Below are 113,186 nucleotides of genomic sequence, written 5' to 3' on the forward strand. Positions count from 1 at the left end.
GCAGGATTGCATGCCTTCCAAAGTCGTGGTAGGGAGGGTCTTCCTTGTCTCACTCAGTTTCGTGAGGTCCTAAGCATCCGTGGGCTTGTGGCTGCACCAGCCCGGCCTCTGCTTTTATTGGCATGCAGACTTCTCTCCCTGTGTCTCTTTTGTCTCCTAAAGACCCTTGTCATTGGACTTAGGGCACCTAGAGAACCCGAGACGATCTCAAGATTCTTCATCACGTTGGCAAAGACACATTTTCCAAAAAAAGTCACAGTCACAGTTTCCAGGAGTTCGGATGTGACACATATTTTGAGGAGCCACCATTCACCCAGCTACACCTCAAAAGCCCCGGCCCAGGCCTGCCCAGCCAGTCTCCAGGTGAGAGGACAAGAGTGAGCATCAGAGCCCACAGCGAAGGACCACAGGGGACTCCTCTGCCTCTGTTCCAGGGAAGGGCCCCCATAACTGTGCCACCCTTGGCCTCCTAGGACGCCTGCTCCCTGCAGCCAGAAGCACCCTAAGTGAGTGTCCCAGCCCTCTCCCTCCAGCCAGCGGCAAGCAGATGCCCTCCCACAAGCATGGGCATGCCGAAGACCTCTCACTACAGACCAAGGCTCTCCTGGCCAGGGCCTGGGGCCACTGGAAAAAGAAAGAGAGAGAAGCCTGAGCTCTGGTTTTGTAAGGAGGGGTACAGCCCAGAGGCGGAGAGGGTGCCCACCTTGTGCTCAATTCCCACCCACCCCCACTCGGGACTGGATGAGAGGATGACAGACCCAGCAGTAAGCTGGGTCTTCTTGCTCCTTCCCCCCGCCCCCGTTTGGTGGCCCTTTCCATAGTCCTGACCTCAAGTCACTCATTATCAGTGGAGCACGTGTCCTGAGAAAGCCGTGCATTTCAGTCCTGGTTTTACCACGTGAATAGTGACCTGTAGGGAAACGAAGAGCCCAAGGCCCGCCCTGCGGACCTGCTCGCAGGTTCCAGGCAGGGCAGGGGCGGCGGAGGGAAGACGGACGCGGCTCTTGGCTTCTTCCCTTCTTGCTATTCTCTTTCCCTCCATCTGCACACGGCCCTTCCTAAGGCCCCCCTCGGCGCACCCCATTTTCTCATCTTGGCCCTGCTGGCTTACTGGGTGCCCTGCAGCGTCCCATGGATCCCAAATGGCTGAACAGAGGACGGGATGGACGTAAAGCCCCAGGGTCTGACCCACGGGGGGAGCTCGGCCAAAGCTGCCCCTCCCCGTCCCAGCGGCGGACGGCGGCGCGCTGACCACCGCTACCCAAGTCCTCGAAGCAGCCCAGATGGGAAGCAGAAGTGCCCCAGGGCGCTCGGGGAGTCAGCCCAGAACCCCAGTGGGACGCGCCGGGACCCGCGCGGGGCCCCGCCGCCCTCCCGCCGCGACGCGCATGCTCCATGCCCCCCACCCCCCGCGCCGGGTTCCCACGCCGCCGCCGCCCCGGCCCCGCCCGCTCCCCGCCCGCGTCCTGGCCCAGCTCGTCGGCTCCGGACAGACGACGGACGGCCTCGCAGAACGTGCCTCCCGAGAGCAGCGCCCACGGACCAGGTCGAAACCCAGCCGGGAATCCCGCCATCTCCTGGGACCGCTGTCCCGGAGGGCTTCTCGGAGGCGGCAGCCTTGGCCTCGGGCCTGCCAGAGGCCGGGGGCGGGGGGGCGGGCTGGGGCGGCGGGGACTAGGGGGAGCGACCAACGCGGCGGCCCGCGGAGCCCCAGTACGCCGGCCTGGCAGGACTGTGGTGGACCAGAGCGGGGCTCCGTTTGGGCAGGGGCCGAGGGGGCGAGGGAGAGGGTCCCGGGAAAGGCAGCCAGTGTTTCCTAGTTTCACGCCTTTGGCTGCGGTTCGCCTCTGACCCTGGGGCTGGCCAGAGAGCACCGGCCACCCGGCGGTAAGTTTGGATTTTTGCGCCTCTGTGTCTGGGAGCGCTGGGCAGGCTGGCGCTGTGAGGTCGCGGCGCTCCCGCCTAGGGGCACCTGGCGACCTCAGCAGGCACAGGCCTGGAGCGTCCCAGACGTATTCCCGCGGCTATAAAGGGTGGGGGTTTGTGCCCCCTCGGTGGTGTGAACCGTTGGTGGAGAGGCGCACAGCAGAAAAGGGCCTAAGGAGAGGAAGCCCGCGGTGGTATGGAAGGCCCCCAAGAGCAGGAGAGGGAGTGGGCTGAGCTGAGCGAGGGAACTAGCTCGAGGGGTCCGCCAGTCCACCAGCTCCTCGCCGAGCCACCAGTGTCGACCAGGCTGCTGCAGGCCTGTTAGGGAACAAAACAGCCAAACTCCCCCCAGGGTGGGTCCAGTTCTAGTTGCACCGCACCAACCATAAACAGCAAACATTTTAAATTCAGAATTATAGAGTGTGTTAAATGGTGGTAAGTGCCATGAGGAAAGCAGAGCAGAGGAAGGAAGGTGAGGAGTTGGGTTGCGAGTTTATGTAGTTAGGTGGTGAGGTTTCTGAAAAACTTGAAGGAAATGACAGAGTATTCCACAGAGACAAAACAACCAGTGCAAAGGCCCTGAGGTATGAGTGGTGGCATGGTGTGTGGGAGGGACCGCTCAGAAGACAGTGTGGCAGGAGTAGGGAGCAAACGGGTGGGAGGAGGGGAAGGCCAGGTCAGAAAGAGCCATGTGGGTAAGACAGGAACCCCAAGGAGGGCTGTGAGCAGAGAAGGACAGAATCCCATTAGGAGGTAGCCGTCTCTATGACCAGTTCAGCCTGTGTCCCCCACCCCCCAGGGCAGGGAGACATCCGTTGCGAGGGTGAGGTTCAGAGGGCTTTGCTGGGTCAGGCACCGTGGAGGCCCTGGACTGACCTGTGGCCTCCCTAGGGCCCCGGGTCCTCAGGCCTTTCCACCAGGTGGGTGGCAAGTGATGCAGTCCCCCTGGGGAACGCTGCCGGAGCAAGGAGGAGGCGGTTGGGGTCTTAAATTGCCAGACCTCAGAGGAAGTTTCACCGGGCCGGGGGGGCGGGGGTGGGGAAGAAGCGTGACTGCAGAGACCCTGCGTCACTCCTTGCCGATGAAACAGCCCCAATTCTTGATCCTGCCTGCGTGGGATTGCTGACCGCCTTTCCCGTTGTTTGTTTGTTTGCTGTTTTCTTTTTCTGGGGAAACAGCCCCATCTCGTGGTCTTCTGTAGACATCAGCACTGAAGCCCACTGGCCGCCTCTCCCCTTTCTGAACCGTGATGCGTTTCAGTTGGCAGCCTGAGCCTCTCCTGCCCCAGGGGGGCGGCCCCACATCCTTGCCTTTACTTGGGCCAGTCAGCAAGCACGGTGGGATTCTGCTACCCTCCTAACCCAGGCAGACTGGGCCTTCCTGGGGCACTGCTGGCTGATGGACCGTCACCTGTCTGCCTAGTGTCGGGTTGCCAGGAGACCTGAGCTTCGGGGCCTGGAATCATCCTTCAGCCTCTCCTTTGCCCCGGTGGCCCACCAGGGTCGTAGGAGAGGCCCCTCTCCAGTTCCACAGTCTCCTGATTCTTCCTTAGGCATATGTCCCATTCCTGCCCGGGCGTTACTCGGGATCAGGGTCTGTGAGAAGAACTTGCCATGTCTCTCTTTGCAGGCTTGAGGGTATGGGAGACTAGGTCTCATGGATGGACACTTGGGTGTGGCCACTGCGCATGACTGGCCCCCTGGATGCACCTTGTGGCGTCGAATTTCAGTGTCGGGCTCTGTCTGCAGGCTAACCCTGTCCGTAGTGTGTTTTCCTCAGGAAGTCACAGCTCAACAATCTCTTCTCTCTTGGGAGCTTGGAAGGGACCCCAGCAAGTTGTGGGAGGTGGCTTTCAATTTGCGTATTTTCCAAAATGGCTCATGACCCGGCAGGACAGTCATGGTAAGGAAAAAAGAAGTTGGTGCTGTCCTTCAGAACGTTCTGGTAGTGGCCTGAGAAGCCTTGCTGCTATCAGTATTCTTCGCCTGCACACACACCTATAGCTTGTGCCAGTCCCCTGGTGGCTGACAGCGTGTCATCATGAGGCACACGTGACCTGTGGACATCAAGATTATTTGACAGTGACACCTTTTGCCCCTCCCCCTCTTTTTTTTCGTTGAGACGGGATTCACATAACATAAAACTAGCCACTTCAGAGCCAGTGACTCAGTGGCATGAAGCACATGAAGCAACCATCCCCTCTTTCTAGTTCCAGAACCTTTTTTTTTAAGATATTTATTTATTTATTTGACAGAGAGATCACAAGTAGGGAGAGAGGCAGGCAGAGAGAGGAGGAAGCAGGCTCCCCATGGAGCAGAGAGCCTGATGCGGGGCTCGACCCCAGGACCCTGGGATCATGACCTGAGCCAAAGGCAGAGGCTTTAACCCACTGAGCCACCCAGGTGCCCCAGTTCCAGAACCTTTTTATCCCCCAGAGAGAAACCCTTTCCGGGAAGCCAGTGCTCCCAGCGCCCTCCCCCTCAGCCGCTGGCCCTCCGGATTTACCTGTGCTGGAGATGTCACACAGTTTGTAAGACTTCAAGCTTTCTTGATGGGAAATCACAGGTCAGTGACATTCGGAGTGATCAAAGGCAGACATCTTTGTTACAGCTCCGAAGGAGAGGAGGCGGCCACGTGGGGCCTTATGGGGCGGGGGGGGGGGGGGTTGGGGGGGGGGGGGGGGGGTTAGGGGGGGGGGGGGTGGGGGGAGTGTGTTTAGTGGTCCCAGAGAAAGGAGCCCCAATCAGGGAGATACTTGGGGTGGGGGCTTAGCCAACTGGCCAAGAAAGGCCGAGAAAAGAGAACTTTTCGACGTAACTTGGAAACTAGGTCAAGATGGCTCTTGTGAACTACTAGATGACGTCACATAGGCGGAATCGCGCAGCATGTGGCCTCTCGTGTCCATGCCTGGCTTCTTCCACGGAGCGTGAGGTCTCCAGGGTTCATCCACACCGCAGCACGGAGCAGTACTTCCCTCCTCTTTATAGCCAAACAGCATTCCACCATGGGCACAGACCCCGGTTTGCTGGGTCCCTGTCTTGGGTTCTTCCGCCCTCTGGCTGCTGCCGGGCAGGCTGCAGTTAAACCCGGCGCGTTCGTTTTGATGTGAAGACCTGTGGTCAGTCCTCGGGAATGTATACTCAGGAGGGCAATTGCTCGGTCACGTGATGGAGGGACCACCAGACGAATCTCCCTTTTCATCGCGTGTGCCGCTGCGCAGACAGACAAACAGAGCACAGGCACCCACCTCCCCGGGTTTGCCGGAGGCCTCCAGCTTGCCTTATTGGCGTGTTTCTCTTTCTTTCTGTTCCTCCTTTCCCCTGCCCCTCCCTCCTTCTCTCGGTCTCTCTCTCTCTCTCCCCGTCTCTCTTGCCTTTGTTTTTACGGAAATATTTTAAAGTAAGTTTACATGCCATTTTCTCCGTAAGTGCTTCTCGAAGGACATTTCATCCCATGACCCGCTGCCATTATCCGGCCAACACATGAGCTGCACCGGCCCCACAGTCACCCCTCCAGGCCCCCAGTGCCTTTGAGTCCTCTGTCCTGCACACCAGTGTCTCACCAAGGACTCCCGTTGCACTTGACTGTTGGCCATGACATCTCTTTTCCTCTAGAACAGTCTCTCTTGCCAGCCTCCTCTTTTTGCCATGACACTGATATGAAGAGGAGACCGGGTACAGCCCACCATCTACACCGGGCTTGTTGCTTCCTTGTGGTCTTCCCTCTGTCCCCAAGATCCTTTATAAACTGGGTGTGGGCTTCCAAAGCTGCATTAGAATCCGGCCAAGCTTTGGAAGAGCCTTGTGCACTCCCCACGGTGCCATCCCCACAGCAGGCATGTCCCAGCTCTGCCCAGGTTAGCTTTCTGTCTTGTGACCAGCAGCAAACAGGGGAAGACATTTTGACATCACGTGGCCATCCACTTTCCCTAGGTCTTTCACCCGGTGGTTTTAGTGTCCATTCTGCTTTAAGAGATTCTTTCCATCTTCATCGGATACATGAGTTTATTAATTCTCAGCCAATGCTGATTGAAAGCTCATCACTGGTGATAAGGGACTCGGCTGCAGTTTAAATGCTGCGCCACCCTGTCCCCTCACCCTCTCTCCTGTAGCAGAAATAAGCTGCGGTCGCCCAGACAGCATAAGCATTTGCGGCCCACTCCGGCCGGCCACCGCCTGGTTCCTCTGCTTCCCCAAGGGGGACTCCACCTTGTGGCCTCCCGTTGGTGGTGACAACAGCCTTGGAGCAAACCTTCCTTTGCCCCACTGTTTTCCAGTATTGAAAATTGATGTGGCGAAATCTGATTCTGTCCGCTTTGGCAATGACATGCTCTTCCCGCCCTTAGTGTGAGCCCCAGCTCCTGTCTGTCCCCAGAGTGCCCACGCGGCCTCACCTTCTGGACACCCCACCCCGCCCCCCATTTCAGCACCATGACCGCTGAGCTTGGACCCATCCGAGGGCCGGATATGGGCCAGGCCGTTAGCCTGCTGCTCTCTCCACTCACCCCCAGCCTTCAGCTCCGGGCCTGAAGGTCCCCCCTTCAGAGAGCACCCCTCTCCCAGCTAATGTGGGCCCCTCCAAAGTGCATCTCACTATTCTGATCTTTCTCTTTTCCTTGAGAGTGGGACTGCTTCAGGCGGAGTGGGGTGTGTGTGTGTGTGTGTGTTCTGGAGTTTTTCTGTAAGGACCCCAAGCCGAAAGGAAAAGGAGTCAGCACTAGAGCTTCCAGGAACGGCTGGGAAGTTGGGGCAGGGGCGCTGCTTCCATGGGAGGAAGGTTTCATACGCCCTGTCTGGCGGCCCACCACCCTGATGAGGAGAGAGGACAGGAGCCCACAGAGACGTGCGGAAGTCCTGTCCCCCAGTGGCTGTGAACGGGACCTCACTGGGCTGAGGTCATGCTGGAGGAGGGTGGACCTCATCTCATACTTGGCTTTTTCCAACCCCGGTAGCTTCTTTGCACCCCTGCGATGGCAGCCATTCTCTTGAAGGCCAAACCCAAGGTGAGTGGAGCTCCCTGACTTTCCCCATTTGCCACCTCTTCGTGTCTCCCCTTAACTGCTGAGTTCTCTGGGTCTCCCTGCCCCCAGTTTAGTTGCTGCCCGCCCATTCTGAGATTCATGGGTATGAAGTCCCCTGCAGCCACAGGAATGATTTGTTTTAGGTGCCAGTGTCTTTTGAAGATGTGTCCGTGTACTTCACCAAGACAGAATGGAAGCTTCTGGATGTCCAACAAAGGATTCTCTACAAGACAGTGATGCTGGAAAACTATCGTCATTTGGTGTCCCTGGGTAAGGATCGGACACACATATCTAATCCCCCTACTCTGTTTCTGTTTATTTTTAAGTTTCTTTGTTTGTTGGTTACTGTGAGCCCAAGAATAAATGCATTTTCCCATCAGAGCAGTAATCTCCTGGAGCCCGGCTTTTGTCTCAGTAGGACAATTTTTAGCCAAATGGTTTTGACCTGCAAGTGGTAAATGCGTGGGCCCCCATCGAACTTATTTTGCATCTAAAATCACATGTTAAGTAAAAGATAGACGCGCATTATCCTTGAATATTTATATGCTGCTGTAGACTTTTTTCATGATCAAGGTGGAATTGTACATTCATTTCATGTTACGGAGTTCAGCTGCTCTTTTTCCTTGTACCAAGGCTAAGACGTGCACTCGGCTCTCCGGCCTACAGAAACCTGGAAAGGAGCTGGGCAGGACCCCTCCACACACCCACAGACACCGCTGCCGCTGGCTTGCAGGGGTCTGTTTGCTCCATTTCTTTCCTACAGATTTCATCTCCCTCATCCAACCACACAGAGGGAGACTAGTTTCTTCCCCTTGGTTCTTTCTGACCCTCACCATGCAGATCCAGGGCTCAAAGGGGAGTTCTGGATTTGTCCGTTGAGTTTGGCATAAAGGGACTGAGCCATCTGTTCTGTTCGATGATGGAAATGGGGCTTCGGCTCTCAAGGCGCAGGTGTGCCTCAGTTCTGTCGGTTCCTGACCCTCCCTGGGGCCCTTGTGTGCCACCTTCCGCGGATCCCTGCCCTTAGTCCCTTGGGATCTTCACACAGATTCCCCCATTTCCCACATGCCTACTGCCCTCCCCGCAGGCCAAATAGTAACATCGTTACGCTCTTGACCCCAGTCCCCATGGACTTTGGACTGCCCATGGCCACTGGGGGCTCCCATACGTTCAAATTCTTTTGCTTCCGTCAAGAGAATCTGTCCTTGCTCTGGACCTGCAGTGGCGCTCTCTTACAGGCTTCTTTGTTCTCTGTTCCTGACGATAGGAAGGCTGGGCTGAGTACAGGAATGTCACTGATCTGCTTCATTTCCATGGACAGGATTTTTATCCACCAAGCCTCACCTGGTCTCCTGGCTGGAACAAGGGGAGGGGCCCTGGGCAACAGACGTCTGGAGAACACCGGCCACCGCGGAGATGCAGACAGGTGATTGTGGGGCGCCGGGCTGGCTGCCCTGAGCCAGTCACAAGGAGCAGCCGCCCAAGCAGGGTATTGTGACCACTTTGGGTGGGAAATTCCCTTTTGTGGCCCACTTAAATCGCCCAGGGAGTCCCCGTTGAGACCCCGGGTGAAGGCAGCACCTCTTGCCGTGTCCCTCCACTGCTTCCAGCTCCCTCCCGCGCCCCGTCCCCCTGTCCTGATCCGTTCCTTCTCAGCTTTGGTGTGGGCATGAGGCAGGAGAACGAACCCTAAATAGAGCTGCGGGGAGAGCGCCCCTGGTGGGTGTTCTGTGTCGTTACAGGAGACGGGATACAAACCGGGACGTCGGTTTCCGCACAGAAGCGTGGCCCCGAAGAACTCCCGGGGCCCGATCGTCGGGCGGGTGACGATCGCCCAGTGGCCGGGCCGCCAGGGGACGCGCCGGAGCAGGGCGTGAGACGGGCTCCCTCTCCGCAGACGGGGTCCAGCAGGGGTGACCCTCCCCGGGAGAAAGGTCCCGGCGGACCGTCCGGTGCGGCCGGAGAGACGCCGCAGAGGAGCAGCCCCCGCGTCGGGCAGGAGCGGGTTCCCGGGCGGCAGGGAGCGCGCGGCGCCGAGAAGCGCTACGTGTGCCAGCAGTGCGGCCGCGCGTTCAGCCGCAGCTCCAACCTCATCAAGCACCGGGTCATCCACAGCGGCGAGAAGCCGTACGCGTGCGGCGAGTGCGGGAAGCTCTTCCGGCGGAGCTTCGCGCTGCTGGAGCACCGGCGCACGCACAGCGGCGAGCGGCCCTACGCGTGCGGGGACTGCGGCAAGGCTTTCACGCGCAGCTCCAACCTCATCAAGCACCAGGTCATCCACAGCGGCGAGAAGCCGTACGCGTGCCCCGAGTGCGGGAAGCCGTTCCGGCGCCGCTTCGCGCTGCTGGAGCACCGGCGCACGCACAGCGGCGAGCGGCCCTACGCGTGCGGGGACTGCGGCAAGGCCTTCCGCCGCAGCTCCAACCTCATCGAGCACCAGCGCACGCACCGCGGCGACAAGCCGTACGCGTGCGGCCAGTGCGCCAAGGCCTTCAAGGGCGTGTCGCAGCTCATCCACCACCAGCGCAGCCACAGCGGCGACAGGCCCTTCACGTGCAAGCAGTGCGGCAAGGCCTTCCGCGGCTGCTCGGGGCTCAGCCAGCACCAGCGCGCGCACAGCGGAGAGCGGCCCTACGCGTGCCCCGACTGCGGCCGCGCCTTCAGCCGCCGAGCCAACCTCTGCAAGCACCGGGCGCTGCACCGCAGGGACCGGCCCCGCGCGTGTTCGCGCTGCGGGCGGCGCCCCCCGGAGCCCCGGGCCGCGCAGGGGGCCGAGCCGCGGCGGCCACGCGCTGGGAGCGGCCGCTGCGCTGAGTGCGGCCAAGCCCTCCGGGCCCCGCGGCGGCCGGGCCGGGCCCAGAAGCCCCGCGGCGGGAGGAGGCCCGCGGGGAGGAGCGACGGCGGGGCGGAGGGCGAGGCGGCTCCGGGTGACGTGGGCTGTGCGGCGGCCCCCCGCGCGGTGTGACCCGGCCGGGCTTCGGAACGGGGCGCCTGGTGCTCCTCTCGGCCCGGCGACGGTGCCTGCGGGCGCTGCAGGGCGTGCTCCCGGGCCCGTGGGCCTCAGGAACCCCTGCGACGGCGGCTGGGGGGCGGGGGCCGGGGCCACCCTGTGACGAGAGGCCCCCGCCCCCGGCCCCCGCCTCCCGCACCGGCGCCTTGGGTTCCTCTTGCGAGACCGTGGGCTTCAGCCCCAGACTGCTTCGTGTTTCCGGGTAGAAGCACTCCGAGCACTTTAATCCTTTAAGCGCCTGTCAGCGGAGGGGACTTGAGGGAACTCTGCGACTGGACTGTGGCTGGACTGTGTGACGTAACCGCAGACTCATCAGTTCAGAAATTGTCTGGAAACGGACTTGGGCAAAGACGTTCGTGGCCTGCCCCAGCCGGCTGGTCCTGCCGCAGGAAGTGATGTCTCTGAGCCTGCCGCTCCACGGGAAGGAACAGGACACCCCGCTAGCACGCTGAGCAGGGACCCTTTCCTTTCCCGGGCCACTTGTCCTTGTGCCTGAGAGCCACAGCTGCCCACGGGTTCCGCCGGCTGCTTCTCCGAGGAGCCGCAGCACCCAGCTCACATCTTCCCAGAGGCCTGGGGCAGGGCTGCATATGGGAGACACTCTGGTCTCTCACGGGAGGGGACTCCAGGCAAGCCGTGTCTTCCCTGCCCACCAGGCTCACCCTCCTCGCTGCCTTCTGCTCCTCCAGACCCCACCAGCGAAGACCACCCTGGCCTCTCCGCCCCACCTCCCCACCCTCAGTGCCTAGAGCTTCCCGCAGCGCTGCACTCCGCCAAGGCGCGGTCCTTCGGGAAGGCGACAAGCTGGGTTAGGGATTCGCATAGAGCGGCCGGCAGTGGCTCTCTCGTTGGATCTGCCTTTCATATGACATTTCTTATAATATTGAAGGTTCAGCTGCTTTGAATATTTTCGCATTCAGGAGTAATGGAAGTTAAAGATAGAGATTTTTGTCTCATGATTAAATAAGACTCCCCCACCCTGTGAGAAGACTTCAGGCAAGAGAAAGCCAGGCCCCTCCTCTCCCCCCTCCTCCTCAGCCCCACGGAGACAGGGCGGCTGGCAGTGTCCTCACCGGCTTGCCACCTCCTTGCAGCCCCCTTCACTGCCAGGCTTTCTGGCAGGCAAGTGGTAGGTCCCCACTGGGCCTCCGAGGAGCACGGGCGCCTACCCTGCCACACAGGGGAGGTTCGAGTGGACATCAGGACAGTGAGGGAAAACCTGGAGATGCAGAATTCCTTCCGAGCAGACATCTTGGAGCTCTGATCACTAGGATGACGCCAAAAAAGAGAGATACAGGTAGACAGAAACAAAGACATAGAGAAGTTTGATCTAGCTATATCAAAAAGAGTTTGATACTATTTATGGAAAGTTCTAGAGTTCTTATATCTTGCTTTTATCTCATAGCCCCTTTCACTGGGTCTGTGTCCCCTTGTCCTTTGATTGTCTTCTTTGTGTCACGTTCATGTTTGCTAGCACTTCAGAAACATGTGAAGTGAATACGGCCCCCTTAGCACTTTACCTCCAGCCCCATCTGAGGGGATCGAACGGATCTGCATCTTGGGGTTCTCCAAGGGAAAAAGAAGTATCAGCAACAGTGTCTTTGAAGTCCATGGGCCGGTCATTGGGAAGCATGTGTTTCCCTAAGGCACAGACGATCTTTGAAGGCAGGCAAGGGGTCAGGAAACCAGTCGCTGTGCAGAGCAAGGAACAGAGGCAGGAAGCCACACACGTGGACTCCACTCTCATTCGGTTCAACTGTGGCCTGACCAAGATTGGGACGACAACCACCACGTGAGGAGAACCAGACAGAGACCAGATCCATGGGCTCCCGTGTCCGTTTCCCTCGCTCTCATAAGTGAACAGCATGTGACATCATCCCATCTGTTCCACTGGACAAGCCAACTTCACTTCTACCGTGAACTCCTTCTCTCATGGGGCCCGTACCCAAAGGTGACTGGCTACAGGGGGTGATGTACAGGTGTTTTCAGCAGAGGGTGCTGGACATTTGTGCCCTGGTTTTGGAGCACCCAAAAGTTTCCAGGGTCCCCAAACGCTTACCCAGATAAATGACATTTAAAATAGCAATGCATCTTTTTGTCAGTGCTCTGTCTAATTTTGCTTGTCTTCATGACATTTTCACTGCAGTGTGATTATGAGTGTCATTTTCTCTCCTGTGTGGAATAAAAGCCAGACCACTTGCTCTCTGACACTTTGGACCCTTTGCAAGAGCTATTTAAAGGCCGTGGCTCTACCCCCATGTAACTGCTATATTGTCCTGACTGAATTCATTTACTTTAGGGGCAAACAAATAAGGAGGCTCTAAGAGTGCTGGCCTTGAACAGAGTCCTCTCGTGCTTTAAAGTGAGCGTATAGCAGTTGGGTTAAAGGTACCAGGAAAGACTCAGTGTGGAACTGCGGGGGCAAGCCGAGAGACTGTTTGGGTGAAGGTAAGGCAGAAACCTTGGAGGGAGACACACCTGGGAATCAAGGGCAGCCATCCGAGGCCGGTGGGACACCGTGACTCGGAGACCGGGAGGGCAGAGCGGCACAGCAGCACCGTGAGAAACACAGCTATGTCTTCCCTTCAGTTGCTTCTGTGTCTTTGGGCAACATGGCAGCACCCACACGCCCTCCAGTGTGGACCCGTGCAGCCCCACGTGGGTCTGGACACAAGGCGGCTCCGCCTTCACCCTTCTGGCTGGCCCTCGGGCAGCACGGGCGTGGCAGGACTGCCTCTGCCACAGACGACTCTCCGACGGCCCAGGAACCACTCGGGACCTTCACGCCTTTCTTTCCCCAGCCTGAGGGACACAGCCGGCCCTCACCCGCGGTGCTGACTGTGTGTCTTGCTGGGTAGCAGAGGTGACGACTGCGGTCCTGAGGCCAGAGCAGGGGTGAGTATCAGGGTGGCAGAGGTCAAGGGACTTCGGGCAGAACCGAGGGAAGGAGGGGAGCCCACATGTGGTCGGGAGCCCTGGAAGAGCAGAGGGGTTTCTGCAGGATGCTTGTGGGGTCTCTGGGAGCACAACGCAGGAAAGCCTGGGATGCCGGATGGAGAAGTTTGGTCTCTGGTTCCTGATGAGGAGCAAGTTTTTGTTAGCATGAAAGAATTATTCTCAGGTGGAGGAGGGGAAGTTCACGTACATTATAACACTGTCATCACCCAGACGGTTCTGATGTCCATTCCGTGCGGAGCCATGACGGTCTGGCGCAAGCAGCCACAGCCGACATTGTCAGGCATCCCATTTGCCGTGGCGTTGCCCCCTGGTTGCCTCCGACACAACGCTAGGGTGTCTGTGACTTCACAGCATGGGGCACACCCAGGCTGGGAAGTCACGGCTTCCTCATCTCTCTTACATAGAAGTGTAAGTGGCGTTTGTACACCTGCCAAAACGTCAGCACACTGAAGATGGTGACCACAAACACCAGCACCCCAAAAGTGACCTGCCTCCCTGCACTGCCGCCTCCCTGCCCCTCCTGGCTTCCCACTGCCACAACCGCATTGGCGTGTGTCGGTCCTTCACTCACGTCACACTGCCAAGCACCGTTCCACTGGCTGGATGGACCACGAGACCTCCTGGACACTGGCTGATGCACTTTCGGGCTGTTGCCCGCGTGGGGCCATGACATTCATGCACAGGGGTTGGTGGGGATACGTGGAACTCTCATGTCCCTCTGAGCCACCCATATATCTTCTTTGGTACAGCGCTCAAATCTTTCGCCCATTTATAATTGATTCGTTTGTCTTTTCATGTGGTTGGAAAGTTCTAGATACAAGTCCTTTGGCACACATGTTTTGCAAATATTTTCTTCCAGACTGAGGCTTGCCTTTCTATTTTCATAACAGTGCTTTTTGAAGAACAGACGTTGTTTTATTTTGCAGAAGCCCAGGGAATGGATTTTTTAATTTTATGGCTTGTACTTTCTGTGCCACAGTTAAGAAGCCTTTGCAAAACTCAAGTCACGACAGTCGGGCCCTCCGTCTTCTTCCGGGAGCCGTGGAGCTTTTGCTCTTACCTTTGGGTCTTTGACCTATTTGGACTTCATGTTCATGTGTGATGCGTGGTGAATTCACAATTTCCTTTTCTTCCGTGCAGGTGTCCAGCTTCTCCAGCTCCGTCCGTGGTGAAGGTGATCTTTGCTACTTGTCCGGCAGACTTCCACTTAGGTCTCAGCTGGAACTAGGTCACATGGCCACACTGCGCTGAAAAAGAGGCTGGGGAAAGCTGGGGACAGGACTGTCATGACCTGTCACCTGAGGCTGAGCCCACTGATGCCTTGAACAAAATTGGGGTCTTATCCCCAGAGGAGAGGCTGGAATGTAAATTGGGTGATGTTATGGATTGAATTATGCCCCCCCAAAAGCCATGTTGAAGTCTTAGCCCCCAGTGACCTCAGAATTTGACCTTATATATAAATAGGGTCTTTGCAGATCTAACTAGTTACGATGAGGCCCTACCCAGATAAACCTGGATGATGTCATCTCATGATGTTTAATCCACATATCCATATCCACAGAGAACCAATAAGGGCACATTCACACGGTCCAGGGTTTAGGATACGGACAAACCTTTCGGATGCCGCCCCCCTCGGCCCACTATAGACAGGAACATGCTTGGTGTGTTGGAGGCCATGTGACTGGGAAGCCAGTGCTGAGTCCCTTCTCGCTGCCCCCTGGGGCCCAGGACAGAAGAGGCACATGTGCGGGAAAGGTCCGTGACTCCCGGATCCTTCTCCTCTTTCTCCACAAACAGGATTTCCAGGTTCTCGACCGAACATCCCCGGCAGCCAGGTAAACTGCTCTGCACACCCAGGTTGCTGGGGTCAGAGAGCAGAGGTGTTGCTAGCCGTCAACAGCCAGCCCACCTCCTCCTACCGCCCTCCTGCCTGGCGGCCCTGGGACCCCTCCCTGCCACCACCACCCCGTCATCCTGGGTGGCTGGCCCAGCACTACCTGCCTTCTCTTCCCTGCCCATGGGTCAGGCCCAGGGCAGCTGTGCAAGCTCTTTCCAAGACCCCTGCGTCTGCCAGGCTAGTGGAAGTGAGAAGAGGTGCAGAGATAGCAGGTAGGGGAGCTGAGTGTGCGGGGGGCTGCCCCCTGCATCCAGCGAAGAACCGTCCTAGTGGGAGTCTAGGCGGTTCTGAGGACACCGAGCGTGCTTCAGGCCTGACGCTCGGCGTCGAAGAACCAGCCTGTAGCTCAAATGTGGCAGAATTTTCCCTGATGGAAGGATACCTTGCTCCTGGCCCTCCCTCAGAGCACTTGCATGAGAAACCGAAATAAGCCTCCTGCCAGCCTCAGAACCCAGGAAGGTTCTTCGCAAGGGTCCCAGAGGCACCTCTTTGAAACGCACTGTCGAGGAAGGTAGGCCCCTTGGCTCCCGCTCTAGCCTCTGGCCACCTGCCTGCCACAGAGACAAAGCTTTCAGTGTCCTTAGGATAAAGGCAATTCACTAGCCCAGATGGCCACCCTGGTTACCAGGAGAACTTGCCATGAACCAGGATGGGCGATCTTGTGATGTACCTGCATGGCCGGGTGGGCAATTCCGTTTAACACTTCGTAGTCACACTGTTTGCTTTCTTTTCCACACTTGTGAAGAGGACTGTGGGTGGGCACGACCTTTAGTTTCTCCCAAAACAGGCAGGGTTCAGGGGGAGGGGGCCGAAGTGAGAGGACGTAGATCTGGCACAGGGATGAACGCGGGCCCACGGAAGCACCGGCTTCTACCCCCCACCCCTTGCCTGTCTGGGACTAGAGACGGTCGCACTTCACACCACTTAGGAGACCCCAAGAGCTCGGGCTGCATCTGAGGGCAGATAAAAAGGAGATGGAGACTGAGCAGCTTTGTATCCGTGTATCCTAACTACCCTGTATGCCTACAGATCATATGCAAGGTTTTATACACTAGCCAGACCCCAATAAAGCTGGAAAGGAAAATTAAATTAAAATTCTAAAAACTTTTAAAAATTAAAAGAGAGATGCCTGGAATGCCAGCCACAATACAAGAAATAAAGAGAAGGGTCAGAAAGGAAAGACGTTAACAACCGATTAAAGAAAACCCCCTTGAGAAGACAAAGGCCCCTCAGCTCCAAACCAGATTGCCCCAGAGCTGGGCCATGCCTGGTGAACATTCCTGAACTCCCAGGATAAGTGGAACCTCCTAGAAGCTTCCAAACAAAAGAAATCAGCCACAGCAGGAGGGGATCCGAGTGAGCCGGCTATCCAGGCAGCTCTGGAAGCCAGAAGCTGGAGACGTGCCTGCAGCCCTGCGACTCCCTCCCCCAGCCAGTCACTCACCCAGCAGGGGACAGGAAGCTCAGAACTATACGTAGTAGAAGAAAAGCTGCTGGACCACACAGGGCAGAGGCCCCAGGGAGCAGCGGCAGCCATCACCTTGCAAGCTGGGCAGTGCTGCCTCCGTGTGGGGCAGAAAGCCCAGAGAACAGGCATGGTGCTGGTTCATTCTGTGTGTCAACTTGGCTAGGATAGGTTTTTGGTAAAACACCACTGTCAGAGTCACTGTGAAGGGATTTTTTTTCTTTTTTTAGGCGAGATTAACACCAAAATCAGTAGACTCCGAGGTGAGCAGATCGGCCTCCATAAATGCGGCTCTTCCCTGAATCTGTAGCCCCCAAAACTGTGTGGGCCCATTTCCTGGTCTGTTGCTCAGGAGAATCCCGACTGATAGAGTTATAAGCCTGGAAGCATGAACACGCAGCTACTAGACAGGCCAATGGACTGCAGTTAACACGGGACAGTTTCACATAATGTCACAGAATTGGATCGATGCAGTAGACAAAACGAGTCGGAACGTAAAGGAACCAAAGAGTACAATTGTCAAACTAGGTTCTGGAGAAACACAGGAAAGTGCATGAAAGGAGAGGCAGTTTTTCACAGTCTGTGGAACAAGTTTTCAAAGTTATTTATACATTTGGCTTCTCTTGTGGGTTGAGTAGCTCCCCCCCACACCCAAACAAAAAGACATGTCGGAGTCCTGACCGCCAGCACGTGCGAGTGTAACCTTATCTGGATACAGGGTCTACCCAGAGGCGATCGAGTTAAATGAGGTCATTACGGTGGGGGCCTGAGCCAACAGGACCGGGTCCCTCTAAAAGGGGGACATTTGGATGCAGAGACGGGCACGCGGGGGAAGGCCAGGTGAGGAGGGGGACAGAGCTCGACGTGAGGCTTCCCCAAGCTCAGGAACGCTACCGATGGCCAAGGACCACCAGAAACTAGAGGAGAGGCCCGGAGCCGACGGTCCCTCAGAGCCGGCAGGAGGAGCCACGCCTGCCCACACCTGGATCTCAGACTTCGGGCCCCCTGGTCTGTGAGGGAAGGGATTTCGCTCGTTTGAGCCACTCGGTGTGGGGGGCTTGGTCATGGCGGCCCTAGGAAACTCATACTGTCCCCAAACACCCTTAAGCAACACATCCTCAGACCATTACCCAATACAATTAGAAATACACAGTAAGAGATGACCACAAAGTCTTGACAACTCAGATAAGCTCTACTCTGCAAGCTTTATGTCCGTGAAGACATGAAAGCGAAATTAGAAACACCCGTAATGCAAAGCAAAGAGGGAGATCTCACTCAGGGAAACGTTAGTCTCTGGCCTCAGTTATTCAAGATGGAAGATGACAAAGGAACGTAGTTTTCCTCTTCAGAAATTAGAGGAAAAGAACAAAAACTAAACCCAAAGAAAATAGATAGATGGAATTAATAAAATTAAAAGTTGAAGTTAATGAAGCAGAAAACCAAAAATTTAAAAAGAAAAAAAGGATAAAGGATAAATCAAAATCTTGTGTTTTTTTCCTTTATAAAGACCAGTGGAATGTATAAACGGGAAAGGAGCTACTGCTGCAAACGCCGAAGAAACAGAAAGACTCATGGCAATACACCTGAACCCTTAGAGGAAACTGACTTTACAGACCGTAACACAACGCAGAGGCGCTAATGATTTTTTAGAGCAGCATCTGAGACCCCATTTATGCAGAATCACAAGCGTGTGTGTGTGTGTGTGTGTGTGTGTGTGTGTGTGTGTATGAAGTGCAGCTAAGTGTGTGGGAGGGGCATCTGTGAGGAGTGTGTTTGCAGTCCCATGAGCTGGTGTATGCGTGTGCGTGGAGGTGTGTGCATGGGGAGGGACGTGTGAGTGCGGTGCACGTGCATGGGCTAAGGCGTAGAAAGCAAGGTCCCCACAATGCCAACGCGCGAAACCCTCTCGCAGACACTTGTCTGCCCTATAGGACTGCTGCACAAGGCCAGGCTTCGCAGGAAGCGCCAACACCCAGTGGCCTCCCTGAAGAAACACAGCGTAATTACTGTGAGCATCCCCTACCTCCAAAGCTCACGGGTGTGCTGTGCTTTGTCCCATCTGCTGGGTGACACGTGGGCTGGGTCCAGCCCGGGACTGGTAGGAATACAGCCGCCACGAGCAGTCATGTGTGAGTCTGTGTGTGGACACACAAACTCATCTGTCGGCTAAGTGAGTACCTAGTAGTGGAATCACGGGGTCATGGTGGCAGGTGCACACTGGCCATTTTAAGACGCGGCCCGACTGCCCTCTACAGTGGTCGTATCCTCCAACATTTCTACCGGTTCTTCGGCGTCCTGGCTGACACTTGCCACCAGCAGACTTTTATCTCATAGCCATTCTAGTAGATGTTAAATGTCCAGGAATTCTGAGAGCTGATGGTGAAACACCACCATTATTAGAAATGAAACTATCTGAACGTTCACCTATATTAAAAACAAACGGGCTACTCGGAACTCATCACACCCTATTTCACCAGCTTACTGCCATCCCCCTGTCACAGCCAACAGCACGGCGCGCTCTGATGAGTCTCTCCCCGGCCTCGCGTTCCATGACACGGTGCCGGTGCCTGGAAACTGGCCTGGTGGACGGACTGACACCACCATGGGACTCGGCATACGCTACAAACCAGGGCTTGATCCTTTATTGCTTGGTTGATTGTGTAAACTTGAGTCTGTAGTCATTGCATTGTGACTAGCAGAAAAGGGGGTGTGTGTGATACTCTTCCAGTATCAAAAACTATGCTCTAGTTCAGCAAAGGTGTGCCTCGTGTCACCAATGAACATGGGAAGTTCCCACGTACATCTTTGTTTCACTTCCTCTTATTCATTAACACAAATGAAAATAGCAACCAACACTTACGTGGGAACCATACTCGTGTATTTACATCCTTCGTATCAGTAAAATTGGAAACTACTCACTAGTGGGGATATATTCACATACACGCACACATACACAGACCCACACATTTGCTTTCCTGGAGAGCTGCTGTCACCTGCCCAGCCTGTCTGTGCAGCACAGAAGGCACCAGGTTTGGCCTGGGAGGGTGCCCGAGGCCAGGAGAGCCCAAGGTGGGCCCAGAGACCACTCTGGGCCAGTGGCAGTGGCCATGGATCAGGCCCCTCCTGACTTGCCTGTTGAGTGAGAAAGGGACCCTCTTGGCATCAGCACCTCAGCTAGATAATGGAGACCCAACCCAGCTTGGGCACCAGGGATCTGAGGGTTCCTGGCTGCCTCAATCCTGGTGGTGCCCCTACTCTCTCAGCTCCGGCCTGGTGCAGGCTCTGGGGCCAAGGGCCCACTCTTGCCTGGCCTGTGGCCCTCTGCCAGGTGGGTGTTCTCCTGTGCAGGGAGCCAACCAGCCTTCCCTGGGAAGCCCAACAGCGCACAGACCACACTTCCTAACTAGCCCCCACAAGTCCTTCCCGTACTGTATACCCTCGCCCACTGCTGCCATCCTGTCCTTGGCTAGACCAGGGGCTCCCCTCCAACCGAGCCCCAATCCCGTTGCTCTTCTCCCCCTTAGTAGCCATACTCCCCCTGAGGCCTGCTATGGTCCATTCCCCAGAAGGCAGCCCGAGAGGCACTGTAAAAACACAAATCAGATTTTTGCCCCTCTCCTGCCTACAACTTCCTGTAGCTCCCCATTACCCTCAGGGCCAGCCCAGACCCCCCTGAGGAAATGGGCATGGCCCCAGGTGGCCACTGCCTGTGTTCTGATCTCACCATTCTACCCCACACATTGCTGTCGCTCTAGTCACTCTGACCTACTTAGAGTAGCCCCAGTGGGCCTGGCTGGCTCAAGGCTTTGCTCCTGCGGAGTCACTCTTGGGTGTGGCTGCCCCACCCACCCCAGCCCTTCTCATCTGCTCTCCCTGTCTCCCAGACATCCCGCCCCTGCCTTGCCCCATTGTTTGTGACACAGGCGGGGCCCCAGAGGCAGGTCAGCTTGCTCCCCGAAGCCTGGCCAAGCCATAAGGGACACAGGACCCAGGACAAACTCCTTCCCAGGTGCTGCCGTCACGGTACCGGCCGGTCCTCCTTTCCTGCACACGTCAGGCGCCCCTCAGCCCACACGCACCGGGGGGCCCTCCTAGAGACCAACTTGCACATGTAAGGCCCTTTCCGCGTATGTGCCTGTGTGCAAAAGGGGGCGCCTCCCGATTTCTCCCACAGCCGGAACAGGGCAGGCACTGTGCTGCTCTACAGGCCCATCTTTCATCCTGTTGCCACCGCGCAGGGCAGGGACAGAGGCTTCGGGAGAGGAAAGAGCTGCCCAGGATCCACAAGGAGCAAGAACTGGAGCTGGGCTCTGCGCCTAGGCGGGCATGGGGCTCTACGGGCACAGCACCCCGGGCTCCCTGGAGGCTCTCCTCCGGTTCCATCCCCAGCTCAGATTCAGGGTCCCCCCCACCACCAATTTCCTGAGCCTTGGGGGTGACGATGCAGGGAGTGGGAGATGAGCAAGGCAACAGCAGACCAGAAGAGGAGAAGGCCCGTGGTGGGGGACCCCCAGCTCTGCCCGTCAGCCCCCTGGACCAGCCTCTGAGCAAGGGATCCTCACCCACACACCCACCCGCCAAGCATAGGTCACAAGGGGGCGGCTGGCGGGGGAGGGGAGCTCTGCTCTGGCCTGGCTCCCCGCCTGCCCCCTCTGCACAGGGCGTAGAGGGGCAACAGGAAACTCACTGGTGAGTGGTTGTTGATGTTTATTGAGACCAGGTGAAGGGCAGGAGCCTGCAGCGGCAAACCACTAGAGCACAGTCTGGGGGGGGCCAGGAGAAAGCTCTCGGGCCACAGGGCTACACAGGCCAGGGCCAGGAGCAGGCCCTACACACACCCAGGGCTAGCGGGTAAGAGGACGGGGAGGGACAGCGGGGCACTGGTCTGGGGCTAGCTCTGGGCCCCAGAGCCCGACAGAACGGTCAGAGCCGGTGCTGCCCACGGCGCTGGGAGTGGGCCTCATCCCCGCTGGGGGGTGGAATCGCCGAGCCCCTGGCACTCAGGCTTCGAGGCTCGGGCCATCAGGTGGCACATACATGGGCTCGATGTGGGCCCAGCTTCGGGCCTGCTCGTCGGCCCAGCCAAGCAGCTCGGCAGCCCGGTGCAGAAAGACCAGGAGCAGCGTGTGGACATCGCCCTCGGCCGAGTGGGCTGCGCTGGGCTCCGCCTGGAAGTAGCGGCGGAAGAGGCTGCCCAGGCTGTAACCCTTGCAGCCCTGGGCCCTGGTGCCGTGGCTGTGGGCGCGGTCCAGGCTCCGCAGCGCGGGCAGCGTGTCCAGGCAGACGGTGTCCGCGGGCAGGCGGGCGCCCAGGCGCCGCAGTTCCGTGCACAGCAGCGGGAAGTCATAATCAAAGCCGTTGTGGGCCACGAGACAGAGGGGGCCCTCCTGGCGGCTCAGGAAGGCCTGCAGCGTCCGCACCACAGCAGCGTCGAAGCCGGCCTTCCGGCACCGCGCCAGGCTGGCACTGCTCAGGCCGGTGATCTCGCTGGCCTTGGCCGTGAAAGGGCGCTCCGGGCTCATGCACAGCGTGAGCTTGTCCAGGACCCGGGGCAGCACAGGGGCACCGGCCTCATCTCGGTCCGGGTTCTCCAGGGCGGAGCGGTGCACTGCAAACAGGGATATCTCAGCCACCTCAGGATTGACATTGGGAAGCCCGGTGGCTTCCAGATCCAGGAAGACGAAAGTCTCTGCCCGGGGCGCCTCGGACATGGCAATGTGCTCACGGGGACAGCAAAGCCTAAAGCTGCCAGGGCAAGAGGCACAAAACCTGAGGGCCAGAGTGATGGGACTGCCTGGGCCCAGCCACACACAGCTGATTCCAGGGCCAATGTTCCAAGCCCCTTTGTCCAGGATGAGGCCTCCTAGGGCCTTGGCACCCTCTCCATTCTGTGCCCCAGTCCCTCCCTGGCCACTGTCACTACTACCAACTAGTAAACAGCAAAAGGTAGGGCCGGTCTGCACAGATCCCGGCCCGGAGGCCTCTGCCACCTGCCTCCAGGTACCTGAGAGGCCAAGTGCACAAGGCCTGTGTCACCAGGGACCCAGGGAGGGGCCAGCCCGGGATGGTATCTTCACTGAGACACCTTGGCTGGGAGCCTGCAGTCCTAGGGTCATTGGTCGGGAAACAGGCAGCCAAGCCTCCTTGGTTTGGCCTCCTCTGGCCTCCCTGGCACACCAGGTGCCTTCCCCAACTGGGCCACCTGCCTCTGGGCTCCTGGCGGCTGTCCTCACCGACCCTGCTGCGCTGGCTTACCTGGGGCGGGTGCTGGCCGGCTTCCTGGGCTGCTGGGCACCTGTCTCCACACAGGCTGCTCCAGGCGGCCTTTAATCAGTGGCCGTGGCCCGCCCCCAGCTGCCTGTTGGGCAACGAGGAGGCCTAAGGCCGCAGGACCTGTGCAGCCAGCTCACCGCCCCCTCGCTCACTCACAGGCTGCTAGACACACGCCCTGTGTTTACAAATTGGAAAGCAGGCTCCTGGGCCACACGCAGCCTCCCCACAAGCCGGGCCATGGGCTGGAGGAACGTGTCATCACAGGCTCAAGGAGGAAGCACGAGCCATCCACCCAGCCTGGCCTCCAAGTCTGACCGGGGCCAGGACTTAGCAGCTGAGCTGGGGCAACTCCCAGCAAGGTGGCAAGTCCCTTTCTCCAGAGCAGAGCTTCACCCGTGTCACAGGGACCAGGCTGGCCCTCATGAGGCTAAAGAGAGCTCGGGAGAGGGCAAGAGGTGCCGGCATGTGCCGTGCTTAGCCAAGAAAGGGAACGGCCCCCTCGGGATGGGACCCGGGTGTCACCCCAGTGACCTCAGACACTTTCCACACTGCCTGGCTCCCACAGGCTCTCACAGGCTCGCCTACCAGCAGGAAGGGAAGATGGTATCTGTTTCACGGGCACAATGACCCATAATATCTAAGAGGCCTTTAGCAGAGGCTGCCAGGAAGGAGGAAGAGGCGAGGCCTCACCTGGCAAGCCACGTGGGCTCCAGCTGAGCCAATCCTGCCCCACCAAATGACGAAGGATGAGCAACAGGAAAGGTGGGTGTACGAGGCTGCCTCTGCTGCACCCCCAGCCCCGTGGGAGGGGGAGTGAAGGCCAGCCCCTCAGAGCCCAGACAAGAAGGCCCTCCCTGGCCAGAAAGTGGGCGGCATTGTCCCGAGGACCTCGTTCCAGAGCAAGACATGTCAGCCCTCAGCAGTGGGTGCCCACAGGCCCAGCCTCCTGCCAGGGGCACAGGCAGGCAACTGAGAGGCTGGCTGCGGCCTGCCCGCTGCGGGTCCGCACCAGTCCCTTGGCGGGTGAAGCTGTGGGTGCAGCCGGCCAGCGGTGAACCTGGGCCTCCGCCAGCGGTCTCCTTGTCTGCAGCGCCCACGGGGGGCTTGATGAGGTGAAGGCACAGAAACAGGTGAGGCCCAAAGCCAGGGCGGGCCTCTGCAGTGGACCAAGTGTTGGGAGGGAGGCCCCTCCTCGAGGCCCCTCTGGCCTGTGGCTGGGCTGAGGGAGGCAGAGGCCCCACCAGTCATGCCTGTTCCCGTGCTTGCAGGGAGGGAGGTGGCCGTGACAGGTGCACTGCTCAGGGAGATACTGGGTCACCCTGGGAAGCCCAGAGAGCAGCTTCCTGGACAACCAGTCAGGCTACCGGCAAGAATGCCCCAGGCCGGTGCAGGGAGCCCTGGGGAGGAAGGAGGGGGGAAACACGGGCCCTGACCACTGGATCCCGGATGGGGTGGGTGCCCGTGGCTGGGCCGTGGCCCTCACATGGGACCCCCAAAGGCCAGTCACAATGGATGCAGCAGGGGGCAGTCAGGTGCCACGGCGAGGTGCAGACTTCTGGGGCTTGACATCGCCCAGTTTAACTGGGCAGGGAAAGGGATGGAAGAGGGGCACGGCTAGAGCCGCCTGGGACGGCAGGAAGCCCACAGCCAGGTGCGGCCCGGGATCCAGGGTGCCAGCCGGGGAAGAGGAGCCGATGGAGCAGTGGGGCACCCTGGCCCCTCAGCTCCGGCCAGGCGGCAGGAGGAGGCAGGCGTGAGGCAGCTTCCTGGAACCCGAGCCTTCCGTTCTCTCCAACTCACCTCTGCCTCCTCCCTCCTTCCCTCCCAAGCTGCTTCTCCTGCCCCAGGCTGGCCCTGCGCCCCCCGCCCCCTGGCTCTTCGGCGGGAGCTTCCTGCTCACAGCCTACTCCATGCCTTTCTGCAGACTGTCATGGAAGATCTTGTATTTCTGGGTTAGTTCTTCCATTTTGGTGGCTGCAGAGAAAAGAAACAAAACAAACAGCAAAGTGATTCCTCGTGCTTCCCATCCTGGAAGAGGCCACTACCTGCCCCCACCCCAAGCCCTTCCTCAGCCCCAGGCTTCCCTGCGCCTGACCCTCGGGGGGCCTGCAGCCTGGGTGTCCAACTGCCACCGAGATCCCGAAGCTGCTGAGCCAGAAGCTGCTAGGAGGTCGGGGGCTGAGAGCAGAGAATGGAAGGCCCTGGGGGCTCCAGGCTGAGCCCCAGGGCAGGTTCTACTCCCTGGGCCACATCCCTGCCCGCCCCGACCCCCACCGCAGAGCCCAGGAGCCAGTGGCTCTTCCAAGCTGCATCTTCCTGATGCAGGTAATGAGCGCAGGGCGCCAAGTACAGGGACTTCCGCTCACTCCCCTACCCCACCCGGGGGACTCGCTCTTTGCTTTGGTTTCACAGGTTAGTGGTGCCTTCACTTAAATACACACCTATTCCCTCCTCCACCAGCCTGCCTCTCTGCCTCCGGTCCGGCCCCTGCCCCCCAACACGGCAAGGTCTTTAATCGACATTTGGTCCCGCCTGTCCAGAGGGGGACACTGAGGCTCAAGCATCATGCGGTGTGCCTCATGGTGACGAGCAGGCCCCAACGCCCCTCCGCACCCCTCCGCTTGTCATCAGCGCTCCCGCTGAGTGCACTCGACTGTGCTTCCTGTCCCTATCACCTTCCTCCTCCCGTGGGGTCTTCCTAGGTCCCTTCCAGAGTACTCCGCCTCTGCCACAACCCCCAGCCTGTCCACTCTGCCTCCTGGGGCCGCCTCAAAGCTGGGTACCCGACCAGCTCACACGTCCTGGGCTCTCTTGGCCAGAAGCCAAGGAATTAGCCTCCGGAGGCCACAGTTCACGCTCTGAAAGCTTGGACCCCGGCACATCGGGGTTCCAGCCTCTATTTCTCCCTCCTCCTCCTCCTCCGCAGGGCCTGCTAGCCACTGGGATTGGCCCTCATTTTGCTGATCTATGCATTTTCTCTCTATTCTTACACACTTGTTTGCCTGCTCCTGCTGTCCTGCCCCCACAGAGCTATCGCCCTTGATTTTTTTTTAGCACTCTGGCAACCACTTTTAACTTCTAAGGGTCTTTGCTTGTTTTCCTCTTTGTTGTTTTCTCATGGTTTTCTAGGTTAGGGTGTGCTGGGAAGCTCTCGTTTCTGAATGACTTTTCCAGGTCTTTCTTCTCTGTTCCATGGTGCTGGGCCAGGCTGGGGAGAGAAGGCCTGGGAAGCTGCTGTGCTGGTCTCGCCTCGCTCTGGTGGAGACACCTGTGTCCCACGTCCTGCACAGTGTTTCCCAGCAGGGGCTCTGCAGGCGGGGCAGGGGGGACAAGGCAATGGACATGGCCATCATGTCATGGACACTTGCACCAGAAAAAATTGGGCTTCAGTTGGGATGCTGAAGCCATGCCAGGAGCCAGGAGTCAATTTCTTTATGAAAGGACAGGCAAGAGTCTCACTGGGGGCACCACTCTATACAGACTGGCCTTGCTCACACCCTCTGCTTCCGGCCCACTCCCCACTGCCCCCTCCCCCTGCCCCCCAGGGCTGCTGGCCACACGGTCCTGGGACAGCAGCCCATCTACCAGACAGGCCCCACTCTTCTCCCCTCGTCTGTGGCTTTCTCCAACTCTCCGTGTTGGTGCTATCAACTCCCCTCCCATGCTCTCCGCACTGAGGCAAATGGGGCTTCAGGTCCACTCAGCAGAGATGGCGACTGGTGAACAATGATGAGAGGAGTGGCCCAGTCCATGTCACCAAGGCCCTCTCCACACACGCAGCAGCATGGCTCAGGACACAGGCCCAGCGGGCACACCCAGCCCCCCACTGCAACGTGGGGATGTGCTACCAATGGAGCCTGGCTACTGACACACAGAGAGGTGGCCCAGCCTCTTGTCCTGGGGAGGGAAGGGCCACAGACACGCAGACCTCCCATAGCTGCAGGCCCTGAAGAGGCCACAGGCTGAAGCCTTGGGTTCGGTCAGGGGGGACACAGGGAAGGCGGGAAGGCCATTCCGACTGGCCCTGGCATGGAGTCGGCATGGACTGCTTCCCTGGTGTGTCTGTCTGTGGCCCAAGAACTCATCTCAAACAACATCTGGAGGGGCCGCGCTTTCCCTCCCCACTCTCCAGACCCACCAAGGGGGCCAGGATCTCAAGGGTGAGTCTGTGGGGCACCCCGCAGAAGGAGGGGGAGGGAGGGGTTCACACAGCTCAGGTGTCACAGTTAGCCCTCCAGCAGTCCTGTGAAGGACACTAAGGACCATCATTCCATTAATGATGGCATTTTATTAACAGCAATTATGTATAGTGGCGGGGGGAGTCACAGTGACAGTGGTGACTAGGATAAATGTTAGGACAAATTTTAAAATGGATGACCTTGTGGCAGGTCTGTCAGAGAGAAGAGACCCCGCGAGTGCCTGGTATATACGTGGCAAGGCCAAGAGCGGCAAGGCAGCTGGCTGCCCACGGAGAGGGCTGGCTGGCAAGTCCACACAGAGGGAGGGCTCAGAGGCTCTGTGACCTTAAGGCACTCCTTGGGGGTGCCCTGCAGGTAAACATTTACAAGCAAACATCAGGACTTGGGAGCAGGTGGGGAGTGGGGGTTCTGAGGAGTTCCGCAGGCCTGGCAGTGTAGAAGGCCACATGCACACCCAAGGCTGTGCCAGTTCCCAGGAGAGGACGGACAAGGACCTGAACGATCGCCTCTGGCTGACCTCGAGGCTCAGAACAAGCAGGACGTGAAGGAGAAGGAAGAGCCATCAACTGTCTGGCTGAGTGCTAATGAGAAGCGAGGCTACCTATCCAAGAAACTCGGCGAACTCCGAAAGGGAGAAAGTCAAGGCCATCTGCACCAAGACTGATTTGAATCTGACTGTCCAGAGCCAAAGACCAAGCGGCTCTTGAGCCCCAGAGGAGCAGAGGGCCCATGGAAGGGTCTCCACGGGGTCCACAGCTGGGTTCACATCACAAGCCAAACACAAGATTCCTACCCAGCTCTTTAAGACTTTGCCAGCTACAGGGCGATGAACACGAACAAATGACAGACACGCATGGCAGACGAGTCTCCCAGAGACGTCACCACCGTCCGGTTAGGACGGCAGCTAGCTGTCAACGGGAAAAGACACGTGGGGCTTCCTAGGGTGCTAGCATGTTCTAGTTCTTGACCTGGGTCATGGTTATACAAGTATTCACTTTAAAATCACTTGAATTGGAATAAAGGGGGTTGGCCAGAGCGCAGGGAAAATACCCAACTATATCCCATTCCTATTCTACTCCCTCTGAATTGAGGTTCCTCACTAAGCACTATTTTTCTTATAAAAAAGAGCTTTTCTGAATGCATATTTCCATAATAAAACAGTAAATTTACTCAGAAGAAAAGTTTAATTGAAACTAAATGCAGATCCTATCCGCCACATCCAATAACAGAAATGTCAGAAGAATCCGATCTGGCACAGAGGCCGCAGTTAGCCAACAGGGACGGGCCTCACCACCACGACACCAGGAGCCCCATCCTCAGGGAATGGTCGATGATGGGAACACACTTTATGTCTCAACATGTTTCCTGCATCCTTTGGCAAGCTTGCCAGGGGGAGGGGTGCATTACCCGTGTTCACTAGGAGTATCTGAAATGAGTAACACCGCCTCTGATTCCAACACAGCGTCCACATCCTGGCTCGCTCCCCACAGGGGTTCTTCTACATGTCTGTCCTTTAGACAGGGGAGATCGGCCTGCAGCTTCCCTTTGACATTCTGTGCCGTGCAGCTCTATGTCGCCGTAACCAACCTTGGAAACAACAAACACTATCCCACCATAATCATACACCATCATTTACCAAAGCACCTCCCAACGTGAAAAGCTTGGGCTGTCTCCATTTTCTGCTATTATAAGTCTTGTAACAGCACCATATATAATAGCAAAAAGCTGAAAATGACCTATAGGCTGGATAATAGAAAATGTTAAGCAACTTATAACAAATACCTGAACAGAAGTGTGTTTGACAATTGAAAACGTTACTTCCAGAACATGGGAAAATGCTTATAACATTTTTTTAAGTTATCTCTACATCCAACGTGGGGCTTGAACTCACAACCCCAAGATCAAGAGTCACACGCTCTACTAACTAAGCCAGCCAGGCACCCCAGGAAAATGCTTATCATGTGGTCCCAGGAAAAGAACATAATATAAAAGTGTGTATGTGCTGTGATGATACTTACACAAAAAAATAAAAAAGGATGAAAGGACAAAAAATAGAGATAAATAGACCAAAATATGAATATCAACCATCTCTAGGCCACCGGGTCATGGACTGTTTTTAGTAGACCTCTGCACAGCTTGGGGTCATCCCAATTTTCCCACAACTGTTTTATTTTCTAATCTGTAGAAAGCATTTTTCCCCCAAGGGAAGAAAAACCTTATGCATCAGAAGAGTAAGAAAGTGAGGGACGGTCCCCAAATACTCCCTAAATTCTGGTGGAGCAAGAAGCAGCCGCATGTGAGGCAGGCACCAGGCCGAGGCGCACGGGGACGGTCCTGCCTCTCACCACGGAGCAGGCAGGCCCAGACCCAGCGAGTGGCAACCACATACCTAGACTCATGACAGAGTTGTTGCCGCCCCAACAGATCTGCTCGCCTTGCTGCCGCTTCGCCATCTCCACGGCTTTGGCCGAGGTGTCCGTGACCTCCATGACCACTTTCAAGAGCTGGGAGAGACAGAGAGAGGGAGGCACGTAGGCATTAAATGCTGGTGGGCTGATCTGCAGAAGCCATCTCCTGCCTCCCCCCCGGGTTCACACCGAGCATGTGCTCTTCCCCAGACCCTCAAGCACGGGTTCTTCACCCCTAAGAACAGCCCCGGGAGAGGACAGGACTGCCAGGAGCTGGAGAGTCACTGATCAGAGCTCTCCATCCTAAGTTCCTTCTTCCAGGCCCAGTGGGGATGCCACACAATTACGTGTCCCATCCCACACTAGTAGCCAAGCAAAGCCACAGGCACAGTGGGAAAAATCAATGTCCCAAGATTAACAAAAGGTGACGGCCTTCCTGATGAGAAAGGAATGTACCCTCTCTTGCCCTGCTGGCAGAGCTGCAAAGGACAGGCTGGTCAGAGCTTTGGAAGTCTGGGAGTCTTCGTGTTAAAAAACCAAGACAGTGCTTGCTTCAGCAGCACTTAAACTAAAATTGGTAAAAAACACAGCAAATAATGGCGGAAGCCCTGAGCCGACATCAGAGGGTTAGCTTGGACTCCAGGGGTCTGAAAGGTGGAACAAAAAAATGAGTAAGTAAATATTTATGTGGTCAACTCAGCATCGTGAGGCCACTTTTTCCTATGTGAGCTGGGTCAGGAGCACAGACTGGCAAACATCTGTCTGTGTGTCTGGCAGAGTTCTTGGTCATACACAAGAATGAACTAGCCATGACACATTTGGGCATCACGTGAAGACCGAGTGAGACCGATACAGCGACAGAGGGTAAGAGCTAGGACCCAGTGCGGGCAGGACAGGCCCAGGGTCTTGGCTCAGCTAACAACCCCCCGAAGTGCAGTGCGACAGACTCCCAGGGGAACATCCATGCCAGCCCTCATCCCTTCCATGCACCATGAGAAGCGCCCTCCCCACCTGCCCCAGGCCCCAGGCCGAGGCCAAAGCCCAACTGCACCAAACCCCTCCCAGCACACCCGCCAGCTGGGAGGGAGGGGAAGCACTGGAGGAAAGGGGGATTCTTACTTGGCTGCACGACGTCAGAGTCTGGTACACGGCCTGGATGATGGGGCCGCACGGGTGGAGGTAGGGGCCTGGGCGCGGGCAACACTCACCCAGCTCGTCATCATAGACTTGAAGAAAAGCCACGACGAGCTGGTGGAAGTCTGAGATGACCAGGCGCAGCTTCTGGTCCAGGGTGCTGGGGTCAGCCGCACTCACAGCAGCCCCCTGCTTGTGCTGGGCGAAGCACTGCAAAGCCAGAGGCAGAGGGACCCTTGAGGCTGCCTTGCTCGCCCCAGGGCTACCAAGTCTCTTCCCGCACCAGATACACAGGACCAAAGGCAAAAAAGAGCAAGTGGGTTTTGACCAAAGTTGCCACAGGCCTCTGCCTGTGGGGGCCACAGCCTCCTCCTTGGGAAAAGGAGGAGGCCAGGCCAAGGGCTGCTGGGAAGGCCACTTGTAAGAAAGCGCATGAAAGCCCAGACGCCAGGGCCCAGTGCATCCCCTGCAGGAGGCCAATCCTTTCCATTCTTCGGAAAGCCTTCCCACATCGGCCCGAAGTTTGCCTGCCTCTCTCCTTCCCATGGGCTGAGCACCTACAGCGTTCTAGAACCCACTGAGCCCTGTGCCTATACCACCTCAGTTCCGCCTCGTAACACATTCATGGTAAAGGCGGGCCAGCTGGGCCTGGGGAAGCGACACTCCCTGACCTGAGCCACGAAGGACCCAGTCAGGCCCTCCCACCCAAGCACCACAGCCTCCAGGAGCTGGCGCCCCTCACCTCTGCCCTGAGCATCTGCAGCGTGGCAGCACTCTCCCGCAACTTCCCGGCCAGCTCCGTCACCTTCCCCTCCTCAGGCTGCACAGAAGGGCTGGCCCTGCAGGGAGAGAGAGGGCGCATCTGGCTTGGAGCCACGCCAGGGATCAGAGCACCCGCAGGCCACATGTGCAAGGGCTGGTCTCAGGTGATGGAACCAAGTGGGACACATACCTCGGCCAGTCAGTGCTCTGCTGGTCAAGGAGTGGCTGCATATCCAGGGGCCACAGGTCACACTCTGGGCTCAGGAGTTTCTGCAGGCAGGGACCGGAGAAGAGCTCCCCCAGCAGTGCCTCATTCTTCTCTCTGGTGCCCTCTAAGTGCTCCTTCACACTGCAAAGGCAGCCCCAAGGCCACGCTGTCACTGGCCAGGGCATGGCCTCCAGGGCCTGTCCGCAGACTTGCTGAGACCCCTGGCCAGAGGGCAAAAGGAGCCCGGAGACAATGTCTCCCCTAGTCCCTGACCTGCTTGGGCGGCCGGGACCGGGCCCCGGTCCTTCAAGAGCCCACCTTCCCCGGCAGGTGAGGCTGGACTCACCGCCGACCGGGTCAGCGTGTAGCTGCGCTGCCCACACGGAAGTGAAGACCCCAGCTGGAGATGCACCTGCTGCTGGGCCTAGGCACCCTGTGGGCCCCCTAGCCTCGCCAGCTCCACATAAAGCTCCAAGGGCGCCCACCAGGCCTTCCTCGGAGGGCCCATCCTGAGCCTTTACCTGGGGCAGCTGGAGTATCCGACAGTCAGGCTCTGGACGGCATCCAGCAGCTGGTTCAGGAGGTGCAACTGCTTCTGGGCGCAGGCCCGGCCCTGGGCAGGGAAGGGCGGGCGCGCTCACTAACCGGACACGCGTGGGCCCCACCCCACACCCTGCCCTGCTGGGGCCGCTGGAAAGGAGCGCTTGGGCCGGCGGCGTTTGCGACTGGCTTGGGGACTGTGGTCACTGAGCGCTCCCAGCCTCACGAAGGGCCCAGCACGCATCCCCCAGCGTGGCTTCTTGGGAGGCCTTCCCCGGCGGCCTGGCCCTCGGCTGCGTCGAGAGAGGGGACTCTGGAAGCTCATCAGCCTAAAACTGGCTCCTTGGACTGATCACTGCCTCCTGCTGCCTCGTCCTCCCAGTCTGCCCCAGTGACAGAGCCCGAGAGACACACCCGCACACAACCCTGGAGCAGAGCTGAGGTGCGGGGCACGGGACACGGCCTGGACAGGAGGCAGCCTGGGCAGAAACGCGAGAGCAGCTATCACACAGGACCCCACAAAGCCTTGACCAGCGGCCAGAGCTGGGACGTCCTGCCCGCTGCCCCCTCCTCAGCACAGCCCTGACTCTGACAGCTGCCCCCACCCTGGCCCAGTGCTCACCAGCAACGCTCTTCGTTCAGCCGCGCTCATATCTGTACTGAGATGCACACGCCAGGAAATGACCCTTTCTAAGGCTCAGTGGTTATCAGGACAGTCACAGAGCTGTGCAGCCACTGCCATTTGCTAAGTCCGGGACATCACCATCACCCCAAAAGTGCTCCTGTCCCCACCCCCCACCCCCACCCTAGTCTCCAGCACCCATGGAATCTCACGTGTGGGGGCTTTTGGGACCAGCCCCTTCACTCAGCATCGCGTTTTCAAGGTCCCTCATTATTGCTGGTTTGTCTATTCCCCAGTTAAGGGGAATTGGGGTTTTTCCCTACTTTTTGGCTCTTAAGCAATACTTCCCGCTCCGGGACAAGTTTCTGCGCGGCCCTACAGCTGACAGCGGAAGCACTGGTCACGGGGCCCCTGCGGGGCTCACCACTCGGAGGAGCCGCTGGACCACATGCCCCTGTGGCTATACCGCCTGGTGCTGCCCGTGTCTGTCTGCTCATACTCGGGGCTGTGCAGCGGGACCTCACCGTGGTTGGGTTTGCGCCCCCGATGACGGGCGGCACCTGAAAACATGCTCCTTGGCCATTTGCTGATCTTGGGAGAAACGTATTTGGAGCTTCTGCCCATTTTTGAGTCGGGTTACTTGTTTTTTTCTCACAGAGTTGTGAGAGTTCTTTGTACACCTGGATGGTAGACCCTTGCCAGATCTATGACTGACGAAGACTCTTTTCGGTCTGTGGATTTCCGCTTTCTCGATGTCCTTTGAAGCACCAAAGTGGCTCACTTTAGTGAAGTCTAACGGATCTATTTTTTTTTCTTTTTACTTGTGCCTTCAGTATCAAAATTACTTTTTAAAAATATTACGAACTCACGGATTTGAGTTCACAGAAGGGGCTCAGTCTGCTGCAGTCACTGTCCTTCACGCGTAACGCGAGTCTCGGGTATCTGCCCTGTTCTCTCATGTGACAAGGTGCTCCTGACACAACTGGTACATTTCCTGCCCCAGGCCTGTGTTACAACCGGAGTGTCATTGTTCTTGGTCTTTTAAGAGGCCAAGAAGCAAGGAAATACAAAGAGCAAGGAAATACATATATATCCACACACTGTTTTTTTAGTTAAAATACATTAAAAGCTCACCCTGATATTCCCAGCTCAAATTCCAGACTATGGGCTTTGACCAAACCTAATGATCTTATACCCGTACCCCAGATCCCAGCTTCCAATATGCTGACATACATTATTTTTTTGTTTTTATTTTGTATTCCATAAAAAGGAATGAAGTACTGATCCATGTGCAAATATCATGCTAAGTGAAGAAGCCGTTACAAAAGGCCACGTGCCGTATGACTCTGTTTATGTGAAACAGAGACAGTAGAGTGATGGGGGCCAGGGTCTGTGGGTAATAGGGAATGACGGCTTAATGGGCATGGGATCCCCTTAAGGGTGATGAAAATGTTCTGGAACTAGATAGATGTACTTAGTGCCACTGACTGCACCCTTAAAAATAGTTCAGATGGTAAATTTTATGTTATGTGTATTTCACCACAACAAAACAATGTTTTTAAAAAAGAACCCTTCAGAGCCTGCTGGGAAATCTTTTTAATGGTCAAAATGGTAAATATTGGGGTGCCTGGGTGGCTCAGTCAGGCGTCTGCCTTCAGCTCAGGTCATGGTCCTGGGATCCTTGGATCAAGCCCCACATCAGGGTCAGTGGGGAGCCTGCTTCTCCCTCTCCCCACAACTGCCCACTTGTGCTTTCCATCTCTCTCTCTAACTAAAATCTTTTTTAAAAGGTAAATACTATGCTATGTGCAATTTATCACAATGAAAAAAATCTTTAAAGATAAAAAGGAAGAGAGGGATTAGAGTTCCAGGTAAGACCGAGGGACCAGCTTCCCCCACCCAGTGAGCACCCACACCTAGGAGTGGGACAGAATGTGTGTGTTGGGTGTCTAAAGTCTTAGAAGGCCAGAGTCCAAGGTTACCACTGAGACTGGTGATGACTTACCATGTTCTCTCCTCTGGTCTCCCTGGACCTGCACTCAGCCTAGGTCAAACCCAGAAGGGAGCATAATGGTACAGAGAGCTCCAGAAAAGGAAACCCCTAACACTCAGGGAGAACAAGGGAAATCCCCGGCCTTCTCTCTCTCTGCTCTACGACCCCAGATGCCAGGCAATGTCATGGCAGGGGTGGCAGCAGCAACAAAGGTGGCAAATAACAGAAAACTGCTCTGGGAGCAGGGAACCTTCCTCTCCATTCAGTGGAGCTACGGGGGGGGGTCGGGGGAGGGGAGCGCAAACCCTTCACTGCTTCTTCCACTCTGCCCTCCCACCACGGTGTTACAGTCACAGAAGTGGCTAGTTTATGGCTGTGGGACAGCAAAGGATGGCCCTTTCCCCAGAAGCCAGATACAACCAAAGAGAAGACAGGAAGGGAAGATCTAAGGAAAGTAACCCTACAAATTTGTTTACAAATGCCTGGGCTCACGCCCACGCATGCAGGGGTAGATCTGATCTTGATGAACATCCCGAAGAATGATTACAGGGGAGAGGTCAACAGCCAGGTCCCAGGAGACCGTCGGGTGGTGTCGGGTGGTGCGCGTGCAGGACAGGGCCGAGCAGCAGCACAAAGGCTGCAGACACTGAGCTGACGCTGGCTGGAACCACAGGCCAGAGGAGGAGGCAGGACGTGCAGCTTAACCCTAAGCGGGTCACGTGCCTGCTGAAACACAAACACCCACATTCCCCGTAAAATTTAACAAGGCCCAGAGACAAAGTCATAGTCAGGAATGTCCGGGATGCAATCCACAATTATTTGGCACATGAAGACCGTGAAAATCTCAACATGCACAAGAAAAGACAATCAGCAGACACCCATCACAAGACGGTGCAGATGCTGGAATTACCTGACAAAGTTAAAGCGATCATTACAAAAATGCTCAGTACGTCACCGCGAACGCTCTTGAAACAAAAGTTAAAACAGAAAACGTCAGCAAAGAAATTTTTTTAAAAACAGGAAATATCTTTTAGAGCTGGAAAATAGAATAACTGAAATAAAAAACTCACTTGTGGCCCAAACAGCAGATTGGAAGGGACAGAGGCGAGAGTCAGTGAACTTGAAAATAGATTAACAGAAACTATCCATTGTGAGCAACAAGGAAAAAAACACCAAAAAAAATTAAGAGCCTCATGGACATGTGGTACAATAATAAAAGGTCTAACACGTGTGTCACAGAAGTCCCAAAAGGAGGGGAGAAAAACATGTGGGCTGAAAAAATATTTGAAGGGATGATGGCTGAAAACTTCCCAAATTCAGAAAAAGACACAAACTTACAGATCTGAGAAGCTGAGTGATTCCAAATAGGACAAACCCGAAGAAATATTCCCACAAACACATAATCAAATTGCTGAAAACTAATGACAAAGAAAAAAGTTTTAAAGCAACAGGAGAAAATCAACGCATGACCCATAGGGGCAAAACTATCCAAATGACTGCAGATTTCTCATCGGAACCTATGGAGAAAGAACTGTCAACACAAAATTCCGTATTCAGTAAATACATCCACCAAGAACGAAGGGGAACTGGACAGACTCAAATAAGTGAACGCTGAGAGAACTTGGACCCAGCAGACCACTTCCAAAAGAATTGCTAAAGGTCGTCCTTCAGAAAGAAGTGAAATGATACCGGAAAGAAACTTGGAACATCACAAAAGAAGGAAGAATAAAGGACAAAACCTCACAATCAGCTCAGCAGATGCAGAGAAAGCATTTACAAAATTCAACACCCTTTCAGGATACAAACACTAACAAACAGGAAGAGAAGGGAGCACCCTCCACCTGATAAAGGGGTAACATCACACTCAGTGGTGATCGAATGCTTTCCTCCTCAAATCACGAACAGGACAAGGATGCCCACTCTTGCCACTTCCATTCAACACCGCCCTGGAGGTGTTATCCAGAGCAATTAGGCAAGAAAAAAGAAATTTAAAACATGCAAATTCAAAAGGCCGGGATAAAACGATCTCTATTTGCAGATGACACAACCTTATGTATAGAAAACCTTAAGGGATCCACTAGAAAGATCACAGGAACTAGTACACAAGTTTAGCAACCCGGCAGGATACAAGAGCAATATGCAAATGTTAACTGTATTTCCACACGCTAGCAAACAGTAACACAAAAATAAAATTGAGAAAACAATTCCAGGGCAAGCGGTAAGACGACAAAGGAGTAGGGTGACTGGAACACAGCTAGATAAAGACTAGATCATTCTGAACACCCATGAAATCAATCAGAAGTCTTGGAAAATATCTCGCACATCGACAAACCAGAAAAATGACCCACAGAAACTTCTCGTCACAAGCAGACCAAAGCACACCTAGGATCTAGGTTCCTATATGTATTTTATTTTATCTTACATAATTTTTAAGGTTTTTTTTTCATTTTTCTTTTTTCTTATTTCTTTTTGTATTTTTTTCCCTCCAAAATGACAAGATGGAGGAATTCACCCCAAAAGAAAGAACAGAAAGAAACGATACCCAGAGATTTAATCAATGCAGACCCAAGTAAAATGTCTGAACTAGAACTGAAGACAATTATAAGGATACTAACCAGGCTTGAAAAAAGTATAGAAGAAACTAGAGAATCCCCTACTGCAGAGATAAAAGAATTAAAATCTAGTCAGGCCAAAATTAAAAATGCTATAAACAAGATGTAGTCCCAAGCAGAGGTCATAAAAATGAGGATGAATGAGGGCATCTGGGGGGCTCAGTCATCAAGCATCTGCCTTTCAGTCAGGTCAGGATCCCAGTGTCCTGGGATCGAGCCCCACATCAAGCTCCCTGCTCGGCAGGAAGCCTGCGTCTCCCTCTGTCACTTCCCCTGTTTGCATTCCCTCTCTCACTGTCTCTCTCTCTCTCTCACTGTCTCTCTCTCTCTCTCTCTCTCTCTCTGTGTCAAATAAATAAATAAAATCTTTTTTAAAAAAAGAGGATGAATTAAGTAGAAGAGCGCATCAGTGATCTAAAAGATAAAATGATGGAAAATAATGAAGCTGAAAAGAAGAGGGAAAGAAAATTATTAGATCATGAAGGTAGACTGAGGGAACTCAGGGATCCCATAAGGCAAAATAATGTCCATATTATAGGATTTCCAGAAGATGAGGAGGAGAAAGAGGCAGGCAGCTTATTTGAACAAATTATAGCTGAGAACTTCCCTAATCTGGGAAGTTCCAGTGCAGAAGGAACAGAGAACCCCCCTCGAAATCAACAAAAATAGATCAACACCTTGACATATTATAGTGAAGCTTGCAAATTACAAGGATAAAGAGAAAATCCTGAAAGCAGCTTGGGACAAGAGGTCCTTAACCTACAAGGGTAGACACATAAGGCTGACAGCAGACCTACCACAGAGACCTGGCAGGCCAGAAAGGACTGGTATGACACATTCAATGTGCTAACTGGGAAAAATCTGCAGCCACGAATACTTTATCCAGCAAAGCTGTCATTCAGAACAGAAGGAGAGGTAAACAAGCTTCCAAGACAAACAAAAACTAAAGGAATTAGTGAACTAAACCAGCCCTGCAAGAAATATTAAAGGGGATCCTATGAGCGGAGAGAGAGCCCCAAAATAACAAAGCCCAGAAAGGAACAGAGATAATGGCCAAGAACGACGACTTTATAGGTAATACGATGGCACTAAATTCTTATCTTTCAATAATTATTCTGAATATAAATGGACTAAATGTTCCAATCAAAAGACATAAGGTGTCACAAAGGACAAAAAATAGATAAATAAAATAAGACCCACTGATACGCTGCTTACAAGAGACTCATTTTTAGACCCAAAGACACCTCCAGACTGAAAGTGAGGGGGTGGAGAACCATCTATCATGCATCAAAAAGAGTGCTGGAGTAGCAATCCTTCTATCAGACCAATGAGATTTTAAACCAGAGACTATAAAAGGAGATGAAGAAGGGCACTATATCACAATAAAGGGGTCTGCCCAAGAAGAAGATCTAACAACTGTAAATACTGATGCCCATAACGTGGGAGCAGCCAAATATGTAAACCAATTACTAACAAAATAAAAGAAACTCATTGATAATAATACCATAATAGTATTAACACTGCATCCACAACAATGGACAGATCATCTAAACAGATCAACAAGGAAACAAGGGCTTTGAATGAAACGCTCGACTGACGGACGACTTCACAGATATATTCAGAGTATTTTATCTTAAAGCAGCAGAACACACATTCTTCTCTAGTGCACATGAGACATTCTCCAGAACAGATCACATCCTGGGTCACAAATCAGGTCTCAACTGGTACAAAAAGACTGAGATCATACCATGCATATTTTAAGGCCGCCACAATTCTATGAAACTTGAGGCAGCCACAAGAAGAAATTTGGAAGGACCACAAATACATGGAAGTTAAAGAACAACCCACGAAAGAATGAATGCGACAACCAGGAAATTAAAGAAGAATTTTAAAAATACGTGGAAGAAATGAAAATGAAAACACGACAGTTCAGAACCTTTGGGATGCAGCACAGTGGTCCTAAGAGGGACGTACATAGCAATAGAGGCCTTCCTCAAGAGGCAAGAAAAGTCTCAAAATATACAACCTAACCTTACACCTTAAGGATCTAGAAAAAGAACAGTAAATAAAACCTAACTCAAGCAGGAGAAGAGAAATAATAAAGATTAGAGTAGAAATCAATAACATAGAAATTAAAAAAAAAAACAACCCAGAACAGATCAACAAAACTAGGAGCTGGTTTCTTGAAAGAATTAATAAGATTGATAAACCCCTGGCCAGACTTATCAAAAAGAAAAGAGAAAGGACCCAAATAAATAAAATCATGAATGAAAGAGGAGAGATCACAACCAACACTGAAGAAATGCAATTATAAGAACATATTATGAGCAACTATATGCCAACAAATTAGGCAATCTGGAAGAAACAGAGAAATTCCTAGAAACATATAAACTACCAAAACTGAAACAGGAAGAAATAGAAAATCCAAACAGACCAGCAAAGAAATTGAAGCAGTCATCAAAAATCTCCCAACAAACAGAGAGTCCAGGGCCAGAGGGCTTCCCAGGGGAATTCTACCAAACATTGGAAGAATTAATACCTATTCTTCTGAAACTGCTCCAAAAAATAGAAATGGAAGGAAAACTTCCAAGCTCATTCTATGAGGCCAGCATCACCCTGATCCCAAAACCAAAGATCCCACTAAAAAGGAGAACTAGAGACCAATAACCCTCATGAACACACATGCAAAATTTCTCCCCAAGACACTAGCCAACAGGATCCAACAGTACATCAAAAGGATTATTCACCATGACCAAGTGGGATTGATTCCTGGGCTACAGGGTGGTTTGACATCTAGAAATCAATCAGCGTGACACATGACATAATAAAAAAAAAAAAAACGACAAGAACCATATGATACTCTCAATAGATGCAGAAAAAGCATCTGACAAAATACAGCATCCCTTCCTAACCCTCCAGCATAGGAGAGAGGGAACAAACCTCCACACCATAAAGGCCATGTATGAAAGACCCACAGCGAGTATCCACCTCCATGGGGAAACACTGAGAGCTTTCCCCAAAGGTCAGGAACATACAGGGGTGCCCACTCTCACCACTGTTGTTCAACATAGCACTGGAGGTCCTAGCCTCAGCAATCAGACCACAAAAAGCAATAAAAGGCATCTGAATCAACAAAGTCAAACTTTTGCTCTTTGCAGACGACATGATACTCCATGTAGAAAAGCCAAAGGACTCCATCAAAAAAGAAACTGCTAGAACCGATACAGAAATTCAGCAAAGTCAGAGGATATAAAATCAATGCACAGAAGTCAGTTGCATTTCTTTTTTTTTTTTTAAGATTTTATTTATTTATTTATTTATTTGAACAAGAGACAGCATGAGCAGGGAGAACAGCAGGCCGGAGAGAGGGAGAGGAAGGCTCCCTGCTGTGCAGGGAGCCCGATGTGGGCTCGATCCCAAGACCCAGGGGTCATGACCTGAGCCGAAGGCACACGCTTCACCAACCGAACCCCCCAGGCAGCCTGTCAGTTGCCTTCTTATACACTAACAATGAAGCAGCAGAAAGAGAAATCAAGAACTCAATCCCATTTACAATTGCACCGAAAACCGTAAGTATCTAGTAATAAACCTAACCAAAGAAGTAAAAAATCTGTACTCTAGACACTACAGAATATTAAAGAAATTGAGGACGACACAAAGAAATGGAAAAACATTCCATGCTCATGGGTTGGAAGAACAGATATTGTTAAAATGTCTAAGCTGCCCAGAGCAATCTACTCATTAATGCAATCCCTACCAAAATACCACTAGCATTTTTCACAGAGCTGGAAAAAACAATCCTAAAATTTGTATAGAACCAGAAAAGTCCCTGAATAGCCAGAGGAATGCTGAAAAAGAAAATCAAAGCTGGAGGCATCGCAATGCCAGATTTCAAGCTCTATTACAACGATGTAATTTATCAAGACAGCATGGTACTGGCACAGAAAGAGAAACACAGATCAGTGGAACAGAGAGTCCAGAAATGGACCCTCAACTCTATGGTCAAGTAATCTTTGACAAAACGGGAAAGAACGTCCAATGGAAAAAAGACAGTCTCTTCAATAAATGGTGTGGAGAAAACTGGACAGCCACACGCAGAAGAAAGAAACTGAACCATTTTCTTACACCATACATAAAAATAAACTCAAAATGGATGAAAGACCTCAGTGTGAGACAGGAATCCATCAAAATCCTAGAGAAGAACAGAGGCAGCAACCTCTTTGACCCTGGCCACAGCAATTTCCTGCTAGACACATCATGTCTCCAAAGGCAAAGGAAACAAAAGCAAAAATGAAGTAGTGGGACTTCATCAGGATAAAAGCTTCTGCATAGCAGAGGAAACAATCAGCAAAACTAAAAGGCAACCTATGGAATGGGAGAAGATATTTGCCAATGACCTATCAGATAAAGGGCTGGTATCCAAGATCTATAAAGAGCTTATCAAACTCAACACCGAAAACCCAAATAATCCAATCAAGAAATAGGCAGGAAACATGAACAGACATTTCTCCAAAGACATACAAATGGCCAAGAGACACATGAAAAAATGTTCAACATCACTTGGCATCAGGGAAACACAGATCAAAACCACAGTGAGCTACCACCTCACACCAGTCAGAATGGCTAAAATTAACAAGTCAGGAAATGACAGATGTTCAAGAAGGATGTGGAGAAAAGGGAACCCTCTTGCACTGTTGGTGGGAATGCAAGCTGGTGCAGCCACTCTGGAAAACAGTATGGAGGTTCCTCAAGAAGTTGAAAATAGAGCTACCTTACGACCCAGCAATTGCACTACTGGGTTTTTACCCCAAAGATACAAATGTAGTGATCTGAAGGGACACGTGCACCCGAATGTTTATAGCAGCAATGTCACAATAGCCAAACGTTCATCAACAGACGAATGGATAAACATGTGGAGTGTGTATCTCTCTCTCTCTCTCTCTCTCTCTCACACACACACACACACACACACACACACACACACACAGAGGAACATTACTCAGCTATCAAAAAGAATGAAATCTTGTCATTTGCAAAGACATGGATGGAACTAGAAGGTATTATGCCAAGCGAACAAAGTCAGAGAAAGACAAATGCCATATGAATTAACTCATATGTGGAGTTTAAGAAACAAAACAGATGAACATGGGAGAAGGGAAGGAAAAGTACAATAAGATGAAAATTGACAGGGAGGCTAACCATAAGAGACGCTGAACTCTAGGAAGCAACTGAGGGTTGCTGGAGGGGAGGTCGGGGGGGATAACTGGGTGATGGACATCAAGGAGGGCACATGATATAGTGAGCACTGGGTGTTCTATGCCACTGATGAATCACTAAATTCTACCCCTGAAACTAATAATACACTGTGTGTTAACTAAATTGAATCCAAATAAAAATTTTTTAAAAAGTAAACAATCCCAATTATAAGATCATAAGGAATAAAATACTTAGGGACAAATTTAGATGTGTGCACCAGAAGCTACAAAACAGCTTTGAAAGAAATTAAGGAAAACCTAAATAAATGGAAAGACACCCCACGTTCATGGATAGGAAAACTTCATACAGTTGATGGCAACACTCCCCAAAACGATCCACAGGTTCAACACAATCTCCACCAAAATTCCAACTGGCTTTTTTGCTGAAATTGACAAGCTGATTCCAAAATTCATAAGGAAATTCAAGGGATTCCCCATAGCCAAAACAATCACTAAAAAGAGCAAAGTTGAAGGATTCACAAATTACAACTGACTATAAAGCTACAGTAATCCAGATAGCATGGCATTAGGACAGAAATAAATAATAAATAATAATAAATAATAAATAAATAATAATAATCATCATCAATGGAGCAGAATGGAGATTCCAGAAATAAACGCACACATTTACAGTTAATTGATCTTCAACAAGGATGCCAAGACAATTCAATGAGGTAAGAATGGTCTTTTCAACAAATGGTGCTAGGAAAACTAAACAGCCATGGCGAAAGAACAAAGTGGGACCCCTACCATACACCATACATAAAACTAACTCAAAATGGATCAAAGGCCTAACTGTGAGAACTAAAACGATAAAACTCTTAGAAGAAAGCACAAGTGTCAATTTTCATGACTCAGGATTTGGCAGTGGATTCTTAGACATAATGCCAAAGCACAAGCAACAAAAGAAAAAGTAAATAAACTGCGCTGCATCGAAACTAGAAAGTTTTGTGCTCCAAAGTACACATCAGGTATGGGAATGGGAGAAAAGATCTGTAAATCAAATGTCTGACATCGCTTGTATCCAGAAAATATAACAAATTCTTACAACTCAACAATGAACAACAAATAACCCAGTGAAAGAGTGGGCAAAAGAACTGAATACAGACATTTCTCTAAAGAAGATCTACAAATGGCCACATGAAAAGATGCCCAACATCATTAGTCACCAGGGAAATGCAAATCAAAACCACGAGACAGCCCTTCCCACACACCAAAATGGCTGCAATCAAAAAGACGAGCAGATGTGCGTGAGGATGTAGAGAAACTGGAAGCCTCGCACGCTGCTGGTGGGAATGTAAAACAGTGCAGTCACTTGGGGAAACAGTTTGGCACCAAGTTCCTCAAAAAGCTAAATGTATGCTTATTACATTGACCTATCGATTCCGCTCCTAGCTATACACCCAACAGAACGGAAAACACGTCTTCAGTTAAAAACGTATACAGTGACATTTGTAGCATTATTTGCACTACCCAAAATGTGAAACTAATTATTCCAAAAGCTTGACAAGACTTTAAGGGCAGAGGGGCGCCTGGGTGGCTCAGTGGGTTAAGCCTCTGCCTTTGGCCAGGTCATGATCCCAGAGTCCTGGGATCGAGCCCCGCATCGGGCTCCCTGCTCAGCAGGGAGCCTGTTTCTCCCTCTGCCTCTGCATGCCGCTGTACTTGTGCTCTCTATCTCCCTGTCAAATAAATAAAAAATTTTAAGTTTAAAATAAAAAAAAAAAAGACTTTCGGGGCAGGGGGCAAGGTTTCTCTGACTGATGTGGGCAGGGGCTTGGGCCACCTCTGTATAGAAAGCTGCGGGGAACAGCCAGAAAGGGGAAGTGCAGGGGCTTCGGACCAGGGGCCTGGGACTGAGGCCAGGCTCTGTCCTTAGGTGACCCAGAACACGCGGTTTGACACCTCCCCTGTGAAATGGGACTAGGACAAGGACCTAGTGCCATAGGTGAGCGTGACAACTACTGGCATACGAAGTACTTACCGCAGTGCCAGTGGGTATGAAGTCTTCAACCGAGGACAGCATGTGCTCTGCCCTATTGGTCACCATAACTAGAGCTCTTCCTCCCACCCCTGACCCAGCCTCACTTGAGGCCCCCAGCCTGTGGGGACAGAGGACCCTCTCTTACCTTCACGAGCTCCTGGTCATCCAGCCCACACAGCATCAGCTCATGGCCGAGTTTCACCATCTCTGTCGGAACACAAGGACCCTGTTGTTGCAGACGCCCACCCACACAGGAGAGGAGGCCATGCACCCAGGAGAGTGCCAAGTGCTGCTCCAGGGAGACAGCTTCTGCTCTGGCATTGGCAGGCCAGTGCCCAAGAGGCCAGGCTGGGCCCAGAAAGCCTGCGTGGACAGGGAGGCAGGCGGGCAGCATGCCACGGGACTTGCACCTCCTGGGCAAGAGTTTCCTGCACTGAAATAAGGGGTCACACCGGATGTTCTTCAACAGAAGGAAATCTGGCTTCTAGCAAAAGCCAGTCGGCCACGTGAGGAGCTGAGAGGTCAGGGAAACTTCTGAAGTTGCTGCACGCCCCCCTTTCAGAGAACTTGCCAGGCCAAAGCAAAAGGAACCATGGCTCCCACGTGTCAATTTCGTACAGGCCTTTCACCTTGCTGGCAACTCTAGAAGGTGGGCCACAGCTCCATTTTATAGATTGGAAAACTGAGTCAGTGCATGGTACAGGGACTGCCCAGCCACATCTGAGTAACCAGCTGATATATAAAGGCCAGGACTCAGAGCTAGGAGGCCTGCGGCCAATGCCAGCTCAGCATCCCCAACCTAGCTCCGTGGCAGCGTCTTTACTCCTTCGGAGGCAAGGCCCATCTCCTCCCCCCCGCATGTTCAGTAGTGGACCAGGCATAACGCTGGCATTTGCTCTGGAAGGTTTGGTGCAAGAAGCAAGCAGGATATCTGTGTGAAAACATCAGTAACCCTGGAAACACGGAAGGAATACCATTTATACCCTCAAGCATGCCCCCTGTCCACAACCCCAAACCCCAAACCCTCTGTCTTCCACACCTCCTCTCCTACTTAGCCCGTATCCAAGTCTTGGTGAGTCTGGCCAACCCTCCCCTCACGATAAATCCAGGATCTGGCCAACAACACTCCCACTTCCACTGCCCCCTCCCATGTCTTGCCTGCATCACTGCAAAAGCCTTCCAGTAGTCTCCCGGCCTCTGCCCAGGCTTCCTGTCCTCAGCTCAGTGGCCTTGGGGACGCTGTTAAATCCCAAGTCCGGCCACACCTTTCCTCGGAATAAAAGTTGTCCTTCCATGGCCTGATGTGGCTGGCCCTCTTGCCTCTCTGCCCTCACCGCTCTCCCCTTGCTCTCCACTCTGCACCAGCCACCCAAGCCTCCTTGGTACTTCTCACAGCTGCAAGGCACATGCAAGCCTACCTCAGGCCCTTTGCACCTGCTGTTCCTTTGCCCTGAATACTGCTCTTCCTGATATCTTCCTGGCTCGCTTCCTCCCTTCCTGCAAATTTGTGTTTAAAAGAAAGGGCCTTGGGGCACCTGGGTGGCTCAGTGGGTTAGGCCTCTGCCTTTAGCTCGGGTCGTGATCTCAGGGTCCTGGGATCGAGCCCCGCATCGGGCTCTCTGATCATCGGGGAGCCTGCTTCCCCCTCTCTTCTCTGCCTACCTCTCTGCCTACTTGTGAGCTCCCTCTCTGTCAAATAAATAAAATCTTTAAAAAAAAAAAAAAGAAAGGGCCTCCCCAATGATCTTAGATCAACAGTACCACCCTTCTCCCAACCCAACCCACGTACCACTTTCCCCTCACCTGCCTTGGTTTATGGCACTTCTCAGCACCCCTTACAGAACTGCCCTGCCTTCATTTATCACTGGTCTCTCTCAGCCTGCACACGAGGCCCACCTGGGCAGCACCACCCGCTCCCAAAATGAGGCCGGGTGCATAGAAGGTGCTCCTAAACACTGGTCAAATGAGTTAGGAATCGCCCTGATCCTCTTCGGAGGGTTATACCCTCTGACAGACACCCATATCTGCCACCTGTTCTGACACTCAGCGCACTCCCCAGAGGCAGGCAAGGCTCAGGTTATCACCCCTGCTTGACGGAAGAAGAAACTAAGGCTGGGAATGGCAAGTCAAGTCTCTGGTGGGGCTAAGGGCGGGGTTGGCATCTGTGTGCAGGTGCGTGTTAAAGAATTCCAATGCAGTCTGACGGCGACTTTCGCCTGGCCTTGACACTGTCCCATCAGTAGGAAAGTGCCACACATAACACACCGGGGGGAGGGGGAGCACTTCTGTGCAGCCCAGGCAGGCCCACAGGCCAGGCCTATAGGCTCCAAGACACAACACCCTGTTCTGTCAGCCCATTTCAGCCTCGGGGGGCAATATCCCTGGGTAATTAATTTGGCAGTGACAGCAGGGGCCTGCACTGGGGCTCCAGGGTCCAGGTCACCCACCCTGGAGTAGCTGAGCCAAACGCAGGCCCACAGAAAGTTTGACTTTTAGAGACACCATTGTGAGGACTGTAATTTCCACTCCTTTACCTAATGTTCATTACCAGATTACAGACAGTTTCTGCCCACAAAGGATCAAAAAGAAGCCGCTACAAGACAAGCCCCTACGGACTGTTGCCCAGGAGAGCGGCCCAGCACGCACACAGCAGGAAGACAGGGACAGAAGCACCGGAAGCATCAGCCAGAGCCGGTCTCTGCCTCCGGTGCCTTGCTGGATGGGCCGCACAGGGGGACCATCCTTGGCTCATCTGCACGCCCCTACGAGAGGAACCGTCCTCCTTGCCCATGCACAGTGTGTAAGTGTGTGGAAGGGCGTGCCCTGATTCTAGAAGGCTCTGGCAAGATCTCCAGGGTGTGCACCAGCCAGAAGTAAACACCATCCAACGGGAAATTCAGTACAACTTGCTAAGGCGGCCACGCACCAGCTAAGAATTGTCCAGAATCCACCACCCAACTCCAACTCCCGTAACACAGACCCACCTTGGACCTTCACCTCGACTGGGGCCCCCTTTAGCGAGCTGAACTTGTCCTGCCAGGACGGACAGATCCTGCAGGGAAAGAGCAAAATTCATCAGTCCTGAGCAGGCAGCAGAGGTCTCCTCATGACCCCTCCTTACACATGCTCTAAAAAAGTGAATTATTTGTGCATGTGCTAAATTACACTGAAATATCCACTTCAAGATGGATAATTTTATGTGATGTAAATTTTACGTGATGTAAATTTCAATTCCATAAATTATCTGGGGAAAAAAACACAAAATATTCCTGAAAGCATAGCTCAGAAATGTGAATCTGAATACTGAAATTTAAATTCTCACGATAGGGCTCCTCGGTGGCTCAGTCGGTGAAGCCTCTGCCTTCGGCTCAGGTCATGATCCCGGGGTCCTGGGACCCAGTTCCCTGTCGGCAGGCTCCCTGCTCAGTGAAGAGCCTGCTTCTCCCTCTCCCTCTGTCCCTACCCCTGCTCGTGCTCTGTCTCTCACACTCATGTGCACACTCTCCCTCAAATAAATAAATAAATAAAATCTTTAAATTCTCACCATAAAAACACAAAATGACTGCCCAAGACGAAAATCCTGAATTCCTTGGAGCTCTGAGCTCTTTCTCAGAAGGAACCACGGCGCAGGCTCGTTTGAAGGATGCCCACCAAGGCCCTACCCGCTCTGGCACCCTTGCGCGTCCTGCCTGGGTTCCGCTCACACTTCTCTGCACACATGTACATCTGCTCTTCTGGGCCTGGAGTACTTTCTTCCCACCTGACCCAAGCACACTGACTCGGCCTCATCCCAAGAAGCCCACGGCTGACATCGTCTCCCCGGGGAAGCTGGGGAAGGGCCAGGAAAGCCCACAGACCCTCTGGCATCCCTCCAGCCCAGCAGGACCTGGGCACCGTCCTCCCACCAGGCTCTCAGCTCCCAGCCGGCAGGCTCGCTTAGGCCAGGCAATAAGCTTCCATCCCATACTTTTGGGGCCTAATGCCATGGCAGCCAGCACAAACAAGGCAACCAGTGCGTGTTAACAAATAAACGCCACGGCCTCTTGCCACCGAATAATCTGCCATTAGTACACGTCCATGCTTCACTCTTTCAAAACAAGGACATTTTGTCTTGAGAAACGCTTAAATCACTGTGAGATTATCCTACTCCAGGTCACAGCTTTAAACCATTTGAGGGCTCCCAGTGTGACAGGCTCTGGGATCACAGCTGCAGCCTCTGGACAGGGAGACAGCAATCCTAGCCACCTCCTGTGGGTCCAGCAGGGCTCCAGCCTTGGTGAGACCAGACAGATAAACGGGACAGTGGCCACTCCTAAGCACCTTGCTTAGAGACAGCGAGCTGATGGGCAAAACCGTATCCAGACACAGACCACATCCAAAGACAGTAAGGGCTACAATACCTGGCAGGCCTCCCGGAGGTCTCCCCCGGGAGCAGGGCTCTGGCTGAGCACTACAGCCGCACACCTGAGCTCCAGGCCTAGCACAGCACCTAGGCCATGGGAGCCTCGCTCGCAGAGCCGAGACTGCTGCCCGTTTGCCGGGGAGCCCCAGGAGCTGGCTGCCGGGGCCGGCCCTCCCTACAGAAAGCTGAGAGGCTCTTTCCGCAGGACAGTGAGGGCCAAGACTCTACTCTGCCATCACGGTGTGGACGCCTGCCAGGGCTAGAGACCTGCTGACCTAGCAGCAGAAGAGGGCACAGTAGCTGTCCCATGGAGAGGGCTCGCTTCCCCTTCCCCAGGACCATGCCTCCAGATGAATGCCTGCCTCCCAGGCCGCACCTGCCCTGGCCGTCCTGGGGCCCTGGCCGGAGGCGGGGCTGTCCCGGACCTGAGGTCCGGAGCCCCGCATGGCAGGACTACAGCGGGGGGCGGAGGGGCCTCAGCTGTGCTGCCTGTGACTTCGTGACTCAGTGAGGCAACCAGCTCTTCTGCCAAAGAGGGACAGGGCAGAAGGGACAGAAAGAGGCCCTACCACGGAAAGTGCTGGGAGGCTGGGTCCAGGGCCTGGTCACTGGGCAACGTTCCCACTTACGAGGCGCCAAGGAGCAGAGCGCACTCAGCACTCCATCAGGCTGGACCCCAGAAAACCACTTCCACACACTGAAGAACAAATCCACAAACGCCGAAGTGACCTTGCAGATCGTCCCGAGGCAGCCGGGAGCAGGGCAGAAAGCACAGGCACTCAAGGCCTCCAGAGCAAGTACAGTTCAGGAGCCAAGGAAATGCAGGTGCCTTGAGTTCAGCAACCCCGGGGACCCTGCAGCTCTGCCCTGTCCCCACGCCGAGGGCCCGCTCAGCACCCAGGCCACCCAGAGCCAGCATGCCGAGCCCCAAGGCCAATGCTGGCTGCAGCTTCCAGGTTCCACCCAGAGCGGGCAGGACAAGGCGACCCTGACCGAGGGCTGAAGGGGTGAAGGCACGTGCAGGAAAGCCGATCTGAAATGTGGGAGAAGCTGAACTCTACCAATCCTCTTTTTGGGACCTTAAAAGGCCTATGGCCTTTTGCCAGCTTGGGATCATAAGTAACTGTACGTTCCCTGTGTATTCTTTGAAAGAATTCAGCTGCTTGTATTTATAAAAGTACTAAAAGCATCTGAAGAATGTACCCAGAGACTCCCACCCATCCCTCCCACCCAGCAGGGTGACCCACTGCCCAGCTTCAGCCTAAGCCAGGCAAACCTGGGGTCCCTCCCATGAGAGCCTCTCCAAGACATGGCTGTGGCCCCCCCTCCTCCTGGGGGAAACACTCGAGACCCCTGCACTGGCCCAGGCATCCCCACCACTGCCCCTCCTCCCAGACTGCTGGACCACACACTGGTCCTTCCAGGGCTGGCGGTGGCCATCATGCAAGCCAGGCTCCTGCCATCTTTGCCCAGGACTGTTGCAATAGTTTCCATACCAGTCTCCCCGCCTCCACTGTCTCCCCTCCAAATCCATCCACCACAGAACCCCTGAGTCACCCTGCCGAAATGCCAGCTTTAGTATGCTGAGTCCCTGGCCCCATGCTTGCCCTGCCCAGAGCAGAAAGGGGAACGGCCCTCCCGTGGCTTGCAAGGCAAGAGCTGCCCCAAGCTGCTGGCCGGGCCACTGCTGCCCAGCTCTGCCTCCCACACCTCGATTCCGCACTCCTATGGAAACAAGCACCCACCATTACCTGTCCCCTCCCACAGCAAGTGCCACCTCCCCCATGCCAACATCCATAACATTCGGACTGCAGAGGTACGCCCAACACCGGGATTCATGCCTGCGCCTTTTGCAGCCACTAGAGCCCCCGCTCCTTGAGGACACCCATCCATGCCTGAGGTCCTGGGCCCCGCACAGCGCCCGGAATGATACAAGGGTGTGCATGTGTCAGTGAACCTGCTTATCAGCCAATAACCTGCAGCACATTTCAAGGATGTCCAACACTGTGCTGCAGTCTGGGGCTGACACACGAGTCCTGCCTGGTATCCGCCCTCCAGCAGCTCCCAGTGCTTTCGAGAGCCGGACAGGACAGCAGGCCAAGACAGAACCAATGTGTTGAGGCCTCTGGGAGGGTGTGCTCGAAAGGTTGTGGGTGTCCGAGGGAAAGAGGGATAGGTTTCGGCCCGGGAGCTGGAGACTTTTCAAAAGGAGTTGGGATGTGTGAGCTGGGTCTTTGAAGGTTATGCACAGACCTGATAATGTTTCCAGGGGAGAGAGCAAAAGGGTATGAGAGCTCTCTGAGCAGAGCCCTGGGGTGGGGCCTGGGGGAGGGCATGGGGGACACCAGGACAGGCAGCATGAAGTACAAATGCTCAGACATGAAAATGCCTCCACTCCGTCCCAGCCATTCGTAGAACACCCAGCCCAGGGCCAGGCCTGCTGACCTCCTACGGTACAGCAGGTGTGCCAGCTGGGGGCAGGCCACATGCCCACTGCTCCACCAGCAGGCTCCTGCCCAGGCATCTTCCTGAGCTGTGAGGGCAGCGGGGCCAGGCTGAGGAGGAACGGGCCCAGACCTGGCCTCCCAAGGGACTCCTGTACCAACCTTGCCATCGGGGTAGCCTTCGTTTCCCTTGCACAGAGCTACGCACACTCACCACGGCAATTCTTGACCTGAAGGACTGGGAAACATGGTCTTGGCCCTGCCTGTCACGCCTCAACGGCTAGATGCAAGACAGGTTACAAGTCCAGTCTGAGAATAAAAGGACTGAAGCCCCCGCCAGCTCTGAAACTAGTAGAGCAAGGTGGCAAACAGACCAGCTCAAGCACTGGCCGGGGCATGGGGGGCAGCACTTCCAAGGCAAATATGAGCATGGTTTGCACAGCTGGCACTTCTTACCCAACCTGCTGCTCTCATGGTGGCCTGCAGCTCGGTGTGGAGCTGTGTGGGAGAATCGAACACCCACGCTTCCCCAGGTGGGCTGAGTGGTGCCTGGTGCACCCCGGGGACGGGGAGGAACAAAGGAAGACGTTACCGAACACATATCCACTCCAGGATTTCCAAGCGGTACTTCGAGGGACTACACAGCAGTTCCTGAATGGTCGTAGGTTCTGTGATATAAAGACCCTCAAGGACCGGGCACTTGAGATCCTAAGCAAGGCAAGAAAAACCAGGAAGCTTTAGAAAGTGAGTATGACTTAAGGGTTGAAACGCTCCTTCCTTCACACACACATTTAGTAACCCCCAAGCACACACCAGGCTTGTTAGCTACACAGGCTCCGCAGCTCACACCCCAGGAGGGCAGGGCTCTCCCTCCATCTTTCCCAGAGTTAAGTCTTCCTCATTCTCAGCCCGCATCCCCAGCTGCCTGTCACCCCACCTCCTGTAAGTACGCCCGCTCTAGGCTCGCACAGCAGTTAGACTTAGTGGCAACTAGAGGCTTTGGCAAGATTCTTGAGATTCTGAGCCAGGCTCCCAGCTATGGGACCAGAGGGAAAAGCCTGGGAGAAGGCAGAATAGCGCCTATGTGGAGTGTCGGGGTGGGAGGAGGGGCAAAGTGATGGGAGACAGGCGACGACGGAGTGAGGCAGGGCAGCGGCTGTGCGTGCGGCACCTGGGATGGCTATCTGACTCCACTACTGTCACCACGGGCACCTGACACTGACTCGACAGGGTGGCGCGGGCTCTGCCTGTCTCCCTCTAGACCCCGCGAGCTCCCAGAGGCCAGGGCCCGTGCCGTCCCCGCGTCAGATGCTTCGGGCGCCCCGCAAGGTCCTGCAGAATTCCCGCAACGTAAGTTAAGGTGCAGCACGCGCGTGGCGTCGGCCGGAAGTAGCAGGCACCGACCACGGAGACAGCAAGCGCGAAGTCCCAAGGCCGCCCAAGGAGCAGACGCGGGACAAGGCCGCGGCCGGGAACTGAGAGACGTGGCCGCGCTTGTGGCGCTGTCGACTTCCGCAGTAGGCCCTGCCCAGCCCACCGCCCGGCCCCCGGCTGCCCCGGGGGGCTTCCCGGATCCGCGGCACCTTTAGCTTCGCGAACACCTGCACGGCCGCCTGCAGCACGCTCTCGTCGCCCTCCTTGCCGTCGTTCTTGTAGCCGCCGCCACGGACGCCGCCACCTAGCCCAGCCATGTTTCGCGCTCTGATCCGCGGCCGCCCCCGCCTCGGGCTCACTGGCCGGCCCGGCTGCCAATCACACGCAAAGCAGCGCGCCACTCCCGCCCTCCGGTCCGCGCCGGTCTTCCCACCCCTCTCCCGCCGCGCCTTCCCATTGGGCCGCAGCTCCACACGCGCCTGGGCACCACCCAGGAGGCGGGCCTCGGGGAAGGGGCGGGGCGCGTGAGAGCTGGGCGGGGCTCTCTTCGGCCCCGGCCCCGCAGAAGTCGGGAAGAGCCTTTCCCGGGAGAGGGCGCTCCTGCCTCGGTCGGCTGCTCCTCTAGAGGATGGGGAGGCGCCTTTCGGGTGCGACTCAACGCGGACTGGAGCGTCCTGGCTCCCTGTGCGGGGCTCTATCTCCTTTTCCCATGCTCACTGCTGTAGATAGAGGGCAGTTCCTGGGTTCCAGTCCGGCCGCATTACTCACTAGCTGGACGACTTTGGGCGGGTTACCTAACCTCTCTGTGCCTTCTTGCCCTCACCTAATGGGGAATAAATGAGAGCACTTGCCTCACTGGGTTGCTATGAATATGGAATGAGGTAATAATTCCTATGACAATGCCTGGCACGTACAAAGCGCCATGTAGATGTTCACTGTTATTGTGCTGGACCCTGCTGCTTACCCCCCTTCCTCCCCCACTCTGTCTTTCATCTTCCTGAAAGGTTCTGTGGCTCCTTCCCACCCTGTCCACTTACAAATTTCTTTGCATCTCTCACAGCCCTTGAACTTAATGAGTCTGGCATAATATCTGACGACCCATCTGCCTCCAGACCGCCAACGCCCCCATCCCTGGGACCTGCTTATCTGAGGAGGCGGGAAGGAGCTGAAGGGTGGTTGGTGCCCAGGCAGCTGCTGCCAGCTCAGTCCTCTCTGGAGTTCTCCGTCCTCTGTGCCCTGCCCTGCCACCTTCTGGAAAGAGGGATCAGGAGGCAAATCTAGAGACAGGGACACCCAGGGACTTGGCAGGACGCAACCATAGTTATCTGAGTGACAGGAAAGGGCTCTCAGCTCTGTCCTAGGGCGAAGGGGTCTGCAAGAGTCTGGGTTAGAAAAAGACACGAGCCTGGCCTTGTGGGGCAGGACCTGATTGCCTACTGAATGGTTTGTAATTCCAGGCTGTTCTGAGGACATAGAGCCTTGGAAGTGAGCTGAAGGGACATGCAAAGCGCCATAAGGCCCCTTCCCCTGTCCAGCATGGCTGCCGCCTTCGGCCCTTCTGGCAGCTGAAGGCTGTAGGGGCTTTGGGCTGTTTTTTTAAATCTTTTTTTCCTCTTTTTGTTTTTGTTTTTCTTTCTTTCTTTTTAAAAAATTTCATTTCAATCACAGCCCCAGCTCAGACATTCAAATTCTTGTGGGTTTTTCTGTGGATCTTTCCTAGGACTGGGGAATTTGGCGGGAGAAACCACAGCAGTGTGGTGGCCTCCCCCACCCTCCCCATATCCTCTGCTCCTGAGGATCAGGAAGAAACAAGCCCCTGTGTATTCTGGAAGAAAATTCCCCTTCTCCACCCAGCCCGATGGAGCCAGTGCTCTAAGCAGCCTCTCCCCAACTCAGCAGCTCTGTCTATGGCATGGGGTGCGACGTGGAGGGATTGGCATGCCCTTGAAGGGAGAAAACCATCTTCAGAGGTCATGAGGTCCATCGTCCTGTACAGAGGACGTGCTGGCCAGCCCTCAGCTCATGGAGGTGGCTGCCGAAGACCTGTGCACACCACCAGTAAATCATGGTGCCTCCCGAGCATCCACCACTGGAAAGGCTGGAGACTGGGATGGGAACAGAGACTGCTGGGCCTCTCACTGGGGTGGAAGGGGAGAAGGAGCCAGCTGATAGAAGCTTCTGGAAACTTGAACTCGAGCTCAATACAGGGAAGCACCTCTCCCAGAGGACACTGCCCAAACCCCGGCTGGCTGCCTGGAAAGGGAGAACGCTCCCTGTCCTGGGAGGTGTGTAAGCCCAGGGAGGTGGGTAGGGATGCGAAAGGGCAGATAACTACAGAGAGGAAGGAGAGGACAGGCCTCTAAGAGGCCTTTCTGCCCAAAGCCCCCTGGGTTCTGTGAAGGAGGCTTGGGTGGGTGAGGGGCCAAAAATGAGGCTGAAGGACCTGTCCACCAAGAAGGGGATTCAGTGGGGACAGGGGGTCGGTGGAGAGTGTGACTCCCTGGGCAGATGGATGCACTTCATGCCACAAGAGCCAGCCTCCTGATCATGGGGGAAACTTGGCCATGGGTCCCAGCAAGGCCTCGGCCATGTGTCAGTACTTGGAAAACAGGTTGGAAAATGAGGCCAGTTGACAGGCACCGGCCCCACTGTGCCAGGTATGGGCTGGCAGCCAGTGCAGGCCAAGGCAGCCAGCCACGTGAGGCACCTCACTTCGTGCAGTGGGCATAGAAATGGGCAGCCAACCAGATGCCTTCACCCAACGGCCTCCCAGCCCTGGACCAGGCAGGAGGAGGGGCCCTGAGAGCAACCCCACCATAATGCTCAGATCCCAGGGTTCGGGGGGGGACCCTTAACCAGGGCTCCCCTCCCACCCCGCCCCCCACCAGCAGACATTGCCAATCAAAGGAAGCTGGAGTTCAAGGGTTTACCCTCTCCATCAAGGAGGAGGAAGCAGACTGGCTTATGCTGCTTCTGATGGAAGCTGAAGGCCTTGTTCCCCATAAACTCCTGCCCCTGAAAGAGAGGAGCCTTCGAGGGACAGAGGCTCCTTCCAACTCCCACTCTCCTCAGCCCCAAGTTTAGAGGAAGTGAAGGGACTCGTCACCACACGCCCTGGTAAGCACCACACGCAGGCACTTGAAGAAAAGGCAAGTGGGGAGTGTGTGACATTTTAGAGGAAGGATTCAGTTATGGAACAAGGAGCTTCTCCAGTCCCCGGGGGAAGTAAGTGGCAGTTCCTGACACTGGATAGGGGGAGGAATGAGACATGGCAATGAGGTCAAGCTGACGACGGTCTGAGGCCAGGACTCTCCACTGGCGAGATAAAGGCTGTCTCTTCTGCGTCCCCCTCCCCCCTCCTTCCCCGACTTCTCTCTTCTGCCCCTGACTGAGCTACTGTGCCGAGCTGTTGGTCACTGTCAGCCCTGGTGCCCTGGTCTCGCAGCCGGCCCACAACATCTGTGCCAGCCAGGAGCCCACTCAAAACCAGCCACATTCCCACGGATGAGAGGAGGAGTGGAAAACCGGGAAGTAAGGGATTTTGTATGTGAGAGCCCAAACATCCACATGGGCCATGAGACCTAAAGGGCCCCTGGAACACAAGTGATGTCAACATCCCTTCGGGGAGCTGTTACTCACCCACCTCAAGGTCCTGGGGACCGGTCTGGCCAAGCACACACTCCTGGAGTCTCGGAAGTCCAGAGAGCTCTGGAGCTGCCACCACAGGCCTGACAGATAGGAGCCTGCCCCAAGCACAGGACGGATGAAAGTATCGATGTAGGAGCTGACTGATGACAGCACATTCTAGAATGCTGTCCTTCTAGACCTCCGTGTGGACGCCGGGAGTCTACCAGCACATGAGGATGGAGAGGCTGTTCTGGGACCTTGGCCACCTCTTCCTGTCACTTCTGGTCCCTGTGCTAAGGCAGGGACAGCAGGCTCCCTGCCCGCAGGAAACCTAAGGAAACCTTGGCCTGCCCTGGGCCTCCTACTCCAGGGCCCCGGCCTCACCTCCTGCTGCTGAGCAGTCCTTGGAGCCAACGGGATGCCAGCCCCTCCCAGGCCACGGTCTCCTGCAAGGGTACATCTCACATGCCTAAGACCCCGATCAGATCACAGACCACCCCTAGTGTCTGAGAGGGTCTGTGAAGTCCTTCCACCCTGCAGGGTCTTGTAGGGGTGTGGACAGAGCTAGGGTGCCAACCAGGAGGTGGACCCCCATGAGTCCCATGGATCCACCCCATGGATCCGTTAGTGAGAATGCACACGGGGCTGGAGGGGCCACGGCGGACACAGTCAAGGTGTTCACTTGCCTTCTTGACCCGGACTCCAAAACTGAGGTGGGGAGGGGTGCAGGCCAGGCCCCTGGAGGCCTTTGGGGTCCCAGCTCAAGCCCTCATGCTCCTCTTGGGCAGGGGCCCTGGCTGCGATATGCCCCGCAGGGTGAGGGGTGAGGGTGGTCGCACTGTGCTGGCAGAAGCCCACAAGGCAGGGGGCAGGGGCAGGAGCAGGGGGAGAGGGGGCGGCTGCACATGTGCGGGGGCTCAGGCGCTCCCTGGGCAGCAGAAGAGGAAATGGCCAGCGGGATGGCCCCCTCCACAGGGAGACACTCGGGTCTAGACAGCTTGGCAGAGCCGGCAGGGCTGAGTCACATACGTCTGGAGCTGGAGACGCAGGCGCCAGGACTGGAACAGGAACGTGCCCACTCCGGAGGGCCAGGCGGGGGGGGAGGGGGTGCTCAGCCTCGGCTTCCCAGAACCCCACCCCCAGCTAGCACCCAGCCTCTGCTTCCTGCCTGAGCCGCCCCCCCATGCCCATCGGGAGGGGCAGAGGTTAGCTCCCACATGGAGTGGAGCGGGGCCCACATTATGGGTAGGAGCAGGCTGAATTTCAGAGGGGGAAGGGAGATGGGCAAGCGGCCCCCACGTGCCCCCATTCCGATCACGGCCCTCCTGAACCCCGAGCACCACCCCACCGCCAGCCATCATCATCCTGCTTGGGGTTCCCTGTACCCCTTTCCTCTTTCTCCTTTCTCAGTCTCCCTGTCTCTCTTGGTCTCTTGCCCTCCCCCTCCCTCTCCCCCCACCCCCACTCAGGGACACCAGGTCTCGGGATGGCCTGATGTATTTAGTGCTCACAAAAGCGTCTGCAAAAAAAGTGGTTTAATTGGGACCAGATCCTCTGAGGTTTTAACGGCATTACAACAAAATGGGCTTTCTCTGGGGAAGAAACTGCTGGCAACATGAAGACAGCATCGAAAGTTTAGCCCTTTTCTTCTCAAAGCTTGAAGGGGGAAAAGGCCCCCATACCCTTGTTTATATTCTAGAGATGCCCTCCCACGGGCTCCCACAGACAGAGCCCCACGCCCACATAGCTTGTACACATGACGAAGGCTCAGGAACGGGCCTGCTCCTTCATCCTGGTGGTCATGCCAAGGGTGTGTCTCTGGCTGCAGAGCCACGGTGGAAGGGCCTGGTACATAGTAGTGGCTCAATGCACTGAGCAAACGACCGATGGTGGGCGGGCAGGACGAGCCGCCCAGACCGTGGCCTCAAGCTGTGGATGCATACGTGGAAATACCCTCCGGACCTCGCCACTCGGCTGTCTGATCACCACCCTCACACCTGACAGGTCAGGAGGCAGATTCCTGAGCTCCCGCCCCAGGCTCACTCTGCCCTCAGCATCTGACTCTCCCCACTTCCCTTACCTGCAGCCTCTACCCTACCGGAGCCACCCTCCCCTCTTCCCCAGGGGGTGCAGCTAGCTCATATCTTCTCACTTGTGCCCTAATAAGTCGCCTGTGAAATCCTTTTATAATGGAAGTCAGATTGTGCGAGTCCTCTGCTCCAAAGCCCACCATGGCTCCCTGTTTCCTTCAAGGTTACGGGCAAAACCGGCCTGCCGCCCACAGACCACCCTGCGAAGCCAGCCCGGCTGTGCTCCCCCGGCCTCCTCCCTCCCATGGGCTGCTGCACCACGCTGGCCTACTGGCTGACTCCTCCGCCCTTTTGAGGGGCAGGCAAAGCTCCATGGAAGAGTCCCCCCGAACATCCCTTCCTCACCGCCCTCACATGAATCCCCCTCCAGCCACCATCGCCATCTCTTTCCTTCTGACGGGGTTCCCCGTGCTCCCCCCTACACAGCCAGCTCGAGAAGCACAGGGAAGCTGGAGGCTTGGCTCCCCACACAGTGCCCCGGCATGGTGTCGCCCGGAGCAGAGTGCCCAGGAACGTTCCCTGAGCGAGGAACCCGTTTTCCAGTCCACTCTTGATGTGAGGAGAACTGTGAGCTGTGCAGTTCTAAGGAGACTCGAGGGATGGGAATGTTGCTTTGGCCCTTCCTGGCTGCCAGTCAGAGCCCCCGACTTGTATGGATACGTGTGCGAATGGGTGTACATGAGTGTGTGGACAGTGGGCCACGTGGCAGGGCAGGGCAGGAGTAGAAGATTCTAGAACTTTGTAAGCAGCGCACTACATTACATTACACAACCACTACATTAAGATGGAGAGGCCGCGGCCCTGAGCAGGGAGACTTGCTCCCGACATCACATGGCCAGTCTGTCCAGGGCAGAGCTGTGAGCCCAAAACTCTTTCCAGCAACCCCCAGGCTGTATCCCTGGTTCCTGGAAAATCCCGACACCCCTCCCACCCTGCGCTCCAGACACTAGGCTCGGGGTTAGTGTTGGCCCCGGGCCCTGCCTGCCCCAGCCCAAGTCCACGAGTGAGCTGTGTTTAGTTCTGCTGAGCCCCCTACCCCTGCAGGCTGGGGGTTTCCTCGAGGTCCCCACGATGTCCAGGTGCTGCAAGACTGGACATAGCAGGTGGCCAGGTGGCCACTGGGTCCCCAGCAGGAGAAGGACAGCAAGACGGGACTCCATAGGAGCTGGGAAACTGACAGGGCCCAGGCCTCACCCCTTCCTGCCTAGGTGGGTAGAAGCGGGGTCCCTCCCTCCTCCAGCCTGCCATGCCAGAGAAACCTGGGAGCAGGCTTCCTCCCACCCCCAGCCCAGCTAATGGGAACCAGATGGCAGGATGTTTAGTCAGCGCCTGGGGAGCAGCACGAACAGGGGAAATGGGTTGGGGGCCAGGATTCCAGAATCCATCCCCAGGCAGGGGGAGGGTCAGAGCAAGGGCTCCAGCCACAGTCCCACTCCAGGGGCCCATCTCAGGACCCCTCCTCAGACAATGCCTTGACTTGGGCATGCCCTACCCCCTCTTGCTTCCTTCTCTGTACTGGGGAGGCTGGGAGTGCTGTCTTCCAGGATCTCCAGGCAAACTTTTCGTTGTCTCCCCAGCATATCTCTGGCCTCCCTCGCCTGAAGGTTCCCCCTCCCAGAGCTTCAGCAATCCTCTAGCCCAGGACACCCTGTGTGCCCCAGGGCCACACAGGCTCATCGGGCGGCTTCATCCTTGGCTCCCAAGGTACTTGATCATGCGCACTCCCCAGACAGTCTCTGCCTCTGGTCTGTGTGTGGCATAGTCCCAGATTCAGGCCATAAACAAGAGCCCTGGATGGGACAAGGGAAAGGGTGCCAGTAGACCCTGTGCGGCTCTCAAAGGACTGTCAGCTGGCATGGGGACTCCTTGAAGACAGCAACGCCCACGTCCCCATCACACCCTGCTCGCAGACCCCCATGTGCAAATGTCGAGGAGCCCAGCAAAGACCATCTTGCTGGAAGCTCCCCTCCCCAACCACCCCCACCCCCTCCTGCATCTCACACACTCCTCTGTGGCCCTGGACAGAGACCTTGAACCCCAGATGGTAGTGGGAAGCTCCTTCCAAATGGCCCTTCCTGGCCTGCTCCCCTCTCCCTGCACCCTCCCCCAACTTCCCCCTCTCCCCTCCACCCAAGCCTTGCCCACAATTAACTCATTTTTTCAGATTGCTTCCAAACATAAGTCAACGCTGGACAGAACTGTAGGAAAAGCTTCCTCAAAGCTGGCCCCAAAGAGCCATGTGGTGAGACGAGGCCTCTTTGCCAGCCCCCAGCCGCCCGCCCGCCCTCGGCTCCCACAGCGAGGCCTGGGGCTGGGGCCTTCCGAGGGTCGGCCCAGAGGCCTATGGTCAGACATTCCCTTCCCTCAGGCCTGGCTTCCTTTTCACCTCGTCCCATCCTGATCCGCAGATGTCCCTCTGACCAAGAGGGCATGCCCAAGGCAAGGGGGCATTGTGGGGCTGCCCGATGACGATGGTCACACTAGGACCCAGCAGCCCCTGGTTCACACACAGTTTAGTGTGGGGGTGGGGTGCAGCTGGGGAGGCTGGGGGGTGTGGAACTCCCCAGCCCCGGCTTTTTCCAGAGGACAAAATGGGGTTCTCGAGGGAAGGGAACTGCCTCGAGGTAGTCAGGGAGCTGGTAGAAGGACCAGCCTGAGCTGGCCTGTGCCCAGAGGCTGCTGGGGCCCTAAGGGCTGGGGTCCATGCTTGCCACCCTAGCTCTGCCCAAGTGTGCTTTGCTCAGGAATTGGGAGGCCTTGGCCCCAGAGCCCATGGCAAAAGCCCACAGGCTGCTTGCAAGGCCCAGCCCCTCTCCTTTCCCAGCCGTGGCCATAGAACCTGGCAGCCTGGGGCGGGCGGCTTGGCCTGTGGTGGGCCTCACAGGTGTGCTGTGTATAGAGACAGAAACCCCATTCATGGGGGCCCCTGGGCCCAGTCCAGTGGAGAATAAATGCAGGCCTTAGAGCAAAAGACCAAGAGCACTCGAGTCCAAGAAAAAAATCAATCTCTCTTTCTCTTCAGGTGGGAGAAGGGGATGTTGGGGGAAGGTTCAGGGCAAGGCCTAGGGAGGTATTTGTTTTGGGGGGGTCCTTCTTGGGGGAGGGCTGGAGTAGGTGGGGGAGGCTCCTAGCGCTGCAGCCAGGGCCGGGAGGTCAGGGAGCAGGACTGTGGTGCACCGCCCCGCTCGTGTCCCATCCTGCAGTGGCGGTCACTTCCACCTCTCCCAGCCGTTCTTCCCCTCTGCTGGCCCAGGAGGCCTGCATGGCCCAAGTGAAGTGGCCATGAAGAGCTTGATGCTCCCAGTCCCAGCTCTTTGGGTGGGGTGCTGCCCTGGAGGGGCCCTGGCCAAGCAGGGGCCGAGCCTGAGAGAGCCCATGGCCACACCAACCCTGTGGGCCCGCTGACCCCACAGCCGCCGCTGCCCAGCTGGCCTGGACCCCCCAGGGGTGAGTAGGTGACACCAGCAGGAAAAGGCTGACAGGAGGGGACCCTCTACTTTGTTACTGGACTCTCCCCCCAGGGGTGGGGGCAGAAAGAGAGAAGCCTGGTCACCCCAAGGCTGCCCACCCAGTGCTCACCTTGGGTGTTTCCGAGGGGGCTGGGGGGTACCCACGGGCCTCAGGGAACCCTCTCTGGAGGGAAAGGGGACACGACAGACTCTGGGAGGCCTGGGGACCATAGCCAAGGGGAGGGCAGGGGAGGAAAGGAAGCCCCCCCAGGAGGGGCCACTGCAGCTGGGACTGGAGTAATGGAACCAGGTTTGCTGGGTGGGGAGTCAGCTGCCCTAATAACTACTGAAGAGACCGGGAGACGTGTGGGAGGCTGAAAGTGCGGGACCCAGGGCTTGGGAGAAGCAGCACAAGGGGCCCCAGGAGACTAGCTAGGGTGTGACCATGTTTGTGTGCCCCACCCCGAGGCTCAGGTGTGGGATGGGAGGAGCTGGTGGTTGGGCCCAGGACCCCCAAGGGATGCCCATGGTCAGAGCTTAAGTTGGGCCTGCCCTGTGTTAGAGGGGAGGCAGGCAGGGTAACCTTGCACTCTGCTCTCTCTCTGGTGCTTGGGGTCCTCTGCTCTGGGGCTGTGAAAAGGCAGGCAGGAGATACTTGGTGGCCTCCAGGGTCTGTTACAGAAGGCCGAGAGCTCCTGACGGTAGGAGAGACAAGCAGAAGTGAGGCTTGGGCGGAGAGAGGAGGGAGGGGTGTCAACCTGTGACTGACCACCCCTTTAGGACGGAAGTGCCGCTTCTCGGCCAGGTGGGGGGCCAAGCACCCCTCCCCAGTCTCTATCAGCCCCTTCTACAGGTCAGGTGCGGCCCACCTTCGACAACAGCGGCCTGGACAGACCTGAGGAAGGGCACCTGGACTGGCTACAAGTGCAGCCTGCCTTCAAGGAACGAGCCCACAAAGCCCCCAGCCAGGCCCCAGCACCCAGCTGGAAGGCTCCCGCCAGGCCAGGGCCGGCTCAGAGGAAGGAGTCGCCACAGCAGTCTGGGAGCAGAGTGGAGTCCCAGCCACGGGCCCTAGCCGAAATGGGGGCTGAAGCAAGGCCCCAGGCCGCCAAGCTCAGGCCCTTGTAGGCCAGCAGGACCCCCCAAGCCCAAGAGGGGGCAGTGGCCACCAAAGAGGGCCAAGGCAGGAAAATAGGAGGTTGGGGAGCCAGTAGAAAGGGCCCAGAGCCCAGGAGGCCTCCCAAAGGTGAGAACTGGCCAGGACAGGAAACCCCCACATGGAGCCCGCAGGGGGTGATGAGGCTGTGCCTGATCTTCAGTGGCTGAGGCTTGGTCCGGTCCTCACCAATCACACCGGCATCACTGGCCCCTTGCCCCGCCCTGCTCTGTGTGTCCGACCTAAGCGGCCCCGGGGCAGGACAGAGAGGAACCTTCAAAGGCAGCTCCTCTGCCCCAGCTTCAGGGCCCCCATTTGAGCTGTTGTCCTTTGTGCTGTGCTGCAGTTTGGCTGGTCAATCTGCCGGCAGGCCTGGCGGGGCCCAGGCATCTCCTGTCCCTCGGCAGGCCTCTCGCTCTGTGACCAGCCAGGGGCCGTGTCTGTTGTCCTCCAGGGGCCTTCCACCAACCCGGCTCAGGGGGCCGGCATCAAAAGAAGGATCACAGCCAAGGCCAAGGTGGCAGCAATACCAAGGAGACCACAGGCCGTGGGTGGAAAAGGCCTAGAAGCTGTCAAGGGCCCAGACACAGGTTCACAGACCTGGGCACTGCAGAATGGGTCATGCCCTCCCTGCCCGCCTCCTGCATCTTGACCCAAGCAGATGTCGCCTGCAACAATGTCAAGACGAAACACATCCCTGCCCTGGCTGACCCTGGCCTAGCCATGCTCTACCTGGCAGGTAGGTGACCCCCACCCCCATACTCACTCCTGTGACCGGAGTGAGAGGGCCACACCCTCAGCCACTATGACTGCTGCCTCACGGTACCTGGAAATGGCCCACCTCCCTGTGGGTCCTGGTTGGCAGTGAGAAGATGCCCCGACTTGAGACAGTCAGAAGAGCCAGCTCCAGGGGCGCCTGGGTGGCTCAGTCGGTGAAGCATCTGCCTTTGGCTCAGGTCAGGATCCTGGGGGTCCTGGGATCGAACCCTGCATCAGGCTCCCTGCTCCGTGGGGAAGCTGCCTCTCCCTCTGCCTTTACCCATCCCCCTATTCATGCTCTTTCGCGCGCTCTCGCTCTCAAAGAAAAAAATAAAAAAGTGCCAGCTACTCTGGCTCATGTTGGGGAAGTCCCGGCAGAGGGGAGGGGGACAAGGGAATACAACCACCCCATGTCTCCACAGAGAATGAAATTGCCAAGGTCCCGGCGCAAGGACAAGCAGGATGCCCGAGGCCTGCGCCCCATGCCTTCATGGTGTGCAGCAGCATCCCCACTCACGCGACCAGGGGGTCAAGCCTGGGGAGGAGGGCTGGCAGGTCTGAGATGGCTCCAGGTGTCGATTGCTTCTCTCCTGGGGGTCAGGGCCTGGAGGGGTTGCTGCGCAGAGTCCCCAGCATGGCAGGGACCCAATGATTTGGGATGACACGGCCCAGAACTGGGTGTGGAGAGCAGCACAGATCCTCAGGCCCCACAAGGGAGCGTTGGTTTTGTAAGAAACTGAGTAGCGGCTCTCTAAACCCTCACGGACCTGGTCCAAGTGGGAACAGAGAAGCCACAATGCAGCCAGATAGGTGTCCCCTGGGCAGGATCGGCCCAAAGCCATGCCCAGAAAGCCTAGCCTGGCTGGTGACACCTCAGTCCCCAGGCTTCTTTTCTCCCCCCAACCCGGATCCCCAGAATCTGACAGGGCTGGAGCAGTTGAACCTGGATGGGAACTCGCTACCCGCAGAGCCAGCCAGCCTTGCCCGCCTCCCTGCAGGAACTCAAGCTCAACTACAGCCTCCTGCAGGGCCTGCAGCCCAGCAGCTTCCGGGGTGTGGCCAGGCCCCAGGGGAAGGGGCTGAGGGGGCCTGGGGAGGGGGGAGGCCGAGGGAAGGCGGGGTTGAGGGAAGGGTCTGCCCCGCGGAGCGGGGGGGTACTGGCTGGGGGACAGAGGATGGAGCACCGGCCTGGGAAAGCAGCCCTGGCCTCTAGGGGTGGGGAGTCTCCCTCAGGGGGCCTCGGGAGCTCTGCAGCGGGCTCACTGCCCCTCCGCCCACCTGCGCTGCAGGGCTCAGCCAGCTGCTGACGATGGGAGATGGAAGGGAGCCCTTCCGACCCCTCTGCAGCCTGCTTTACCTGAGGCCGGACCGAAACTGTCTGCGGACCATTCCCCCCGTCCCGGCCTGCCAGCCTCCCTGCAGGTGAGCCCCAAGGCCAGGGGCACCGAGATTGCAAGCAACCTGCAGCCAGCAGGTACAGCTGCCCGGGAAGGTAGTTTCAAAGATAAACCTGCAAGCCCTTGGTGTCCAGGGTCCTCTCCTCTGGCTGACCCAAACTTCCAGAGGCCTGGAGATGGGCTTTGGGGATAGTCTGGGACTTTCCGGGTGTCCCTGAACAAGGCTCAGGCTCTCCCTGGGCCACGTGGTCCCCTTGCTTGATGGCACTCCTTGGGGCTGTGCCTTGCAGGGCTTGGAGGAGCAACAGAGATGGTGACACCTGGGTCCCACAGATGGGGCCAGGGACAGAGGGACAGGGATTCGGGCCGGGCGGGCGGACCCGTCACCCTCACCCTCACCCTCAGCCCCAGCCTTAGAAGCTGCACATGGGCACCAATGTCATCAAGGCAGTGACTGAGGGTGTGCTGAGCCACAGCCGCAGCCTCAGCGTGCTGGGGCTCAGCCACAACTGGCTCCAGAAGGACCAGCTGGCCTCCCACGCTTGCATCAAGCTCCCATGAGTGCTGCCACCTGCCCTGGCACAGTCCGAGCTTTACCCTGACGGGCACGTGGTGGCCAGAACAACCCAGAGAGTAAGGAGGAGGGTCTCAGGTGGGTCATCGGCCTCCGTGCCTAGGGCTCAGGGTAACCTGGGCCCTCAGCCACCCACCTACTCCTCCAGGATTTCCCTGTGCCTCCCACCCAGCAAAATCCCCAAAGTCACAGAACCCCTTCCTCTGTCCATACCTGGATTCGCCCTGTAGGCTCCCAGCCAGGTTTCTTGGGTGGCACCGTGGGCCAAGACAGGGACAGCGTGGGCACTGAGAACGGTTCAGCTTCGGAGTTTAGCTAGGAGGAGATGGGCAGGAAGGGGCATGGAAGAGAAAAGCATATGAGTTTCCTGGGGTGTACCAGACAGATACAACAAACTGGGAAGCTCAGGACCCACAGGAATTCCTACTCCCACAGCTCTGGAGGCCAGAAGTCTAACAACCAAGTGTCGGCAGGGTCGCACTCTCTCTGCACGGGAGAATGCTTCCTTGCCTGTTCCAACTGCTGGTGGCCCCAGTTGTTCCTCGGCTCGTGGCCACGTCACTGCAGTCTCAGCCTCTGCTGTCACCTGGCCTTCTCTTCCGTGTGTCTCTGTGTATCTCCCCTTCTGTCTCTTATAAGACACTTGTCATTGAATTTGAGGACCTCCCTAATCCAGGATGAGCTCATCTCAAGATCCTTTGCTAACATCAACAAAGACCCTTTTGCCAAATAAGGTCGCGTTCACGGGTTCTGGGCAGATATGTTTGGGGCCACTATTCACCCCCACAGTAAGGATCCAGGATGAGGTTCTAGGATCTGGTTCGGATAGCTGGGTGGAGGCGCCAGCAGAAAGGGTCCCTTCTGAGAGACCCAGCTCTCATGGGCCCTGCCTGCAGAGTAGGATGTGGTCTGGGAAGCAGCAGGAGAGTTGGGGGGTACAATCCATGGGTCTGGCGACCAGCGCGGCAGAGCAGGGGGTGGTGGTAGGTGGGGGTCAACAGACACTCTGACCTGACATTCCAAGGACCAGAGCCTCCCGGCCCGCACCCTCCTGTTCCAGGAAAAAGTTACCAGGATGTTTGGGTTTAATTATTCTTTTTTCCTCTCCCCCTCTTGCCAAGGGGGCAAAGGAAAGCAGACAGCAGCCTAGGGTGGGGCCATCCTAGCTGCTGATGCACTCCCACCACGGGGCCTGGGCAGGGGGCTGGCGGCCAGTCAAGCTGGTGGAAGGAGAGGGGGCTGCTGGCAAAGCAAGCGGGGAGTGGGGGGCACTTTCCCTGTCTGACCCAGTGTTTCTGGTTTTCCTCACCCGACCCTGGTCCTGACCCATGGCCTGCCATGGAGTGAGTGACCTGGGCTAACGGCCACCCAAGCTTTACCTCCTGCTTCCCTGATCCCTCAGCGTCCCCAGCCCTGACCCCTGGGAGACCCTTAGTGTTCTTTCCCTCCCCATCTTTCTCCTGCTTATCAGCCCGGGTAAGACAGGAAGACAGCAAGAGAGCATAGGGACGAGAGGCAAGGGCCATAAGACCAGGCTGGGGTGAGCCATGTTTCCTTTGTCCCATCGAACGTTCGAGGAGTCCCTGAGTGGGGGCACGACTGGCCTCACTCACAGTGAACAAGGAAGGACCCCACCCAGATCCCCTCTTCCCAGGCTCTTCAGACAGGGGAGGATGCAGAAGCCAGATGCTTGGCGGGGCTCACAGTCAGGCCGCAGCTGGTCTCCTCGCCCTTTCCCAGCTGCTGGGAGCTCTGGCAGCCTCCGCCACCGCCGTCAAGGAGCCAACCCCCCACCCCCTCCTGGGGTGTGCACCAGGCACCTTGATTTGGGGCTTCGGCCGTGGGCTCCAGTTCCTGCCGGGCTCCCTTCCCTCACTCCACACCTGTACGCCCTCCTGTAGCAAGCTGGAGACCCTTGACCTGTCCCACGGCCGGCTGGTGCCCCGGGGGCCTTCAGCATCTGACGCTGCACCACAACCCAGCTACGGGCCCTCGGGTGCTGCACCTGAGCCATGACAAGAGCAGGTGGAGCCCACCACTGGCTCTCCATGCTGAGGCCAGGGGGCCCTCCCAGGCAGGGGTGCCTCTGGGAGGAACCCTTCACCATCCCCATCTCTCCATCTTTGTTGCCATAACCGGAGGCTGTGCCCAGTGCTTGGCGGGCCCAGGGTAGCCCAGGGGGAGAGGCGCGGACGGCAAAAATCTGGGCAGGGATGGCGAGGGGGAGGTGGGAGGGCCCTGGCCCAGAGCAACAAGGGCTGAGCCTCAAGCGAGGACCTGCTGGGTGGCAGCAGGGACCTGCCTGACCCACCACCCTGGGTCCAGGGGCTGTGACTCTGTTGTCCTGCCACCCTCTGCTTCTCTACCCTTGTGTGATACCTGCTTTCTCTCTTGGGGGCCTTCTCTCCTCTGCTTGACTCTGCCGTCCCCACCCTATAGACATGTGGCCCTGAATTCCCTCTGTGACCCTTGAGTGGCTCAGGACCCCAAGCTCATCTCCACGCACCTGGGGAACAACCTTATTGACCCACACCACCTTCTCCTGCATCCAGGTGGTCTACCCAGCGCGGTCCTCTGGCCTCAGCAGGGGGAGGGGGCGGCGGAGGGCTCTCTCCTGGATTTAAGCTGCATTTGTTCAGGGTACTGAAGTCACCCTCCACCAGGGCAGGTAAGGGTGGGCACGCTCTTGGGATGCAGCAACTCGGCGGTTCAGACTGCATCGGTATCTCTCTTCCAGGAAGCATCCCTGTCCCAGGTGTGGGCCCACAGAGACAGTGAGGAGGAGGAGGTGCCTGCCCTTTGTTCTAAAGCCGCCGTGCTCACACCGGCACCAAGGCCGGGGACGCCTTGCCTCTCCCTCTGCCCCTAATCCAGTTCCCAGGACCCTTACCCTGGTTCCCCCCAACCCTGGTGCATACACATCCCCCCCTGGCCAGTCTGTGGGTCACCAGGGCCCCACTGAAGGACTTTAGGGGCAGGGGCAGGCATGCAGTGACGTGGGATCCGGATGTACCCCTGTAAGACCTGGTGCCAGGGAAAGGTGGGGAGGGCGTGGTCTGTGGGAGGCCAGGCCTGGCCCTGGGAACCCAGGGGTGACTGCCCCCTGGCCAGCATCGAAACCTGTCTGCCTAGTGGGGGTAGCAGGGGCAAAGACAGGCAAGCTGTGAGAGCTCGGCCCTGCCAAGCCCTGAGGACAGGACAGGACAGCTGGGTGGAGACACAGGAAGAGGAGAGGGTCACCAGGTCAGCCTTGAAGGCTCATGATGCCACTGCACCCGATGCTGGGGAGGCCAGGAGCAGCAGAGAGCACAGCTGATCTAGCCCCTGACCCCAAGGCGGCGGAGGCTCATGGTGGTCTGGGGGCCAGAGAGACAGCTAAGTGACAGGCATCAAGGACGCAGCAGGAGCAGGACCAGCCCTAGCTCTCAGGGTTACCCGGCTGTGGGAGGAGTGAAGGAAACGGGACCAAGTACCCACTGCAGAGACCTTGCCCGGCCACCACCAACGGCTGGTGTCTGGGCCTGGGAACCGCGAGTCTTGTGCGGGTCCCATCCTACAGCCAGGCCCCGACCCCCAACACTCACCCCCGCTCTACCCCCATATTCTCAGCAGAGAAAGGGCCAGACTCAGGCAGGGGGCGGGGAGAGGCCTGGGAAGCTTGGGAGTGTTTGCTTTGGACTCATCCTTGCATTCCTTCTTCTCTGGGGCCCGGGCCCACAGATATGGCACTTCCTGTTCGGGCTGGGTCAGAGGTCGGCAGCCCTCGAGGCGCGGGCCCCTATGGGAGGGAGGGCTTGCTGCTTTCCCAGCTCTCATGAGCCCTCCTCCCCAGCTGGCTGCGCGTCCTGGTGCCCTGCTCTCCTGCTACGGTCAGCCCCCAGTCCCCTCGCTCCCCAGGCGCAGAGGTCAGGGCCTGGCAGGCACAGGAAGTTCAGGCTGGGAGATGTCGCTCCCTTGCCGGCCTCTCTGCCTGGCAGCTCTCACCTCTACATGAGGCCCAAGGGCCTGGCACAAGTAAGGGCCACATCCCAGGGCCCACAGTTTGTCAGGGCAACCTGGCCTTGAGCTAGGACGAGAGGGACAGACAGGGGCAGCCCACAGGTGTTACGGGGGTAAATTCCACTGCAGCCCGGAAGCTCCTTGGCCTGTGGGGTGCTGTCAGGCGGGCTGACCCCAGGCCTGGAAGCCAACCCTTGACGATCTACCCGCAGATGCGGCCAAGCCCCCATGGGTGTCGGCCACTAGGCTCCCCAGAAGCCCACTAGAGCTAAGAGGAAAGGGTCAGCTCACAGGAAGTTTACTGGGAGGCTCTTGGGGACACCATCTCGGGGAGGGGAGGAGAGTAGCCCAGGAAAAAGCTGGCCCGTATCCGAGGATGGCCCGGCCAAGCCCCACAGGCGCTCATTACAGAGGCTGCCGTGCAAAAAGTACAACTTTCTCGTGAGGGCCGGGAGCTCACGGCAGGGGTAGTCAGCAGCTGCAGGCCAGGGGGCTTCCGTCCTAGACGGGAGATGGCTCAGGCAGCCTGGCGTGGCCCCAGCGGGATGTCCCCAGACAGAGCCCCAGCCAGGGCAGCGAGCACAGTATGTGTGATGCCTGCTGGCAGGACCAAGGCCCCCCTTCACCACTACCACCCCACCAGCGCCCTGTAGCCGCCCCTTCTCCACCCATGTCCCTGACCCTGTACTCGCTGCTCGCTCATCAGCCCTTGGGTGGAGACAGGGGTACTGAGGTAGGGAGAGGGAGGGGATTCGGAGGGTAAGGACAGTGGGGATCAGGAAAGGGACACATAAGCCAACAAGTGCCATTGTAGAGAATGGGGACAGGAAGAAGACGTGTACCAGTTGGGGCCGGACTGACGTCTCCTTCCAGGACCTCAGCAGAACCTTGTATCTCTGCCCACCCCTCCCAGCCACAGTCCCGGAGTCCTGGCCATCAGCTTCCAAATTCTTCTCCAGCTGGCCCACTCCTTTCTAGCCCTAGCTACCCCTGGTGAGGGCCAGCCTCCCCGCTCCTTTGCCAGGCTCCCTGCCTAGCTTTCTGCACATTTGGTTCCGGGACTTCCTCCTGCCTCATAGCCCACGTGGTGGCAAGCTCGGTTCGAGGGCCCCCGGATCCAGAAGAAACAGGCTCAGGAAGGAGCCAGGCTGTATCTAACATGGGGTGCCCCAGGCCCTGCCACCCCCAGCCCCTATCCCTGTAGCAGTCACCAAGACAGCAGCCACGCAGGGCCAACCCAAGAGACACTGGTTGCCCAGCCCCCTCCCCTGTGCCTGTCCTTCCACACAGCCCCCACCAGAGCCTCCTCGCCCAGCAGGCGGCAGGAAGAGGCAGGCACACTCCTGGGGGCTGGCCTCCCCCTGGGGGAAGACCATGCGGGTGCCGGGGCGCCTCATGGCCTCCCTGAGTCTCACCGGCTTCGTGGACAGCCCAGAGATGCCTCCCTCATCTAGCCACACCCAGACCATGCCTCGCTAAACATAGCTAGACACAGGCCCCGCCTCCGTGGAGACCCCTCTGGGCCCTGAAATTACAGCCCTGGCGGCCTGGGGCAGAGAGCCGCTGTGTGATTATGTCCTCAGGGGAAGGTCAAAAAAAGCTGTGGCATGGAGAGTGCCAGCTTTCACTGGCCACACCTTGGCTATCAGCACTGGGAAGCTTCCAGAGAGTGGAGGCTCGGTGCACTCCGCCGCAGCTCGGCTCCCTCTTGGTTCTGTCCAAAGGGTGGCCTCCGTCGGGGATGGTTCCCAGCCCCCTGCACCCAGACGGTCTCCTGAGCCCAGTTAGGTATGTTACCTCACGGCTCCCAAATATCCAAATGTCTGAATGTTTGACTCTAGCCTCCAAGGACACTCCGGGTAGGAGGGGCTGCTCCCTGGTGACAAGGGGCCTGGCTCCCTGACTGTCGCTGACCCGCCACTGAGGGTGTGGAGAATGGGAGTGGATGAGGCCAGCAGACTGTGAGTAAGGCCCACATGTGAGGCCGTGAACTTGGAGATGCTGGCTTGGCTTCAGGGGCTGCGGTGCCCAGGAGCCTCGAGGGCCCTCTTAGAGATCTTGGCTAAGTTCTGGGCAGGGTCACTTGGTCAAGAAGTGACCTCCATGCGTGTCTGAGCTACGACCCTGCTGGGCACCTCCCTGTTCTGTGGCCCCGCCCTGAGCACAGAAGCCAGGAGGCGCTGGGAGAAGCCTGACCGTGTGGCTTCTGGTCTGGTAGCACGTGCGTCGGGGTGGGCCGGAGAATGGGTGGGCTGACCGACTGACTCGGTGCCCAGGGAGGGGACAGAGAGACAGATGGGAGATCTGAGGAAGGAGTGAGGAACCAGGAAGAAAAGACGGGGGGGGAGGGGTGGGGGGCGACGACGTGTAGAGGCAGACACAGCCCAGCAGAAAGGCCAGGAAGGCCAGAGAAGGGGGCTGGCAGAGGGCCCCTGGAGCTCAGGGCCATGCTGTTCTTTCCAGGCCCCAGAGGTTCATGGGACCGGCAGCTGGGTGGGCTGGAGCTCAGGGGGAGCTCTCTCAACTGCTGTCACCTCGGTAGAGGCCCCTTTCAAGCCCCTGGACCTTGACCTGGGGGCCACGTCCCAGGCTTCCAGACTCTACACTCCAGGGAGCCCCACCAGAGGCAGGGTTTCCTGCTGAAAGGGGGGCCATGACCCAAAGCCTGCCTGCTGTGTGCCCTGCTTCTCTCCCGGACCCCCCCCCCCCCCCGCCCAGGGCAGGGCACACACAGCTGCAAGCCAGCTGTCGGGGACAGGCTGCGGCTGACTCCAGGCCCTTCACACGGAGGCACACAGGATGGCAATGGGCTTAGGTTGCCCTGCCCTCGGAGCCCCCGCCCCCCCAGCCGCTTAGCAGACTGCCTTCCCCTCCTCTCAGCTCTTTATCCTCCAGCACATGCCCCATTGTCTTAACACCCTTGCCCTTGCCTTGCCCTTGCTGGCCCTCCTGTCTCCTGACTACTACCCTGCCCTGCGACCTTCCTGCACCCTCCCTGCACTCTGGGGCTCTAGGCTGGCTCCCGGGGAGCGGGCTGGGACAGTGAGGGGAGGGCCGGATGCCCTGAGCAAGGATCCAGCAGGCTTGGCCAGCCCTCCGTAGCCCTTTGAGAAAAGTGTCCAGACTCGGGCTTTGGGGGCCTGTCTGGTGGTGTCCCGGAGGTCCAGGACATGCTGGGAGAGGGCCCTCGTCCCCCACGAGCTCATGCTGGCCAAGGCTGGGCTCCGCCTCTCACAGCCCCCCTGACCCCCGTGACTTGGCCAGCCCCGTGTACCACGTGTTCTTGCGGAGCTAAGCCAGCTGTGCATGGGCCTCCTCAGAGCCTGGGGGCCTCAGGAAATGCCTGCGCTTCCTTCCGGCCTTGCCCTCCATGCCTGCCCTCCCCTCCCTCCAGCGGCCTCCTCCCAGCCTGGGGAAGCCAGAGCGCAGGGGGCCACAAGTACGGGCTGCTCCCAGCTGGGGTTCACGTTGTTCCTGGGCTCTCAGGGGAAAGCGGAGGCTTGGGGAGAGAGAGTAGGAAGGGGAAGGACTGGGGAACTGAGGTGCTGCCTGGCTGGTCTGGGAGTGGCCCCCAAATTAGAGGGCCAGGCCGGCTGAGTGACTCAGGGGCAGACTGCAAACCACAGACACGAGAGCCTTCCAGGCGCAAGAGCCGTATTTAAGGAAATATTGCCCCAGATGCATCCCCCATTGTCACCTGCAAGCTCCCTCCGGAGGCACGCCTGGCCAACACCAACACCTCCAGGGCTGTGCACTGTGCAGGGGACACTGAGGCTGCCCCACCTAACTGGGGTGATACTCTCTCCCCGCTACTCCTCGCTGTGTGCTAGTCCTTTCACTGCCAGTGGTCCTCTTCCCTCCTTTTTCTCTTGTATATTTTAAGTCACTTCCTCCAGGAAGCCGTTCTGAACCTCTGGTGCTGGATGTGGGCCTGGGAAGGCAAGAAACAAGAGTGCCCCCACACACACAGGGCTCAGAGCTCAGCTCCGGAGCTCCCAGAGTGCCTTTCCCCAGCAGAGCTCCAACCACCACTGGGACTCCTGGAGGCCAAGGACGTGAGTGTGGGCTCCTGGGGTCCCAGCCCCCGGAGCAGTGCAGGGCCAGTGGAGGGCGGCATGGGCGGGCGCACAAGGCCAGGTGGGGCCTCAGATGCAGCTAAAGGCTCCTTGGGGCAATGGGCGTGTCTTACATGGTGGGGTTTTTTTCCTTTTTAGAAAAAGCTTTATTAAGATACAATTCACATACCATAAAGTTCACTTATTTAAAATGTACTATTCAGGGCGCCTTGGTGGCTCAGTGGGTTAAGCGTCTGCCTTCGGCTCAGGTCATGATCCCAGGGTCCTGGGATCAAGTCCCACATCGGGCTCTCTGCTCAGCGGGGAGCCTGCTTCCCCCTCTCTCTCTGCCTGCCTCTCTGCCTACTTGTGATCTCTCTCCCTCTCACTCTCTGACGAATAAATGAACAAAATCTTTAGAAAAATAAAATAAAATATACAATTCTGTGGTTTTTAGCATGTTCAGTGTGCAACATCGCCATTATCAACTTTAGAACACTTTCCTCAGCTGGCAAAGAAAACTGATATCTTCAGCTGTCACCTTCTATCCCACCCCCCACCCGACCCTTACCCCCTGGCCCTAAGGAACCTCTCATACTCTTTCTGTCCCTATAGGTTTGCCTATTCTGGATGTTTCACGTGGAATCATACCACGTCTTTTGTGACGCGCTCCTTTCACAGAGTGCGATGGCGGGGCCGCTGCGACTGGGGACGCCGAAGCTCAGAGAGTTTGAGTGGGTCGCCAATAAACAGTAAAAAACAAACAAACAAGCAGACAACGATTCCCCTTGTCTGCAAGGTCATGTGTTCTCTCCCGTCTCCAGGTCCCAAGCCGCCTCACCCGTTAAAACAAGAGCTCCCCTCCCAGACCCTGTTTTTCCCCCATCTCCCTTCTCCTTGGCCTGGAAGCTTCCTGCAGGCGGGCACCGCAGCTGGACCAGGACACCCTGTGTCTCCGGTCCTCCGCCGAGGGCGCTGAACTGATGCTGCTGCGCCTGGAAGGGGATCCCGGCCCAGCCATATCCCCAGGCAGAACCTTCTAGACCCCACCCACACTCGGCTCTGGACAGCAGGCCAGGTGGGCAGGACCCCTGTTCTCCCTTCTTGGACCCACCTGTCTTTCACTTCCCTCAGCTTCTGCCTGTGGAGCCTGTCATCTCTCCGTGCACTTTTCTCTTTTGATCTCGGAGGTGTTCTGTCTCAGCTCCTTGCCTGCCTTTACTTTCTTCCCTCTGTTTCCTTTGCGGACCTCAGCACTGCTCCCCACCTTGCTTTCTGGCTCTGTGGAAACCCTCCCCTCGCCCGTGGGAGCCTTCCTCAGTGCGGTGTCAGCCTGTGACGGAGGCGGGCTGTGGCCCGGCCCTGCTGCATGCTGGCTGCACAGACCAGGGGAGGAAGGGGACCCCGCAGGACAGGGAGGCGGGCTGCTAAGGCCCTGGGCTCTAGACACGGGGGAGCTGGGCTCCCAGTGGTCACGTGGGGCTGTGGGTGACGGTGGCCTCTTCCTGGGACATTAGGCAGGCCGGCCCGGTTCGCCGCTGTCAGTGGCCAGCACAGGGCTCAGCCCTGAGGAAGTGCCCACCCACAGAGCCTTCACTGGCTCCCGGGGGACGCATGGATGGAGCAAAGAAAGATGACTCACTTTCCCACTCTCAGCTTGTCTGAGCCTCAGGGCGGGCAAGCTAGGGAAGACCCCCAGAGTCTGTGACGCCTTCCCGTCAGTGCCCAGCTGAGTCTCATCTCAAGTTCACACAGAGAAGACCAGTCCTCTTTTTGAGGGAAAAAAGATGAGTGGGGTAGGGGGGCTGGGATGGCCAGAGTACCTGGGAGCCTCATCCAGCCCTTCCAGAAACGCACAAGGCTGCCTCCCTGACTGCGGAGAACCACCTCCTTGCTCAGGAGACTCTGGGCGGGCTCAGGACAGGATCCCAGGCCCCTCTCCTCCCTTCCCTTTCTGCCAGTTCCCGCCCCTCTCTGGGCCTCAGTGTCCCTATCTGGGCAGTGGAAAGTTTGACTATCTAAGGCTGTGCCTGCCCAGAGACACCAAGGGTCCTTGTGTGAGTGAGTGTGTCCCTTCCCCATGCGCCTGGGGCGGGGGGTGGGGGGACGCTAGCCCAGCCGTCTACAAGAAAATTGCTCCCTTTGAAGCTTCCAGGGGGGCCTGGAGGCCTGCCCCCTCCCTCCCTTTTTCCCTCCCTCTCTCCTTCCCTCTCCGCCCCACCAGCCCCCTCCCTCTTTTCCTCCCTCCCCGCCCCCTCCTGCTGTTGTCCCCTCCCTGTCGGCCAGCCCGCCCAGCCTTTAGCCTCCCTCCCACCGCCTCTGTCTCCCTCTCTCCACAAACTGTCCGGGAGTGAGCAGCCGCTCTCGGAGGGCTCAACTGAGACGGACAGACGCACTGACTGCCTGACACCCAAGCCTGCCAACTAGCCAGCTTGTGCCCGGCCGCTTGTCCTCCCCAGGTAGGGCCCCCACGCCGTTGTCCCTGCTGTCCCCTCCTTGTCTCATCCCTGGTTCCACTGCCCTCTCACCATCCTGGAGATGTCCCCTGTCCCTACGGCCCCCACACCACCCCTCCACATCCCTACCCTTGTCCCTGTCACCCACTTACCTCCCTCTCCTACTCCCAGGCTGCCTGTGGTCCCCACAATTCCCACGCCAATGCTGTAGGCTCCTGGCCCACACCACTTCGTCGCTGCCCTGCGGCTCCCTTAGTCCTTGCCCCTTTCTGCATTTTCTGCCCCCCTTTCCTCTCCCTTCTGGCCTCACTCAGCAACACTGCCTGCCTTGCCTGCCTGCCCTCCCTACCTCCTTCTTGGGTTCTTCCCCCTTGACTGCCCCCCCTCCCAGAGCATGGCCCTGGCATGGCTGGGTGGCTGGCATCCCAGCTCTGCCAGCAGCCCTCTTCCTCCATTGAGAGTCCCTGAGTCCCCGAGAGCTCCCTGCACTTCGGCAGCCGGCCCTGCCCAGGACTAGTCCTTGGCGTGGGCTCACAGACTTGGTTTCCCCGGCACACTCCAGGCAGCCTAACCCACAGGCCAATTCCCTTCCTCCACCTCCTCCTGAGTGAGGGGTGGGTCCACATGGCCCTGACCACAGGGTCCCTGGGTGCGGCTGGCTGGGTGGCTCTGTTCTGCCTGTCCCCAGGACCCTCTTGGATTGAAACTCAGAATGGGGGGGGGCGGAGAGAAATGTAGGCAACTGGGCCATGTTAGCCTGGGCAGGCCTGGCTTGGGGCCCTGGAGGGCTTCTGGGGACCCTGGGGAGGGGTGAGGCCACAGGTCCACTTCCAAACTCAGACATCATTGTCCCAGCATGGGTGCCTTTAAGGATCAGTGAGGTTCAAGAGCTCTGTCCCCCAAAAGCAGCCCCCACAGACTGGTGCATGGGACCACTCCAGATTGGAGGGAGAGCCTCAGGCGGGAAGCAAAAGCGTGGCGCAGGGTTGTTCCCAAAGTGCTTTGGGAGGGAAGGAGTAGCCCCTGCTGGTCTCACTCCCACACCCTCCATTGTACAAAGGGGACAAGTGAGGCTCAGAGACAGGCAGGAACCTGCCCACAATTGCACAGCAAGTCCGACACAAAGCTGGGGCCAGGACCCAGGGCTCCTGATTGACAAGCCCTGGCAATCGACGCTGTACCACCCAGGGAAGCCTCACTTGGGCACTGGTAATGACAACCTGCGGCCAACTGCATGGCATGGGGATTGGAGTGGGAGGTGACGGGGCCACTGGTCCCTGACCTGCAAGTTCCCAAGATGGCTGACACGTTGAAGGGACTGCCAAGTGACCCAGGAGAGGAGCAAGGCAGAAGAGAGCTCTGTGCACGTGTCACCAAGTGCCCTGGAGGGTTGGGGGATGGGAGCACCCCCCTCAGGGCTCTGAGGGTGGGGCTGCGGCTCGGGCACTGGTCCATCAGGGCTGCCCAGGACGGTCCTGCGGAGGGGAGCAGGAGGCCCACAGTACTCTAGGGCAAGGTGGTGGGTTAGGGTGGGCAGTGCAGATCTTCAGGCCAGGGAAACTGTTCTCGAACCATGTTTGTTAAGGGCCACTCTGGTCGCAGATATGGCCAGTCCTGTCCTCAGCACGCTCCTGCCTCCACGCCCTCCACCCTGTAGAGACTGACCGGCGTTGAGAAAGGCTGGAGATGCTCAGGCCTCCCTCAGTGCCAAGGAAGTTTCCCAGGGAGGTCCCTGCAAGGCCAGGGCTGGTGTGGAAAGAGAAGGCGCAGGCGGCCGCGACCACGCAGGGGAGTGCCTCCTGGACGCATGCAGCTGCCGGGTCCTTCCACTCCCTGAGACACAGTCTGCCCTGACAGAGGCCCCGTCGTGTGAAAGCCGCCCGTGTCTGGCTATGGCGGGGCAGTGCGGGGTAGCCTTGCGGGGAGGGACGGTGGGGGTGCATTGAAAGGAAGGCACCGCACTGGATGGCGAGAGCAGACTGAGAGCCTGCCCCCCACCCACCCACTGGCCTGCCTTTAAGCCCTAAAAACTCAGGTCACAGTGGGCATTAATCATCCCACCGCTTTTGTGCTTTGCCCTGGAGCAGAGACCCGTGTGTCCGTGTTGTACATGGGGAGCCTGAAGCCCAGCTTTTTCACTGATGCGCTGGGGACAGTTCTGGGCAGGCTCATTTCAGGGGCCCAGAAAGTTGGCCTGCCAGTCCTCTGACCAAATTTCTTCCCCATCCTACCAGTGGCCCTGGCCCGCTGGAGGAGCATAAACAAGGAAAGCCAGGAGGAAAGGGGGTGTTTGAGAGACCCCAGGGCGTCCAATCTGGCGCCAGTGCCAAGTCCCCACAAGAGGGCAGAACCTTTCAATAGGGCCTCCCATCTCTCCCAGCTCCCCTGCTTCCTGGGCCCCCCACGGCCATCCCTCTTTCACTCCCTGGAGAAGCCCTGTGGAGACAGCACAGCACAGGACAGGACTGTCCCAGCGGTCACTTGTCCTTACCTGTCTGGGGACACAGTTGTGGCATGAGAGAGTAGCAGTCTCCCAGGAGGCCCCTGGGGCACACAAGCAGCAGGCAATGGCCCAGGTGGCGTCCACACTGCCCCCATTCCACCCCCCCACCGCAGATGGTCCCAGCCCCGGCCTCAGGCCCTCTGAAGCCTCATCTGCTGAGCAGCTGGGTCGTTTGTCTTGCACGTCTCTGGGGACCTTCCAGCACCCCTGATTGTAAGAAACATCTTCCCACCCCCACCACAACTCCCTCCTCACCCTCCTCATCAGTCACCCCAGGGTAAGAGAGCTTGATCTCTGCCCGGACCTGCCTTCTGCCACACCTGTTGGCCCCAATGGTGCGAGGGGACACACCAGCCCAAGGGCTTGGCTCAAATTGAGGGACTGGAGGAGTGATGGTGGCTCTCCCAGGCACCCTCCTTGTGAGCCGTGGAGTTGTGGGGGCGGGGTGTGAGCAAGAGCTCCCCCTAAAGGCAGGGTCCTGGCGGCTTTGCCCCCCTCCTGTCAGCTGACCGCGGTGTCAATCAGTACCCCACCCCTCCATCCTGTTCTCTTCTGCTCAGACACTGGGGCCCACAGGATGCCTTCTGTAAATCCCACCTTAGAGGGAGGCAGTAAGGGGCCTGCCCACAGGGGTGCTGCACTGGGGGAATGGGGAGGGTGTGTGCTCGGTCCTGCTCCCCAGGGCCTGAGACCCATTAAGGCTCGCTGGCCAGCCCTGTGATCAGGCCAGTCTCCCAGTGGCCCCTGGGGTGGGCGTGGGGCGGGGCCCTAAGGGCCACCTCCTCTAGGGGGTGGGTGGTTGGGATTCATCCCCCCGACCTGGAGCCCTCAGCCCGAGAGCCCCCCACCCCCACCCCGTCAGGGCCTCCTTCACCGCCTCTGGGATTCCAGGCTCCTGGGAGCCGCCCCAGAGCCACCCCATTTGGCTTCTGCTGTCCCCACCAACCGCCCTGCTCTGGATCGGGGCGGTCCACAGGGTGGCCGTGGAGGATGCCTTCTCGCCTGGGGCCCAGCAGCCTCAGTTCCCACGGCAGCCTACAGAACAACATCATGGCTTTCTGGCATTCCGGAGGGGCCAGGACACAAATGACTCAGCAGCCCCTCCCTGTGGTAACACATCTCTCGGCTTTAAGGGGCCCGGGTCTCTACCCAGTCTCCTAGCTAGGGCTCAAGGCCAGAATCCGCAAACATCAGCCTGGGGCCGAGCTGCAGGGCTCCCCCATTTCTCTCCCACCATCTGCCCCTTGACAGCTGGATGGCCAAGTGGAACACAGCATCCACCAGCCTGAGTGGCTACAGGATTTGGGATTTGGGGAACAGAAGCAGTACTTGAAGGAGAGAGACAGAGGGCAGCCCTACTCCCAGGAGACCGGAGGCCAGCGCGACTCTGAGCTCCTTGCAGCCTGAGTCCCGGCTCGCCCTTGATTATGGTCCACCAGGGCCTCGGAGGCCTCCTGGCCGAACGGAGGTGTGCACGGGGGGAGCCCCTGGAGGGGCCTCCTGGGCCAACTACAGACATCTAGCTCCCACCCCCAGCCAGATCCCCTGGAGGAGAACAGGGAACCCGATGCAGGGAAGGGGCTGCCGGAAACCCTGGGAGAGAAGGACCTCACTTGGCCTGGCCCAGCCAGGGAGCAAGGCAGGTAGGACGCCAGGCTCTGGGAACCAGGCTGAGAACCTCTCCCTGTGGGGTCTGGTGCTTACTGGGACGGAAAATGCTCCAGGGGAGCTCCCCGGCCTGGCTGGGACGATGGCTTTTCCATGCCCCTGCAGACCTGGAGCAAGCACCCGGTGGCTGTGCTGGGGCCACGGAGGGGCGGCTGGCCCTGCACACGGTGGGGAGCTACCGCTGGTGGCAGTCAGAGAGAGGCCCCGTGTTGCCAGAGGGTTCATGGGGTGGCAAGCAAGGAGGCAGAGGGCCCACAGACCAGGGCTCAGCTTTCCGGCAGCATCACCTCTCAGTTCAGCTGAGGGAGCTGCTCGGGAGTCTTTTCCAGGGGCCCAGAGGCTGATCCAGCACCCTGCACAGCCTAGGGAGTACAGGGTCTTATGGCTTTGGGACCTGTGGCACAGCCGCCAATGACGGAGGATGGGGCCAGGCACATGGGCAGGTAGACAGACAGACTGACAGTGAAGTCTAGTTCCACCATTTCCTTACTGAGTGACCTTGGGCAAGAGTTTTGGGCAAAGTCTGAGCCTCAGTTTACCTGTTCACCAACTGGTAAAAACACCACTTTCTTCTTTTGGTCTTTTGGGGTGGGGGGTGGTTTGTTAAGAGATCATTTAAATCCCCTGCCCCATTTCCAGGAGATGATAGCATCCACCTTCTTCCTCAAACAATCCAGAACGTGCTGAGGAGGAGCTCAGGGTCTCTTCAGTGAGTGGGAGGAGAAGGAAGGACACCTGCGAGAGGACCCGGGAACTCAGGACCCTCAGCTGACCTGGGTCCCCTGCTGCCTGGCTCCTGGCCAGCAGTTTGACCCTCCTGCTTTCCAGAGGTTTCCTCTGCAGAGTGGGGGAGGGGTGGATGGCTTTCCTGAATACCGAGGGGAGAGAGGTCTGGCGTGTCAGCGCCGGCCCCCCTGCCGGCTCCCCGGGACCAGCCCCCTGCAGCCGATGGACCAGCTCCCTGCTGGCTCCCTGCAGCCTGCAACTGGCACTGGCAGGTCGGAGCTCTCCCCGAAGGCTGACAGAGCCCGGGGCCCACCGCACGTCCAGTCCCCCGGGGAGGCCAGGGCCATGGCAGGAAGGAGCAGATGCAGACGACGTGGGGCTCAGGGCCTGCCCCCTCTCCACTCCAGCCATAAGCCCCTCACACGGTCACCCCCTCACACGCACACCCCTGCATAAGCTTCAGCAGACCCACGGGGGGGCACATGTCCCCTCTCTCTGCTTGGCACCCAAGTGAAGAGGGTCGGTGGGGCCCGGGAGGGTGGCAAGGAGCAGCTGGGAATGTAGCCTGTTGTTTGAAGCTGGTCCCTGAGGGCTTTGGTGGACAGAGGAAGGTGGGGGGTACCCTGTGCTGCCTGTTCCTCTCCCACCCCTCTGCATCCACATAGTCCTAGGGCTTTGGCAGGGCTAGGTAGACGGTGGTGTGCACACCAGAGTTCAGGTCGGGTAGCTCAGTGGGGCCGGACGCCCTGGGCTGAGGTCTCGGGACGGTGTCCGGCGTCTGCGACTTGGCAGCAGCGGGCCACACATCTGCAAGCAAGCTCCCAGCGTGCACCAGACCTTAAGCCCTGCTCCCGCCGCCCTTGGCCTGGCTTGAATGCCTGGCACAGCCCCTCCATGTTCTCAGAGACTGCCAATGCGTCATGTTTGGCGCTGACCAGGAGCAGTCCCGCTCGGAGGACTGCGCTGGCTTTCAGGGGCTAGACAAGGAAGGCCCTATGGGTCTGGCGGCGCAGGCTCCGGGAAGCCCAGCCTTTTCCCTTGCTCACACCTGTGGGCACCAGGCCGGAGGCCTCATGGCCGTGACCACTTCTTTCCTCTGCTCGGAGGGGGAGGGGTCCAGCAAGCTCCAAGCACGCTGCGATGGCGCTCGAGGCCTGCTGTGAAGTCCTCCGGGACACCCCCTCAGGTCCACTGTCCAGCCAGCCCCCTCCTCCCTGGGTGACTCTACCCGCTGCATCTGCTCTGCTGGGAAGCCTGCCCAGCCCCGACCCTGCCAGCCTGTCCACGGCCTGGGCCCGGGAGCGGGTGGTGGGAGAGCCAGCCCCACCTTGTCCTCAGCCTCTGTCATAGGGCCCCCGGTGGAGGGCCTCCAAGCCCTCAGCTTTAGGCCCTCCCACCACAAGCGAGCCCGTGCGGGAGCCCAGGGCCGCAGCTCCACGTTTCCGTGGCCCCCAGACACAGTGACATCATCTGAGCTGATTCTTCTCCTCTACAGCCCCCGTCCACCTGGGACAGGTCCCGGGAGCCCATGTGGAGCCGGGGTGGCCAGCTTCCCTGGATGGCCTCCCCAGTGCTGTCCATCCTCTAGTCTGGTGGGAGGGCCAGATATGGGGGCTGAGATTCCCTGCAGAGACCCCCCCCAACCCTCCCCAGCCCTGACAGGCCAGAAGAGGCCTGCTTTTGTCCACCTCTCCCCACAGCCTCCCTGTGCCTGGCCAGACCACCCCAGCCACCCCCACCTATCCAGGTGAACTGTGGCTCCCAAGGCCTTCCAAGTCTCCCACTGGGCGGTCCAGCCCTGACTCATCCCGCCTGTGAGGTAGCGGCTTTGGCAGGGGTGCCAGGCAAGAAGGGAGCAATCTCCTCCCTCTCTCCAATTCCATCTTGCTCTCCTGCCTCCATCCTCCCCTTCCTGTTCTCTCCCACCACTCCTCCTCCTCCCAGCTCTGGGCGTCCAGTGGCTCCCAGGCGAGGGCCCCAAGCAGCGGCCCAGGCCTACCCTGCTCTGTCCTGGAGGTCGCAGAATCAGGGGAAGAAGGAGGGACACACTGCCCAGGTAGGCAAGCACAGGGCCTTCTCCCTACTCGGTCCCGTGACCTTCTGGGGGCTCCCCTGGGTCCTGCCTGGCCAGTCTGGGGCTGGCAGAACCTGGGGTATGATGGTGGGGTGTGGGGGCTTGAAGGAGATAGGCATACTGGGTGCTCCCCCTGGACATGGGGGTCCTTACTTTGCTGTGTGACCTGGGACAGGCACGCAGCTTCTCTGAGCTTGTCTCTGCGGGCCACACTCAAGAGGGCTGTTGGGAGCTGCTAGGGGTGCTTTGGGGCTGGCTGTCCAGCTGAGTCCACTGAACCATATCCTGGGTCTGTGACCTCCACCAGCCAAGCACACCGCAGCCCTGGGTGCCAGAAAGGCTGCTGCATACTGTCCTGCTCTGTCCTCAGGAACGGTGGGAGCCAGGGCAAGCTCCATGACCCACCGAGGGGTGCCTGAGTGTGAAAGGGGGTGGCAAGACTGGGCTGGATGGGAACCCGGAGCATAGAGCAGTTGTGCCCAGACCCAGAAGTGGTGCTAGACCCCTGGCCTGCTGGTCGGGAAGGTTCCAGGGCGGGGGGGGGGGGCAGCCTTCATCAGCCAGCCTAGCCCCACACCAGCTGGGCTGGCCCAGGAATGCAGCAGGCAGGGTCCTCCACTCCCTGGGGACCCCTTCCACGTTTCCACCCAGTAGGGAGGCTCAGGGGTCACCCAGCCCCACTGAAGCCCCTCACAGGCCCTCCCCTATCCAAAATGGGCCCCAAGTGAGGAGGGTCCCCCTGGGGTGGGGCCCAGTATGGGTCTGCAGGGAGCCCCTGGAACCTGGCCAGTCTCACCGCCCACAGATGCCCCCAGAACAACCCCAGACACCAGAGTCTGGGAGGGAAGCAGGGCAGGCCCACTTGTGCCTGTGTAACAAACAGGGAGATTAGGCTGCTGGGACTGTCCCGGGAGGTCTGGGTAGGTGAGGCTGGTGGGACCTTCCCACAGGGGGCCGCTGCATGGGAGAAGGAAGGAGGTGGGTAAAGACGGGCACCTGGGGCAGGTTTGGGCAGGACAGCTTCCCCCTCACGCCCACCCCGCTGCCCAGCCTGGGGGAGCCTTCAGACAAGCCTGAACCCGCTTGCCACCTTGGCAGGAGCCTGGTCCCCTCTGGGGGCCTCTCCAGGGGGCTGGGCCACGGGCAGAAGGCAGGCAGGAGCTAAGTGCGAGCCCTGGGGCTCAGCAGGCCAAGCCAGGTGAAGTGTTGGGGGCCAGGAGAAGGTGCCGAAGCCCTGGGGAGCAACAGGGAGGGTGGTGGGGCCGTGCCCCCTCCCCTCAGTGACTTTGCCCCTGCTCTCTCTCTCTCCCCCCACCGCACTGCCTTCGGGGCTAGCCCGGGTCTCAGCCCTGCGTGCCCAGCCTGGTGTCTTGGCCTCTTGAGTTTTCTTCGAAAAATGTGGGTGTGCTGCAAGGGGGAGCTCAGGCAGGGAAGGAAGTGACTCACGGTGGTCTAGCTCAGTGCTGACTGCGCCCACATCGTCCTGAGCCACAATTCAAACCCAAATTCTTCAAGGCCAGTATGGGGCGAAGAGTTAGTTACCTTTCCGTCCTCCGTCCGCCTCCTCCACTCCGTTTGCTCCCCTCACTGACCAACCCACCGTGGGGCGGACTGCCAGCTGACTCAGTGGTGTGTGGGGGACAGCGGGGGAGGGGGCCAGCGCTGCCAACTCACCGACTGGCAAGACGATGCATCGCCCATGAAAGCCATCATCCTGCCTGGGATCAGAGGAGAGCAGAAGGAGGGGTCCCTGCCTGCCCACATCCGCTCCCTCTGCTGCCCCCTTTCCCGCCGCTCCGACCTTGAGGTGCATGGAACCTAGGTTGCTGGCGTTTGGAGGTTTGCCGGGACAGGTCCCGGAGAGCAGGTACGAGTGCCGAGTGCCAGCTGGGCCCTCCTGACAGCCCCTTCCTCCTCCCAGGCATGCCCACCATGCTGCCTCTGTGGCTCCTGGCATCCTTGCTGGCCATGAGCCAGGCCCTGCCCTTCGAGCAGAAGGGTTTCTGGGACTTCACCCTGGACGACGGGCTGCCCATGCTGAATGATGAAGAGGCTTCAGGTGCTGAGACCACGTCAGGGGTCCCGGACCTGGACTCCCTCACGCCCACCTTCAGCGCCATGTGTCCCTTCGGCTGCCACTGCCACCTGCGCGTTGTTCAGTGCTCTGACCTGGGTCAGTCCCGGGACCAGGGGGAACGGGTGCATGAAGGCACAGGCCCAGCCTGAGTGCCCCACTGAGGAGACACGGGTCCGTCCTGTGGGAGGAGCCTGAGAGGGTGGGGTCCGGGATGGGGTGAGCGCACACCGGCGTGGGGATCCTTGTTCCCACGTGGAATGGTGTCCATCTGTCTGGCTGCAGGCGCATGGGGAGTGAGAAGGGCCTTCCTCTGTGGCAGAGCCCCTGTGCGCGTGTCTGTGTGCATGTGTGTGAGTGCGTGTCCCCATGCTCAGAGTCACTCACGCGGGCGACGGTGGCCCTGGCCCCCAGGTCTGAAGGCTGTGCCCAAGGAGATCTCACCCGACACGACGCTGCTGGACCTGCAGAACAATGACATCTCCGAACTTCGCAGGGATGATTTCAAAGGCCTCCAGCACCTCTATGTAAGCCCGGCCCAGCCCTGAGGGGCTTCGAGGAGGTGGACCGTCTTCCCCTAACGAGTTGGGTGCTTGTGGGTGTGTGCACGCATGTGTGCAGTGCAAGAGGGGCCTGGGGGCCCATGGAGTCCTGTGAGAAGTCCGCACAGCTGCAGGTCCCAGGTCGCCCTCGAAGATCTCAGCAGCCGTAGCAGCCATAAGCCCAGGGTAGAATTGCTCAGCCTGGTTCCCTTCGTGGCTGAAAACTTTCCGTTGTATCGGGGCATCGCAGCGACCCGAGAGGGACAGATTTTGTCATAGCCAGGATGCAAGTAGGGAAGTTGAGGCTCAGAGAAGGGGGGTGCCGTGCGAGGCAGGAATGGCACAGCCGGGCCTGGGGAACCTCCTCAAGGCTGCGCTGGCAACCCCCACTGATCACCAGCCCAGGGTGGGTAGGCAAGGGAAGGAGAAAGCGAGAAGGGCGGGGCATCGGCGGGGCACGGGCACCTTCACTCGCCACACCCTCCCCGTCCCAGGCTCTCGTCCTGGTGAACAACAAGATCTCCAAGATCCACGAGAAGGCCTTCGGCCCCCTGCGGAAGCTGCAGAAGCTCTACATCTCCAAGAACCACCTGGTGGAGATCCCTCCCAACCTGCCCAGCTCGCTGGTGGAGCTCCGGATCCATGACAACCGCATCCGCAAGGTGCCCAAGGGCGTGTTCAGCGGGCTGCGCCACATGAACTGCATAGGTGAGTGCGGCCGGCAGGGGGCGCTCACGACAGGGCCTCTTGCAGCTGGGGCGGCTCGGTGCCCCAGGCAAGCCTGGTGAGCCTCACAGAACATTCTGGGAGCCTGCCCCGGGGCTGCCTCAGCAAGATGAAGAGAAACCTGGGGACCATAGAGAGAGGGAAGGAAAAGGGCCAGCCAGCTGGGGACCATCTGGGACCCAGCCAGAGGAGCTAAGCAGGCTGGGGTGGAGCCCCACCTTGACCTCTGGCTCCCCCCCCCTTTCCTACTGCTTCCCCTACCCCCGGAGGCCTTGCCCCTACCTCCCAGCACCCTTGGGAGCTAATGGTCTTGAACATCAGGAGTCCGCAATCAGCCCAGTAAGGTAGCAGAGCTGCTTTCAGGGGCAACTGGGGAACCAGGGCCCATCGGGCCAGCCCAAGCCAGGAAGCCCACAGGACCTGGGGCTGTGCGGGCGGCCAACCAGATCCGGCACCAGGGCTGAGCAGGGCCTCTCTCCTAGAGATGGGCGGGAACCCCCTGGAAAACAGTGGCTTTGAGCCCGGAGCCTTCGATGGCCTAAAACTCAACTACCTTCGCATCTCTGAGGCCAAGCTCACCGGCATCCCCAAAGGTAGGAAGGTGGCCCCTTTCCCCCACACTGTCAGGCCTCCATGGCACAGATGGGCACGGATGGGGGGCGGGGTGCTGGAGACGTCTGGAACCATCAGTCAACTCAGGGAGGGCTTTGGTAGTCCTGTGCTCGTGTCTGCCCCCCACCCACATACAGACCAGGCCACACACGTGGCCTCCCCTCCTGCACTCCATCAGAGCACCCTCTCTTCCTGGCAGATCTCCCCGAGACCCTGAATGAGCTGCATCTGGACCACAACAGAATCCAGGCCATCGAGCTGGAGGATCTGCTCCGCTACTCCAAGCTGTACAGGTGTGCCGGGGGTCCAAGCGGGGCGCGCCGCCCCCTGCTCTTTTCGCCTCTACCCTTTGGTGCATCTCGCCTGCCCTCCGCAGATTGGGCCTGGGCCACAACCAGATCCGCATGATCGAGAACGGCAGCCTAAGCTTTCTGCCCACCCTGCGGGAGCTGCACTTGGACAACAACAAGCTGTCCAAGGTGCCCTCTGGCCTTCCGGACCTCAAGCTCCTCCAGGTGAGGGTGTCAGCCCCCTCGCCAGCTGCTGTAAGGCAGCATGGCTTAGACCTTGCTGTGGTCTGGCCAGCTCCTCCCGCTCTCTCTGCCTCCACCTCCGCATCTGGAAAGAAGCAATCGCAAGGATCCGTGCCGAGGAAGGAGGGAAGGCGAGCGGGGACTCCACTGTGGGTGGCAGGGAGGGCAGGTCATGGGCAGAGAGGTGTGAGGCGTGAGCAGGAGTTGGCCTGATAGATATTGTAGCTCAAGTGTTCCTAGGTGGGTGGGACACCAGAAAGGCATGGCAGAGCCTGGGAGGTCGGGGACAGTCTGGCCATGGGAGGTGGACAGATTTGTGGCAAGATAGGTTCAGCTCGGGGCAGGATATAGACTGATGGGGGAGGTGCAGGGTCTTGCCTGGGGTTCTTTCAGGGACCCCTGTCCCTGGCTTGGCTTCCAGTCTCTTCCACGGCCCATTCACACTCTCCAGGACACCTGTCATTCTCACAGGCTGTGCAGCCACAGCCAAGTCCCAGACCAGCCCTGCCCGGGTGAGGGCGTGGGAGACGGGTCAGCCCAGAAGCAGCCGCAGGGAGGCCCAGGCCCGGCTAAGCGCGCCCTCTAGCGGCCGGTGTCCTCTCTGCCTCTAGAGGGCGCAGTTGCAGCGTGAGCGCCTCACCACCACCGTCATGGCGTTCCCTACCTGCTCACGCCCCCTGCTTCCCCTGTCCCTCCGCTAGAGAGCGGCTTCAGGAAGTTAAGGGCTGCTAAAAAGCAAGCACCCCTGGGTACTGGAAGGAAGAGGAGGTCATCTGCTAGCTCTTTCTCCTCTCACACCTATGGGTCTCTGAAGGGAGAGGCTGCTGCCCAGAGCCAGGCCTGGAGTTTGGGAAACTCAGAGAGAGGGCCAGAGACCATCCATGAGCCCAAGGAGCCATCTTCCCTGCATGGAGACTCACACCCCCAGGTCCCTCACTTCCCACCCACCACACACCACGTGTGGGTCCCTCGTCCCAGCCCCCGGTCACACACCAGTACCTGAAAATCCCCCCAACACCCACCTGACACCCATACCCAGGCCTTGGTTTGCTGCCCCCAGCCTTGGAAGAGTCACATTCTGGCCCTCAAAAGGGCAAGCACTACAATGAAAGTACCCTCAAGGGGTGGCCAGGTGGGACCCAGCTGGGAGGGAGGGCCCAAGCCTTCTGTTATCTACCCTCAACGTGGCCCAGCCAGGCTGGACCAGATTCCAAGCGCCGTGGTGGTAGGGGGCGGGGGGGGGGGGGAATCCTCCGCCCTGGCACTGGGCCTGAGCCACGTCCCTCTGCCCCCCAGGTGGTCTATCTGCACACCAACAACATCACCAAGGTGGGCGTCAATGACTTCTGCCCCGTGGGCTTCGGAGTCAAGCGGGCCTACTACAACGGCATCAGCCTCTTCAATAACCCTGTGCCTTACTGGGAGGTGCAGCCGGCCACTTTCCGCTGCGTCACTGACCGCCTGGCCATCCAGTTCGGCAACTACAAAAAGTAGGAGCAGCCAGCAACCGCCGTGGTGGCCTGGGCGGGGTCTCTAGAGAGCCCAGCGGACATCCTGAAGGGGAGGGCAGAGCGAAGGAGCAAAGTCAGTGCCCAGCTGCGCCCACTCCAGCCCCGCCCTCGATCCTGGACCCCAGCTCGCTGCCTCCCAACGCCCTTATCCTGGCTCCCAAGCATGCAGATGGGGCACAAGACCCAGCCTCCATCACATGTCTCCGGCTTCACAGCTGTCCCTGCCCCCGCACCCCCAGCATAGCCACTCAGAGGCACCCTCATAAAGCTCTCTTCCCACTCACCATGAAATCAAACTGCCCAAGGCTCCAGCCCAAGAGAAACAGGCCCTGGGTCAAGGGGCCGGGAAGGGGCTAACAAGGATGGAGACAGCCCACCCCACCCGCCTGGGACACATTCCTCCTCGTGTACTTCCAGCTTCCAGCCGTCCTGGGCCTGGCCTGCCACCCTGGGCCTCCCATGCCCCCCCAACCCTTCTGCAAGACCATGGCCCATTCATCCAGGCCTCCTTGCCCTACTGGCCTCTAGACCAGTATTTGCTTCTCTGGCACTCTGGCTCTTTCTCCCCCTCTTTCTGTCTCCATCTGTCTCTCTCAGCCTCGCTCTCCTCTCTCACATCTCTGAGCTGGGTCGGTGTCTGTCTCGCTGGGCTTCTGCCCAGCCCCTACCCAGGCAAGCTAGGGGACAGAGGGCAGCTGCCTCCCAGCCTGCCCTGCCCAGGCCTTGAGCCCAAGTCTGGACAGTCCTGGAGGGCACCAGCTGCTGGAGGTGATGCACCCCGCATACACCCCATAGTCTGAAGGGGAGCATTGGCCCTGGCAAGGGCCTGGCATCCTACTGGAGCCCCAGCCAACTGTCCTTGTCCCTCTTTCCCCCCATGACAGCTAGTTGTCCCCTCCCTTCGCCTTCCGGCCCCCTGGTACGGTGGGGCTGCTTCTGAGGTCGGTTGTTGTCTTTCAATTAAAGAAACACTGTGCAGTATGGCTCTGTGTGCTGCCACTCGTGGGGTGGCCCTGGGGACCGGGCAGAGAGGGGAGAGCTACAATGGGCCATGGTGGCTGGTTCCCAGGCTCTGCCCCTCCGTGCCCACTCCGAGCCGCGGGCTTCCTCTCTGTTGCTCTCCCTGCCCGCAGGCGAGAGTCCTCAGTGCCTCCAGACCTGACACTGGACAAGGGGACCCCTTCCGCTTCCTTCGAGGTGCTTCCGTTGCCCTAGCTGTCCTTAGACGGGGCTCCTAAAGCAGGCCCGGCTGAGGGAGACTCTGCCCTTCCAGAGCAGAGCATTTGCCAAGCGCCTGCCATCTTCAGAGCCCCAGATTAGACCGTCACTCTGAGAGGGGTCCTGGAGATCCCAGGGGCCCTGCCAGCCTATCCTGATGGGATCTGGGGGCTCAGAACCATGCGAGATCCAGGCTGTTATCAAAAATTGTGCACAGCACCCAAGTCAGCACCAGGGGGCGCCACCTGGCAGGACAGGCCTCAGAGACCAGGCAGCGCTGGCCTGGCCTGGGTCCCACGCAGAGCCTCCCCCACGGCGGGTCCCACTGGGTGCCGGCAGAGCCAGGCCCAGGTTGCCACGTTCTGTCACTGGCTCCCAGGAAAGCATCCAGGACGGAGCCTGAGAAAGGGCAGCATGGGCAGAAATGGCAGCATGGGCCTGTGAGGAACCATCCCCGGAGCAGCGTGCCCTCCGACGGCAAGGCCAACAGACGGACATGGCAGCAGGCTAGAGCCTGCTGCTCGTCCTCCGTTCCCCACAAGGGGCCCTGGCCTCAGGCAGTGGGGGCCGGGGCTTTCCCGGGCAGCCAGAGGCCTCCGATGAAAATAGAGCAGGCAGGGCCCATGAGGAGTGCCAGCCCAGGAGAGAAGGAGCTCAGAGGCTCCACGTGCTGGCTCCAAGCACAGAGCTGCATGCCCTTCCGCCTGGCCTGGCACCAGCGTGCCCGGCGTCCCTGAGTTTCCCCTTTTGGGGACAGGAGGCGCCGCTCAGCATGGTGGCCCCGTGACAGAATGTCAGCCGTCGGCATCATAGCACTATTCTGGGCCATGTGCTCCACAGCCCAGCAATCTCTGCTGAGCTGGGCAGGCTCGGGGCAAGGGCACTGGCCAGGGGCCAGGAGACTGGGCCTCGTCAAGTCCCCTCACTGGCTGGGAAGAGGGACAGCCAGAACTGGGGCCTGGAGGACACAGAGACACGGAGTCCTCAGGCCATTTGTCTGTGGGCCAGTCTGGGGCACCGAACTGTGTCAGGCAGGTGCCACGCAGTCCCCAGAGACCTCCATCTTCCCTCCCAGCCTTGTGGGTCACCCAGCACAATAGGGGACAGCGCACCCTGCAGGCAGGACCCACACTCTGCCCAGACCGGAGGCCCCCAAGGCACCCAGGGGCAACTTGGGCCCTGCGGCAGGAGCCCAGGGCTGTGAACAGGGCCACACCACAGAAGAGCTGATGAGTCCTGGTTGGAAAATGGTTCCACGCCCACAGCAGTGGGCACAGACCTGGTCTCGCTCCGCTGTCAAGTGTGCTGCAAACTATTAGATGATGGTGACGATGACCATACCCAAGTTGGGACTGCTTGGGTTCAGGAATAAAAGCCAGGGCACCATGAAGATGATCCGGCCTGGTGCCCCAAAAGGGCCCTCCTTGTGGAGCTCGGAGCCTGGCTGTGGTCATAGGGAGACACGGGGTGAGCTGCAGGCAGATGGAGGGGCTCAGAGGGCCCAGGTACAGAGCCTCTGCTGTGCCCCCAAAGTCACAGCAACCGAGGGAGCAGGAGCCAGCTTCCAGCCACTGCACTTGGGGACAGATTGGATGTGGGGTGACAGGCAGCAGGCAGGCTGAGGGTGTGGCACCCCCCCCGCCGCCGGTCCGAGGCCCCTGGAGGAAGAGGAAGGGGCCGCAAGGAACAGGACCTGAGGGCCAGGAGACCCCAGGCGCTCTGGAGGTGTGGATGCAGCTCAGAGGACACATCTAAGCGAGAGAGCGAGCCGGGGCAGGCACAGGTGCGCAAGCACACGCACAGGCGCACACACAGGCGCACGCACACGCACCCACACACGGGCCCTGAAAGTCACGGGAGCGGCTCACTCCGGGAGGGCTGTCCGGGGCGTGGCTGCCAAGGAGCATTCTCAGAGACACGGGGCTGCGGTGGGGGTACATTTCCAAGTGCTTACTGCAGGTCAGGCGCCTTCTGGTCGTAGCGGGGCCCAGCTGGAGCCTAAGCTGAATCCATTGCTTCGGTTTAGACAAGTTAGGGCTTGTCGGAGGGGCGGCCCGCCGGGCGTCCCCAGACCATGGCCGGGGATGGGGGCAGGGCACCTCAGAAGGTCAACCCCTCCTTGAAGGGCCCCAAGGGGCAGCTGGAGGGGCCGCTCTGAGAACTTGTTCATTCACTTCTGGTCCCCCCTGGGGTCTCCAGGCCCCCTCCCCGTGGGCTCTGGTCTCGGGAGGGCGGGGGCTGAGCGAAGAGGCAAAGCACGGAGCCACCGCGGCCGCGGCCCTGGAGAGCCAGGGCAGCCCTGACACTGGGGGCCCCGGGGCCTGCTGCTAGCCCGGGAGACCGGAGCCAGGTGGCAGGAGCAGTCGTGCCCAAAAGGCCATCTCGCCCTTGCCAGACCTGAGCTGCTCCTGAAAAGGGTAGAAGCTATTGAGACCGAGTGCCTGCAAGGTCCTAGGGGAGGTCTGTGGGCGCCGGGACTTGTTGGGGGCCAGGTCAGGGGCTGACAGGAGATTCCTGGAAACTCAAGGTGTTTCAGCAGGGCCGTGCTCCCTCCAAAATCTCGAGGGGAAGCTCCTTCCCGCTTCTCCCAACTTCTGGTGGCTCCGGTCCTTCCTCCACTTCTGGCTACCCCTCCAGGCTCCGCCTGTCTTCACAGGGCTTCCTCCTGTGTGTGTGTGTGTGTGTGTGTGTGTGATCTCTTTCTGCCTCTCTCTTATAAGGACACTTGTCACTGCCTTTAGGGCCTACCCACATAATCCGGGATGATCTCTCCACGTCAAGATCCTTAACTTAATCCCACGTGTGTGCGAGGGCATTTCAGCCTGCCATAGGGCCGCAGGTGTTGGCTGATCTGGGAGGCCCCAGCACGATGGTGGCCCCCCAGGCCTTGGAGGAGGGGAGAAGGAAGGGTCTATGCTCTCATTCAGGGAGACAGTGGACACTCAGAAAAGAGAGGGCCCTGGGGCCGGGCCAGGAGTTCCCCTACTTCAAGGCTGGGCTGAGGAATTCCTGTCCCCAGAGGAGACTGTGACAGCCACACCAAAAGTAGCAGGAGGGAGACCAGACAAGGGGGAGGGGAGGCCACTGCTGGGCGCCGGAAGAGAGGTGTGGTGAAGTGGTGCCGGTTGGCTGAAGACCTGGGAAAGAAAGCAGGCGGCAGTGGGGGAGGGGGAGCGCTGGAGGCAGGTGACAAGGAGGGGGTGGTCAGTAGGAAGAGGGAGTGTGGGTTCCTTTTTTGCACTAAGTGGGCAGGCTGGAGGGAGACGGGCCTGAGGGCGGGCCTCTTGTTCTTGGCTTTGTTTCTTGGGCCAAGAGCACCTTTGAGACGTCCCGGGTGGAGGCAGCTGACCATGTAAGAGTCAGGGGCACCGACCAAGGCCTGGGGCTCCTGAGGGGGCAGGAAAGGGTACCAGCACAGCGGGGACTAGGTGTGGGGCTGGAGGAAAGGAACAGAGGAGAGTTCAGGGAAGGGGGGAAGTCTGGGCCGCTCAGCCAAACGCCTTCTCGTGCCGCACCCCCGCCGGAGTTGCGGGCCTCCCTGGAGCTGCCCCCTTAGCATTTTCAGTACAGGACACAGGCCTTGATGTAAGGAAGAACTTTCTAGGACTTTCTCCCCACCCACCTCTGTGCATATGGAAAAAACAAGAGGGGCTGGCCAAGGAGCAGAGGCCATTGATGACAGTGGGAGAGTTTCCCTGGCACCCAGGCTCCCTCACATCCCGGGTCTGAGACCTCCCTCTTGGCCTCAGGCCACAAGGCTGGGGACCAACAGTTTTGAACCACAGGAAGGGGGCCATCCCCTCTCCTGGCTCATTAGCTCTTTGGGGATTGCCATTTGCCAGAGACTGGGCATTTTCAGGACACCCCGTGGAGCTGTGGTCCAGTCCCTTCAGCTCTACTGAAGGCCACATACCTTGTTCCTTGGCCAGCTGACTTTGGCCACAGTGGGCCTCATCACAAAGGCGTGTGGCACAGCCAACTCCGGCCCGGGCTAGCCCTTGGCAGTACCCCTAGGAAAGAGGCGAGGGGGTGGTGGTGAGTGTTCCTTGCCTCTGATTTTTCTCCCCTCAACTCGTTTCTTCCCTCTGGGTGTTCAAGGGAGACCCCGGCAAGAGGTGGGAGCCGGGCGGACTTCCCGTGATGGCGCCAATGCCCCCATGTGGGCAGGAGCCGTCGGCGATCAGTAGGTCCCCTGATCGCTGAAGGAAGGCGGTGATCCTGTCCCAAGGGAGTCCCGGCGCCTCTCTTCAGCCACTCCCAGGCCTGCGAGTGTGAGACTCTCCCCTCCCACTAAGCACCCATTTCTTCCCTGTTCCTCTCCTCCCCGAGCTACCAACATGTGTCTGCCCAGAGGCTGACCAATAACTGAACGTTTGCCAGCAGCCCGGGACCTCAGGCCAGGGACCACGGATATGCCACCAGGCCAGACTGCAGGAAGCCTGCCACACTGGGCGTGGGGACCCAGCTTGCATCCATGGGGTAGAGGAGGCCGTAGGCTCTCAGGCGGTGTTCCCACCCCTCAGGGATCCTCTCCCCTTTTGCGGATGCCCCGGGAGGTGGGCCGGCACCTCAGCTGCACAATGGGCTTCAGGCGGGGTCCGGGGTCACTCTGAGTGTGGGGCGGCAGGAAGAGCAACTCCAAGACGGTGGGAGGCTCCGCGGGCAACGCTGAGCTCGCGAACAGAAGCTGCGGCTCTGGGGCTGTGGGGCCAAGGGAGCCAGACTTGCTGCCAGCCGCACCTGCTGGGGCAACCCCCCACCTGTGGGGGCACCTACAAACCCACAGGAGAAGTGCACAAGTCGTGTGTGCGAGTACGTGTGAGCGAGCATGTGAGCGTGTGTGAGAATGAGGGTGTAAGAACATGGGCAGACAACTGTGTGAGGCTGGGTGTGAGAGCTCGGAGCGTGAGTGTGTGTGAGAGTGCGCACAACTCAACTGGTGAGCGTGGGCGCGAGCGTGCGTGTATGTAAGTAATTGTGCATGAGTGTGAATGCAGTCGACTAGGTATATGAGTGTGTACAAGTGAGCGAGCATGACAGCATGTGACTCTACATGAATCGTTGGGTGTGAGCGTCTGCACGTTGGCTGGTGAGTGCTCACGAGCATGTGTTGGCACCAGTACGTGTGACTGACCTGTGAGTGTGTAGCGCGTGAGTGAGCAAGCGTGGGCTAGATGAATACGGTCTTGTGTGTGAATGTGAATGCGATTGAGCACATATGCATGTGTGAGTGGGTGGGGGGGTGAGCATGTGTGTGTGACAGAGCACACATGAGCATGCTGGCGTGTGTGAATGAGTGTGTGTGTGTGTGAGAGAGAGAGAGAGAGAGAGAGCATGCGTGTGACCTCTGCCTGCACTGAGAGGTACCAGATGTCAGGGGCTGTTCATGGAACCAGCTGCTTCCTGAAGGAAGGACAAACTCTGGGGAGCAGACCCTTCAAGTCCTATAGGTCTCTGTCACAACAAGCACCTCCTTCTGGAAGACTTCCTTGAGCCCCCCGGCACCATCTTTCGCTCCCCCCATCAATATTCCCTGAGGGCTTTTACCCCACTTTTCCAACCGCACACTCGCTCTGCCCGCCAGCACCCTGTTCTGTGGCCCCTGCTGTGTCCCCAGTGCCCAGCATGGCCCTTGCACACAGGACACCCTGGGGCTCTGCTTGTCCGAGGCAAGAAAGAATTTGTGGCTATGTCCAAGTGTCTTCTACCTGCCTCATTCTTGCGCTCTGAGCCCTGCCTGCTCTGAGGCGGTGAGGCCTACTGTGGGCCTGTCACTTCTCTTTCCTACGCTCAGCCCTCTGGGGATTCTGATGCCCTCAGATGGTGGCAAAGGCCTCCTCTGAGTCTGCAGGCCCCCACTGTCCCTGGAACTGGGAAGCTTGGGACCCTAAAGACCGGTGGCACCTGGCTGCAGGGTGTCAGTGGGCACACACTCGGTGACGGCCCAGGGACATGCCAATGTGTGTTGGTGGGGATGGGTCTTCACTACATCAGGGCTTGTCTGTGTCTGTCTCCACTTGTGCCTGGAACGTATGCGTCCCTGTGCGTCTGTCTCGGGTGTCCGTCCACCTGTGTGCAGTAGCTCTGCGTCCTGTGTAATGGTGTTTATGTGATAACATTTTGGGGTCACCAACTTTGAAAATCTATCATAAGCTCCAGTTCCCTCCCCAAAGACGCTTTTAGTTGTCATAGTCCCAATAGCAGGCAGCTCCAAGAGCATCACGACCCCCTGGGAAACCTCAGGCGCCCAAGAAGCCCTCGCTACCAATCAGCAACCCAGCTCCACACTCCACCTGACTGTGAGGGAGAGGACCTCGAGGACAGGGGTCTTGAGAGGGAGCGGCAGTCCGGGTGCCCCAGTCACATGCTCATCGCTCTTTCCCTGCGATCCCAGGTGCCAGGGCCCCAGGTTTCCAGCCAAGCCCACCTCTCATCCACTAGCGCCCTCCGGGGGCACTGGCAGACCCGGAAGGACAGGCACCCCAGCGCATCCCGGGGGACAGAAGGGCGCGCTCCAGGAGCGTGGCTCTGGAGCCCCGCGGCCCCCGCGCGGCGCGCCGCCCCCCGCGCCCGCTCCCTCCTCCCTTCTCCCCCTCCCCCCCCCCCCCCCCCCGCCTCCTTCTCCTCCCTCCTCCCTCCCTCCCTCCGCGCTCAGAGCTGCGGCTGGAGCCGAGCGCGCCGCGTCGCCCGCCGCCGCCGGTGCGGAGCGTGAGGAGCACTCGGCCGCAGCTCTCGCCTGCCGCGGAGGGTCGCGCCCGGCGCCTCCGGCCAGGTCGCCCTGTGCCCGGGCCTTTCCGTCCTTGGAGCGGATCGCTGCCCGCCGGGAGCCCGTCTGCAGCGACAGCAGCCGCTGGAGCAAAGGCCGCGGCGTCGGCCGTGCCCGGGACCGGGTAAGTGGTCCCTGGGGCGCGCAGGCAGGGGCGGGCGGGGCGGGCGGCCCAGCAGGTGGCGCGGCCGGCAGGTGGGGGAACGCGGGTCCCCGCCCACCGCACCTGCGCCCCGCGTCCGGCCTGCGTGTCCTTGCGGCGCCGCGCGTCACCCCGGGGACCCTGGGCTGGCGGGCAGCGCCCCGCACCCCGCGCCCCGCATCCCGCGCGCACGCGCATCTCCGCCGGTGGGGGTGGTGGGAAGGCCGCCGGGGGCTGCGGGCGGGGTCCTAGGCGGGCAGAGCCTGGCCTCCGGGGCCTGGGCTAGAGCCAGGTTGCGCTGTGCACCTTCCCAGAGTCTCTCGACACCCCCTCCCCCTGCCCCGCACCCTCGCACTGTGTCATCTTCCCCCAACACGCTGAGAAACCCCCATGCGTTCCTACACTGTCCCCCGCACGCCCACACAGCTGCCCAGCAGACCCTGCCACCTGCCTGGGCAGCGCCAACAACAAGCCTCCCAGGCCACACTTGAGTAACTCCTTTTCCATCCCTCCACGCACAGCTGTCCTCCCCCTCCTCACCTGTGTGACCTTGGCCAGATGGCTTCTCCTATTGGGCCTCAGTGTTCTCTGGGTTTAGGATTCTGGAATTTGGAGGCTGGTGCGGCATCTCCTGAAGGAGGGAGACCTGGGTCTCCGCCTTGGACGGGCAGAGTCTCTCTCTAGAACCTGGTCCCTTTCCTTCTGCTGGTCCCTGCAGGCTTAGCAGCTGGCCCTCTGAGGAGGGGTAGCAGGCAGGACAGAGGCATGGCCCAGGGCTGAGATGTAGGGAGTCTTGTGGTGGGGGCTGGGAAGAATGTGTGGAAACAGTACCTCAAGGGGCAGGGCAGGACCAGCACCCCTCAACGGGGAGCTTGACGCCCCCTGGGGCCAAGCAAGTGAGTGTGCCCCCTCGGTATTTCAAAGATGAGGTCATTGAGCTTCGGACCTAAAGTGGGTTCCCGCTGGCCACAGGGACGTGTTCAGCCTTGACCCTGGCCATCTCAATCTCCCCTGGCTCCCAGCCTGGAAGGCACCCCCCCTCCGTTCACCCACTAGCTCTGTGCCCCCTTCACTGCCATCACCCTTCAGTAGTCTGTGAGCATTATAAGGCAGAAAGCCCTTGAGTGCCCAGCATAGGCCTGACTCCAAGTGGGTACAGGTTTCTGTGTGGCACGTTCACGACCTTGACCTCACTGAATCTGCAGAATCACCTGATGAGGGAGGCAAGGCTGGGCTCTTTGTTCCCATTTCTCAGTTGGGGTAATTGAGGCCTCGAGAGAAAGGACTTGGCCCTACCTTGACTGGATGGATGGATGGATGGATGGGGACACTGCCAGGAGCCTGGTGGGGCAGAGCGCATCCCACATGTCCCAGCACCATTCTGAGCAGGTTCCTGGACACCCCCCCTCCCCCGACCCCTGGCTGAATCTCTCTATCAACATCACATGTAAGGCGCGCTTTGCACTGCCCCCTTTCACAGTCGAGGAAACCAAGGCCATGTGGCTGGTAAGCAGGGTGCTGGGAGCCCCTACCAGAACTGGCCCACAGAGGAGAGGGCTGGGGGGCTGCCAGGGCCTTAGGCTGGCAGAGTGTCTACGGGTGGAGCTGGCCCCTGGAGAGCGAGCCAGTTGGAAGGGGCTGGACAGTTTTAGTCCCAGGGCATTGATTGTCCCTGCTGTTGGCCTGGAGGACAGGGACGGCCAAGGACACAGCTAGTCTTGATCAAATCAACCTGGTCCCTGCCCAGTGCTGCCAGGTGGTTCGAGCAAAGGGGCAGGCAGCTCTGGCATAGAAGTGTGTGTGTGTTGGGGGGGGAATGCAGGCAGATGGAACTGGGGTGGCGTGGGAGGGGGCTTTGCGCAGAGCCAGAAGGAAAGCCATTCCTTGGGGAAGGAAGCCCCCAAGGGTAAGAGCGCCCTGGGGAGAGAGCTACAAGCAGCAGGGGTGTGGCGGCAGGACCCTGGCGGGCGAAGGTGGCTGGAAGGGGGCATCTTGGCCTAACCAGGAGCTCTATTTGGGTGCCAGCTCTGGACTTGATGGTCTTTGTGACCTTGGCCAAGTCCCTTCTCTGCTCCAGGCCTGGGGAGGGTAGGGGTGGGTCTCAGAGAGTCCGCTGACATTTCAGGATTCTGAGCCGGAGCTTCGGAGGTTGAATCATTTGCGAGCGGAGAGGCCAGGCCCTGAGTCAGTGAGCGCTCTCCGTCCCCGAACACCTTCTCCCAGCCCAGGAAGGCAGCCAAGGGTTCTGGGGTCAGCTTTGGTCCCTCCCCCTCCCCCAGCGTGGCTTATAGAGGGGGTCCCTTGTGATCCCGGTGGACAGGACAAGTTTTAAACTGAGGGCTGCAGTCTCCAGCAGAGATTACGAGCACATCAGATAACGGTAGTAACGGCAGTAATAAAAACGGCACTCGCCTTGTGCCGGCCACTCTTCTTCCCAGGGCTTTGCGACACTCCCTCGCTTCACTGGAACAACAACCGAGTGAAGCAAGAGCCGTTACTATCCCCATTTTGCAGATGAGTGGACTGAGGCCCAGAGAGGTTAGGCAACTTGCCCAAGGTTATGCAGCCAGCAGGTGGCAAAACCGAGATGGGAAGCCAGGCCAGTAGTTGTGCACGGGAGCTGATTATCGAGGGCACCTCTAGCCCAGGGAAGACCCTGCAGCTCCGAAACTGAGCCAGCTGGGCCCCCATCTGCCCACTGAGAGAAATGGACAAACCATGGATTTATAGTGATCCAAAGCAAGTTGGGGGATGATCTACTCTTCAGTAAGTCTGCGCGGCCCCTCCAGGTCACCTCTACGAGGTGACAGTCCCAGTGTGCGTAAATGGCAGCTTATAGATGGGGACCTGGGCTGTGGCAGCAAATGTAGATGCTCAAATCTGACAGCATGCCGCCTGAGAGCCTCATCACTGCTGTCTCCGAGTTGGGCCCAAGAGCCAGGCTCTGGCTGTACCTTTGCTGGGCAGGGCAGGCAGAGACCTGGAACGTGCACATATCTTCTCCCCAAACCCGTCATTTCCCAGAAGGCTTGTCACGGCTCCTCTCTTCCCTGCCCTGCCTGGCTGGAAAGCCCTCCCCTGCCTGTGCGCCTTCTGTTGGGTGGGAGGTGCTGGAAGGTGGCCTGGGGTACCGCCTGGAGAGCGGGATCTGAGCCCACACGTCACCAGGATGGAGGGAAAGGGGATCTCAGATGCAGGAGTGAAGGCTGGGCATCCTGCATTGCCAAGGTTGGGAAGGGGATGAGGTCGAAGGCCCATGGCTGAGGACGTGGCAGAACCCACCAGAGCTACAGGATGAAGTGGAAAGGTCCAGGTGGGAGGAAAGTGCTGGAGAGTTCTCCTGATTCTCACCTCCCTGGGATTGGCAGGGGGCTTGGAGCACAAGAGGTTTCCAGAGACTTGGGTTGAAACCAGAGTTGGGTGGATGGGGTGCTAGGTCAGTGTTATTGGAGAGCGCCTGATGTGAAGTGGTCCTGAGCCTTGGGGTCTGTAGGTGGGTCCCTTATAAAAGGAAGCCCCTTTTATCCAAACAAGTAGTTCTTTCCTGCAGCACCAATCTTGAGGCACCGTGTGGGGCTTTGCGGTCCAACACGGTAGCCACTCGCCACAAGGGGTAATTTAATTAAAATTCAGCAAAATTTAAAATTCAGTTTCTCAGCCTCACTAGCCACACTTCAAGTGCTCAGTAGACACACGCGGCTATTGTATCAGACAGGGTAGATTGAGAACATTTCCATCATTCCAGAAGGTTCTGTCACATAGCGTCCCTTCAGAGCTAGGGCAGACTCCAGGCCTCATCCGGACCCTGAGCTCACTGCCCTGCCTATCCCCCGACGGCTCCTTGAAAGGGAGTGGGTCAGTGGGTATGGATGGCTCTGGGCAGCCTGTCTGTCCCCTGGAGAGTCTGGGGGCCTCTGCCACCACTGCCAAGGGCTGCCTCAGGTGCCCCCACAAACATGGTGAGAGAGCGCCTCATTCTGGGAGCAGACCTCCACGAGGCCCTGGCACATACTAGCTTGGGGCAAATGTGGATCTGGCCCCGCTCCATTCTGATTAGGCTCCTGCCATGTGCCTCAGGCTCGCTCACCTGGAACATGCCGGCGGGGCCATGCAGCTCTCACAGATGGGCGAGGTTCTTGGGTTTAAAACAACAACAACAAAAATAACATTGACTTCCTTCCATTTAAAAATAATGCTCTTAACATGAAGATTCATAAAACACGGAGAAGTAGAAGATGGAGGAAACCCCCCCATCCCATCCCCAGAACGCCAGCCAGTGTTTCCATCTTATTTCTTTGCAGAGGCCGTTTATTTTCACATTACTGTAATTACACCACGGGCACAATTGTGTGATCTATTTTTTCCTTCACAGAAGCACTTTCTTTACTAATATAATCCCTTCCTAAATGAATTTTTTCAAAATGGATATAGTTTAATTTTTGTTTTTTTAAGATTTTGAAAGCAGTGAAGTGCTTATTGCAAAACTCAAGAAAGAACTTGACCTGGGCAAAGAAGGGACTCCAAATTTATCCAGCACCCGGGACGTACCGAGGCAGTCCTTGGGGCTGTCATTACCATTTTAAATGGCCGAGTAATACTCTCTCAAGAGATGACCATTTGCTTAATTCTTTGGCTATCTGCGAAGACCCAGGCCATCAGACCCGCTTTGGGGTCATACGTGAGGCTCTGCCGAACATCTTGGTGGGTGATACTCATCCTGTCCCGAGGAGCGAGCGCCCAGACAGAAGCCCGTTCTGCCAAGCTGTTCTCCAGAAGGGCTCTTTAATACATCCGAAAGACTGACTCACGGAAGCCTTGCCAGCGTTACATGTTACAAGCAAACAGCCGGGCATGAGTATCTGGGCCCCAATTTCGGCTTCAGTGTCTATTTCTTTAATTGCTCATCAGAGTGAGTAATTCCCCCACACATTTATTTCATTGTATCTCCCTCTCTCTCTCTCTTCTAGTGACCTGTCTTTTCTCACCTTTATTTGTTGAGACACTAGGGTTTTTCTTGCGGGTTTAGACAAACTTTACTCGTGAACGATATTGACAACGTAGCATACTTGTTGCAAGTGATTTTGAAAATTCTTTGTTCTTTGCCTTTGAATTTTTTTCGTGTACGAGATAAACACTTTCTGTGTCACCCGTTTTTGTGATTTCTTCCATTACTTCCGGGCCTACAAAATCCCTTACAAAAATCTGAGAGCCATCCACTTCTTGGTCTACCCTGCATGTGTGCGTGCATGTGCCGCTGTGTGATGCCTCCTTAGTCGAGATGGGTTCTGATGTGGAGTAGGGCCTATTTCTGAGCTGCCCGTCTCGTTCTATGGACCTGTCTGTGGGCTCACACCTTGCATCTTTTAATACCTGACCTACAGGTCACACCTTAGCAATCTTAAAGCAGAACAAACCTTCTTTGCTCTCCACAGACACTGTGGGTCTCCCTAACAGACACACACAGTGCTGGCAGGAGAGTGTGCTCAGAAGCAAAGGCTCACAGATGAGGATGGCCAGACAGCCCAGGAGCACCAGAGCCTCCTGATTAAGAAACGGAAAAACAAAGCTGGCAAGCCGGGAACCGGGGAGCTCTGGGAATCGCCCTCGCGCAGGCTGCCGGGACTCGGGACTCAGACAGTCTTTGGGCTTTCTTTGGAAATCATATCTCTGGCTTGCCCCCAAGGCAGGAGTATTCCAAAGAGCCACCGCAGTCCGTTTTCCCCCTAAGCAGCTTGGGAACACCAGCAGTCCCTGAACCATCCCGACCCTGGGCATCCACGGGCGCTGCCGTTTGGGTGCAAACCCTGAACCGGGGTTGAGACGCGTGGAGCGTCGGCTCTCTGCCGACCCACTGTCTGCATGATCGATCGCGGACACGGGCCTGATGGTGGCGTGAGATGTGACCAGGCACGGAGGACCCTTCTCCACAGTCGACCAGCCTGGCAGAAAGCACTCAGCGCCCTGGGTGCGCAGTGTGGGGAAGTGTTGGGGCGAGTGAGTTCTGGGCCACGTTCAAACCTCCACCTGCCACGCCAGGTCCAGGGGACCTGCCCTGACACCCTCCCCTTAACGGGCTTCAGGTCTGGTCCTCCTGAGAGAACTCAGGTGCCGAATTTCCCATCTTGGTTTGGAGCCTAGGAGGGAGGCACTCAGTCCAGGCACAGGCAGTCTGGGCTCCTCGGGCTGCTGGGGTCCCTGAGCCCTGCCCTGTGAGTGGGGTCACCTCCGTGGTCAGAGGAAGGCTCGTACCTGATTAGCCCAACACCTGCAGTGGGACAGGAGCATAGGGCACGGGCACAGGCACAAGCCAGGGCAGTGTGCCCCCCCACCCCACCTGCTTCCTCCTTCCCGTGACCCCCGGGTCTTTGCCAATGGGTGGGGGTGTGGGGTATGCTGGGGGGAAACTCAGACCCCACCACGTTCTTGTCACAGTCGAGGTGTCCCAGCATGAGAGGGGCCCTGCTGGATCTTCATGGAGTCCTCGCAGGCCTTTGCAGGAAATGCCTTCTGGCTTTGTGTGCTGGGGTCCTCTGCCAGAAACAAGCTTTCGGTCTCTGGCCGGGCTTGGTCTTTCAGGAGATGGCAGCCAGGCCCTTGGTGACCTTCAGGCCCTGCCAGAGTCGCCGGTCATGGTTGGTAAGGGGGCCTTGCACATAGCCCTCCCTGTCCATCACTCTCCTCTACCAGCGCGTCTGGCCACAGGTGCTCCTCCAAAGTTAGCCTGGAAAGGTGGTGCGAGTGCATTGGTGTCCGGGTCGTAGACGGCCAGCTCTACTCAATTCCCATCTTTAGTCTGAATACGGCTTCTCTGCTTCACCCAGCACCCTTGCCATTCCCCCCCCAAAGGAATGGCTAAGGCCAAAGTCTTTCCTAAGTGCTTGGAGGTGATCTGCACCTAAGCTCCTCATGTGGTGACAGTCCTAGCCAGCCAGCCCTTCCTGCATGTCGTGTTGGCTGTATGGACCTGGCTGGAACCTCCAGCCCAGTCAGGTCCTACAAGGGTGGAGCCTAAGTTTGCCCCCATATCTCCCATCCCCCACTGACGCTTGGTCTTCCAGACTCTCGCTGGCCACAGGGAAGTGGGTCTCCTTCCCTGACAGTCCTCCTGGCCCCTGACCTTGACCCAATGACTCTCCCCAAGCCTGTCTTCCCAACGGCTTCAGCCTATTTCCAGAAACCAGATCCTCTCCCCTCCAGGACCCACGGTGGGGCCCCTGTGGAGCCTATCCCCAGGAGGGACGTGTGTGTTTCCCAGTCGTCTCCTTGTTTAGTCACCCCTGGGCCTGCAGTGTCCCGTGGCCGTCAGCTGCCCATAATTCCAGTGGTTTGCAGCTGGCTTAGGGGATTGGAAGCTGGTGGGGGGCAAACAATGTGGTAGCACAGACGGAGTTGGGGAGACTTGGGGGAGGATTGGGATTAGGGACCCCCCCATTCTACCCCTGTGTCCTCTACGAAAGCCAGGAGGACGGGGCTCTGCTACCTCCCAGACCCCACTTGGAGTTGGAGGCATGCCTCAGAGACCAGCCACAGTGTTCCTGGGTCTCCTCCGCCCACCTGCCCCTCCTGAGGCCACAGGCCAGCGCCCCTCCCCCCGCCGTGCTCTGTGCTCTGCAGGGCAGGCCGGGGACCTCACTACCCACCAGCTGCTTGTGGGATAGAGCCGGAGGGGTGTAGGCCACCATGAGCCAGACCACGGGTATGGGGGGAAGGGGCGCCAGCTCAGGCTCCCTGCTGCAATGCAGTCCCCTCCTGAGCGGCTGTAATTGGATAATTAGTGTCATTACAGCTCTTGTCTCCTGCTCTCTTGCACTCTCCTTCTCCAGCTCTCGCCTTCTCTGGCAGGAAACAAATGACCGCCTTCCCCAGGCGGAGTTGCGACCCCTGTAATGACTCTTCAAGGCCCCAGCTGGAAAGGGCCCTCTGAGAGCCACCCGTGGGGGAGTGTAGACTTCCCTTGAGAAGCAGCCTGGGGAGCTGGTGGTCGCCACGGCGTCTAGCACTCTTCAGGAAGGATTCATGGCCCTGGCCAGCTTGAAGTTGACCCCAGAAATGGGGAAGCCTCCAAGCATCTCCTGGTGCCAGCCCCTGACGAAGCAGAATGTTCTGGCCTGGCTAGTGGAGTCCGGTTTGGAGCTATGAATTCTGGGATCTGGGTGGGCTCAGAGAGAGTTCAGGGCTTTGGGCAGGTGGAGGGCAGGGGGGCGTGGCAGAGGGAGGACTCGATAAGGGGCATCCCCTACCTCATATTCTTTCTGGGGAAGCAGGCACCCAGGGGACCTTGCCGGGTATGCGGGTGTGGTGACACCCTGTCCCCAGAGCTCACAGCAACCCAGCCAGCAGGAAGAAGAATCCAGATGTGAGAGTGGAGACCCAGGGAGGTTGAGTGCCTTGTGCCGGCAGGGACAGCCAGCCCTGACTCCTGTGGCCTCACTCCTGAGCCCTGAGGTTTATGGGGACAGATTTCCTGTCTAGCCACTTTGTTGAACTCTTTTAATTGGTTCTAATCATGTGTTCATTGCTTTTCTGGGGTTTCCTGGGCAGTCACTTGGCAGAGGAGCAGCGTAGAATTCTCTGGAGTCAGACCACTTGAGTTCATGTTGGCCTCTGCTCCTTGCTGGCTGTGTGACCTTGAGTGAGCTCAACCTCTCTGTGCCTCAGCAGCCTCAGCCCTAAAGCAGGGCCAGTAGCACCAAACAAATTGGTTACAGTGTAACTCCGTCCAGCATGGAGAACAAGGTTTCGTGCCACCCAGGTGCTTGGCATTGCCTGTGACCAGACTGTTATACTGTCTCTTTCAATCCTCTCACGGTTCTGTTTGCTGCTTTGGCTAGAACTTCCAAGACAGTGTCCAATACACAGGTGAGAGGGAGCCCCGCTCTGGGTCATCATGTGTCCCAGGGAGCCCACAGAAGTGTGGGCCTTTGTTAGGTCGTGGAGACTTCGGGGAGGCATGGAGGGGACGAGGCAAGCAGCTGGTGACATTCCTTCCCTTTAAGGACACAACCCTGCCATTGGCCCTATCGTCCTTCTGCCCCATGTGTGGTCCCAAGTGTAGTCCAAGAGGAAGCTGCGTCCCTGTCCCTTTGCTTGAATCCCATTGGCCAGGACCTAGTGTCACATGTAGCTGCACCCAAGTTGGGAGAATGTAGTCATTTTGCTGGATGACAAGATGCCTGATTAAAAATTAAAATACAACGTTGGCAAAGAGGCGAAGAAATCGGGGAATGTCTAGCAAGTCTCTGCCACAAGGTCCTGGGGCTTCGTTGGTGCTTCCTAAAGCCATCCCGCACAGACGGAATGCAGAAGTGGAGGCCAGACCTTCCCCAGGTGTTCTGGCCCTGTTCTGGTCTCTCCTGAGGACAGAGTGGGCTCAGTACCTCTAGAAAATGCGCGTGGCGAGTGGGGCCGCACTTCTTCCAGGTAGAAGGGCAAGAGCCGGTGGCGGTGGCCACCAGTGAGCCCAGCTGCGCAGCTTCTCTGCATCTCTGCCACCTAATGGGAGGATCACGGAGCTGCGGCAGGATGTGGATGGTGTCAGAGGTCACCGAGAGCAAAGGGAGGGGTAGGGCAAGCGTGGAATGGTCCGCTAGGGTTTCCATTTCAGATAGTGGGATGCCTGCCATCACCGGACCCAGAGCAAAAAGGGCCGTGAGACCCGCTCGGTTTCTTGATTGTGGTTAAATACAGAGCCCATCCACTGTGCCACCTTAGCCATGTGCAAGCACACAGGTCCGCGGCACGAAGCGCATTCCTACGTCGAGCGGCGCGGTCGTCCCCACCGTCCTTTCCCAGAATCTTTCCATCTTCCCGTACTGACGCTCGGCCCCCGCTGGACACCGGCGCCCCCTCGTTCTCCCCCAGCGCCCCCCGCCCCCGGCGCCCGCCGTCCCGCGCCCCGTCTCTCTGCGCCCGACTGCTCCCGGCGCCGGGTCGGATCGGACTCCCGCGGCACCTGCCCTTTCGCGGCCGGCGTCCCTCGCTCCGCGGAATGGCTCCCGGGCTCAGCCGGGTCGCGGCCGGCGACCGAGCTCCCGCCTTCTGAAGACGGAAGAACGTTCCTCTGCGTGGAGAGACCCCGTTTGGCTTCTCCGTTCATCCCTCGATGAGCCCTCGGGGCCCTTGGGGCTGCTACTGGGACTCATGCTGCTACGAACGTGGGTGCACATCTCTCCCCAGCCCCCTGCTTTCACTTTTAGGTACAGACCCGGACACGGAATTGCTGGCTCCAGTGCCAAGTGTCTCGTTCTTTGAGGAGGTGCTATACCGCCTTCCTCAAAGAATTGGAGAATTCTGGGCCCCCCCGGGAGCCACTGAAGGCAGGCAGATGTGTGGCATCAAAGCCGGCTGGGCCCTGGGAGCCCCAGGCTGAGGGCTTTGAAGACTCCCAGTGCCACCCGCTTCTGACTATGACGCTCCGACTGGGACTGAGCGTTTTTTAAGGTCCCCTGGTGCAAAGGGGGCCCCTCCACGTCTGGCACCCACTGCTGTAGATTCAAGTCCTGGGCCATGAGCTAGCCAGGGTACTGTAGAAGTTCGCCCACCTGTAGGCAGGGGCTAAATCAGGTGAATGGAGGTTTCTCTGGCTTCCAGAATCCTCCTTGGCTCTGCTCTAATTAACAAGGACTTCCAATGCCTGTAATCTGTACATCTGTCTTTCTCCTGGCCTCAGACAGTCCTTTGAGTCTGGACTAGGCACTGGATGGAAAACGTCCTTTGCCCTTGCTGGTAGCCCCCAGGGAGTCCCCGAGGTGGCCCTCTGGCCTGGCTACAGCCTGACAGCCCCTCCCTAGGGGCAGCCCTGCAAGGGCAGGGGGCTGTGGAGGTGGAGCGGCAGTGAACCGGGTGTGGGCGGGCGTGTGTGCGTGAGTTCATGAGTTCGTGAGTTGTGAGTTCGGGGAGAGGGTGCCCCGGGGCTGGCGGGGAGTGGGGGAGGGGGCTGGCCCTTTTCTGCTCTTACTGTTTTTTCCCAAAGCTATTCCCCGTGAGAGCTCCTTGGCGTGCGTACAGATTGTACCAGGAACGAGGGGGAGGAAGGAACGGAGTGGGGGGGACTGTCTCTTTAAATCTGTTTTCTCTGTTTTATTTCCTTCTTTCTACCCATCCTCCTCCCTGGGCTGTGAGGGCTCAGGAGCTGCAGTGACGGTGCCTCTGAAATATTAATGAGGCTCTTCTCTGCCTCAGCTCCCCCCCTCCCCGCACAGGCTTCCTCCCTGCTCTGCTGAATGCAGGCCTCATCCTGGAAGCCCTCCTCTCCCCTACCAGGTGCCCAGCCAAGGTGTGTCATGCACAGGGAAGGGGTGGAGCCAGGCAGTAGGGAGGGGGCCTGGCCAGGGAGGGGGGCAGTGTGAGAAGGGGTGCCCAGCCGCATCTTCACCTGCCTGAGATTAAAACCAGGCCCAGGAGAGGGCAGGGCTCTGCCGCTGGCATTTCCAGGGGGCCCCTGCACCCAATCTCCACCTCCCCCCGCCCCGGTGGCCACAGCCCACATCTGGGCCAGCCTCCGGTTGGTGGGGGGGGGCGGCTTTTGCTCTTTTTTTCAAGAAATCCCCACAGCAAGTCACGTTGCTGAGCCATGGATCCTTCTGGAAGGCATCCCTTCTCGGTAGGTCTATCAGGAGCTAGCAACGGGCAGTGTGCCTCAAGGAGGGCCGGGGTGGAGGGCACGTGCCCACATGGGCCCTCGGGCCCACATCTCTCACCCTCTGACCCCACCTCAGGTGTGACTTGGCTCTGCTGGCTTGCGTTGGGCAAGCTCAAGGGGAATGTTCTTGTCACCAGTTTGCTGATCCCAGGGCTGAGAGCACTGTGACTTGGGAGTGATGCAGATGCTGGGACTTCCCGGCTTCTAGTCGGTGCTGCCAGCCATGCTGCGTCCATCCTGGGGACACATGGCCACTCGGACCCCAGCAACTGCACACTGGTGGCAGTGAGCACTGGCTACAAGGGGACCGGGCTGCCACCTTTAGCAACGGGCTGAATTCTAACGCATCACCCCCTCTGACTCGTGGGATTTCATTCCCTATTCCTTGTCCCTTCCATAAAGGTGAGGGTGGGCTGCCCACACGGAGGAGGCGGCTGGGTAGAACATGGGACCAGGCCCCCTGGGGGAGCACAAGTCTTCTCTCTCCTAGCAGCCAAGGGGCTTAGTTGCTAGCAGTGTCATGACTCTCCTCAGGAACACGGCGAGGAGGGCCAGGAGGTCTGGGATCGTTGAGCCTCCCTGAGCCTCAGTATCCACATCTGTGAAATGGAAAGCTGTGTTCTTGCCCCCTTGCTTATGAGTTGCAGTGAGGGATGAAGACTCCTGCGTTTCCCATCAGATCCATGCGAGTCTCGGGGCCTGGGGACAGGAGGCGTCAGGGTGGCAGTTGTGTGACAGGCCTGAAAGTCACAGGGCAGGAGTGAGGCAGGCCAGGGAACCTACCACAGATCTGTACACTAGCCTTGTGCCAGGAGAGAGCAAATATCAGGAGGCACGAGTCCGTCTCTGAGGAGGTTTGCAATTCAATTAAGCCAATTAAGGTCTGAAAGATGAAAGAGTACCAAAATGGTACGTTCCCTTCACTTTTAGTGCCTACAAACCGTTCTAGGCAGCCAGCCCAGGCCAGAAAGTCTCTGTCAGGCCTGCAGAACTGATAGGCCCGGTCACTTCTGTTCTTGGCCATTCCAGTGGTGGCTACTGTCCTTATTCAAAATGAGGGAGGCAATTGCCCAGGCTTAAAGAGAACCCAGAATAGTATATGCCATTTGGTCTCTACAGCAGCCAACAGTCACGCTAGACAGACTGATTTAACTGATGGCTCCTGTCTGCCTTGTTGCCTATAGAGTGAATGAAGATGAGGAAGATTAGCATAAGCACAGTGTTCCCCGAGAGGGTACCCCCACGCCCAGACCTGGGTGGAGCCCCTGGGCACACTGAGAGTGACCTGCTGGGGGTCAAGGCATTTCTGCGCCTCGTCCCCTTGCCCTTCCTCGTGCTCTTCAGGATAGCAATCCCCCATAAAAGGCCCCTGTTCACTGACTCCTCCAGGGCCCGTCCCTGCCCAGGGCTGACCATGTAATGGACTTCCTGCCAGTTCAATAACCGCCTGTCTCAAAAAGCTTGCGACCCCAAGAGCAGGGAAGACACGCTCACAGGTCACTGCGATGCTGAGCAGAGTGGGATAGGGACAGTGGCCGGATTACAGACTCATCAGCGATCAATTTGGGCAGAGGCTCTGTGGAGAATGTTCTGCTTGAACTGCCGCTCAGATTTGTCAGAGGTCATCAGGTAGAGCGGGGACAGAAGACCATGCAGGGCAGGGTGCGTCTGGAGCACAGGGGGCTGGCCGGGCCATGCACTGGGGAAGGGCGGGTGGTGCCACGGGTACGCCAGTGTGAGGTCCCGGCGGAAACAGGGTGTGGGGCTTTCCAGAAGCCAGTGCAGCTTGGAGGCAGCGAGAGTGGCAGTGCAGGCGCCAGGAGAAGCGGTGACCCAGAGCAGGGTAGTAACAAGCTGTCTGACAGGAGGGAAACCGATGAGGTGGGAGATGGAGAGCTGGGGCCTGCTTGGCAGTGGGGTGGGGGGGGGGGGGCTGGGGGCGAGGGAGTGCGCCCAGCGGCGGGTGGGGTGCCAGGGGATACCAAAACTCAGAGAGGCAGCAGCGCCGGCTGACAGGAAGTGGTGAGGGCAGGAGGGCCCTGCGTCCCACAGAAGGTCAGGCTTCGTCTCCCTGCCTGGTTCCCTTACCATGAGTCACCACAGGCCCAGTAGGCCCAGTGATGACAGCACAGCAATTCGGAGCAGTTCAAGGAACCTGCGTGGCTGTCTGGGCCACTGCTGTTGCTTAATCGAGGGCAGGGCCGCGCTGGGGCCACAGTAGGGCCCAGGAGGGGAGGACAGAACTCACCTTCAGGGAGCCCTGTTTGTGGGGGGTGTAGGGGAGAAGGGGGCTGTGCCTCGGGCATGAGCAGGTGATGATGGTGTGAGCTCCACCAGCATCTGCCCCTGAGCCGACCCACCTCTGGATCTTTGCCTCTGTCACCCCCCGGAGCCCTCGAATGCCATCCCGGTAGGGCTGGGCACCTTCCAACCGAGACTTCTCCAAGTGGGTATAGAGGTCAGAAAGCTAAAAGGGTTCCAAAAAGGAACAAAATCATTCATCGGGCTTCGCTTCTCGAAAGAGCCCCAGGGAGTCCCTAGGCAGCTCTGTGGGGCCACACAGGCACCTAGCTGGCCCCTGGGGCCCTGGGGCCCGAGTGGAAGGTGTGGAATGTAGGCCAGGAGCCTCCCTGTCAGATGTATCGGAGCCTGGGGTGAGCGTGGCCATTGCCTCAGCCTGGGAGGGGGCATCTACCTCCTGGGCTGACAGCATTGGGATTCGGCTCAGGGACAATTGCCACACATTTTTGCTAAATGCCCCCCTACCCCCAGCCCTGCCAGGACTCACACCTCACACAGCCCGTTGGTTGGTCTTCTCTCAGCGGCCCTGTTGGCCTGGGGCCTTCTCCCAGAGCAACCTGTGCCTCTTGGTGGGCTGAAACCAGTGCCTGCACAGATGAACCAGACCCTGTCCCCTCCGCTGGGGATGCGGACCCAGCACTGCTGGTTCCCCCAGGTCATAGCGTTGGGAAGGGAGAGACATGGCAGCGGCACCCAGGGTCAGAGAAAGGTGTGCCCAGCAGGAGCACTGTCCCGGCTTCTGCCCCTCCAGTCTGTCCCTACCTGGCAGCCCTGTGCTCCGTGATGGCCCGTGTCACTGGTGGCCCCACGGGATCTGCAACCCCTGGCTCCCTCCGACCTGTCCCTTTACCTGCCTTCTCGCTAGCATCAGGCTCTCTTCTCTCAATGTGCGCCTTCCAAGAGGCCTTCCCTGGCCACCGCCTCCCCCGCAGTGAGACCATTTTCTTTGTCAACTCCTTCCTCCGCTGGGGACCCGTGTCCCAGGCAGAGAGCACAAGAACCCATTCAGTCCTATCACCTCTCTGTCCCCAGGACAGACGGCCAGTGCGGGCACATAGTAGAGGCTCAGGAAGGATTTGTCAGATGGCAAACTGGAAGGACGGGCTGTGGGAAGATGCGTGGGAGTGGAGAGGACAGCGTGTTCTCTTGTCTGCCATTTTGTTCCCACATCTTCCGGCCACGAAGGCTGCTCCATGGGGAAAGAGTCTGGAGGATTAACACTTAGGTGCCCAAACTTAAAGAATGTTGACCACTGTGGGTGGTCATTTTCTGGGCTGCCTCTCTGCATCCCAGACCTCACAGGTAGGTGCTTTTTCTTGACAACACAGAGCCAGCGTCCAAAGGAACTGAGGCCCCCATGTATCCTGAGGCCCCTCGGGGTTGTAGGCATATGGAAATGGTCCTATGAATCTGTCATCGGGGGGGGGGCAGAAGGCTATGGAGGGGAGCGGATGGCTGCGTGCTGTGGCACAGGGTGATGGGGAGTCACTGGTGACCTGTGGCTGCTTCCCACTTTCTCCTTTGTGCCCTGTCCACCACCTCTCCCTTTCTACTCCCTTTCTCTCCTCCTCCCTATTCCCCCTCTCCCTTCCCACTCCCACCCTCCTTCTCCCTCCTTACTCCCTCCCTCCAGGCCACCCCACCTTTCTTACCCCAGCCCCCCAGGCACCCTCAGGGCAGCAGAGACACCCTGCACACTAAGCCTTGACTTGGCTCCCAGCTGGCCCTGTCCATGGCGGCTTGGCCTGCTTCCCAGACCCCACACAGCCCCAAGCCTGAAACTGAGCCACAGAGGCTGAGCCAGAAGACCACTGCCACTACCACTGTAGGGGATTCCTACCTGCCATGGTGGGCCAGTCCTAATCAGACAAGAGCAGGGAGTATGATGGAGTGGACAAGCTTTCACTCAAGGTGGGGCAGAGACATGGGGAGAATTGTGGCACGGATAACCCCCCCCAACCTGTGCCACCGTTCAACCCCAACACATCACTTCTGCTTCAGTGGGGATTCCTAGACGGATTGAGAGGTGGCTGCAGACCGCTTCTGGGAGACACTAAGGCTTCCTCCTGCCCCACCTAGGCAAGTCCTCCTGCCTTGGGTG

At 58.0% G+C, this 113,186-nt stretch overlaps 4 protein-coding genes across 10 annotated transcripts; 2 read left to right on the forward strand and 2 right to left on the reverse strand.

Annotated features, from left to right (window-relative positions):
* The first annotated feature begins 1,528 nt into the window (after positions 1-1,528).
* On the forward strand, positions 1,529-9,911 carry ZFP92 (ZFP92 zinc finger protein). Its single transcript, XM_032846382.1, has 6 exons — positions 1,529-1,546; positions 6,878-6,928; positions 7,090-7,216; positions 8,268-8,372; positions 8,689-8,760; positions 8,881-9,911. The coding sequence occupies exons 2-6, from the start codon at positions 6,896-6,898 to the stop codon at positions 9,909-9,911; spliced, it is 1,368 nt and encodes a 455-aa protein (XP_032702273.1). The 5' UTR covers positions 1,529-1,546; positions 6,878-6,895.
* An 11,122-nt stretch (positions 9,912-21,033) lies between these two features.
* TREX2 (three prime repair exonuclease 2) lies at positions 21,034-23,559 on the reverse strand. 2 transcript variants are annotated; one of them, XM_032846295.1, is made up of 2 exons: positions 22,532-23,559; positions 21,034-22,021 (listed from the first exon to the last, which is right to left on the reverse strand). In XM_032846295.1, the coding sequence occupies exon 2, from the start codon at positions 21,985-21,987 to the stop codon at positions 21,277-21,279; it is 711 nt and encodes a 236-aa protein (XP_032702186.1). In that variant the 5' UTR covers positions 21,988-22,021; positions 22,532-23,559; the 3' UTR covers positions 21,034-21,276. The 2 variants fall into 2 exon arrangements, with proteins under 2 accessions (XP_032702186.1, XP_032702187.1); XM_032846296.1 differs by having other exon boundaries at positions 21,034-22,045.
* Positions 23,560-24,381: 822 nt separating this feature from the next.
* On the reverse strand, positions 24,382-52,844 carry HAUS7 (HAUS augmin like complex subunit 7). Of its 5 annotated transcripts, XM_032846291.1 has the most exons (11): positions 52,696-52,843; positions 51,705-51,820; positions 47,251-47,318; positions 44,412-44,473; positions 34,428-34,466; positions 31,782-31,873; positions 31,243-31,401; positions 31,033-31,129; positions 30,276-30,500; positions 29,138-29,252; positions 24,382-24,523 (listed from the first exon to the last, which is right to left on the reverse strand). In XM_032846291.1, exons 1-11 carry the CDS (start codon positions 52,801-52,803, stop codon positions 24,453-24,455), a joined length of 1,152 nt encoding a protein of 383 aa, XP_032702182.1. In that variant the 5' UTR covers positions 52,804-52,843; the 3' UTR covers positions 24,382-24,452. The 5 variants fall into 5 exon arrangements, with proteins under 5 accessions (XP_032702182.1, XP_032702183.1, XP_032702181.1 ...); XM_032846292.1 differs by lacking the exon at positions 34,428-34,466 and having other exon boundaries at positions 52,696-52,842; XM_032846290.1 differs by lacking the exons at positions 24,382-24,523; positions 34,428-34,466 and adding an exon at positions 25,602-25,857 and having other exon boundaries at positions 52,696-52,844.
* Positions 52,845-75,911: 23,067 nt separating this feature from the next.
* Positions 75,912-89,998, forward strand: BGN (biglycan). 2 transcript variants are annotated; one of them, XM_032846319.1, is made up of 8 exons: positions 75,912-76,051; positions 84,941-85,192; positions 85,508-85,620; positions 86,130-86,343; positions 86,844-86,954; positions 87,173-87,266; positions 87,350-87,488; positions 88,803-89,998. In XM_032846319.1, the coding sequence occupies exons 2-8, from the start codon at positions 84,943-84,945 to the stop codon at positions 88,998-89,000; spliced, it is 1,119 nt and encodes a 372-aa protein (XP_032702210.1). In that variant the 5' UTR covers positions 75,912-76,051; positions 84,941-84,942; the 3' UTR covers positions 89,001-89,998. The 2 variants fall into 2 exon arrangements, with proteins under 2 accessions (XP_032702210.1, XP_032702211.1); XM_032846320.1 differs by lacking the exon at positions 75,912-76,051 and adding an exon at positions 82,899-83,001.
* The last annotated feature ends 23,188 nt before the right edge of the window (positions 89,999-113,186 follow it).

This window comes from Lontra canadensis, unplaced genomic scaffold, assembly GCF_010015895.1.
Source record: "Lontra canadensis isolate GAN:19392208 unplaced genomic scaffold, GSC_riverotter_1.0 scaffold174, whole genome shotgun sequence".
NCBI lineage: Eukaryota > Metazoa > Chordata > Mammalia > Carnivora > Mustelidae > Lontra > Lontra canadensis.

Excerpts from the sequence above, each read along its gene's own strand:
- HAUS7 (XM_032846290.1), bottom strand. The coding sequence starts at position 52,803 with ATGGCTGGGCTAGGTGGCGGCGTCCGTGGCGGCGGCTACAAGAACGAC. Across the intron at positions 30,501-31,032 it reads TGCAGATGCTCAGGGCAGAG|TGCTTCGCCCAGCACAAGCA; the intron begins GTGAGGGGCGCC and ends CTGGCTTTGCAG. Across the intron at positions 29,253-30,275 it reads CTCTGACGTCGTGCAGCCAA|CTCTTGAAAGTGGTCATGGA; the intron begins GTAAGAATCCCC and ends TGTCTCTCCCAG.
- ZFP92 (XM_032846382.1), top strand. The coding sequence starts at position 6,896 with ATGGCAGCCATTCTCTTGAAGGCCAAACCCAAG. Across the intron at positions 8,373-8,688 it reads CACCGCGGAGATGCAGACAG|GAGACGGGATACAAACCGGG; the intron begins GTGATTGTGGGG and ends GTGTCGTTACAG. Across the intron at positions 8,761-8,880 it reads AGAACTCCCGGGGCCCGATC|GTCCCGGCGGACCGTCCGGT; the intron begins GTCGGGCGGGTG and ends CCCGGGAGAAAG.
- BGN (XM_032846319.1), top strand. The coding sequence starts at position 84,943 with ATGCCCACCATGCTGCCTCTGTGGCTCCTGGCATCCTTGCTGGCCATG. Across the intron at positions 86,344-86,843 it reads GCGCCACATGAACTGCATAG|AGATGGGCGGGAACCCCCTG; the intron begins GTGAGTGCGGCC and ends CCTCTCTCCTAG. Across the intron at positions 86,955-87,172 it reads GCTCACCGGCATCCCCAAAG|ATCTCCCCGAGACCCTGAAT; the intron begins GTAGGAAGGTGG and ends TCTTCCTGGCAG.
- TREX2 (XM_032846295.1), bottom strand. The coding sequence starts at position 21,987 with ATGTCCGAGGCGCCCCGGGCAGAGACTTTCGTCTTCCTGGATCTGGAA.